The sequence below is a fragment of the Heterocephalus glaber genome, unplaced genomic scaffold (assembly GCF_053883595.1).
Source record: "Heterocephalus glaber isolate CG9 unplaced genomic scaffold, H.glaber_assembly_v1.0 deba00000347, whole genome shotgun sequence".
Taxonomy (NCBI): domain Eukaryota; kingdom Metazoa; phylum Chordata; class Mammalia; order Rodentia; family Bathyergidae; genus Heterocephalus; species Heterocephalus glaber.
In genome coordinates, this window is record NW_028258143.1 from 47,276,148 (window position 1) to 47,420,326 (window position 144,179).

General features: G+C 35.4%; 1 protein-coding gene across 2 annotated transcripts; it reads left to right on the top strand.

Annotated features, from left to right (window-relative positions):
• The first annotated feature begins 27,184 nt into the window (after positions 1-27,184).
• On the top strand, positions 27,185-114,983 carry LOC101708131 (xin actin-binding repeat-containing protein 2). Of its 2 annotated transcripts, XM_013076931.3 has the most exons (8): positions 27,185-27,383; positions 52,335-52,483; positions 59,426-59,563; positions 92,602-92,674; positions 93,557-93,690; positions 94,356-103,674; positions 106,225-106,358; positions 112,898-114,983. In XM_013076931.3, the coding sequence occupies exons 2-7, from the start codon at positions 52,427-52,429 to the stop codon at positions 106,317-106,319; spliced, it is 9,816 nt and encodes a 3,271-aa protein (XP_012932385.2). In that variant the 5' UTR covers positions 27,185-27,383; positions 52,335-52,426; the 3' UTR covers positions 106,320-106,358; positions 112,898-114,983. The 2 variants fall into 2 exon arrangements, with proteins under 2 accessions (XP_012932385.2, XP_087056009.1); XM_087199883.1 differs by lacking the exon at positions 52,335-52,483 and having other exon boundaries at positions 27,228-27,383.
• The last annotated feature ends 29,196 nt before the right edge of the window (positions 114,984-144,179 follow it).

Genomic DNA, 144,179 nt, shown 5'->3' on the forward strand with positions numbered 1-144,179 from the left:
GTGGGAAAGAATTTATAAGAAGCACCACAAACAAGTGAAAAAGAGAAAATACATTAGATTTAACATCATAAAAATATTTAAACTTCTGTTCTATGAACAATCATTAACTACAGTTCTCACCTCTATTACAAATTCCCATTTTGCAACCAATGGAAAAATTCCTAAATTTAAAAGGTTAGAAAAATACAAAGATATTTATAGCACTATAACACCAATATATTAAGATATAGGACATGTAGGAAGAATCTGACAAAAAAACAGATGACCAAACTTACAACTGGGCAAAGTATAAGAATCCAAAAAGGTAGAAATTGATAATGATTACATGAAAATATCAGCAGCACTCTTAATAATTGAGAAAATCATAACTATTATAATAATTAACTCTCATTTCTTTCAAACTAAGGGAAAAACCAAAATTATATTTAACAGTTTGCAGTTGTAGAATGTATAAAGAACTATGTTTGTGGTAATACAAAAATAGTATGATCTCTTGGGGAGACATTTTAACAGTTTTAGTTAAAATTCAAAATGTCAGTCAAACAATTTCACATCAACTTTTATCTATTCATCTAAAAGAAATACTGCACCTAAGGGCAATCATCAACCATGCATGTTGTACACTGCAGTGGTTGATTTTTATTAGAAAAATAGTGAATGAAACTTAAATGTCTGTCATCTATGAAGATGGAACAGACTATGATTCCTTTTGTAAAATATTACATAGAATTGAAAAGAATCAGAAAATTCAGTTGGTATGACCTGGAAAAGTTTATAAGATGAAATGTTAGTCTATTGTGTTATTTTAATGTTATACAGAGAGAAAGCATGGTTTATGTATTACTTGTATAATTTTTTTTAAATAGAAGAAAATGCCCAAGAAAATAGGCAACTTTTTAATTGAGTGGAAGTTGATATTAAAATGTTCATAGTACACTGCTTGTCATACCTACATGCTTGAAAATTTGTTATAGTAGAATAAATGAGGCTTAAATTTTGCACTAGAAATGTAAAGAAAATTTACCATATCAAAATATGATAAATTATTTGATAGAATATCATAAAATTATTTAAACAGTTGAAATGGCCTTTTGTTGGTCATTTGATTACACAATTTTATAAAGTGAGTACTGTTTCAATTTATTTTCAATTTAGTGGAAGATTCTTAGAGATTTGCAAGTTTTAAAAGCATAAGTAAATTATTTGTGGACAGGTTAATGTAAAATCATGTAACTTGAAATACAATCTAGTTTTGAACACAATTCAATTTATGACATTTGTTATTTGGAGAACAAAGTGTGGATTCTTTTACAACATTACAAAGGGGTGAATTTAGTATTTATTCATTTACAACTAAGCAATCTAGATTGGATTCCTGTGGCCATAAAAGTTTGCTTAAATTGCTTGTATTTCAACTGGCTCATTATAAACACTCAGATATTTTAAGTGACATTAAAAGTTTTTAGTGGTGTAATGAAGGCCCTCATTATATGATAACCATTAACCAATGGGCTGAATCCCTGTGGAGGCCAGGCTATAAAACAGGATAAGAAATGAAAAAGGAAGAAAGATAGTGGAAAAACAGATTCTCCAAAGAGCACAGGCCTCTCTGCTTTAAAGGAGGGATGTGAGCACCAATTATGTGTCCAGTATAGGCACTGGAAGTGGAAGGACACACAAAAGAATTCTCTCTGAGCTCCCAAATCATATGGTTTGGCCCAGAGTTTCTCAAAACACCCCCTAAGATGCATATTTCTTAGGAAAATCCTCAAAAATTACAAATTGTGGTACCTGCCCTTACGTGGCTTATATTCTAGCATATTCTATTCATATTCATATTCTAGAGAAAGTAGATAGTAAGTACCTAAGCCCATACAAAAATAGGCAGTTACAAGTTTTGAGACCAAAAAGGGAATACTGAATGCATACAGGTTGCTATGGGATTTCTAGGGGCAAAGAAATATTTTGCCATAGTTTTAAAAATTCAGTTTTCACCAGTTTTCAAAGGAATTAGCTTTTCATTCTGGTGAATAATTTTCTGATCTATTTGTTAGTTAGCTACCAAGAGCATGTGAAAGGGATATCAACTCACTTTTCCTATTGTCATATTTGTAAGTCATCTTCAGCAATTCTTGAAGGAACTCCATGGAGATGACAGCTATTTCTGTGAGAGAAGTGTCCCAAATGGATATTTTGGGCTTTGAAGGGTTCAGTTCATGCTATCCCAGGATATGGCAACTTGGCAGAGTGAATTATTTTAAGCTAAAGGAATTTGAGAAACATCATGTGCGTCAAGAATGTTCTCACCTTTCATTGAACGAGGCCAGAAGACCTTCATGTGAGAGGTGTCCTTCTTACAACTCTCAAAAATGAGCATTGGCTGTTTCCACAGAGAAAGGGTACAGAGAAGAATTTGAATAAATAGGCTTTGCTAAGCTTCCATAAGTCCACTACATTTAGCTCATACCTTGTTCCATCGAATTTCTCTAGATTTTCTACCTTCATTAAACCAAGCATAAAACACATACATTGAACCCTCAATTCTTTGAGGGTCTTCATTTCTTCACACAGTCTGCTGTATCAAGTACAAGTTTAATCAATTTGTGTGCTTTTCTCTCATTAATATGACTTTTGTCAAGGAGCAATAGCCATGAACCTAGGATAAGTAGAAGGAAAAGATATTATTCCCCTCATGTCTCATTCATCTTTTGTTTCCTCCAAACAATACACTTGATATGTCTTCTGTACTCATCATAACCTGAACATGAAGAGGAAAAGACAAGCCAAATCATAATTAATCAGGACTTATAAAACAGCAGAATAGAAATCTTAGATCTAGGTGTGTGAATAGGTATCATGAGAAAAGTGGTGGGAGGAATTATTCATCCTTCTAATGTCCCCTTTCATAATCATTTTAAGAAACACAAGACTTTGTAAAATAGACAATGTTTAGGTGTCTTAAGGAGAAGTTGGCATTCTGGGCTACTAGCATTAAAGAAACAGATAAAATAATCCCACAACATCTTCAGTTGCTTCCCCAAGTGCAGCCCCTGTCCACATCTCAAAGGCAATTTCTATTTATATCCCTATAACATGTTTTACACTATTATGATTTATTTGTCTCATTCATATTTAAATATCAATATGTTTTCCATATAGAGTATATAATCAAAATACTTGTTTTAAATTATTTTTCCCACAGAAAAGAAATACTAAGAATCATTGAACATAGCTGTTATTGTGAGAATATGAAATATGTCCCTCAGACTCAATGTCATAAAATATGTGAACACAGAATTTAATGATAGGCAAGCATATTACATCTTCTATTGGTAACTTACATGTTCTGCCACTTTGAAAAAAGATATTTAACTACTCCAACCTTTAATGTCCTTCTCTTTAAAATAGTAAAGTTAATAATAGCTACCTCCTAGGCATGCTGTAAGTATTAACTAAAATATTTCATAAAAATAACATCACATTGCACAGCACTTAAAATGGGACTAGTTCTAAACACAATTTAAAATAGATATTTAGTACGTCAGCTAGGGAAAGTACATAGGTGGAATATTTCTATAAGATCGATGTATAATTAGGATGAATTGCTTGAAAGTATCTCTCAAAGGTGCTTGCAAGTTCTTTGAATTGACAAACAGCCAAATTTATTCATACAAGGCCACTTGTGCTTGCACATTTGTTACCTAGTAGATATTCAATGAATATCTTTTGGATGAATAGGTGATTTCTCAAGTTTGACGACAAGGTGATTATCTATGGATTGTGCTTTTTGAGAATAAATTTAAATGAGAAAGTTTGCAAAACATTGCATCAAATAGTCTACTACCACATCTGTATAGTTATGACTCATTGACAGAGTAACTTTCAAAAATGACTGAGACTTCGGTAGTATAAAATATTGGCCTATCAACCCAAGATAAAAACTGAAACAAAATATGAACAGTTCTGCGGTTAGTTTATAAAAATGGATGAGGAAATAGAACATATCCGAATCAAAAATTCAAAGATAATAAAGCTGACTGCTCTTGGTTTCCCTCTCCAAGCCTCACTGCATCTTTTTAGATTTTTATTTTCCTTTTGCTTGTTTTATCCCACTCAGCCTAAAAGTATCCTTCATTCTTATGCAATTGCTACACATTTTCCCAAAACCCAATACAAAGTAACCACATATTACTTAGAAAGGTTTCCTATACTTTCTTACTCACAACAACAAAATGGATTGAATGCACTGAAATCATAGAAAAAATAGACAAGCAAAGTAGTTTCTGACATTCAAATGATATCCTTAAAAACGTGATGAGAGCTCAGTGTTCTCAGGTATGCAGTGTTAGTCTGTCTCTCACGACTTCTCGGCTTTCAGGAATTATGTCACTCAAATATTTACTTGTTTATCTACTTAATTATGTATTTATTCTCTGTTCTATGAAATAAAGATATGTTTCAGTGTGTTTACAACATATTACATCATTCTTGCCAGGATATCATTTAATCCTAGTATCCTCACTGGGATGTTCCAAACCCAGCATCCAATTTATACAGAGGTTGTTCTTAATTTGGAATTAAGCAGCCTAAATGTAAACATACATGCATAACCGCTTGGAGGCTACCTTTTATCTCCATTTTTTCAGAAACAACAGAGAGAGAAAGAGAGAGAGATAAATACAAATAGGTGATTGTTCACAGCTTTTAAAAAAGTGAACCAAGAATGCTCACTTTTATTTTCCTCTCACAAAGCAGCTAGTGTGGTACTAATTCAAGGCATTTCAAAAGGAAACAATGAAGTTTCTTCACAGGGCTGCTGGAAATCCTTATGAAAAATGTTGTAATAGGAGGAGAAAACATTATATGAGCCCATGTACTGATGGAAGAAGAAAAAACTGACAGCTTTGTCTTGGCCATAGTAACACATTTTAGCTTGATAGTTGTCTAGGATTTGTGTTGAAGATACTGGAAGTAATTATTAAAGGTGGGAAAAAAATCTATAACAGGTGTATCTCTTCTCCACCAAAAGTAAAGTAAATAAAATGTGAAGTCATTTATCCACTTAAAATGCCTTAAAGCAATGTTGCAGTTATGTTGTAACATAATCAAAATTTGCCATCTGAATCTCAGTTTGCATTTATAAGATAAAAGAAGGATTGTATCCAAGTGTATGTATCTTCTCACAAAGAGTAAATATCCTTACAAACTGAAACTGAAATAGCCAATTACTGTGCTAAAGTATTACTGTCTAAAATGACATGGTTTCCTCTATATTTCTATTATTTCTCATTTATAATTTTCACAGTATGCAACACATTTTCACAAACACTTTGAAATCTATAACAGTGTTATCTATGAGTTATTGAGATAGGTATTATTCCCAGCATGTAATGAAATTATTGAAACTTTGAATTTTTACAATAGGACATAGAGAGGTAACTCCGAGTATATATGCAGGATAGGATATTCAAACACAAAAATATCTATTTAAACCTTATTGCACTGAATAATTTTATCAGCAGGTTTCCAGTTAGAGAGAGGAACTATATATATGGTATTTTAAACTGGGAAAGCTTTTTAAAAAATCATTAATTAGAATTAGATCTTGAACTACCTGGTGCTTGGCTATGAAGGGGTAAAGAAAACTCTAAGGAAGACAGAAATAGCAGATAGAGGTGGAAGCCACTCACTCAGCGTTAATGGAGAGTATTCAAGGAAGAAAAGCGTCTGGTAGGGAACCCTTCTTCCAAGGCTGAGACCCAGCTCTCTCATGGCCCAGTGGGTGGTGGATAATGTCATGGAGGACGGCCCTGGGGAACTGACTAGGGAATCGTCCTCTGGGCACCGAGTGAGCCCTGTGGAGAGATGCCGTATGCTGCGCCAGAATACACAGCAGGAACCTGTCAGGAGCCTGATTCACATAAACCAAGAAGAGTTTCTCTTCCAGTACCCCTCCAAAGACTTCTACTATCTTGATGAAGCTCATTCTTTCGCCAGCCAGCAAAGGAGCCATGTGCCAGTACTGCAAGCAAAGCCACGGAGGGTGACTTTGGAGCTGAAACGAGTAAATGATAATGCCCACAGTGGTATGTTATGGACATTTAGATGCATTATATATTTTACTTCTCACAACCACATTGTAAATATACACTTTTTATTCTTATAGCATGAGTGAAGCTATTTAAAATAATTTTAGTTGACTTATTTCTAAAAATGGTGAAGGATTAAATGCTTTGCCTATTTCTGTAAAAATGTAAAATTTACAATCTGCTCCTTGAAAGAATTGAATTTGATAATAAATAGTTTGGATCCAGTTTTTGACAGTTAGACTTGGAGAAAAATAATTAACGTTCATGGATCTACATTTCTTCCTTAAGAGAACAAACACAAGGAAACCAGGACTTCTTCAGATATTACCTCGCCTATTTCCTATGGCATTTATATTAGATGACAACTTCAATGCGCTTAGAATGCAAGTGACACAATATTCATAATCTTCATTTCTAGGTTATTGATATATTATCATTTATCACTGAGCTATTCATTTCATTAAAGTCTTAAATATGTAAGACAATATAATAAAGTTACAAGTATCCAGGGAAGAAAATCAGTTACATAAAAGCAGCAAAAGTCGAGCATACTCAGTTTTCCCAACATATGCAACACCTGCCAGTAGCATGACACGAGCAGGGTTATGGAAGGAGACTATTAAGAAGTGGCTGTATAATCAAGGTAGATGTTTCTGATTCATGTGTATGTAGGCAACAGAAAAATAATATATAAAAAATATCCATCCCTGAAAAGTCCATCTACTCCTAAATGTAGAGAGTCTAGTGACAACCAAGTATAATCTATTTTAAAAAACATATATTTTATGATGCTTATTGTGCTTTGCTTGCTGTAAATCTCATAAGCAGTAATTCTTGGGCATTGTGGAGCACAGGTTCAGGAGTTCCAAGAAATGCTAAAATCCACATGCTCTGGTCCCTTAAAAAAATAGCATGGAATTTACACGTAACCTATGCAATGCACATTATCCCATGTACTTTGACTCATCTATCACTGATAATATCTACTAAAATGCTATGTAAATAGCACTAGATATTTAGTAAGATAGTATTCCTAACATGATATTTAAATAGCATTAGGTATTTAGTAGGTATTATGATAGCGACTAAAATGTCATGTAAATAGTTGCTCTAATGCATTGTTTAGGGAATAATTACAAGGAGGAAAAAAAGTCAGTACACTTCAGGACACATGAAAGTTGTTTGAGGAATATTTTTATTCAAGCTTGGTTGAATCTGCAGTATCACACAGAAGCAGGGGTCAACTGTGTGTCATTTTTCTCATGAAAAATGGAGAAAATTTAAAGAACATAAAAATCACTGACCTTCCTACCAAGAGAGAAACATAGGTTTATTCCTTCCTAGTTTCTCTTTTAGGTATGTGCATGTATCAAAGCACACAGAAATCTACATTTTTTAAATTTAGTGCTTCATTGTCTAATTTTATATTCTAGTTTTTTAATTCATTGAAATTCATTTCTATCTTCTTTGACTAAGGTATAGTTTACATAGATTAAAATGCAAAACTCTTAAATACACATTTGCATCAATTTGACCTCCATCTAAGTCATGCTCAGAGTCTCAGAATACTATCTTGTGCCTACTACTATTTTATATCAGTTCTTAAATTTGGAGTAACCATAAGATAATTTTAGTTCTATATGTTAGTTTTGCTTATTATATTATTTCCTATGATTCAGTCATCCCATATATATATATATATATGTATATATATATATTCTTTTGCATTCTATTCCTTTTATTCATCATGTTATCAAGGTTCACTCACAGTAATGAATGTTGTTTGTATCAGATGGTTTTACCATTTTCGTTGCTGAGTCATATTCTGTTATATGAATAAGAACAATTGGTAAATCCATTCTCTCAGTTATCAATAGCTGGGCTGGTCATAGTTGGAGGCTATTAAGAGTACCACTGCTATATCAACCATATTGCATAGGCTTTTGTGGACATACAGTGCCACTATTTTGAATGGACTTGAGGAAAGCCAGTGATTAAAACATCAACTGGTGTTTTAATCATTCTGCACACTAATCAGAAATATGTGAGATTTCAGATCTTTCACATCATTCACATTATTTGTAATCACTGATGTTTTAATTTTTTTGTTTTATAGATTTTTTATTTTTCTTTTTTCCCTTTTTGTCTTTTTTTTTGTAAGTTCATTGGTACATTTGAGGTATACAATACAGTTACATTCATCATTGGGATTTTGTACCTTTATATGATGTATCTTGGCTCTTATTTTTTCCCCATTCCCTTGCCCTCCCTTCACCCACTCCACCCTTCCCTATTTACAAAGAACTTTCCATTTTTTCCTTTTCTCATATTTTTCTTTTCCCTTCTTTCCTTTCCCCTACCCCTCCCAATTCCCCTACTCCTTTAGACCTTTTCTTAGTTTTAATTAAAATTTCCCTGATGATGATGTTGATCATTTTTCATGTATGTTTCAAACATTTTTATATCATTTATAAAGTGTGTCTGTTTAACTATTTATTCCACTTGTAATTGTCTTTTTATTATCTTGCCCATATTCTTTACATATTAAGGGCAGAAGTCCTCTGTCAGTTTAAGTTTTGTGAATGTTTCCCCCTAGTTGATGTCTTCCCTTCTTAGTTTCTATTGATAGGATTTAATGAGAAGAATTTATTAAATTTATCAAACCAAATTTATCATATTGTTGTACTTTGAGATCAGAACACTGTGATGTCTATATCTCTTATAATAGGATTGCAGTTATTCCTCCACTTTCCTCTAGAAGTGTTATAGTTTCAGGGTTTGCATGTACATCTGTAATTCATCTTCAGTTAACTTGTGTATCCAGTATAAAATAAAACCTAGGTTCTTTCATTTCTATTTGTATATTTGTTGAAACAACTTTTCTTTCCCTCTAGAATTGCTTTAGTGCTCTTCTCAAAATAGTTTCACCATAAAAACATGGGCCAATTTCTCAACACTCAATTCTGCTCCAGTGTCTGTTATTTTTTATTCTTTCACCAATGCAGCATTGCTTTGATTATTGTTGCTTTGTTATTGTTATAGCATGTACAGTATCCTTTTGAAGTTTGATTTTTTTTTCAAGATTATTATGATATATATGTGCACTGTGTCCCATATCCCTTGAGAATGAGCTTATCAATATTTTAGGAAAATAAGAAATCTTACTAGTTTTGCTTGTAGCATTACTAATTCTATAGTTTAATTTGAGAATGTATAATCTAAAAATATCGAGTCTTTCAAAATCATGGTATATATTTTCATTAATATAAGATGCCATAAATTTGCCAAATAAATGTTTTTTTCCAGTGCCAAATCATTCATATATCTCATTATATTCATCCTAAGTATTAGATGCTTTCATATTTTAATAGACATTATTATAATATCAGTTTTAGATTCAGAGCAAAATTGAGCAGAAGATAAAGAAATTTCCTGTAACCCTACTGCCTGCACACATGCATAGCTTTTGAGGTTATCAAATCTTGCATGGGAATGATGTATTTTTTTTTCCATTTAGGTTATTGGTACATTTTAGGTATACAATACAGTTACATTTATCATTGGGACTGTGTACCTTTACATGATGTATCTTGGTTCTTTTTTTTTTTGCTCTCCCTTCACCCCCTCCACCCTTACCTATTTACAAAGACTTTGTTTCCATGTTTTTCCTTTTCTCATATTTTTTTTCTTTTCCCTTCTTTTCTTTCCCCTAACCCTCCCACTTCCCCTACTCCTTTAGACATTTTCTTCCTATTTCACAGTATCAATTACACATTTTGATTCTTATTTACACTTTTAGTTTTTCACACCAGAGAAACTATTCGGTATTTATACATGTGTGTCCTATTTATTTCACTTGAGAATATAGCCTCGATATGCATCCACTTAGCTACAAATGTCTCCAGTTGCTCATTCTTTATGTCTTATTAGTACTCCATTTTATAAAAAACCCACATCTTCATTATCCAGTCTCCTGTTGATGGGCAATTGGGCTGTTTCCAAGTTTTACCTATTACAAACTGTGCCACTACAAACATGGGTGCACATATATCACTGTGGTATGATTCTTTTAATTCTTTTGGAAAGATACTCAGTAGAGGAATAGCTGGGTCAAATGGGACTTCCAATCCTAGTTGTCTATTGTCTCCAATCCTATTGATTTCCACACTGGTTGCACCAGTCTATACTCTCACCAATGATGAAGAAGTGTTCTTTTCTCCCCACAACCCCACCAGCATTTGTTATTGGTTGATTTCATGCTAGCAGCCATTCTTTCTGGTGTGAGGTGGAATCTCAGTGTTGTTTACATCTGCATCTCTCAAATGACCAGTGATGTTGAACATTTTTTCATATGTTTATTTGCTGCTTTTACCTCTTTGTCTGAGAAATGTCTGTTCATTTCAGATGCCCATTTTTGAATTGGGTCTTTATGTTTCGGGGGTCTGATTTTTTTGAGTTCTTTACGTATTTAAGATAGTAGACCTTTGTCTGAGGAATATCTGCCAAAATTTTTTTCCCACATGGTAGGTTGTCTCTTAGCTCTGTTGGTGGTTTATCTTGCAGTGCAGAAGCTTTTTAATAAGATGAGATCCCACTTCTTGATTCTTTGTGCTAGTTCTTTTGCTATTGAGGATTTGTTCATAAAGTCCTTTTCTATGCCAATGTCTTCAAGAGTTCTACCTAACTTATCTTCCAGCAAGTTTAGTGTTTCTGTCTTAATATTTAGATCTTTAGTCCACTTAGATTTTAGTTTAGTGCAGAGTGAAAAATAGGGGTCTACTTTAAATCTTTGGCAGGTTGAAATCCAGTTTTTCCAACACCATTTCTTAAAGAGGCTATCTTTCCTCCAGTGAAGGTGGTTGGCTCCTTTGTCAAAGATGAGGCAGCTGAGTATGTCTGGAGTTGTTTCAGCATCTTCTAATCTATTCCATTGATCCTCAGGTCTGTTTCCTTGCCGGTACCATGCTGTTTTTATCACAGTGGCTTTATAGTACAGTTTCAAGTCGGGAATTGTGATATGCCCTGCCATGACCCTGTTGCCTGGAATTGCTTTTGCTATTCTAGGTCCCTTCTGGTTCCAAATGAATTTTTGGATTGTTTTTCTTTAGTTCTGTGAAATATGCTATTGGGATTTCAATGGAGATTGCATTGAATCTGTATAGCAATTTTGAAAGTCTGGCCATTTTTCACTTTATTAGTTCTTCCTACCAAGGAACAGGGGATGTCTCTCCATTTTCTTATATCCTCTTTGATCTCTTTTTTCAGAGTGCTGTAATTCTCAATATAGAGGTCTTTTGCTTCCTTCATTAGATTGATTCCTAGATATTTCATTTTTGGGGGTGCTATTGTGAAAGGAATTGTTTCCCTAATTTTCCTCTCAGTGAGTCTGTTATTTGTGTACAAGAAGGCTATTGATTTTTGAGTGTTGACCTTGTATCTAGTTACTCTACTGAATCTGTCAATTAAGTGTAGAAGTCTTTTGGCAGACTTTTTAGGGTCTTCCATGTAGAGTATCATACCGGCAGCAAATAATGACAGTACTTCCTTTCCTATCTTTATTCCTTTTATTTCTTTCTCTTGTCTAATTGCTGTGGCTAATGTTTCCAAAACTATATTGAACAGGAGTGGTGATAGTGGACATCCTTGTCTCGTTCCGGATTTTAGCTACCCCTGTTTTTGTCCAGGTTCCTCTCACATGGAGAACTGTTTTCCATCCTTTTACTTTCAGTCTATGAGTTTCTTTTAGAAATAGGTGCATTTCTCGTATACAGCATATTGTTGGGTTTTGCTACTTAATCCATTGTGCCAGGTATTTCTTTTGATTGGTGAATTGAGACCATTAACATTGATGGTTATAACTGATATGTATTGACTTATCATTGTCATGTTATTTTCCTGCTGTTGGTCCTTTTTTATTTTTTTCCCTCTCCTTTTAATTTCTTGCCTTGTCTGATGAATTTGCTCCTTTGGGCCTTATGGAGTTGTGACCTTCATTATCTTTTTCTAGGATATTGTTTAGAATTGTTTGGAGTTCTGGTTTGGTATTTATGAAGTTTCTCAGGTGTTCTTTGTCATTGAAGTATCTTATTTCTCCATCAATTTTGAAAGATGGCTTTGCAGGATACATCAGTCTAGGTTGGAGGTTGTTTTCTTTTAGGGCTTGAAATATCTCACTCCAGGGTCTCCTTGATTTGAGGGTTGGTGTTGAGAAGTCTGCTGTGATTCCAATTGACTTTCCTTTGCATGTGATTTGCTTCTTTTCTCTAACTTCTCGTAGTATTTTGTTCTTCTGTTGGGTTTCCAGGCTCTTGATTATTATGTGTCTAGGTGTATAGTTTTTTGATCATGGCTAGTTGGAGTCCTATATGCCTCACTTATGTGTATATCAAATTCTTTTCCTCTGTTTGGGAAGTTTTCTGTCATTAATTCTGTGAACAATTTTTTTATGTCATTTGTACTTTCTCTTGCTTTTTCATGGACTCCTATCAGTCTTAAGTTATTCTTCTTTGAGTCATCTAGGAGCTGTTGGATTGATTTCTCATGGTCTCTTACTATTTTTAAGAGATCTCTCTTTTCTTGGTCACTGACTGCCATCCTGTCTTCTATATCTGATATTCTCTGTTCAGATTGTCTCAGTCTGTTGTTTATGATTTCAAAAGAGTTTTCAGTCTCTGGGATATCTGCTCTAATCTGTTTCATGGATTCCATTTCTTTCCTATGTTGGACATTCATGGTTTCCATTTCTTCCTATGCTGGGAATTCATGGTATCTATCATAGTCCTTAGTTCATCTATTTTTTTTTATCTATTTCTGTTCTAGAGTCTCCAATCATGTCTTTCATTCTGCTCACCATTTCTGTAATTACCTGGGAAATTATTTCTGTTTTGAATTTCTCTAGAGCCTCATTTATCTGTTTTGTTACTTCCTGTGCTATCAGTTCAGGGTGTCAAAGTGGTTGATTATCAGACTTTTCCACTTTGTTTCCCCAGAATTTGCCTTTGGTGGGGTGGAAGTCTGGGTTTGTGCCTTCCTTAAATGTCTTCTCATTTTTATTTTTGGTACTGTCCTTGGTTTAATTCCTGGGTTGATACTTCAATATTGCTTATTGTAAGTATCTTTCTCACTTGTATTTAGAACGCTTATGGAATGATTGTTTCTCAGAGGTGTCTTCCAGATATAGCTTGTCTGTAGGTTTTGAGTCTCTAATGACTCCGAGGCTATCTCATTTTCATTATACCAGGAAGGACCACTGATTAGATCAATCACAACACCTTAGCCCAAGTGATACAATCAGCAACACCATAGCATCAAGCACAGCTTAAAAAATGACAATTTGTGGTAGTTATTAATCTATCACCTTAAACTGTGTGAATTAAATCAAAATCAAAGACCAGCCCAATGTATGTTTATAGTGAATAAACTCTTCAATATAGCAACTTTACCCTTCAGGATACAGACTTAGAAGGAGCTGGGGAAGGAAGGATAGATAGGTAGAAGGACAGGGAAAGGTTAGCAGTGAGGCCAGAGGACAAAGGAAGATCATGCAAACTCTAGGAAACTGTTGAAGACAAGAGGAAAAGACAAAATGAAAGAACAAATATGAGAACAGAACAACCTAACAGCAACAGGCAGGCTAGAAACTATTTACTTTCCTTTAAAACTAATGACGAGCGAAGGAAGGGGAAAAAAAAGAAAAGAAAACGAAAGAAGAAATCTGAATTATGTCCAGAACAAGAACAAAAAGGGAGATGAAGAACAATGTGAGACAGTGAGAGAATGAGTGAGAGAGGGAGAGAGAGAAAGAAAAGAAAAAAGAAAGAAAAAAGAGAAAAGTAAAAATTTGAAAAGAGAAGAAAAATAAAAATTGAAAATAAAAATAAGAGAGACAAAAATATAATTTTGAAAATAATAAATAAAAAATAAAAAAGAAGGGCCTCCTTCAGGGTATGTGTCTGCTGTCACAATAGACAACGTTCGCAGCAGTGTGCAGCTGTAAGTCAAGGAGTCTCAGCAAGCCAGTTGCACACCCGTGAGATTCAGGCAGATTTCTGGCTGCAAGTCCCAAGTTGAGTGGTCTGTCCTCCTGCAGGGTTGAACTCTGCAAGGGTCTACTGAAGGTTCCAGTGACCCTTCCCCTGAAGATAGTCCAGGTTCCGATGGGAGGTGATGATGCCTCCAGCTTATCAAATATGGTGGTCTGGTATGCCTTTATTGCAGATTCTCTTCACTTTTCCAGTGGGCTTCAATTTTCATCAAGGAGCCTGAGAGAGGCCCTCTTTCTGTTGTTCACTTCTGCTCTATCTTCTGGAGCTCAGGACAATGGCCTTTACAACCCCCTGTGCCTCAGTAGTATGGAACCTGGTGCCAGCGCAGCCAGGAGGCCAGAGGTGGGGGTGTGTGTGTGTGGGGGGGGTGGTTCTGCAGGCCCTTGTGTGGCTAAGCTTGTCACTGGGATGCGGGGCAAGGGTGGGATGGATCCCCGCTCCAGGTGGCTGAGGTCCTCCCCTTCGGCTTGCTGGTCTAGGAATGATGTGTTTTGTTGCAACCGATCAGCCTACACTGATATCATCTAAAGTCTGTAATTTCCATTGGTATTTGCTCTTGGTATTATACTTGCTGCAGGTTTGAACAAATGCGTCATCACATGTGTTCATCACACACAGGAGTTCTGATGCCCTGAAATTCCTCAGTACTTTCAACGGGGCAGGAGCATGTTGTTTGCTCTTCAGTCCCATATTCATTTCCAGGTGATCACTGCCCTGAACTCGAGGTGAGGGCCCCAGTATTGTGAGCTTCCTACCTGCAGATCGCATTGCAATGTACAGAAATTCTGTGGGAAATTGTTGATGAACTGGTGTGAGTTTCCTTTTTTCCCCGAGAATTACAGGCATTTTAAAAAGGTCACATCAGCCCAACCTCTAATCTTGATGACTAGGGAGGTTAGTTGTTTGTTTTACCTGCATCTTCTGCTGGTAGCTTCCTCCTCCCACACAGGTGCTAAAGAAAAAGGAGTACTGGTCAGTGCTTTAGGGAGGAATCCCACAGTTTAAATTTTAGCTCAGTAGGGTTTTTTTAAGCCTCTATTCTTGGATGGACTTAAAAATATATTGTTGTTTTCTACAATATCCAGCAGTTAATGCAAGAATACAATCTCGTGTAATTTCTTGAATTTCTCTTATGAGGAATCTAAAGTTATATTGACATTTTAATGTGAATACTTTCCCATACTGTTAAGGATTTTTTGAAAACATTCTTAAATGCTTGCTTAATAATACATTCTATAAATGTATATTAATTTGTTCAACAAAACCTTTGTTTATAGAATTTTAGATTGATCAGGGTTTACTCTTATGAAAATGCTGTTTGTCTTTTAAAATCAGTTTAACATTCACATATTTCTTTACCTCACTCCAAATTTGTATATTAATACAAACCAAAATAATGAGACATTACATTTACCTTTAAAAGTTGCAAAAATATCAGTTTTTGACAGTACTCCCATATACCACAGATAGAATGCTACATTGATAATATGTAACTATAATTTTGCCACCTAGAGGAAAATTTGGCAATATCTATCATGTTTATGAAACCATTCTTAATATTTAGAAAGTATATTTCTGAGGTTTTCATTCATTTTTATCATAGAAATTATCCTGGTCTCCCGGGAAGAGACCCACCTGTGAGAACCAGGCCCTACCTCATTCTGCTCCAAATTCATCAATGAATTAATACATTAATGAGTATAGCACTCCCAAGTTCCCCAATTCCAAAAGCCTCACCTCTGACACATGAGCCTTTGGGGAACATTTGATCTAAACCATAATATTGTGCCTGGGGAGCCATATTGGTCTATGCAATGTTTTTTTTACCTTGCTGATTTTTCATTCTGTGTTCATTCTTCTGATGAAATAGAAATATTGGTTGCCTCCTTAAAGTTCTTTCTCCCATCATTCAACTAAAGATTTTTCTTTCTTTCTCACACTACTGTTTTTTCTTTTTCATAAACTCATCCCACTTCATATGTATCTATTTGTGTGCTTGTAAGACAATTGGATGTTTTGTTGATCCTGTGAGTACTGTATCTAGCACAGTTCTTGACACAAAGGTGCTCAACAAATATCTGATGATTTATTCAACCAATGAATACATGACTGACTGAGTACCTTCATCAACACAAAATATTCAACTTGATTTTATTTCTCTGCTTTTCTCTACTCATAAACTTAATGTCACAGAATTTATTTTAACTTGTGGCTAAAGCTCTGAGTTACTACATTATTAATATAACAATATAATGTGATAAGTTTACAAATACTAAAAATGAATTTCTTTCCACATACATTTTTAAAAATTTTATTTGTGTCTATATCTGATTGGTATTCATTCAAATAATATATTTTATACACTAGCTTTTCCATCCTTCTATTCTGAAATTTTAATTATCTTTTGTAGACTTGCATATATATTTTCGTTACTTTTCCAGAAAGGATTTATCAATCATTTTATCTGAGAACTTTTTATGTATTGCAAAATATATTTCCATAATCTTCATATGTATATGAAACAGAAACTTGTCTAAAAATAAAATTCTCCATTCAAATATACATCTGTTATCTAACCGCACAAGATAAAAACACCCTATGAACAGTACTGCACTGTATAATAGTACATAATATCTTAGTGAAGAACTCTTCTTTTCTTATTCATAATTTTTATCTTTAAAATTCAGAAATCTATAAGTGCATATCCAGGTGTCTTGATGAAACTTTGCTTTTTTAAAAAATCTCAGATCTTTCTTTAGCTCAAACCCTTTTTCTTTTCCTTTAGGTTTAATTATTTATTTCCCTACTATGTTTCTCTTTCTTCCTTAGAAATATGTACAGTAGTTGTATTTCTTTGATCATATTTCTGTCCTTCATATCTATCATTATCTAGGTCATCTTTTTCATCTCTTTGATTTTGCTTCTGCAATATGGAAGATTTTTAAAATTTTTCCGCATTTTATCCTGTGAATTTAATTTTTATATGCCCTTTATACCATCTCAAATGTCATTTTATTTTTCCTAATTAATTTCACACCTTCTTACAGCCTATTTGAAGCTTCATTTTTTTCATTCTTCCATTTCATCCTATTCTTTCTTCAGAAACACCTACTCCACATTCACAGAGGCGTCTCCTAAATCTTTTTGAGGCCAGCAAGATTTATAATGTTTAAATTTTTCAGGTGCTTCACACTTTATGTTTTTTCAATTTAAATTTATTTTAACTAATACCTAAAACATTTAAAAGCATACATGTTTATGAGGTATCATGTATACATTGTGAAATTTGTAAATTTAAATATATAACATCAAATATTTAAATATCATCAGTTCTTTGTGATTAAAACTTTAAATCATTTTTCCTATCTCTCTAAAGGGTACAGTTCATTACTGATCATTATAGTCATCCTATTGTACAATACCACTCCAGAACTTCTTGCTCCTATCTAACTATAACCCAGTTCCCATTGACCAACTTTCCCCCTCCATCCCTCCCTCCATACTTCTCAGCCTCTGGTAACTACCATTCTACTCTCAACTTCTATGAGATGACTTTTTTGGATTTGTCAGCTATTTCTGACTAAACCAATTTTAAAAGCTATCCTGTCAATTTGGCTCACCAAGTCAGCTTCCCTTACCTGTATCTGGTGATGTCTCTTTATCACATCTTTATTTTCTTGTACTGGGTTAAGATTGGTTCAGGCCTGGCATTTCCTTCAGATAGAGTGGGTGAATTTTTCTTATTCTGCTATCACTGACTACTTGTATCCTATAATTGCCCCATACATATTTTTTGTTGCCCATGGAACTACACTTCAATTATTTTAATTGTTGATACCCTGAAAACAGGTTAATAGAAGTTACAACTTATACTCCATCACTTACAAACCTAAATTAGGTTGTCATACACAACACATGCACTTTTCTCTGTGTGGTGCAAACCATGAGACATTATAGCTCTCTACCCTGTGCTCTGTAAAGCAGTTCCCTGACAGCCTAATAACCCACCCCCATCTTTCCCTTTTGTCCTGAGAGACAGGTGTATGTATAGATATATAGGGTATGGATGCATCAGGATTGATTGCAGCTTGGGACTGTCCAGAGGTATTTCACATGAATCTGAAGGAAATCCACCTAGTTTAGATCATAGCAATATGACACTAAGGGATGAAGAGGTGAGTCAAAACCTCTCTCTATTATTTGGGAAAGCTATTTGTTTCCTTTTGATTCAGAGGATATTCTATCCAGTATGTCATCCAAAATGTGATTCATATTTGTGAATTTCAATGATAACCACTTTTAGAATTTTGTATAAACCTCAACATATTTTCTTAGTCTTCTTTTTCCTCTTCTACATATTCTTTGTGCCCTTCATATTCACCCCCACACACTTGCTATTAGCAATCTATGATATTCTTTGTGTTTTAATATTTTGATTGAAAGCTAATAAAATCCTATCAGAAATGTTGATATACTTCCCTCCACATTTTTAAAACCAAGAAGCACTCTCATTATAACTTCTCTCTTTTTTTTCCTGGAGCAAATTTCCCAGATTCCCTTCAGTTATTTTTTTCCTTTGTCTTATATAGTACATGTTGAATCCAGTTTGCGCTTACAAGAAAGAACATTTTTATTCTTATTTTTTTATATTGAGAGTTGGATCATTTAAAATCCTGCTCAGTGTGTAATCCCAGGGTGAGTCCAAGGAGCCTACATTGGGCTGATTAATCAGTTCTTCACCCCTCTCTTCACACCACATGGTCCCAGCCTGTGCTGTGTGTTGGCATCATTATTAATAGTGCTGCTTTCGTTCGCTAAAGTTCCCTGGTTGCACAGTAAATTACCTCACCACTCTACATAAGCCTATGAGGTATGATTTAAATGAGTCATATATGAATAAATTCCTTATTCATACTTCCTAAATATGATGATATAATTTTAATGGGAATTAAACCTGAACAGGTGAAAATAATGGTTAATTAAATCCAGCTACAATTCAGTTACTAATATCTTAATCCTATTCCAAAGACAACTGAATGTACCATGCCATCTACAGTGTCTAAAGCACACTGCCAAAACCTAATTGGTGGGCCAGCTTTTCATGTGCAATAAACAATAATGTAAAATTTTTGTATTTATATATTTGTTCTTTAATTCTATGGCTTTCAGATGGGCTCTTTTGATCCAGAGACTACATATTAAATGAAAGAAATATAGTTATCCCACCTTTAAATCTTCCATTCCTCTCATCTATGACATATCCTCTGACAATTCACCTTGATACCATGCACAAAAAGCTGACATACTGCAGGCATACAGCATGCCTTATCCTCAGTTTTTAATAATATGTGGAAGAGATGGTCTCTTTCAAACCCTGTCACCTAACATGCACAATAGTGGATAGGACTTTGAAATTAAGGTCACAATAAAAATGTCCCTAATAATACAAAACTATAGAGTCAGCAGAATTGATTCCACTTCACATTTTGTTATTAACTTTTGTCTTTAGAAGAGTTACTTAACTTCACTTATGCTCATTTTTCGTTAAAAAAATGGTGAAAGCACAAAGATCTTAGGTTTTCTGTGAAACCGATAAAATAAATTTAAATCACCACTAAAATTTCTAGCACAATCGCTTTATAAAGTCCAGATGTGATTAGTGAGGGGAAAACTGAAGAAGAAGAAAGTTATATTGTTTTTCTTGGAGAGTATTTTACAAATTTTAATAGACTTTAATTTTAGAGCAATTTTAGTTTTTAAAACAAAACTGAACAGAAGATACAGAGATTTCCCATCTATTTCCTCCCTCACAAAACGCAGCATTCTTATCAACAGCCCCACCAGATTGGTGCATTTTCTAGGATGGATGAACTTACACTGATACATCCTAATCACATAAAGTCTGTAGTTTACATTAAGGCTCATTCTTGGTGCTGTATGTTTATTCTATGGGCTTGATGAACAGTATAATGAGAAGTGTCCACTATTACCTACTCTCTTGCAGAGTACTTCTTCTACCCTAAAATTCTCTGTGTTCTGCCTATCCATCCCTCTCTCTCCCTTGGCTTTTGAAAACCACTGAAGTTTTTACTATTTCCATAATTTTGACTTTTCCAGAATGTCACACAGAATTATCCAATATATAGGCTCTTCAGACTTGTTTTAATATGCATTTCAACTTCCTCCATGCCTTTTTATGATTTGATAGTTCATTTCTTTTTATCACCAAATAATATTCCATTTTCTGGTTTTCTCAGAGTTTATTTGCCCACACACCTAACATCTTTCTTGCCTCCAAGTTTTGGTAATTATGAAAAACCGATACATACATCCATGTGCACCTTTTTGTTTGAACATACATCTTCAACTCCTTTGTGTAAACATCAAACAGTTTGATTGCTGGATTATACAGAAAGAGAATGTTTTGTTTTGTAAGCAACAGCCAAACTATCTTCCAGAGTGGCACTCTTATTCCACATTCCCACCAGCAATGAATGAACATTCTAGCTGTACCACATCCTTGTCAGCACTTAGTGTTGCCAGCCCTCTGCAAACTAGCCTTTCTAATATGAAGTACAGAGTGGTACCCCCACTTTAGTTTTAATTTCCATCTTCCTGTTGACATATGATGAACAGCATCTTTTAATATGCTTATTTACTATCTGGGTGCCTTCCCTGGTAAGGTATATATTAATGTCATTGGTCCATTTTAAAATTTATTTTAACTGACATATAAAAATATGAATGCATACACATTAATGGGGTACATGTGATATCAAAATATCACATGTATCAAAATACATATATATGCTGTGTAATGTTTAAATGAGGTAAAACTTAGTATCTCCTCAATCATCTATCATTTCTTTATTGTGAAAACTCCAAATCCTTTCTTCTATCTTTCTGAAATGTATAGTGCATTATTATTAGCTACTGTCATGCTACCGTAGAATACCAGGCCAGAGCATCTTGTTCTTATCTAATTGCAACTCAGTACTCACTGATCAAGCTTTACCCAGCCATTCCTCATCATTACTCTCCCCAGCCTCGGGTAACTTCCAATATACTCTTACCATCGGTAAGCTCAGCTTTTTAAAATTGCACTGTTGTACTTGTCTTTCAGTGCCTGACTTATTGAACTTAATATAATGATCACCACTTCTACCTATGTTGTGGTAAATGACAGGATTCCATTGCTTTCTGTGGCTGACAGTATTCCATTGTATTCATGTACCACATTTCCTTTATCCATTCAACAGCTGATGGACACTTAGATTTTTCCTTGTCTTGACTGTTGTGAATAGTGCTGCAAAAATGTGGGCATACAAATGTCTCTTCGACATACCTATTTCATTTCCTGAAATGAAATATATATATATATATATATATATATATATATATATATACAATTTGTGAATATATATATATATTCATCCTCAGGACTGGGATTCTTGAATCCTGTGGCAGTTCTATTTTTAATTTTTTGAGGAAACTTTCTATTGTTCTCTACAATTGCTGTACCAATTTACTTTCCCACCAACAGTATGGAATTGTTTCTTTTTCTCCATCTCCTTGCTAACCAGATCATTTCTTAAATTAGTTGCTTGTTTTTCTTATTTTAAGACTAATTTGTATGTTTGGGATAATAGCTCTTCATTGGATATGTGTCTTGTATTTTTTTGCTTAGATTATGGCTTGTCTATTTTTATTCTCTTGCCATGTCTTTTATAGTGCAGATATTTTTTATTTTAACTAAAAGGAGCTTATCAACTCTTTCTTTCCTAAATCATGTCAATGATTTATCCAAAAAGTCATTCCTAAACCCTATAGATTTTCTCCTACATTACCTTCTAGGAGTTTCACAGTTTTGTGTTTGGCAGTCAGGGCAGTTATTCATTTTATGTTAATTTTATGAAGATCATAAAGTCTGCATCTAGCTCCATTTTTTTGTATCTAGATATTCAGTTGTTCTAGCACCAATTGTTGAAAAGAGGAGAGTTTTATTTCTTCAACTTTGTTAAGATATAATTGACAATTCAGGTATAATTGACAAATACAAATTATATATATACACATGTGGTGTGAAATGTGTTTGTGTATATGTATACATTGTGAAATGATTAAGTGAAGCTAACTAACTTACCTGTTAAAGAGGAAAGTCATTATGAACAGCAGCAACACATGAATTGTTGAACTAAATGAATTCCTAGAATGATGTCTTTCATTTATATCAGGAAGACAGTCTTTAGTCCACAAATGAGAGTAGGAAATGTGAAAAATGAATAAATTCACAATGACTAATGACCTGTTAAAGAAGCATGTAGTATTTTGAAATTTCCTAGTCATACAAATTTTTATTTCAGACCATCCAGAACACCTATAAATGTGTATTAGTAAATGAACCCAAACTCACACTCCATTTTAGCTCAGAGGGCAATCATTCGCACCTATAGATGGCAATGCCTCTGTGCTGTTAGGTATTCTTTATGACAGACTTACGTAATGTGTGAAGAGAGTGATTATACTAGATTGCAGAGGCAAGCTGGAATAATGGGGTAGTGCTATAGTCACCCACTTAGGTAGCGACTACACAGACATAAAAGAATACCAATGTGGTTTGTCAGTATCGTGTGTAACGCAACTTGGCTTTTAATGAACTATAGTTACATGATTAAACATCATACTGTTGCAAAAGATCAAGCAAGCACTATTCAATGTGCATTGTAAAATATTTAAAGTGAAATCTATTTCTTATAGATTATCTATTATCTTCCTATTTTTCAACTTATGAATGTTGTCTTCTGCTGTCTCTGAGCTGCTGTTAAATCTTCCACTTACTGCTTATTTTCTGACATATTTTAACTTCTAGAATGTCTATTTCTTTCTTAAATTGTTATTTCAATTTTCTCATTAAATTCTCCGCCTTTTTGTATTTTTGTCACTTCTTATGTTCTCTTTTATGGTTACATTCTCATTTATGGTTATCATAAATTTAGTCTACTGAGTCGCATACCCCTAATTCCAGGTTGTTGTGACAAAGTCATGTCTCTTTGCATACCTAGCACTTTTACAGTGGAAAGTCAATTGCTATGTATTCAGAAACAAAGCTGAAAAAGCTTCAGATGAGGTTACCTTCATTAGAAAGGTTCAAGCTTTTCTCCGCTAGGCAAGTAGAATAGAGCAGAGGGAGGAGCTGACCAATTAATTTGTGATTTCGTTGAAAATCTGTGAGATCCTTTTCTTCCCAGCACTGAGACTGCAGGAATCATTGTTCATCTTTAAGATGCTTATTTGGTGTATCTGGCCTCAGGCAGAGTGAAGATTTAGAATTTAGCAGTTGTCTTGAAGGGGCATTGGTGATGTTTGACTCAACTAGAGTCTCCCATTTTATTATCACAAACCTGGTTAAGTGCCAAAATTTTTGCTGGTTTATCTGCCTCCCATGTGCCAGGGGCCAATATAGAATTCTCAGTCTCTAGTTAAAACCAGTTGGCCAAGCACTGCCAGGGACAAAGCAGTTGTTGTTGATCATTTTTGAACCAATTCCTCTTTCATTTGAGAACTTCAACTGTTACATATCCTCCTCATAGATACTTGTTTGCTAGGCATCATGAAAATGTAAACCATTCACTTTAACTAATTAGTTTGGGGGCTTTCAATTATATCTTGAAATACTGTGAAATCTTTGAATTAAGTGAATATCTTGAGGAAAAATTAGAATAATTGAGGTCTCTTATTTATTCATTTATTATTTATTGGGGCTACTACTCTTTTAAAAAAAACCAGAAAAACGGACAGGGTCTCATTATGTAATTCAGCCAGGTGTTGAACTCACTATGTAGCCCAGAAACTCTATGTGATTCTCCTGCCTCAGCCTGAGATTATCGAGAATTGAAACTAGGGATCATTAAATTACATGCCCAGCTCTTCTTATTTTTTAAATTTCAGACTGAGTCTAAATTGCCCAGGCTGGCCTGGACACTGATCCTCCTGCCACACCTCAAAGTAACTAGAATTACAGGCATGCGCCACCACAGCCAGCTCCTACTTTGCAACGTTATCACTTTAGTCCTATATAACTGCCAAAAGATCTGCTATTCCCCAGCCCCCAGCAAAGCTCTTCCTGAACCAAACCAAGATTTTCAGCCACTAGCTGCAGATAAAATTGATAAATATTTCCAGACATAGTCTTAGCTCTTTAACTCACATTTCTAAGGTTTTGATGTTTCTTGTGCTCCCTGTGGTCCTTACAGCTTGGCTGTTCTCTGATGCCTTGTACATATTATCTTTGTGATTGATCCAGGGGTTGTAATTATTTTCCGTGGGATAATGGCTTGATACTAATTACTCCATTCCACAAGAGCATCTCATACAAGCTTCAGTTGAGCACAATACAGGCTTTAATAGATGGAGATGAGGTATCTAAGCACTGTGAAGATTGAAGCATGTTTATAACTTGAATAGGGAGTACGATTTTCCTTTTGAACTCTAAAATCTTTGATAGAAGTAATCACCTTATACCTGTATGTTTTTCTATCTGTGTGTCACCCATAGATCCATCCATCTATCTTGCTTTCACAGCAATGCTACAGTAATAGATTAGATGGTTATTTAATAAAAATAAAATTCAGTATCTATACCCATGGAAATAATAGGTGGTCATGACCTAGGTGCTGATGTTGTCCTTGTTCTCCAGTCTCATGAAATAAAATGAATAAACATTTTCTTATCTCCTCCACTTGTCCTTCTCTTCAAGGTGTATATTTCTTCAAGTTCTAGCTATTTCATACTGTTTCTCCAATAAACCAAATTATGTGATAATTAATTAGTTTTATAATGGAACTTTTTTTGCTTGACCTTAGGTTAACTAATGAATGCTACTACAGATCTAGCATTTATTGCTTTTTACTACATTACAGTTATTTTATAATATTTCACCAAAGTTTTTTCCATTCATTTTTGTAATATTAAATTATTTATGTTTGGAAACTATTAAGAACATTAGAAAATTTATAACAAGAAAAGTATAAAATATTTTAATACCTGCATATTTAATGCAAATACATTGTCTTCCTGAAAAGCTAAAACAGAAAGTTGAAGAAAGATTTTCATGAGTGAAATTTAAAGAAGTGAAGAAACATTAAATGTAAAGAGAAAACAGGCAGTTTAAATAAAGAGAGAAGATGATGAAGCCAGAAGTCAGATCTTTCAGTAATCATTTATATTTCAAAGGGCAAAGCCACTGGAAGTATCACTAGCAACTATCTATGCACAAGAATAGAGTCGATTTAATTTGTGTTATAGGAACAATCTCAAAATTTAAACTGTTAGAATTTTAGGTCTAATACCATTTTATATACATGGCTATATAAAATGATAGTAATTTATTTTGTACTATAGCAGAGTAATAATTGTCACTGAAATAATTATTTTATGTCTATTATTTCATTTAATCTTCACAACAACCATTTAAAATTGATAAAGTTTGTTTCACTTAGCCACAGATCAGCAAAGTAGGATTTAGTCAGCATATGAAACTTTCCCAGGTCACAGAGGACAGCTGGTGTCAAAGCTCTGTTGAAATCCTGAGCTAAACCAGCTTTATCCCATAGAACTTTCTGCAAGACGGAGACTTCGTGCAGGTGGACTCTTGAACGCATAGCCTCCAGTCACGTGTAACGATCAAACACTTGAAGTGTGCTTCGTGCAGCTGAAGAAGTGAATTTTAAATTTCACATAATTTTATTTTTTTAAATATGTTAATGCATTTATCTCAACAGAAATGAATTGATCACTGAACACTAAAGTCTTTATTGTAGATAAAATTATTTGCCCCATAGATTCAGTTCTAAAATTTAAATGGTCACATGTGCCTAATAGCTTCCATTGTGGGCAGCATGGCTCTGACTCGTTAGATTATACGGGGGGCTCAAGGCCCTAAAAATACTCACAGTATCCAGAAAAATCATTGCTGAAGCTTTTTCTTAGCGCTAATAAGCTGGAACATCGATTCTTGACCTACTTTTTAGTAGAAACAAATACTGCATATGGAATAATGTTTGTACTAATTTTTATTTGTAAATAATATAATATTTTAATTGTAAATATTTTGTATGAAATAGAGTACTTAAATAAGGTATTTTCCTCAGTGGAAAGTAATTTATTTTTTCTTTATTTGGGTTAGTTGTGAGGCCAGCTGGAAACACACAGGACCCCGCCCTAAGAAAGTAATGGAAAGACAGGGAGAGGGAGTTGTCCTATCTTTTGCCTCAAATGCATTTCATGTTGGCAACATGGAGCACAGCTAGCAATTCTAGTTGAGTTCCTGCTTTTTTCTGAAGCAGGCTGGCAGTATGTGCTGAGTGAGAAGTGTGGCAGCAAAGGACATTTAATATGAATCTCGCGGGAGCATGTAAGGGGACTCCTTTTCCCTTCCTGGTCTTCCTCACGCAGCTGATTTAGAGCTAGTAATAATGGATAGGAAGCAGAGTGTATGCCTGATATTTATCCTCTCGAGAAATCTTTCCCACTTCTCTCCCACGGCCTTGTCAACCAAAAGAAGACTTCCTCTACTTATGTAATCACTAAAATAGTGTTTGGCTTTGCTATTAGTAAGGCCTGAAAAAGCAAAGTAATGTTTTACATATCAATAACCACTTTGTGAACCAATAGTTTCCTCTGCTTAAGAAACCATGTTAATTATTCCACCAGAGTAAATTGGAACTTTGCCTACTTTCTTTATATCCATATTCTTGACTCTTAAAAGACTTAAATTATTTAAAAAGTGCAAATAATTCAAAGACTTTATCCTTCCATTTCCTCTTCTGTGCTGGTTGTTTTACACTTTGTTTGGAAGTTTGGAGTCTGCCTGGGGGTCAGGGCTGTGGAAGGAGTTTGATTGACTGCACATGTGTGAGGGCCATGCCTGCATTTCGGGGACAATATGAGGAAGAGCTCCCTACAAGACACACTTCTGAAAAAGAGTGCTTGGCTCAGGCCCCACCTATACAGAGCTCAGTTCCTAAAAATAGGTGCTAAGTTGAATCCTCTAGACTCACCACTCAAATAAATTCAGCCGTCCCATCTACTTGCTGAATAGGTCTGTCTGTGGAGCTGGCCTCCACTCCACTGATTGCTTCAGGGGACTGGGAAACTTGCTGTACAGGAAACAAGGGAGGAAACTACTCAGTGAAGAATTAGAGCGATATATGGCATTCCCGTGAACTTGGGGTTAAATCTATTACGAAAGGTATGTGGAACACTGTCATTGATACATGTGTGCGTCCAAGGTTGTAAAATGCTCTTGCTCATCAATGAAGATCAATGAAGCCCATAGGTCAAATTGTAATTGTTATAGATGAAAATATTCAGGTGGATTTTGTTTTTGTGATAATATTCATCATTGCTTTATTTTATGAAATTTAAGACTTCATATATTAAACTCTTTGCAAAAAAGCATTAATCATATATAATATTGAAGAATAATGAGCCTGATTTAATGAAGAATTAGTTAAAATTAAACAACTTACAACTAAAGGAAAAAATTTGTCAGTTTGTCTATAATGAGCATAAGCTGAATGAATACACTAGGAAATATAAACAGTATTTCTTGAAATTTGGTGAGGAAAAAGAAGAGTTTGAAATATTGTCAACTGTTGCAGTTTACTCAGAGAAACATAGTCAAATTATTCTTTTCCAGTTTTAGTTTGATTGTGCAGCTCTCGCTCCAGCCCTGAGCTCATCTCCTTTGGGAGCTTTACGGGAGTAAGAATTAAAGAATCAAATTCTTACATGCTTTGCAGAATTAAGAACAGCACCGCCAGTTGGATCTGCCAGCCCTAATTATAGTAACTACAAACTTAAACAGAGAAGACTGAGATTGTACTTTAAAGGTATCATGCCCTATATACTGTTTCAAATGGATTTTTTTCTGTCTTCAATTGCCTGTGAACACCTTAATTTGGTCCTGTTGCACCTTAAGTGTTTAGATGTTAAGACACTGAAGTGATTTCAGAGAGACATTATAACAGAATTTCCTGGGACACCAACTAAAAGCAAGGACACTTTAAGATTGCATAATGCAGGGTTTAAATTTAGCCAACTGCTGCTGAACTGAAAGATATTTTATTTTTACCAGAGCTTTATTTGGTCACCAACAAGCTGTAGATTGTTTGAATTATTTTAAAATTTTATGCACACGGTGCCAAAGGACAAGTGAAATATTTACCTTAACTACATTCAGCGCCATGAATTTTAATATGAGAGAGCACCTGTTTAGGGTTTTAGAAGAGATTGCTGGTGAGTGATAAAAATGTTGGGGCAGAAATTAGAAAGTCCTGAATTTTATGCTTACATATTTCTCTACTCCTCTGCTTCCTCTGAATATTTTCTCTTCTTGCTATCAACATGTAAAGCAACAACTAGATCTGTTTTTAACAGTCAGCATTATTTCAGATAGCTGCTATTTGGCAAAGTGCCAGCTGTCTCAGGAAAATGTAGTCTGGAGTTTGGACAGAATGATTCTGCTTTCATCTAGTTTGAGGCATCTTTAAGGTTCAGCATCTCTCAACCACCTGAAAACAAAAGTGGACATTCTTTAATGATCTGAGGGCTTTACTTCAGAACATGTTCCTGCGAAAATGTCAGGCCCTGCCTCATGTCTCCCGTGGTCCTTTCCTGGGTCTGCTTGGGGGTAAAAAGCCAGCAAAGTTCATGGATAGTTTACTGATGTTCACAGAGATGACTGCCCACCATGCAACCTCTTGAAGCATTCTGTTTCTTGCTTCACACTTGCCACATCTGAAACATTTCTGCACACCAGTATTCTTTTTATCAGGCCAGTTTGATAGCTCAGAGTCATGTCTAGATTTAGTAATTTATAAAGCAGGTTAGGTACTTAATAAATGCCTGGCAATGTCATTCCAAGATTCTTGATTGACCAATCTGTTGAAGACAGAACTTCACTGACATTAAGTAGTCCTTTTTATTTGCTTTCCACCCCATCTTTTGGGAGTATTCAATTTACACTTTAAAATTTAATTAAGCTGCAATTTGGTTTTACCCTGTTTCTGAAACAACCGCTGCTTCATTCGAATCACAGTTTCACCCCTTGAGGGGTGGGAACTTCAGCCTTCTCTTATTCAGGAATGGCTCTCTTAGAACTGGGTCATTCCATAAAGGTGCAGTCTTTATACAACTGTGCGGGATTTTGTGTTCGTTTCCTGCCGCTACCTCTGACATCAAATGCTGTATCTTTTCCAGAAACAAGCAATTCTCCCGCTTTCCTTATCTCATTCCATCTCCCTCTGCAGCCTTGTAATTAACTTCAGGACATCTCACATTTGTTGTTGTTGTCCTCCTTGTTGTTGTTATCACTGACCCAGAAACTCACCAAAACCTCTCACTTAGGGATTTTTACAGGGGAACTCAATCTGTAGCCCCCTCCCTTTCTCAGGATAGAAGGCAGGACTGAAAGTTCTAATCGCTCATCTCTGTTGGTTTCTCTGCCACCTGGCCTCCATTCTGAATCTACCTCCAACTCTGCACCTCTCCCCCATCCCTATATGTCATGAGTGACACCATTAGAATGCACAAGACACCATCATGCAGGGACTCCCTGAGTGATTCTGTGCCAGGAACTGGGGAGAAGGACCAAACATTTGCTTTTCAATAATCTTTAAAAATTCACCTATAAATCCAGATTAAAATTTTCATTTCATTTGTTATCTTAATCGTTGAAATTTACCTCTTGAAAATTTAGCTAATGAGTATATTTCAATTTGTATCATATCATTAGTAAGAGCACAAACAGCAGTGGACAATTAGGCAATGAAAAGAGGAAAGATTTTGTTTTCTTAAAGCAAGATCAACAGATACAGTCAGTTATTTTTATGAGTTTTGATACATCAAATGTCTGTGGGTATATATTTAATGATTCTTAAGATTTTGTAGGACTAAATAATGGTGTAAAAATAATCTGGCAGCACAGTAGTTAATCCAAATTCCTGGTAAAGTAGTTTATTTCTTAAAACATAAAATATTACCATGGATTAAAGGAATGTATCACATAGATAATATAAAGACCATCAGTACCTAATTGGTTTAATTTCTTTGAGCTCTAGATTCAGTAAATAGACACCAATTAACTCACATAAGGTCTAAGTGCAGAGAGCCAAAACTCAACTCTCCAGAATTCTCTGTCAGTGCTACATGTCATTCTGCAAGTCTTTGTGCTGCCCCACCCCACACCAATGACTTGGGATACAATTTGAGGTACATCTTCATAAAGCCTTATTTTTCCAATAGCAGCCTTTTGTTGCTTTTTATTTTACTTTTATATTTCTCTTAAAATAAGGACAAATTGTGTGAAAGGAAGCCTGATCTTATAGTCTGTTATAATTCAAAAAGTAATGATTGATTCACTTTCATTTTTACTGAACACTTGTGTTCATCTTCTTTGTCAGATGAGATCACCCTGTCCCTGATAATCCCCACTGTCTTATCACTGGACACCTCATTTTTCACTATTTTTTTTTTGGCAGACCTTCAAGTAAATCTTTGCCTTTTGTATTTTTCTAATTATATACAAGATAATCAGTTGCCTAGAGTCAAATGCTTTAGATATGTCTGATTGTTCAAAAGTAATTAATTCCCAAATTGTTCCAGGCATGTATGTGACTTCAAGTAAATATAATACTACAGAGGTTAGCTTGAGAAATTTCTCAGTTTCTCTGTAGTCAGAGAGTCAAGGGCATCTTCTCCCACAATCTGAAGATGTCACCATGTGTACTCCTAAATAAGTTACCTGGATAGAAACCAACAGAAAAGATACAAAAATTTACATGTCACATAAGTTCAATATCACAATTCAACATTATAAGTGATTTTAAATCATGTGTTCAGTGCTTTTCATAAGTTCACCAAATGTGGACCGAATGAAAAGTAATGTTTAAACTATGTTGTTTATTTTTAACTCACAGGCACTTAAGTGTATTGAAATAATTTGCAGGTGGACCTCACATGTTCTGACTTCATATTAGAAATGATAAATTTATTTATCAATTTAGAAATTATCTACCTTTCTAAATTTTTCTTGTTTTGTATTTAATTTCTATGAAAGTCCCCTGGAATATTTTCTTTTACCCTAGAGCTATACCATCTTTGAAATACACAAAATGCCCTCAGTATACCAGAACTATCAAAATATTATCTTCTGTAAAAAGATGTGGCTTCTTTAAAGTTATGCATGTTGAATTTTGATAAGGAGAGTTATATTTAAAGCATTTAATTACACTATAATTTCATGGGTGATTTATCAATATCTCTGTTGGGTTTTTGTTTTTAGTCAGCATTGTCATAATAAGAATGCAGATTTATGTTAACTAGTAAGTCATTTAAATAAATAATTAGAAGTTTTTAAGCAAGTATAGTAATTAAGTACTCTAGGGAAACAGTAAGAAAAAGTCTTTTTTGTTTGCTTTTGTTTTTTTGGTACCAGGGATTGAACTCAGGACCTTCTGCTTTTGAGGCAGGCAGCAAAACCATTGAGCTAAACCCCCAGTCCTAAGAAAAAGTCTTTTTGTAAAGTTAAGGATCGTCCCTTGATTTATCTGATTTTTATGTTGGAGTTTTTGAATTTCTGCTCACAGGTCTCATCATCAAGTTAGAATACTCTGGGAAAGACTAAATTAAGTTTGTTTGTGTGATTAAAGGTTGCCAATTCAGCTGGAGGCTTTATATAAAAGGGACTGCCTATGCTCCAGTTGCATCCAGAGCGACTTTCTTGGGCACCTGTCTGTCCGGTAGAAGTCAGCTGCTTTGCTGCCAAGATAAAGTCCACAGCCATTGCCAGTCAGGCCCAGGGGGACAGAGCAAGGGTTACCCAGAGGGGAGCCACTGTCAGCGGCCACCTCCTTCTTCCCTCTCCACCATTCTAGGAGCTCAAACTAGGGACAGGACTTCATTAGGGTGTTGACATCTTTAGTGGGAAATATGCTAGTCCTCTGAGTCCCCCAGAAACATTTATTTTTAGGAATGGAACTGTACTAGCTCATGTCCGCTTTCAGTCACTGACTCATTCTGGAACAGAAATAATTTTAAGATTCATCATCTCTCCATCATCCAGAGCTGGACAACAGCCACACTTCTCCTCTGTGAGGTTTCAGAGAAATACAATTTGGGAGGCATGTATTTGTATCAAATTTGCACCCCTTTATTTCACAAAGTGTCTAGCCCACTTATTGCAGTTGTCAATTCAAAGCTAGCATTTATAGTTTCTAATATCCCATCTCTAAATAGAAGCAATAAATTATCTCAAACTTCAATTTCTAACTCTTTTGTTTATTTCACCCTTCAATCTAACTGGTCACACTTTTTGGCTATGTTGTTATGCTATGTTATTAACATTTCTTCCAGTTATGCTCAATTATCTTCGTACAGATACACAAATATGTAGTGTGCATGTATACATACATATATATGTTATTTTTTCTGAATAGCATAGCATTACCTATGTTTCCATAGTTTCCATTTCTTTCAAATTCTCAGAGTCCAGTTCAATATTCAAGGAATGATGAATAGTTCTCACATAACAACCACTATCCACAGTATCATGCAAAATGACACCTATTTTAATTCTGCATGTAATACTGAATAAAAAGCCGGACACAGACTTTTGTAAATATTTGCACTGACAAAATACAAAGCTAAATCTAAGTAATAATAATAAAATTATCCTTTAGGATTATTCTTCTAAGAGTAGGTATATAATAAGAGTTCCAGGAGATGATATATAAAATTTCATTATTGGTAGCATCTTTACATTGAGATCCATCCCTGAAGTTAGAAAATTTTCATAACTCATCTTTCTTTCTGGTTTTTGCTCTTCTTAAATTCCATTTTTATGAAGATCCTCTGGAATATCTTCCTTGACCCTAGATATATAACCATTCTTGAAATGCATAAAGTACCCTCAATTTACCAGAATTACCAAAACATCATCTCCTAGAGCTAGAGGAGGTTACAAATAAATTTCACATAACACTACACCCAGAAATCAGAAATGCTCTCAGTTTGACCTTAATGAGCTGAACACAGACTTTAGAACCAGCTGCCTGGTTTGAATTCTGAATGGTACACCTGCCTACTGGTTGACCGTGGGAAATTAACAACTCTTATTTCATTTCCTCATTGGAAAATAGAGATGCTAAAAACATTTGTCTTATAGAGTATTCTGTGATTTAAATAAACTTGTATTTGTAAAGTGACTAAAATTTTAGTGCTTGACATATGGTGTTATATAAACTTCTGTTATTAATATCATCATTATTAAATATATGCTGCTAGTGTAATAATCATTATTAATGTGCTCCCAGGGATCCAGATAAGAATATAAATTACCAAGTTATTCTGTATGCTGAATGTTCTAAATAGCAACACAGTAAAAACTGTTTACGAGATGATTGTCTGACTTAATAGGTTGCTCTGTTGTTAAAGGCATCCTTACCTTTCACAAATGCATTTTTCAGCTCAAATTACATTTCTGTCCTCTCTGGAATCATAGAAAGACATTAAGTGCCCTCTTTCTATCATAATTATTCCAGCACTTTGTGAGCATAACCTTTCTGTTATTCTTGGTGTGGACAGCATCACATTACAAAAAAGAAACTCTGAAGTCTCCAATCACTTTAACCCTAATGGCTCCAGTTGCTGACATAGCTATTCACAGCCACATTTTGGATCTTGTCACTGTTTCGACCTAGTTTGTGGACTCAAAATACACTCTTTCCTCACTATTTTCTGCCTTAATATGTTTTCCACTCTTTCTTTTCCATGCAAATTGATCTGGACCCTGAGTATACTCTCTACATTTTCAGCATCCCATTCCCCTAGCCCCTGCCACTTCTGTAGGCCCCATCTCCCTCTCTCCTTTGGATCAACTAACAGTAGCTGAGAAAAGATGGAAGGAAAACTCCCACTCATAAAGGATGCACTGAATGTTTAGGGTGGCAGATCAGACTGCTTATCTTGGGAATAGAAATAGTAAAAGCAGAGAGGAATATACTAGTTGAAGAGAATGCAAAAAACCAAAACAAAAAGATTAGTAAAACGGTGCAGTGTTTCAGACTCAAGAAGTGAAGCTAAACCATAAACAGGGAAACAAATCAAAAATCAGAAGTAATGGAGACAAGATTTGGTGGAGTCTGTGATGGACAAGAGCATATATTTCATAGTGAAAGCCGAAGCCAAGTCTTACGTCTGGAAGTTCTTTGCTCTAGATTGCAGGGGTCGTGTTGAAACCCTGAGGTCACTGTGCCAGTCTAACTCCCACTCAGCCTGGACCCTATTGTCAACTTTAGCAGCACACCTTCCATTGACCCATTTTCTCATCTGTCCTTACATTTTGGGCTAAATCTACTTCACCAAAGCCAATTCAGTCTTTACTCAATCTGCTTTTTGTGTTCCCATTCCCAAGCTGTCACGTGTGTGTGTGGGAGGGGGTTCATGCACATTCATGTGTTAGACAAAACATCCTAAGTTTGCACATATGCTAATACTCAACAATCATTTTATTCACTTTTAATTGACTCCTTATCGCACTCATCATTTTTCCTGACAATCTCAGACATTCTCTATTTTAGTATACTACTCAAAAACTTGAGAATAAAAATAAGTTTGTGGGAAATTTAGGGAAAAGAGCCATGTGGAATTTGAAAGGTTTTGGCCACATTAGATTAAGATTTAGTTACTAGAAACATACACTGAGTGTAACACAAATGAAACGGAGCTGATGGAGAGTATGTAGCAAGACAAAACATGAACACTGAGTGAGGACAGAGCCCTGGAGGCTATAAGTTGTTGGATGCCCAGAGTTGTGTGCTTGTCACAATAGATGTGTGTTATTTGTGCCACTCACCAACTCCATGCTCAGGTTTGAGGTTTTATAAGGAATGATGCAGAAAGTGCTGCAAAGCACCAGCATTTGGAATTCTTCCTTCTGTGATAATTTTCTCTTAAGTCAGGCTTGGTGAAGTTTATGGCATTTTTCTGAGGCCCAGTACCTCTAGTGAATGGGAACAGAAGCTGACCCACAAATCTACTTTTCTTGGCGGCCTTCCAACACAAGAGAATGCCAGGACACCTTGAAAACCTCCTGAGGTCTCATAAAACAAGGAGGCTAGTGCATCTGATTACATGGTGCTCTAAAGAAAGACGTATGTGTGTGTGTGTGTGTGTGTGCATGTATGTGTGCATGTTGGTGCCTGTACACTCTGTGTGTACTCAGCTCACTGGACCAAGAAGACTAGCTATCTCCCCTGGAGTAAAATGTGACAAGAACATAAATATATTTTTACTTGTAACCCTTTTCTAATTGAATTCTCCAGCTTCGTAATAACAGGAGTTCTGGCAGAAATTAAATTTGGCAGACAGCCCAAAGTTGACTGATTTCACTTTTCAAGCAAACATTCTTGCAAAGTTCTAATTTTCACTTGTTCATGTGGTACCCTGATGAGAATTTGGGAGGATGAGCTGAGTTTCATCGTGGGACACTCACAGGTTCACAGACAGGCATTTATTTTTGCTGTCACCTAGTCCCAACTTTCACATAACTTCTCTGTGTTGCTTAATGAATTCTGTTGCAGAATTTTAAATTTGTTGCCTTCTCTTGAAAAAAGGACTAGGCAAGAGAAGGTAAGAAAATCTGTCAACAGGAACCATAAAAAGATCAGCAATGTACAATATTATTTCGAAACAAAATCATTCAATAAATGCTCAATGGGCACAAATTTTATTTCTGACATGTTAAAGGATAATTACTTTTGAAGTTGGCCATTTTCATCTAAAAACATCAGTTTGTTTCTTGGCAATTCAAAAGTTTCAGTTCCAGGTAATGAATATTCAATAACCAGTTTTACCAAAATGTTAAGGAAAACTCTGTCACTCAGTATCAAAAAAATACACACATACAATACTTTGTTACACCTTACACACACACAAAGAGGGACAGTAAGTCATTCCTGGACGCTGGGGAGAGGTCAACCATGGTGACAATGTACGTGTTGCCACATTGTAAACTGATGAATCAATGAGAGTCTTTGTCTGAAACTATGATAAATTGGATTATGCACTCTGCTAGATTTAGAGATACAAAGCTGCTGCTGAGTTACTGGCAAGTGTCATATTCTGTAGTTATAAAGTTATATTGGCATATTCTATAGTTATAAAGAAGTGTCTAAATTTTTTAAAATAACTTTGAAAAAAATAAAAAGATATTGAACTTTACAGTCTGAGTTTCCTTTCAGGTGAGTCGTCCTAAATTAGTAGTGGGAGATTAAACTAAGTTGAAATCATCACCCAAAGCTTTTGGTGCAGAAAAGATTTTAGGACACTGATAAAGCCTCTTTAAAGTTGTGAATGATGAGTTTCATGTGGAATTTTACAAAGAAGTCCAAGGTATAATAACTTTTTATTGTTTTTTACATTTATCCACTCCATGCTTCACAATCTGTTCTCTTCTCACCTTCTTTTACACTTGAGTTTAAATACCATTGGTCTAGGAAAACTTTCGCGTGCAAGTGTTAATTAAATTCTTTGTTGTTCACAGATGTTACTGTCTTAATGTACATGGAAAAGATTTCAGTTTGAATAACATTTAAAGGCTGATTTTTATACTTCACTCCCTTTTAAAACACATTAAATAAGAAGTATAAAATTATTTCCTCCACTTATGATGCACTTATGAGATTAGGTTTTGAATTTGGGGGAAAGGAAACAAATGGCAATGCCAATTTTTAGAGATAAATAACTGTAAGTAAATTAAGGAATGATGAGACCTACTAACTATCCACTCTATGTGGATCCTAAGCAGGGAAGACTATTAAATTACAGTCCACTCTTTGTACTGTTCCTGGTACCAGCATATCATTACAACTCTGACATCACTGCCTTCTTTTGAAATTACATGCTTCATTTGCATGCCAGAGGTATTTAGGTCATGTTAATGGTGAGAGGGAAGTGCATCATACACATGCACATGATTGACTCAAAACTTTGATACATTAAAATTATGACAGCTTTACTATACAAACATCTTTGATCCAAGTTTTAAACTTCTTGTTTAGAATATGTACAACATTATCCAGTTTCTCTTCCAGTTACAGGAGACAGTAATCAGAAAGAAATATTGACAGTATAAACATTTGAACAAGATGCCAATTATCTTTTATTTTAGAGCACAGTCGAACCTACTGCTTTGATAAGACAAATAATATCCCACAATAATTATTAACATTTCTTCTTGCCATTCATAGTTTATCTTCCTACCAAAATTAAATTATTAAAGGCAATATTGTTTTGAATATGCTCAAGGATTTGTATAAAATTTTTCCAAGTATATTACTACTTTGAAAAAGTTAATTTATCTCCAGAAGAATAGGTTATTTACTAAACAGTCTTGCATTATTGAAGCATTTTTACTTTTCTTCTTGATTACTTAACTTTTCTAAATAGTGTTCAGTAAAAATGTATATGAAATTTAAGTGGTTTCTTTTCTTTGACAAAGTTTGTCAGTCACTACATTGAAAAGGAACCAAAAATCAAAGTATGCTACAGTTTGCGGATTTAGAGAAAGCATTTTAAATAAAGATTTACTTACGATCATTAAAAAGAGTTTGTACAAAACACTCAATCATAAATGTAAATGTATTGTATACCTAAAATGTACCAATTAATGTATAAATTAAAAAAAGAGTTTGTATAAATTCAGGGACCAGATTTCTCCAAGATAAAATTGGATTGATTTAACATACATTCTATTATTCAATGGAAAAAAGTGATTAGGAGAACAAAAGCTGCCATTATATGTCTAATTTGGTTAAAGTTAGAGGTCTATGATTTGAGCTTTCTTTTAATATTCTTTGTTCTAATAATGTCGGATGCTCACCTTAGGAGAAAAGTTAGGAAGCAGGTGAAGAATTGAGAAATTCCTAAAAACAGATGCAGACACTGGCTGCTCCAGGATCTTTCACCACAGAAATATTTAAGTAATAGTCAGTAAATGAACTTTCATACCTTTATGCTCAGACAACTTAAAGATGGGCATACTAGAAAGTTGTTTTACAGGGCTGCAAATCACTCACTCTATTTCATAGCTTCTTACTTTTGATCTTTGAATACTAACAGCATACTCAGAACAAATTAAACAGCTCAATACGCATGAGCTAGCTCCACGTGGAATTTTACAAAGGTTGTGAGAGACAAAATTTGTAATCGTTTTTAAGGAAAAGATAGTGTACATGGGTCATATCCATCTACCAATGATCTGCTTTTACCCTTGAATAAAATCATTCTCTGTGCATTCTGGAGGATCCAGGAGTGCTGCAGTCTTAAAGAGAAAGCCACACTCCATGTGAATCATGGATTGACCCTGGGACTGTCTCCAGGGCTGAGGTGATGAGCTCATTTGCTCCTCTTTCTCAAGTTTTCATCTGAAAAATGGAAAGAAGTAATTCCTTCACAGCCATCGGCCCCCGAGAAACTACATCACCCAGAAAGTAGAATTTGAAAAATAGAGAATCCCAGGGAAATTTAAGAAAAACAAGAATGAGAAAATGTGAATTTTTAAAAAGTAGTGCACTGGGAGACAAAAGAGTAGAAAAAGAACTCGTATCAAAAAGATAGCTCAGTAAGAGGTAGAATAATGTAGAATGATAAGAGATATTGGAATTTTCTAGAACAGAGAGTTTAGAAAGAAAAGGACAGAAGTCAATATAAATAGAAACAGTACTCAAATAGAAAGAATACCCAAATTCAAAGTAACCAAATACAATAATGCCTTCTTATGTAGAGGTACTTTTTCCCACAATGTCAAGTTTTGCAACATAGGAGTACTTAAAGCAGCATTATAACAAATTATAAATGATATGTAGGTTCCTTCTCCATCCCTTGGGCTGGTAGCTAGAAGGGTAACAAGGACTCAGAGAGGGGCCTAGTCATTATTCCCTGGGCTGGTGTAGGAAAATTCACTATACCTACCTTTGTCCTCAGAGGCCCCATAGGAATTTTTTAATGAATAATTTTTTGAGTGATACTTCTATGATTTTTATGAAAAATACATAGAGCGGAAGAAAACATGAAGACTCATGTGGAGAATAAAAGAAAAGATTTGTCTGTAAGGTGTAATATCCTAAAGTGATTTTCATGAACTTTACACTTTCAGAGGACACTCATGTTGCTTTCTAGTGAAATACTGGCAGGTCATTCTCTAGTACCAAACACCAATAAAGCAGTACATTGAATATCGTATACATTGATGGTGACTTTTTTCTGTTGTATATTTTTTTCTCCAATATTACAGCCATATGAGTAGGGCTATGCTACCTTCCTTGCCCAATCCTACCTAGAAATTATCCAATCTTTCATGATGTGCTGTGCTCTCTTTTTTTCAGGCATCATGGTAGAAATTTGGTTTATAAAGAGAAATGAAATAACCTCTTTAGAGGAGAGAAGGCTTTAGATTCACATGGATGAGAGTCAAGTCCTGTCCTTGCTACTTACTGGGATTGAAATTTGGGGCAATACTGTACTTTAAAACTCCTTAACTTTGGAAGGTAATCCAAGTTTTATTATTTACTATGTGGATAATAAGCTCAAGTCTTTACTTTAAAAAGATTTCATTGAATCTTAACAAGTAACTGCCTCAATATGTTCGATTATCATTCCCATTATATAGATATGTAAGAAGGAGGCTTAAAGAGGTAAGTAACTTGCTCAAAGTCAAACAGTAAGTGATAAGAGGCAGACTAGAAATTAGGCACATGGGTCCAGAGCTGACCATTTGTCCCTTGTGAGTCTCTCTTCAACTGGGCTTACAAACTTGTCCTGGAAAAGCTCCCATGCTGGTGGAAGAAGAGTAAGGGCAAAGGGACTTACAGATGCACTGTATCACTTACCACAGTGGGAAATGTAATTTTTAAGTGGTGGAAGACAAAGTAGAGTGAGCTGCTTATTGCTGAGGGAAAGGGGACTGGAAGAGAAATTCAACTCCTCTAAGGTTACAAGCGACATTTTGATCCTTTCAGTCTGACTGAACTTTATTCATTTTAATCTGTTTTCATCCCTATGCAAATAAATGTGGTTTGGGGGAATGGTGGACCTGTGGAGTGCTTACCACCCAGTTTCTCAAGATACCCCAAATAAGCAGGGTTTGATTTGGAACATTTTCAGACCTGCTGGCTTCGTCAGAAGGGCCAGAAGGCTCTCTAGTGTTTGTCTTTCCTTCTCCTTTCAAGTGGCTCATGCTAAATATAAAGGTGATTAATTTGTCCACAACCCTGAGCAATATGATTGGTGAAGAATATATAGGAAATAGATGTTTGTCAAATGAATGTATGATTAAAGCCCCCAGAGGAAAGTGTATCAAATGCCCTCAGTGTATACAGGGGGACAGACCTAAAACAGGGGAAGCTTGAATGGAAGCACCCTTCTACCATCCATCCCTAAGAGCAGAATAGGTCACTTGAAAATGAAATCAGGGGCCGGGGATTTGGCTCAGTGGTTTCGCCGCCTGCTGCGCAAGCTGAAGGATCTGAGTTTGATCCCCGGCACCAAAAAAAAAAAAAAAAAAATGAAATCAGTAGCCCATGCTTTGCATTTTTCTTCTTTTCATTCATTCCTCTGTTCCTTTGGATCTATATCAAACTGTTTCTCAAATCTGACCTCTCTAAGGTTCAAAGTTTGTATATATAATGGAACAATTTACTTTTATTTCTAATTCTAATCACAAGTTTATAAGAATGAAAAAGGAGCCGTTTAAAGCTATAGAAATTTAGCATATGGTTTTCCTTTGATTCATCTCTAGATTACTCTGACATAAATATTTAGAAAATATCTATGTGTAAATATTTAGGAAGTGGAAAGGAGGATTTGTAACCTTAATTAAAAATTCACTTGGAAATTAAAGTGTTATATTTTAGGGCAAGTACGTCTACCCAAAGAGATTGTGTGGAGTTCAGTAAACTTGTATGCAGAGATACCTGCAGGCTCTACCATTTTTTAAATTGGACTTTGTTTTGATCATTACTTCTTCATCAATAAAATGGGAATAAACCACCTAGCAGATATGGTTGCTAAGAGAATTAATGGTATAATGTATGGAAAATGATTAACACATAATAGATATTCATTAACTGATGGCTACAATTATTATAATGTGATATGTCTGATTAAGTTAGAGAAATGGCCAATAAAAGATTTATGCTGTAAAAATATGCATCATCTACAGATATTTAGTGGTTCTAATTTATCTGACCATTTCAATGAAACTTAAATTATTTTATTTAGTTTTATTGATTTTTTAACTGGCCAATTCTCTAAGCTAAGCAATTAATTTAAAGATGTTTAATACTTATAGAATTAAATCTTCAAATATGCCCAAACTAGCAATACTTTTATACTATGATTATCAAATTTCTGATTAAACTCTATTCATAACTGTTTTACTACCAGAAGTACTTTCTGTGAGCTAAGCTGAGCTGCAGAAAACAGGTGACAATTCTATAGAACAAGAAGTTATTATGATTAGGAAAGGCAATTCTGTTATTTATAGAGATTAGAATCTAAATGGACACTTGAGTTATATATATAAATAGGTGGATATTTCTTTGGGCCATGTCAAGTAATTTCAAAGATGTCTCCAACGTCCAGTAGTTGGTGCATATACAATGGTGTCATGTGGAAAAGCTGGAACTGAAATATACCTTAAGAAAAATCTACTGAGTAGTGCTTTCTGACTTGGACAGATTTATGTATATGTACCAGTGAGTATTTATATTAGTTTCCCACTGCTGCTGTAGCAAATTATCATAAGAGAAGATCACATAAGCACAAAGTTATATTACAGTTCTGGAGGCCCAAACTCCAAATTGTTTCATTGCACCAAAATCAATTCAAGTTATTTCCAGAAGAGTTAAGGAAGACTCTGTTTCCTTTGGGTTTGCAGCCTCCAGGAACTGATTGACAGTATTGATTCTTCCACCTTCAATGTCAGCAGTATTTCACACAATCCTGCTCTCCTGTTTCTGTCATCACATCTCTTCTCTCACTCTTGCTCTCCTGCCCCTCTCTTTCTCTTATTAGGACCTCTATAGTTACACTGACCCCCTCCTGGAGAATCCAATATAATCTTCCCATCTCAAGATCCTTAACTTCATCACATCTGCAAAACCCCTTTAACATGTCAGGTAATATACACAGGCTCTAAGGATTAGGGTATAAAAATGTTTGGGAGAAAGAAAATTGTGTCTTCCACAATGCTCCATCTCAACTTCTTCCTATGAGAGGCAACTAGCTATGAATGATCTCTTCCAGTATCTGGTGAACGAGGAGAATGGTGGTTAGGGAAGATTTAGTAAGGAAGCAAGCTAATCCTTTTCTTCATCATGAGACATATGCTTTGTTAATGAATAAACCACAGCACAGTAGTCAGATGAATGGATGGATTGTGGAAAAGGTAACAAGTGTATATACATTTTGAGGAAATAGGAACATAAGATTAGTTTAAGAAAGCGACTCTGTTCTTGCTGGAAGGATGCCACAAGATAGCTTTTACACTATGATGGCAGGCGTTCCCATAGTTTTACTTCTTTGCCCTTCATTTCCATGTTTATTTTTTTAAATCTGTGAATTAATGCAGGATTGTGCTCTACACTTACTCTTTCATTTTATTCTCCATTTATATCTTAATTTTATAATATTAAAATGAGTGTAAGAATATTTGAAACTCAAATTGATTACAAATTTAACTTGGCAGCAGCATTTTAAATATTTAAAAGGGATGAATTTTCTTATTAGCTGAGGGATACGCAAATATTAAGAATTATAGAAAAATTTATTCCTGCTAATGGCTTCGAGCCTATGATATGTCTATTGGTATGATAGCCTGTGCACAAATCCAAACCTGTTATAGGTCATATATTTAGTTGTGATAGAATTTATTTCATCACTCTCTCAACTCAATTCTAAATCAATTTTCCAAGTAATAAACAATTGACTTCTTTATAACACATCCAGGATAAAACAGCATGGCTACTGCTGTGTCACTGCGAGCAGGCTGGGATTCTCACAAATGATATCTGGGATTTCTGCAGCTCTGGTGCATCCAGCTTGGTTCTCTTGGAGGGAGCTAAATTAAGGCTCCTTGACATGATCATAGCAAATTTCAAAGAAAATATTAATTAAATTCTAGTTTTTTCCTGATAATCAGTTTAAATTACTATTCAACCTTATAATTTTTTGTGAGTTAAGTATATATGCTACATTAGCCATTTAGGAATTTTTAAAACATTTTTATTATATAAGCAGTTGATCAGTTCAGAACAGAAAAAGGCAGCGCTTTCTTGTTTGAACTTAGCTTCGTTTGTTACCTGGGGAAGGTAACTGTTTTTTAGACACTTGTGTTTCTTGAGAAGCAATGTAGGATTGTAGTTAAACTATAGGCCCTTGGAGTGTAATGCTTGGCTTCCTGTCCAGCTCACTGGCACATCAGCCACCTGTCCTGGACCAAGTTATATAACCTTCTAGATCTCTGTTTTCTCACCTATAAAATGGAGATCAAAAGTACAAATAATCTGTACTTCTAGTGTGATTAAGAGCATTAAGCGGACTAATATCTGACACAGAATGTTTCACCTGTCAATCATTTTCTAAAGTCTTTTATCTATATCTCAAAATATTGGCATTTTCTGAATTGCCAGTTAATAATTGAAAATTAACTTATTTACTAATTGCCACCTATTATAATTATTCCATTTTAGTTTTCCTTTTCTCCTAGAATTTTATAAGATTGTTTATTTTGAAATCTTGAATTTAGAAAATCCAACTAAAATCATTCCATGAACTACTTATACTTCTACAAAGATTTTCATCACTTTAAAAAATATTTCACTTTTTAGCACAACTGGTTCTCTATCTGCTATATGTTGTAAGGCCAGGATCTCTTAAAGTTTTCCTCAAAATCATTATCCAGTTTCTCCCATACAATTTCTCACTAATGCTGCAGTTTCATCATTTCTGCATCTTTCTCTCTTAGGTAGATTCACATGACCAACTCCATCATTCAGTGCAGAATTTTCTTTTCTCAGGTTGCTTTCCCTGACACCTGTCCCACTGACATTCCGGATGGATTATATCCTCCCCATGGGCTCCCAACTCACCTGGTGTAAACCAGGAAAATATCAGGTTATGATTCTGATTCTCTTTCTCCTTCTCTCTCTCTCTCTCTCTCTCTCTCTCATATCAGATGAAGGCTTTGGAGGATAGTGAATATGTTTTTTGCTTTGTGTAAGTAAAATATGATTAAAATTAATGAAAAATCTTTATTCATTATATAATTCAAATCATTTAATTTTGCAATTTCATCTGTCAAAGGTGGAAGAAGATATGGTAAAGTTACTCACCCATCAATTTCTCCTTTTGATTGTTGGTGGCCTTTTTATGTCTCTCTACTGTACTAATCAACAAGTAGTGGTCTAAAATTATTATGGTTTTGGAGTAGGATAATATCAATTGAATGGTCCTCTATCTCATTAAGTATAATTTGTTCTTATAGATAATTTGCCTGAACAGACTGTAGTCATAATAACCTTTCTTCATTTATATTTGCCTGATATTTTTTTTTTTTTGGTACCGGGGATCAAACTCAAGACCTTGCACTTGCGAGGCAGAGGCGGTGGGTGCCACTGAGCTAAATCCCCGGCCCTTTATTTTCTTTTTAAACTCTGTTTTACTTTAGGCTTATTCCTTGCCCATAACATATGGTTGAACTTATTTATCTGTTCCTTTCAGTGTGAAGTTTGATCTATGATTACTTGGATAATAAAAACATTTGTCTTGGTGTGTACCTTCATATCAAAGTATTATATTTTTCAAGGATTTGTTTTGCTTTTCGGCTGTTTTTTGTTATTACATGGCCTCTGTTTGACTTTTTGTTGCCTTTTCACATGGTTGTCAACTTAAATTCATACAAACTCTTTGTTTCACAAACCTAAAATTTCAGCAACCCACACTGGTTCTCTAATTCCCTTCAATGTTCAGTATTGTAAAGAAACATTCTAAAACCATCTGAATTTTGTTTCTTGATCATAGCAACTCTTATGTCTGTATAATTATAACATTTTTCATTTTTTTGAACTTGAAATATTGACAAGTATTTGTCAATACATTGATGTGTTTAAGTTTATTCCAAGTTTGGAAGATATTTTCAATCTATGCCCAAATTTCATTTTCAGCAATATGTTCCTCTATTATATCTTATTTATTCCACGCATTCCCCAAATCTCACACTGCAATGCTTGTAATTTACATTTTGCCATTTTCCATTTTTGTCATCTTCTTTTATATTCTTGCTAATGTTGTTGATCTTCTTTTTGCATCATATATTAATCTATTTGCTATCTTCAATGTGTATTTTAATTCTTCTAAATACTTTAATATCCCTAGTCCTTTTCTCTTCTCTTGCAACTCTCTCGACTTCTGATTACACTTCAGTCAGTAGAAAGTTGGATGTGCCTTTCCTCTGTTAAAATGATAACTTTTGGGGGTGAATCTTCCAATGCTGAACCAACACTGCCATCCCTATAACAAAACCTCTTTCTACATCCTGCCAGATCTGACTTCTAAGAGTTTGTTTTGTTAAACAAATTTCTATCTATGTTCATACATTTTTCTTCTATTATCTTTATCCAGTTTTAGGATTAGCACAATGTTGAGTTCCTAAAATGAGGGGAGAAGGGTTCCTTCTTTTTTCTGCTTTAATTGTCTGATATAATTTATCAGTTAAAATGCATATGAGCCTGCTGTTGTCATATAGGTAGGTTTTCAAGCTAGGAATATACTTTCTTTAATAGGTGCTATTCAAATTTTATATTTCCTCCAGAGTTAGTTTCATTAGTTTGTCTTCCAAGGTACTTCTTAGAAGTTGTCAGATTAATTTCAAAAAAGATTTTTATAATATCCTTTCTATATCCTTTTAAATTCTGTAAAATCTGTGGTAATGTCTCCTAGATCTTAATATTGTAATTTAAAAAATGTATAACTGATATTGTGTAACAGGAAGAAAAGGTCTAAAAGAGCAGGGGAATTGGGAGGGGTGGGGAAGGCAAAAAAGGGAAAGGAAAAAATATGAGAAGAGGAAAAAAACGGAAACAAGGTCTTTGCAAATAGGAAAGGGTGGAGGAAGTGAAGGGAGAGCAAGGGAAGGGGAAAAAAAAATAAGAACCAAGAGACTCATGTAATGGTACAAGATCCCAATGATGAATGTAACTGTATTTTATAGCAAAAATGTACCAATAAACTTAATGGGAAAAAAAAAGAAAACTGGATGTGGCTAATATTAGATTCCTGACCCATGCACTAACAAGTAGTACTAGAAGAAAAAGTTCACAGTATTTTCTACTTTATTTTATAGACATTTGCATAATCTATATTGAGAAAAAGAGAGAAAAGAATATGATGATTCAAGAAATCTGTAAACAATGTTAGAGTAAGGCAGTTCTAAAATACCTCATATTGGCAGGTTGTGGTACATGCCTGTAGTCCCAACACTTGGGAGGCTGAGGCAGGAGGATCACTGTGAGTTCAAGGCCAGCCTGAGCTACACAGCAAGACCTGGTCTAAATAAATGAATAAATTAAAAAATAAAATAAAATACTTCATATTTAATATTTATCTTTCAAACAATGACATCAATTATGTTGTTATATAATTGTGTTTTTCATATAGGTTTATCCAGAACTAGGGTATGGGAATTATGTCTTCCACATTCAGAAAATAATAAAAAATATACTTAGATTTCTAAAAATGTAGCCAGGCATGGTGGCTTATAACTGTATTCCCAGCACCCTGGGAGGCTGAGGCAGGAGGATGGAAAGTTTAATCCTGGTTAATTTAGCAATTTATCAAGAATCTGTCCCCAAAAGGGGTACCGTGGGGAAAGCAGTAAGGAGGGATGGCTAGGACTAGTCAGTGTGAAGGTCCTGTGTTCAGTTCCCAGTACTGGAAAAAAAAAAAGCTAAGATGAAATATGGCTCCAGCTTTAGAAATAAACTAGTGACAAAGTGCTAGATTATGAGATCTTTGACACTTTAGGAATCTTCTACATGGGCATTTTTCTTATTCTGATATTACTTTTTGAGGAATATGCTCTCTATATCAAGCTGTTGACATTTATTTCAAAATTGTTACTCTAAAAGCTCTTAGGGCCATACTTATAACTTATTTCAGATTTTTAGATAGTTGTTTTATGAGCTATAAGAATAGGCTTGTCACTTCTTAATGTTGTATGAACATAGCATCTTTATTTGCTACTGAATTCTAAATCTGAAATTTCCTGAAGGAAATGGTTAGGATGATTCATAACAAATGTAGCAATGACCCTTCTGAAATGTCTTGTGGTATCAATCTATGTATATTCTCAATTCTCTTTTAAATAATAGAAGTTGTGAAATTAGAAAATTCCAGAGTATGTTAGTTACATTGACTATTTCTCATTGTTATTTTGTGTCTGACATCTAAGAGCTATTATTTTATCACTTCCAAGAAAACACAGAAGGGTAGCTGTGCAGTCTCTTCTATGACTGATTGCAGATATGTGAATAATTTTCCAAGAAAGGAGAATTCTGCTTATAAATATTGTACCACGGTGCTTTTTGGGTTTTTTTGGGGTTTTTTGTTTTTGGTACCGGGGATCGAACTCAGGTCCTTGCGCTTGCGCAGCAGGCGGCGAAACCACTGAGCTAAATCCCCGGCCCACCACTGTGCTTTTTAAAAATGCTTAAACATTAACTCTCCAAAGAAAGTAAAATTCAGGAAGGCATAATAAATTTTTGTACCCTGGGAAAATTTTATTGATTGATTGATTTAGTTTTTTTTAAATGATAGAAAAAAGTCTCATGTTTCAGGCTTGGGAAAATAGAATTCTAGTCATATGGTGTCTTGTTATTTAAGAAAATAATAATGACCCAGGTGTAGTATGGTGGCACAGCCTGTAATTCCAACTACTCAGGAGAATGAGGTAGGAGGATGGAAGGATCAAAGCCAGCCTGGGCAACTTAGGGAAATCCTATCTCAAAATTTTAAGCAAAGTAAAATAAAAATAGAGTTCAGATACAGCTTAGCACTCCCTGATTTAATCCCTTCTGCTGAAATAATACTACTACTAATAAGAATAATTATGATGATAATAATAATAAATTGGGTCTATTTAATTTACACAAGTATTTATATTAAAAATTATAATGTAAATCTTTTCCATAAGAATCTCAGAATCCTTATAAAAGACATTCCTGCCCCAACCCATACAGCATAGGGTTCAAAGCCTGAGAGAGTGGTGGGAGATGAAGAAACTTGAAAAATACCAAGAAAGAAGAATACATACCGAAATTATTCTTGAAAGATGGGACCAGGTGGAACCATAGCCTGAAGAGCTAATGGCAGTCTGCAGTCAAGCGGTCTCTTTATTTACAGTGTAAGACAAACAGGAAGAGAAGGTCAGGTCTGGTGATCAGGGCACGGACAGAAAGGAAACAAGGAAGAAGGATACATAATGTAACTGTCTCCTGGGGCTGTGCCATCCAGGCGCTACAATGTTACACAGTCTGTTTGACTATCTAGTCTGTGGAGGAGAAAGGGAGGAGGGAGTTGGGAGGAGGCAAAGAGTCATCTTCAGGCTTGGCACTTGGTACGTTCCTGCCTTTGATAGCTAACTATTGTCATGATAACAGATTGCAGTTTTCAGTATTTTATTTTTTCTATATGTTACTTCTGCTTCATGGAATGTATTTTATTTCACAGAGAATATTTTTAACAGCTTACCAATTATATTTGAAAAAAAGAATGCATAAAAACATTCTATATTTAGTGTGTGATGGATTCTAAACGGGTCTGAGTTACTTTCTAGTGGCTAAGACAAAATACCTATCAGACATCCACAACTGTAAGGAAGAAAGCTTTATTTGGGCTCACAGTTTGTAGAGGTTTCCTGCCATAGTTGGCTGGCTCCAAGGCAGGTGGCATGGGAAAGAAGAAACAGCTCATAGCATGGCAGCAGGAAGCTGAGAAAGGGATCAAGGGAGGACGTTGGAGATAAACCCATCCAAGCCATGATCTCAGGGCCCATTTCCTCCAACCAGGCTTCACTCCCAATCATTTACTATAAACTCATCAGTGGACTAATCCATTGATGAGTATTACAATCATGATCCAAGCCCCACATATGAGAACATGAGTCTTCCGAGGAACATCTAAGTAAAAAACATGACACATGGCCATGCTGTCATCTCTGGGGCTTCTGAATTTCTTTGGATTCTTGTTTACTTATCTGCACAATGAATTACCTGTAAACTCCAGAGACAGGAAACATCTAACAATATCATTTTGCCATATTAATATTTATATTGCTTTCAAACAACATAATCATATGGAAAATTTATTTTTCCTCTTTTCTTTTCCACAGGGCACTTTGACTTTTTAGCTTATCCCTCTCTTTTGTTTACATACTGATCAGTGTCATCATTCTCTATTTTACTATAGGTTCTATGTGACAGCAAGCATCCTTATTTTTTCTCCTGTCTCTTTTCTCTTTAAAAAAATTATCTTTTTAAAAAAACTACTCATTCAATACTGCTCATCAAACTCAAATCTACCCAAAATTTTTGAAATAGGGCATTATAAGGTTGGATCTCTCACATTACTCTCTTCTTCCCCAGAGTGCCTAAGGGAAGGGCTGTCCTGTCAACCCTGGAAATTTACATCAGGTATTATATGCAACATGTTAGGAGCCTATGGGTGAACTCCACTAGAGTAAGCTAAGCAAGAATCACTGCCTTGTTTTCCCCATGAAGAAACTGACAAATATTGACTTAGAAGTTTAGAAAACAATATGGATACAGCTCCATGGTTCGGATAAATTTTTTACTTGATGACCCTATATGAGTTTGAAGTTACTGATGGGGAAAAACATAGAGAAAAGTAAAAATAAAGTGTGGGGACATATAAAAACGTTGAGTCTTTTTCATAATCAGACTAAAAGACCTGAGCAATGGAATCCAAATATCTTAACACTGAAGTCACTGATTTCTTTAACCATAACATTTGATATTTCCAGTACCTTATAATATGATAAGAATATTTGAAAAATAAATACTATGTGTAAATTGTAGCAAAAATAAACAGTCTGAGTTTCTATGAAGATGAGTAAAAGAATAGCATTTCTGAATAGTACAAAAAATAAAATTTATATATTAATGTAAAAAACCTTTAGAGAGCACATTCAATTAAAACTATGTAGAGTTCATTTACAATAAAGCAAGACAGTACTGTTGAACATAAACTGAATATTTCTGGGTAGATATATTTCTACATGGAAATATAGAAATATCTTTTCTATATGGAAAAATCTCAGTGATTAGTAAGAATTTCTTTTTATCAAGATTAATTGGAGTAGTGGACTTTTGTATGGATATGAAGTGTGGATAACAGATGAATTTCAAAGCTAGCTAATATTTGTTGGTGCAAATGTATCACTGTTGTACAATCATAGTGTTCACATAATACAACTTCTTATTCTATTATATTTTGTGTTTTTGATAACATGTGAAATAAACTATTTTTATAATTTTAATTAAAACATGAAAATATTTATTTGAAAGAGAAGTCTATGAAACAAATATTCAGGAAGGGACTGAAAATGCAAATGATTTTATTTTTTCCTGAGCCAGAGAAATTGCTCTCAGCTCTCATCATATATCTACAACTTGAAGATAACAATAAAAAGGCAAATGATCCACTAAGATGGTTCAGTGTGGAGGCTGAGGGTTGAGGAGAAGCAGGGAGTGGCCTGGCTTTCTGCTACCCGGTTGTTTGGACCTTGGCTCACAGTGATTACATCAAACCAACCTAAATGATAAAGTGTACTGAAAAGCTCTACTCCGTGAGTCCCAGATGCTATTGTCCCTAACAGTGAAAGTCAGGGGTCCATGGACAGATGAGAATGTATGGTACATAAACACATACATATGAACATGTGTATACACCTGTGCCAGCCACTGATTGGTCCAACAAAGAGCTCTTCAAATGACTTTGGAGTCAAAATCACCTAAAGTGAAGAGTAAACCATCAAGCAGAATGATAACATAGCAAGGAACTCTAATTTAAACAAGAAAATCTAGCTTTGAGACCAGCCTTGGGACATATAAGTTTAATAACTATGGAGAATCATATAGCCATGAGGGTCCTTATAATTATATTCTCCAAACCTGTGCCTAAATATTTCACATCAGAAAATACTTAAGCATGTTTTTCCTTACCCCTAAAAGGACTGAACTCTTTTGAGTTAGACTCACCAATCTCTAAAATCTTTCTATTAACTATGATAATGTGATCAGGAAAATATTCTTTTGCTATTTTCCAGTTGTATAATTGCTACTACCCTGTATTTTTGTCAGGTAGATGGTTTAAATGGGAAAATATCAGACTTTCTGAAATGAGTGATTACAAAGCTTATTTTAATAATACTATTACTTTTTCTTATATAAATAAAGGGGAAAAAATCCATGGTCGATAATTCTCGTAGCAGTCACATATTTTAGCTAAATCTATTACCTTTAGGGTTAGGGGTTGAGGAGAGAATTAAAGAATGATTTTTAGACTTGCTAAAGATTTAGTCTAAGCATTTCAAATCTGCCACTTAGGAATTGTGCAGTTTTGGTGAAGTTTTTAATTGTTATGAACTTCTATTTTTCGCTAAATAAATTGTAGAGAACAATAGCACCTACCTCACAAGGTTGCTAGAGAGGTAAATTAGATAATGTTTAGAGTATTTAGCATAAATGCAACATAATGCTTGAGGAATATTAATTTTTAACATTATATATCTATTAATACATGGTTATTTCCCATCAAAATAATTCCAGGAGTAGGAGGGAGGGGCAATTGTTTTATATTTACATAAGCATTTGCTCCTACACAGTCATCTTGTAGCTTTGCTTGAAAGTTTGAAGAACAGAGGGTGACTGTGAAACATTAAAAATAATGTGACACATTGCAATCTGATTTTTGATACTATTTTGAATGCCTTCCCTATTTATAAGGTGATGCTTTGTACTTTTCAAGCCTGCCACATAGATGAACATGCAGCATTTTCTTTCAGTGACTGTTGGCCCTACTAAGTCCAAAGAAGACAGAGCTTCTGGAAGCGAGGGCGAGTCCAGTCTCCAGGAAGTGGTCTCCCTGAAGGAGCGGATGGCACAGTACCAGGCAGCTGTTTCCAGGGGCGACTGCTATAGCTTCTCAGCTAACGTAAGCTGCTCCAGATGCTTTTCTTTAGCCAATGTGCTTGCTATCTGTCCAAAAACTATCCTCCCTTTTGCATGGCAAGAATAATACTAGGCAGTGGGATAAAGTCAAAAGAGAATAAAAATATCGTGAATCAAATTCCAACCTCTGAATTTAGCCACCAGCTGTACTATTGGTTATATTAACTTAAACTACCATCCTAACCTCTCTCTAAGCTTCAGTTTCATTAAGCGAAAAGGGGGAATAATCACCTACCACATAGGGTCTTGGTGAGGAATCAAGGAGGTAATTTATGAGTAAGCCATAAGGCACTGTTCAAATGTGTTATTATTGTCATCATTATCACTTAACCTATAGCTATTCTCTTCAGGAAGGTTGGGAATTAATTTCAAATTTTAATAATGTGAGTTTGCATGCTGCCCTCCTTGGTCTCATATATGGTTCATTTAAAATTTTCTGGCAGTATAATTTCTTTTGCTTTTTTTCTGTATGTGCTAACTCCATTAGGAGAGGCTTAATCAACATAGAAATGAGAGAGATTAGCTATGTAGGCACTCTGCTAAACCAATTAGGATTACAGGAAATGGCAGGATTCAGTAAGACCACCAATTTTTTTGAGCCAACACATAATAAAGTCACATTCAAAAGAATTTGCTGGATTCTGTACCCTTCAGCTTAATCGAATATAAGAATATTCTTTTATAATTATATTCTCCAAATTAGCCAAGCTGTATTTGTGTGTGTGCATGTGTGTGAAAGAGGGAGCAGGGAGGGAGGGAGGGAGGGAGGGAGAGAGAGAGAGAGAGAGACCCAAGATATAGTATCTCAAAAATAGCTACTCAACATTCTTTACAAATTAGAGACAAGACTGACTGTGCCAAACTCATTAACAATACTGCAATTCTAGATGACATTTAAGTTTTTACATAGTCATTAAAATACATTGTAGACACACCACTGATTTAGAATGAATACACAGAAATGACATCAGTAATTTACAAAACAAGTAATACCTCAATGCCTCCTGTCAGTCTTCTTAGCGAGCACCCCCTGCTGGATTGTCCAGGAACTTCACTGAAAAATTGTTTTCTAAACTGGAGAAAGGATTCTTGGGAAAACAGCAGATTTGATTATTCCTGGTTAAAGACTGATTGTTTAGCGATCCATCTTTCATTTAGGAAGATTTAGATACTTCCAGTTTCGCAAATAATGTGCCATGAGACAAATTGGTATTGGTATAATTTGTATTAAACAGAGAAAGCTTAAAATGGGCAAATAGGTAAATTAATCTTATTACTTAATATGAAATTTAAAAATCAATGCTAATCTGAAAGTAGAAATTTCATAATAATAAGGAATTTCATAATCCTGTTATGTCCCTTTTATTTTCTGCCCATTTTATCGACCAAAAATCTGAGTTTAAATTACTTTTAGGAGATTATACAATAAGTCAAGTTAAGTTCCTAGGTTTTGATGTCAGTAATTTTTAACTGAATTCTCAGCATTTTTGGCCTCAAAAGTATCCAATTCTGTTTGACTTCAAGTAAATACTGTGATAAAGAAGAGTATATATGTAGTCTCACAGGAATCTTGCTGAATACGTACAACAAAGAAAAACTAATTGCCTTGTTTAGTGATGCAATTGCCTTGTTTATTTAAATGAAGTGTTCATTCAATAACCCCACAAACACACAAAAAAATTATCAGAACTACTTGTGACTGAATCTCTGTCTGCACAATTAACCCAACTATTTTAAGTGCAAAATCTAGAAGTCATGGATTTAAACCCAAAGTGAATCTAAGATATTTTAATCATGTTTAGATAGCTAGCAATGATTAGTCTCATTATCTCATACCAAGTCAAATACCAATTGGTTGGAGAGGGAAAGAAATGTTTGTTGAGCAATGAATTAAAGTGTCAGATTCTGTGCTGTTATTTTATTCTCTTTATCTTTTTAATGCTAACATTAATCTGTGTGAAATATATTGCTATGTCCAGCATATAAAAAAGAAGGTTCAGGAACTCTAGACCAAGATTTTGTCAAGCTTTGGATTAGAATCACTATCTGTCCAACTTCCAAAATTATGTTATTTCTATTAGGCCAAGAACACATCTTTGTAAACAAAATTGATGTCTGTGCAATATATTTACCTAAAGTTTAAGTATTAGATATTTAAGCTGACTTGTTATTATTGATGTATGCATTAGATCCCAAATCTTATTTCCAAACTAAAGAATAAGAAATAGAATAATAGTAAACATAAAAAGGTTTCACACAAAGCAGTCTCAATTATGCAGCCATTAATAATAACATGAATTAGTTGGAATATTTAGAATATGGTGTGATTGTTGTGACATGTCAACTTGACTTGGGTAAGAATTGTCTAGCAGATTAATAAAGCTCTGGATGTGTCTGTGGATGATTGACATGTAGGGTTCAAACTGAGTATGAAAGACCCACCTTGGATCTGGCTCGCACCGACCGATAGGCTTGTAACCTGGATGGAATAAAAAGGGAAAGAAGAAGGAAGGAGAAGTTCCAGTCTTTGCCATTGCCTTGGTTATTCATCTCCACTTGCTTCAGAATTCCAAGAGAGATCCTTCAGCTTTCCAACATGGAATTACTGCTGGACTCTGCAGTTAGCTCCAAGCCTGTGAACTTTGACTGGGTCCTCTAGCTGTCCAGCACACAGACAGAAATTTTGTATTCTTTCACCTCTGATCCCCTGACTTCATAGGTAGACATTGTATGCTTACTTAGTAAATCCTTTATATAATCATATATACCTTATATTAAGTCTGTTCTTCTAATAAACTCTAACTGATACAAATTTTAGCACTGGAGAAGTGGGGACACTACTATGATACTACCTGACTATGTGGTTCAGAAGCTTTGGGAAGTGGTTCCCAGAAGGAGTTTAGAAGGCATTGGAGATGCTAACCGGAGAAGCAGGTGTAGAATGCTGTAAACGGAACTTGAGGAATGATTCTGTGGTCAGAGCTCAGAAGGACAGAATGCTGATAAAAATGCAGATGTAAAGACCAGGTCCAAGAGAATTCAGATAGGAACAAGAATTCCACTGACAGATAGACTCCAGGCCATGTGTGTTATATCCTGGCAGAAAATTTGTCTACTTTTTTAATGTCCCTAGACTAATGTAGGAAACTGAAAATAAAGGCAGTGGACCAATTAATATGATAGAGGAAATTTCAAGGCAGCCCAACATTATGGCTGTGGCATGGGTACTATCAGGGGCTTTGGGGCACATTCATACTGAAAATTGAGAGAAAAAAGTCCATTTTAAAAGTTGTCAGGGTTTTGTTGTTGTTGTTGTTGTTGTTGTTTGTACCAGGGATTAAACTTGGGACTTTGCACTTGCAAGGCAGGCAGCAGAACCACTGAGCTAAAACTCTGGCCCTAAAATTTGTCAGTTTTGCCATAAAGAAAGCACCCACAAAGATGGAGCAGAGAATAGCCTGGTTGCTGAAAACAGAAGCATTAAAAAGAAGCCAAGTACTTGGGATCAGGGAAATAGGAAAAATGGCTAAAGGGCATATCAGGAATCAGCAACATCTCACCTTCTACAGGAGCAAAATTGCAAAAGTGAAAGACTGCCTTGAGAATAAAGACCCAGGCCACTGCTCAAGAATTGCTGCCCTGGGAGTTGATTTCCCTGGGAGTTCATTCATAGTACTCAATCATCTAGGCACTTAGAAGATTCTACATCCATGATATAAGGGAGCATGGCTACTGCTTGAGCTAGTGCTAGACCATGGCATCATCTACATGGTACTGGTTTTACAGGCATGCAGAATGCAAAAGTTGTAAGGTCAGGGAGATTTTTACTTAGATTTCAGAAAAAGGCCTGGGAGGTGAGGCACTGTGTCCCCGAAAGGGCTGTGTGTGAAGCTCTGAGAGTGAAGCCAAAAGTGCAGCGGAGACTCCGGGAAATTGGATAAAGCAGGAACATGGAATGTCTGAGGGAAGTCAAAAGGATTAAAGCCAGCCTAAAAACGCCAGCAATGCTATATGAATCACCCAAGCCATTTAGAGTTCCATCACCACATCATGCCCCAGGTGCTGGAACATGGAGCTAATGTTTATCCTGCTGGGATTCTGTCTTGCTTTGTTCTCATTGCTTTCCATCTCCCTATTTCTCCATTTTGGATTGGAAATGTTTATCTTGTGCCATTGTATCTTGGCAGTGTTTAACTTCTTTTTGATATTTATAGGGGCTCACAGCTAAGAGTTTGCCTTAACTTTCAGGGGAAATTTTGAACTTTCACTTTTCAACAATACTGGAATTGTTAAAACTTTGATGACCCTTAGAGATGGAGTAAATGCATTTTGCATAAAGAGATGTGATGCACCTTTTAGGGGCTGGGGCAGAATGTTATGGTTTATATCTAGATATCCCCACAAAGAAAGCCTCATATACTCAAAGGTGGGGCTTTTGGAATGTGATTGGATAATGAAGGATTTATAGCTGACTGGCTGTTAGCAGGTGGGGATCAGGTTAGAAGAGGTGGGTCAATGGGGAGTGACTTCGTAGGGTTTATCTCCCTCCCCAGCTCCTTCCTTAGCTCTCTGCTTCCTGGATCTATCAAGTAAGCAGCCACTCCTTCCCCATGTCCTTGTGCCATGCCATATTGCCTTGGAGACAGCTGACTATGGACTGAAACATGAGCCAGAATAAACCTCTCTTTGAGTATTTTGTCCCAGCCACAAAATAGTGACTAAAACATGGTGCTAAAAAGGCAAAAATCACATGAGTGACCTCGTCTGAGCAAGGCAGAGACACTCCCGCCTGGCAACTGACTTCTTGACTAAGTCCTGTGTTCTCACCAGTGTGGACCTTGCTCCACAAGCTGAGCTCAAGGACACCTTAGTGCTGCCATCCACATCTCAGAGAGTTTCTCTCACCTGGGTAGATGAGTTGCAGTTGTGTCTGGTAATACCAAGGGCAACAGAGGCAGGGTGAGCATTGCTCTGAAAAATAACCAACTGTATACACTTTTTCCTTGTACAGTATGATCCAACTCCTAAAAACAAGGCTATAGGAGCAGAGGCATGGCTATATCTGGGTTTTAATTTATTTAACAGAAAGGAGACAACCTGTCCAGGATGGTAACTGATAGTTTAGTGAAAATACACTTACTAGGAAAGTATCCAGTTCTTAACATAATTACTGAGGCTCATCAGATTGATTTGCAAATGATTTTTACACTGTTTATAGTTGTTTGAAACAATAAGATTCTTCTTAACAGTAATTACCTAAATTCCTACAATTTAATACTTTTCTATTAATCTGCATATGTTCTACCCAGGAGAGCCCCTTATGTAAATTAAGGGGCAGATGGGATAAAATAAATATTGTGGCTTTAATTCACCCTTCCATTTCTTTACTCTGTCTTAACTTTCAAAAGGGATATCATGCTTTCTTATGACCTTTATGTGTATCAAATTTCAGTAATTGACTAGAACTTAAAGTATATTGCAGAATTTGATAAAATATGTATCTAGTATATAGAAATATACAATAATATCTCTTCTTTTCCATAGAGCAGATAGTTTTCTAAACTATCTGATAGTCCACAGAAATGGGGAAAGGTTATTACCTCGGTAATTCAGCCACCTGAGCATTCACTAGATTCAGATTATCCTGTATAGCAGTTCAGTCTCCAAAATTCTGGAGTAGGGGAAATCAAATTCTAAAATAAATGCTGTATTTCTAGCTTCGGTTTGAGAAACTGCGTATTCCAGGATCCCAGGTGTCCCCAGTCCATGGTTTGGGAATCTCAGCTCCCAGGTTTCCAATTTCAAGGCCTTAAGGCTTTTGGGGTTATGTCAGGACAGAACCAGACCTCAGGAGACCTGCTGTGCTTTGAAGAGTTGCAGTATCTCCTCCCAGCTGCAAGCCGACTTGGAAGCTTCCTGGAGAGAGGGTTGGCTTGGGTTCCATGCTTGAAAGTTATCATCCCATCTGGGCTTGAGTGCCTTCTGTGCTCTGGGGTGCACTGAATCATCAAAACCAGTCCCAAGCCACTTCTGCACTGCCTGAGAGGGCATAAGATCTGACAGGATTCTTCCTTGCTCTGCAAGTTGCTTCTACAGACATGTAATGGAATCAGTTTCTTCATCGGTAAAATGATAGGGATAGACTGGACCTTCCTAATGTTAAAGCCCTGATTCTGACCTGGATGAGACACCTGGATGAGCCAATCTGGAGTGATGTCACAGTGTTCTTCTGCCTATTTTTTGAGGCCAATGATTAAGGCAAACAAATGTGATTCAAGCTTCAGTGCCAACATTCTCATGTTATAGTAATGAAAACTAAACAAGATATCTCACTTTCCCTAAACGTCCATTTCTTTACTTTAAATTTTGGATAAAAGGTGTCCATGTCTCAAAGAACACTGTATATATAAAAATCACCTAGCCCTATACCTTAAACAACTGTTATTATTACTGATATTAATATTTTTACATAAGGGATGTTCTGAGACACTTTATTTTGTTCATCCTTAATAATGTAAATAAGTTTTGGGGTCAAAAACACCTTAATAATTATTCTTAATGTTTTGCTTATAAAGGTATTTTAGATTTTAACAACCTAATGGTGTGCAAAAATTGAACCCTTTATTCTAATATCCACTATCTGCTAATACATTATTAGAGAAATTCATTTTAATAGGTCTTATTTCCAGACATCAAAATTTATATGAAAGGAGAATTAAGTCAATATTTTGAAAATTCTTCTGACTTCAGCTTGGAGAGAGTACTTTTATTAAGGAGTTCAGGAAATCTGTTGAAATAACTGTGTATGCTAATATATTTGTAATATACTTCTCATCAATAATTTCCTACCATCACAAAAATAGCTTGAGAATCCCATTCTGTGCAGATGTAAAGATTAATTTTCCTTTTTAAAAAATTATCCCAGATGATGGAGGAACCAGAAATGTGCACAGTGCCTGGTGGTTTGGCCAAGGTGAAGAAACACTTTGAAAAGGATGAAATTACTACTTCCTGTGATACCTTTTCTCAATACCAGTACCAACACCAGCACGGAACTGAGCAGGTAATACCACTACGAGTGATGGATAAAGTCATGTATGATTGAATTGCTCTCACCAGTGTAAAACTCCTCCTTCTTTGGTGAACATTTATTTCATTATTCATTTTTAAAGTGGTGTTATGCAGGGTACAAAGGCACATGACTATAATCTCAACTTTTCTATAGGCTGAGGCAAGAGAATCACAAGTTTGAGGGTAGGCTGGACAACACAGCAAGATCCTGTTTCAAAAATAAAGATTTTTAAAAGCCAAGCCTGGTGGCGCATGCCTGTAATCCTGGCAGCGCATGCCTGTAATCCTGGCACTGCGGGAGGCTGAGGCAAGAGGATTGCAAATTTGAGCCCAGCCTGGGCAATTTAACAACTAGTGAGACTCTGTCCTCCCAAAAACAATTTAAAAGGGGCTAAGAATGTAGCTCTGTACAAAGGCCCCGGGTTCCTTCCCTAGTGCCACACACACAAACTTTTTTTTTTTTATCTCTAGAAGTATAGCTCAGGGTTGGAGTGCTTGCCAAGCATGTGTCAGGCCTTGGGTTCAATCCCCAATACCTGAAAAAATTATTTTTAAAGAATTTAGAAAATTGTCCTCAAAGCATATCCATGTGCTGAGTTATATACTTGGAACATTTTGTTCTATGAGCCATGTTGGAATACACCCCTCTCAGGTTTCCGTGTTTCACACAAAACTGAAAATTCAATAGCCTATGTTAGTCAACATGTGAACAAATGCTGAATGCAATATTTATATTGAGCCTTTGCTTCTAGGTTGTAATTCATGGCAAACTATTTGCTTAGTACTTTGCACAGATTAAATGTGAATCTCTTTATTGTGGGAGTTTTTGTTTCCTTTAAAATCATTAAAAATTGAGTACTGGAACCCAGATGTTATATAAAACTGCATAATGAAACTGCTAAATGGTATATAAAATTTCCCCTTTTTATTACTTCATTATCATATATCACCAAATATTTTCATCAGATATAAGGATTTTTGAATGTGAGAATCTAGGCAATAAAACTCAGCAGATGGAGTTTGATACTTGGGAAATTTGTAATTTCATTGGAAACTGATATACTTAGGGCTATATTTTCTGTGAGAAAGGAAGTAACTGGGGTACGGGAAATAAAAATGTACTTAATCTTTTAAAATTCACAAGACATATATAGTTGCCTGCTTTTTTTTTAAATGAAGCCAATGGCCATTACGTGTGACAAGGAAAAAAAGTCGATCATTTCAAGTAGAATGATTAAAAATGTAATATATGAACTCTAATTTGTTTTCTTGTTCTACTTTTCTTGAAAAGTGAAAAATGTACAGTATAGCTAGCTCAATAAACTTATGGCAGTACTTCTTCCTAATGCTGCCCAAGGAAACATAATATGAATAAGAAATTGAAATTGAGCTTACCTGTAATCTAGTTTAAATGTTATACAGTAGTCTTTGAATTAACTATAGATGTATGTGGGTACTTGAAATTGATAAATAATATAAAATAAAATTATGGTAGTAATTTAAGTAAGTTCTACATAGAAATATCAGTAATGTTTTTGTGGACCCTTTACTATGCAGAGGAGCAGTTTGGACTTTGGAAATTTAGATCCGAGTTCAGCCACCATCTCTGCCACTTAGCTGCTTGCTGAGTGAATAGACAGAGGGCCACCTTCACGGGTGTGACTTTTGAAGTTACATAGGGACCTTCATGCTCAGAAGGACTTTGACTTAGTTTAACACTGTGGTTTCTCTATCTTGAAATTCTCGGTAACATTTGTACAAAAGACCCCACCTTTTCATTTTGTGGTGGATTGGGCAAATTATGTAGCTAACACTGCATAGACCAAATCTCGAATTCCTTCAAACTTTAGTTTCGGGTGAATAAGGCAGGGAACCTGATGAGTGCTTTACTTATCTCATGAACTTATTGTGGAGATGTGAGGTGTGATCAAAACATACGGTGAATGTTTAAATTTTTGAACATCTATTACCATAAAAGATGCATTCCATAAAACCATTCAAAATATCCCCCTACCATGATCATAATTATCCCATAATGTTTGCTGCTTTCTGAAGCAGTTCTGGAAGTTCTCTTTAGTGAGTGTCAGAAGTTATGAGCAAAATTGCAGTGAATGCAGCTGCCAAGTGCCATCCAATGCACAGGCAGGTATAAAACATCACAATTTGTCCTCATCACAAATTGTCCTTTATTCACTGGATCTGGCTCTGTGTGACTTCTGACTCTTCCCCAAAGTCAAAATGACCAAGAAAGGTAAAAGTTTTGAATGAATTCGGGCCCTCGAGATAACCACAATAGCACAAATAAAGATACTCACAAAAGATAACTATCAAAATTGCTTCAGGAAGTGGCATGAAAGAAGGGATAAATGTGTTTGAGGCAAGGGGGGATTGTTTTGAGTGTGATTAATGGTACTATGTGTTTTATTGTAACAAATATTTTCATTTAACTATTTACCATATATTTTTATCACACTTCATATAATACGACAAAAGGGAATTTATGTGAAAGTATCATTATCTAGGCAACTTTGTATCAGTTAAGACTTTAAAATTGCAAATGACAGAAAATCTAACCAAAAGTGGTTTAAACCAAAAGGGACATTATAAATCCACAGAATTGCAATTTTATGGAAGAGAGGTTTTATTTAAGCTCTAGTGATGTATCAAAAGCCAGCTCATACTGACTCTGCAATTATTAAATTTAGGGGAAATTTTTAAGCCACATGATATCATATTAATATCTTGGAATCAGCCATAGCAAGTATTCTTTTACCAGGAAAACTGGCAATGAATGGCCTTTGCATAGATATTAGGTATGTATAGATATTAGAGTCAGATATTAGATATTAGATCAGATATTGGAGGCATAGATATTCAAGTCACATCACTTGGGTCCAAGGTCCTACTCCTTTAGTTATTAACTGTGTGACATTAGGCAAGTTTCTTAACTTCCCTATGCCCCACTACCCTTACTTCTAAAGGCAGATAATAGTAGTATCCACCTCCTGGGTTTGTTTACAGGAATGAATAAGTTGGTGTTTGTAGTAAGTAAAACAATGCCTGGACCATTGTAAGCACTGCACAACCTTTTGTTTTAAAAGCATCACCTAAATCTTCTTTATGTCTTAATCTCACCTCCTCTGGGTTGGCTCTGTCCTCCCTCAAATTTCCTCTAGGTAGTGATGAGAAAGACTCAGCATCCTTATCCTAGAACAGAGCCACACAGCATCTGATGGGCTCCGCAATACAGGTGTTTGCCCTTGAACAAATTACTGCAGCTGGAGGTGCTAACTGGCTTAGCCCTCTGTACCTTGTTTACCTAAGTGGAAATTATCAGTATACGGTTATCAGCCAAAAATACATGCTGAGGGGAAATAACACCAGAGATATACAAATCTCTACTAGTAGGTCCTTGAAAACATAGTTTATTATGAAACATAGACCCCACTTTGAGAATGTGACATACCGATGTGTGTGAATACAATTAAAATGCATGACTCTGGAATTGTGTGACTTCTCTAAACTTCTCTTTCCTATCTTCAGATGTGATAGTAATATCTGATATTTCCCTGAGAAATAAATAAGCCTAAACTATACTATATAATGCAATATGAAAGAATCATAAGTATGAATAAGTTAGTAATTGCCATTTAGTCAAAGCCCATTGCATGCAGAAATTTGTGGGGGAAACTTAGGGAAGAAGTAATTTTCTACTCTCTAAAGAAAACCTTATAATCATCGGAAATTTGTGATAAATGTCAAATTCACTATGGAAAAGAAAATGTGAAAAATAATATCTTAGTCACTTAGACTTTTTAATTTATCTAAATGCATTCTAAAATCTAGTTTATCAGCAGAAAATGAGGACTTATGTTTGCTAGAAGAAAGGTGAATTTTTCCTTGCATAAGATGCTTTTGGCTACAGCAGTACTTTCAGTTTGTTGGCATATTGAAAGTACTTGAGATCTATCTCTGCTAAGTCTTCCCCTGGCCAAATATATTAATTTGGAAGTCAAATTTGAATTAAGAGAAAGAATATTTGTTTTAGATGTCTGACAATATTTAATGTCACATTTAGTAATAATTTCATTAGGTAGAATAATTAAGTACAGTGTGCTTTATTTCTTTACAATATATTGAAGCTGGACATTTGAAGGTAATAAGCTATTTGGTAGCAGTTTGTCTGGGAGATCAGCAATTGCCCTAAACAAGGTTTGAAAATTAAGCTATCTCTGGGCTGGGGATTTAGCTCAGTGGTTCTGCTGCCTGCCTCACAAGCACAAGGACCTGAGTTTGATTCCCAGTACCAAAAAACAAAAAGAAAAACAAAGAAGATTAAGCTGTTAAGATTAAAAGCCCCTTCTGTTGGCTGATGGATCAGGATGTTTTATACCAAATGAGAAAGTTGTTCTGAAATAGAAAAGGGGGCTATAAAATATAGGAACATTCATTTAGACATTTAGGAACATTAATTCCAGATATTTCAAATGGAGTATGTGCCATTTGAATATTCTAGACTTGCGGAGCTTTATGGTTCTGGCTGTTTAACAATTAGCAGTATCACCACTGGCCTGTGGAGCCTCCTTATGAAAATGAGGAAAAGGAACCACTCTAAGTCCCTGAGGGAGAAGGATAGGTGGTGGGTGAGTTCTGGTTCTTAAAAGAATAGGATGAGAAATCTTGATTAGCTTTTCCCTGCTGGTTAGTTCTAACAGTGTGCAACATCACTCATTTGACTTTCCTTCTCAAAACAGCCATTATTGCTTCCAATGAATATGAATGGCACCTAACTCTCTTTATGGGATTGTAAATCTCTTGGCATGTCTTCTGTTGATATTTAAGATAGAAACATCATCTCAGTGTTGATTTCATTTTGTCTTAGTGTTGAGGTCCCAGCATTCTATGCCAGTAAAGATCAGTAGGCCCTTAATGCTAGAATACAAAGGAACACTTATGAGGGATGTTTGTCCACTCGCTGCAACAGACTACCTTTGGGAAAATCATTCAGAACAATCCATCCTCTTAACTGCAAAAAGAGTGTTCTCAAAATATACTGGAGCGGATGTTAAAATAAATGTGCTATGGAGGTGAATGAAACTGTCACTATCTCTTCCCTGAATTTTTTCTTGTGCCCATTCTAAGATCTCTGGTATTTCTAGGACTTTCCTCCCTTTTTTTGGATTTAAAAGATTTATTAATACATAATTTGCATACCATAAAATTCACCCACTTTATGAGTACAACTCAGTGACTCCTAAGTACATCTGCAGAGTTACGCAATGTCATCACAACCTACTTTTAAAATACGCTCTCAAAGAAACCTTAGACCCATAAGCAGTCTAGGACTTTCTTCATGTTGTAGTCATACAGTCTGGGTTTGACTTTCATCTTCTTGTGTGAATGTCCTCTTCACTTCCTTTCCCCCACTTTAATGCAGTACTATGGAGCCCGCTACATATTAATTGCAAAGCCCTGGAAGTCTCTCTTTTCTGAATTTGCTTACTTTTTTTCTTTAAATGGCTTAAGTAGGAAAGAGCAGATGGAACTCCAAAAATTTTGGAAGTAATCAGTGCCAGCCAGCCCTTCAGTAATTGCTTTCATGTGAAATTGCTGCACTGAATCCATGTCAAGTGTCAAAAGCATTCCTGACCTTCAACCTTCTGCTAACTCTGATGTTATGGGTGACAGTATATATCTTTCCACCTACATCTGTTGCTGCAAAAATCCTAATGTAAACATTCATACTGTGAAAGATTATGTGGATTTGGAACACTCTCTGGACAATTTGAGGTTGATAGAAAACATTTTTGACAGCTTGTGATAGATATCATCTGACATCTGTGTGTTTTAGCCTCTTTAAAGGTGACCTATAATTATTTTCCAGCAAACTAAATATACTTTGATAAGCTAAATGTCCACAGTGCAGAGTATTTCTCATATGTGATTTAAACCAACCTTTAGCTTTTACCACATACATAATTTTTCGAGGTCACACAAATTGCTGTTAACAGCTCCTACATGACTAGATCTTTATCAGAACACAAGGTTATAATCAAGAGTTGTCATATTATATTTTAATTATGTGCACTATTTTAAAATGACTATTGTAACTTAATAATACTCAAAATGAAGCAGTCTGGAGTAACATTACCAGGGGCTCCAGAATGCAAAAGCCTGGATTATAAATCTTTTGAGCTGGCCACTCATCTTAGACTGTTTTGTGCTGCTGCAAAAAAAACCCCTCAGACCAGGTGATTTATAATTTATAATGAACATAACTTTATTGGCTTATAGTTCTAGAAGCTGAGAGGTAGAATATCAAGTCTGGCAATTGGCAGGGGTCTTTTGACACATCATAACATGGCAGAAGGCAAGAATACGAGAGAGAGAGGGAGAGAGAGAACAAAAAAGAGACAAAATCGTATTCCATTTATGAGAGTGGAGCCTAAAATCTTCTTCAAAGTCTCAGCTCCCAATACCATCATCATGGCAATTAAATTTCAACATGAGGGCTGGGAATTTAGCTCAGTGGTTCTACTGCCTGCCTTGCAAGTGCAAGGTCCTGAGTTCAATCCCCAGTACCAAAAAAAAAAAAAAAAAAAAAAAAAAATTTCAACGTGAGATTTGGAGGGAAAAATATTCCAACCATAAGACTACCAAATCTCTTTTATAAAATGAGGATAAAATACTAGGGTCATTTTAACGGAAAAAAAATTCATGTTAAACTTAGTATGTCTGACATATATTAATTGTTCAGTCAGTGCTGACTAGCCACTAGAGCCAAGAGAGGACATGATCAAGTGGTAATTTGTCTTGAATTAGAACATGATTCGTGTAAACACTTTATGTATCTATAAAAAGACGAATAAAGAACACATTTTACTGACTTCACACCTTAACATTTTTAAAAGTTCTTTTTAATCTCTGGGGAATAATTTTTGCAGTTCTTTATAAATAATTAGAAATTAGCTTAAAATGAGCATACATGTATATGTTTTGGATATATGCTTTGCTGGAGTCATTGGTGCATCTAGTGAATATTTTTCAAATATACAATAAAATGTCATATTTTTAAGGAAAGACTGCTTACCCTCATCTCTGAGAAGTGAGATGAACTGAAGAGGAGAGGAATATACATAAAATATCATCTGCTTGGATACACTGCATCTTCATCATGCCACAATGAATCCAAGTTTGTTTTTTTAAGTGGAAGCAAATGAATAGTGTAGCACTTGCTTCTAGAGACTGTTTTATTCATAGCATAGTGACAAGATATTCTGAGAAAAAATAGTATAATTAATATATAAATTGAATCAAGCAAAGAGAAAAAGCTATACAACTTAAATAAATGAGCAAAATAGGAAGAGTTGGGGTGTTGTTTATTTTCCGTTTCTACTGGCGCTGAAGCTAGTGCCCTGTTTATTGTAGTTTCCCAGCACGTTTTAGCTGATGTATGGAAGGAAAAGAAAATAATTTGTAAGGGCAAGGAACTATCTCCTGACACTTTATGCCTTGTGCAGTTGGAACAATGAAGACAGATATATTTCTACAATCGTCTTAATAAAATATAGCAAGTGTTTTTTCCATATACAAGGCTATTATGTACAAATACTAAGATATAAACCAATATTTGCCAGAGAACTGTTTCTTTTAAGTTGATACTGGTGAGTGAACCTTCCCGGCCTTTCTACAGACAGGCCAGAGAATGCACTGACCCTTCCACTGGTGGAATAAGGACACCAGAGTCCCACCTTAGTCTCCTCAGGGACACAGAAACAGCACAACCCTTGTCCTTAGGAGGCAAATAAATAAGGCTCGATAGACTAGATGTAACAGGCTTAGTCTATTAAAAATTAAAACTCTAATAAGAAATTTTCCACTGTTTTCTCTTTCAAATTCAGTCTTTTAATCACTTTATACTCTACTGCTTTCTCAGGGCCAGTGGCTGAATGGACTTTGGTGATGAAATGAACCCCAAATGACCTTTTTAATGCTGACTCAGAATCAGGAGCCCAAGAGTTCACTACATAAAACACAATGGTCTCAACTAATTTTCATCAGTAATATTCATATGGCCAGATCAGTAGGAGCTACTCGATGCAGAATACATAGTTATTAACTGACCACTACTGCTCCTGACTGTGCCATTCAGCAAACTGGCTTTGCTCTTCAGCAGGAATTCAGTTTTCCTTTCAATGTAGAAAGAAATAACGATGGGAGCTCTGATCCCATTGTGGATTTGTAGATTCATGTTTCATCAATTGACTTTTTTTCTTTACTCCTGCATTCAGAACTGTCTCTGCCATCCTCACAGTTGCCCACTTCATTACTGACCGTGACCCCCTCTTCATGCCACATTGCAGCTGGTTTTGTCTTGCTATGCAACCTATTTGTGTCTCCTCTTCCCACTCACATCTACCTTCCTGTACTCTGTAAGTCATGGTTGACTATTTTTCATAGGAATTGAATCCACAGAATGTATTCTGTGACAAATTTCCTCATTCAAGTTGTGAAGCAAATTAACTGCATTAAAACTATTTCTGCCAACAATGGGGAAAACAAAAGCAAAAACACAACCCAAACCACATGAGAATTTGCATTTCTCAGGACGAAAGGTAGAAAGGCTTCTCTGTAACTCCCAAACAACCACTAATTCTTCTCTTGTTCCCTTAGCCTGCATGAGAATAATCTGTCTAGAAATGCACCCTACACTCCTTATGAAGCCCTGCCACCTTTTCTGCTCCAGCTGCCTCAGGTTGAGCTGCAGGGACACAGTGGTGATGATTTTCAGTGAATCTTCTACCTGCTAGTTCCCACTTCTTTCAGTACCTCACCTGGGCTTCTTTACAAACTTCCTGATACATCAGCACCTCTTACTTCTACTATGACTGTATAAGGATTTAGAATCAACTCACTTTCCCTGTTAGGCTGAAGCATGGAATCTCAGTGGGAGCTCTGGGAAATTAAGTTCTCTTCCACCTGAACTTATACACTGGAATTTCCTGGGCAGCTAAGGTAGTTCTGATTTAATTATTCTGGAGTATGGTCAGGGAACATGGAATTTTATAGCTCTCCAGGTGATTTTACTGTTCAGCAATGGATAGGTCAGAGAAATCTGAGTCAAGATTTGTTATCTCAGAATGGACCACACTCCTTCTAGTTTCTGATCTGAAACTAATATCCTGCCTACTTCCCTTGGTCTTCCTCTGACCATAGAGCCTTTCTGCTCATGTGATCACTTCTCTTGAGATGCCTCCTATCATCAAAGAATAGAACAAAAAATTGTGGAGAATTAAAAGAAAGCAGGTGCTTAATGAATTCATGGTGAAAATCATAAGTATCAATAAACCAAGCAACCAATTAAGGTTTCCTTCCCAACCACAGTTGGTATTTTTATTAATGGTAGACCATATTGAAATGGGGAGTTTGTGTATATAGATGATATATTAGAACATTAAAAATAAATAATGGAATTATAGAAATCAGTCAAAGGTCTATTTAAACATTAAAAATAAACTATACAATTAGACTAAAAGTAAACTAAAAAATTTAATAATTGTATTATTTTATTAGGATGCTACACTATTAAAACTAGGATTCACTTTCATTATTGCAGTCTTTTATTAAAATTCTATTTTCATAAAATTATATAATCTATACACTTAATGATATTTATATACCAACAACATTATTTTATGAAAGGCAGAGAACATTAGTTAATTATAAAGGGGAAAAGCTTATTAAATAATGTAGTAAAGATGCTTAGAGTCATTTGGCTCTTTACATAACTTAACCAATGATCAGTGTTTCCCTGGGATACAAGGTGTGATCATAAAATATAATAAGACTGTCTGCTCAGAACTGCTAACATCAATCACATTCCTTTATAGCCACACACTGTAATTCTCAACCTCTGCTGTCCCCAAATGAAGTTCATGGTAATTGCTAACTGACTGCTGAAGCATAACCATAAAGTTTCAGTCATGGTCCCCTTCTAATTTTCCATTCAACTTTTTGCTTCAGATCCTATTGGTGTAAATGTTATCCAGCTGGCACATAGAAGGGTTCACAAGCTATTCTAGTGCATCATTATAGAGGGAAACACATTCCCAATCCACATCGTGGGCACCCACAGAAAGTTGGCCTAGGTCTTTTGTGGAAATTTCATCTTTGTGAAATACTGCAGTCTGTACAGTGCATCCATATGGTGTTAGTTCCTTTACTGTTTTCAGGAAGGAAAAAAAAAAAAAAAAACAACTAAGTGAACTAATTCTCCTGATAGCCTCAGTGGATTTAGAAACATTAACATATGGAGATTTCCCTGGCTCTTTTTATCAGGAAGTCAAGGCCTCAGAGAATGGTACAAATACCCATAACTAAGACTGAGTTTTAAGGATAGACTCAAGTGCTTCAAATAATCCTGATCTGGTTGCTTTCCTTTCTATGGTTTACCTTACTCAGTCTTCAAAATAGAAGTTGTATGAACAAAGTTTACCCTGTTGGAGTGCCACTACTATAGTTTCTCTTCTTAATAGCATTGGAAGCCTGCCATTTCTATAGACCTATTTGTTCTTATAGAACACATTTTCAGTTTCATTTTGAGAAGAAAAGGCCACTTACATTTATATCCTTCATTCCTTTAAAGTAAAATGAATTGAGATTGCCTTAGAAAAGGAGAGTTGTGCTTATCACAGAACCCTAAGTCTTAGAGGGAGTAACACCTGAATCCTTCCCCAAAAGTAAAAGATCTCAGCAAAGTAGTTCCTCCATAGTTGAACAGATGATCTCAAAAGAATTTGATATTGATAAAGATGTGAAATACAAACTTTTTAACATAATGAAATTCTGTGTCTGTTATAACAAGGAGGAAACATTTTGGAAAGGTTGAAGTAGAAGAAACATTTGTATTGTCCCTTCTCTCTGAAGGCTCATGTTAATTTAAAAATAGGAATTATTTTTTGTAACAATTACTTTGAACATAATTCTCAAGTTTACACATCATATTTTCCAATATGCTAATAAAATTGACTGTTTTCAAATTTTCTTAATGGAATGGTAATTTACAGAATTTTCAGTTCTTAGATGCTCATTTTGTAAGACAAAAGGGAAAATATAACAAAAGAAACCATTAACTTTAAAGAATCATTATGCTTACAGAACTTAGAAAAATTTGAGAAATGTATTGTTGCATGTAATTACTTTTATGAAAACAGATGTCCAATAAGTACCTGACATCAGAAGATATTTTTAGTTCTTTCTGGTTCTGGCTATTTCTAAAAATAAATTCTTTGTCATGGTCTTTGAAAATGACTGGATTGAGTCAAGCTTGCCTACTCTTCTGGATATTTATCTAGAATGTAATTTGCAAAATTAAAAACAAATTATCATGATAAAAAAATGAAGAAGCAGAAGGCTAAGAAAAGAAAGTGCCACTAAGAGGTTCTGTCCTTAGAACTACACTGTTGGAGAGAAAAGTTTTAGAAATTCTTCTTTTTTTTTTCCAGATTCTTCACAAGTCACATCACAGAGCAAGGAATAAGTTTACATCTTCTAACAACTTATTCTGTATTCCTCTTGTCTTAGTTACTTTTCTCACCTTACTCAGACAAAATACCTGACACCCAAGGTTAAAGGAGGAACGGTTTATTTGGCTTACAATTTGTACAGTTTTCAGTCCATAGTAGGCTGGCTCCAAGGGAGAGTGGCAGAGGGGCAACTATTCATGGCAGCAGAAACAGCAAAAGCAACAAAAAGACCTTAACAGAGTCTCTCTGCTCCTTTTATTTTATCCAGACTAGCTGGAATTAGGGCAGTGCCAAACTAATCACTGGCCTGTAGTAGTTTAGTAACCACACACCCTTAATCCTAGAATGACACATCCCAGATTTAACTACCTTTGAAAAAAACTGCATGAGGTTTTGGGAGGACATCTAGACATAAACCACAACACCTCTCTTCCACGTGATCTACTAAATTTAGTAAGAAGTGAGTTGTTCATCTCTTTAGAAATGAGGAATGAGAGGAAGCTAGTTAATTTCCCACCCTACCAGAAGAACCGGGCATAGGTATATCAGCCACTGGATCCAGATCAATAGAAGCCAGGAGCTCCTTTGACTCTTCTTATCCTTGGATAAATAAATACCTGTGCCCTCTAGAGATGTGAGTACATTTTGCTATAGCATTTGCAATGGATTTCTTGTCCATGGAGTACTGATCACAGTAATCTAACACAGGAATTCAACATATTGTAATGTTTAGAAACATTTGGGAGAGATTTTGAGAGTTTCAATGAAGTCAGTACTTTAGGCTGGAGTTCAATTCATGAGCTTCTTTTCATCAACTTTTTGTGTCATCATTCTAAAAATCAAACAAACAAAATTCCACTAAATATATTTCTTTTTTTATTTGATAGAAAAAGTTTTCCATTTTCCCCTCAAGTTTTCCCCTCAACTTTTCCTGCTTTTTCCTCTTAATAGAGGACTTTCATTACTATATAAGGATGAAGATAATAAAAGCATAAACTATGAAGTTTGTCTTTCAGGTATATCACAAAATTAATGTTGACAACTTACAGCTTTTAAGAGTTAAAAAGATTGGTTCAAAATATCTAGCTGATGGGAATCTAGTTGGTGCACTGCAGTCATGGTATAATTTTGGTATTGAATTAAATTTTGCACAATATTCCATCTTTTTTCAGATCATCTTCTTTATTAGTACATATTTGCAGTACGTAATGTTTGCATTCCTTGTGCAGAGTTGGTACATGTACATAACACACCTTAATTCCTTTTTTAGCCCCTTTCGCTCCTTTCTCTCCCCCTTCTATCTCTTGATCTCCTAGTGCTCCTCCTTAAACCCCATTTACTCATGGTGAGTGTAATTAACTTTTAGAAAGCTGCAGTAATAGAATCTTAAAAAACATTGATGGCATTGAATGTACTAGCCCTTATATATTCCTTTATCCTACCAACAAGCAATCAATAGTGGCTGTTTCTCTCTTTCATTGCTTCCCCAACCTCCATCACTTATTATTGAGGATACTAAGACTAAAATTAGTTATGATCTGTTTACTTGATTTCTCATTTCAGTTGATGCCAAACTCCCACCATAACCCAACACTCCTATCTTTACCCTAATTGCTTTCCACTCCCCAAGTTCTTTTAGATAAATTCACCAATGTCATCAGAAGTATCCTTTTAGTTTTCTCCATCTTTTCCTTATTTTAAAGAAAACTCAGCCACTTGAGCTAATTAACATTTGCCCTGAAATGCTTTGTTTGTACATATAACTTGGCAATAATAAAATCAGATTCAAATCTATTTTCTTTGTTCTTGTTTGGCTTTTATATAAGGATTTAAAATGTCATTCCTCCTGGGGAAAAGACTTGTGACCATGAAGTCTCAGAGAGACAGTGAAAGAAATAGGGAAATTTGAGTAATAGGAAATCTTCATGATACATGATACTCTTCACAGGCGAATTGTGCCATCTCAGAACCTTCCTACATGTCCTGGAAAAGTTACAAAAAAAGAAAGAAAGAAGCCCAAATCAGACTTTAATTGTGATGTACTGCATTATTTATGAACAATAAGTGACACTGCATTTCTTGCATTTTAAACTATCTTCCTTTTGATTAAGAAAACCTCAGTGTTCCTGAATAACACTTTCCGAGGAACAGTACGAGGAACTTATTTACTTTTCTTTTTTTCTTTATTGTGTTTTTTAATCTGAACCTCCTTCTACTCTACCACCCAACCATTTATAGTGAAGAGAAGCTGCAAATATTATCCAGGCAGTCTCCTAGCCTTCTTCCTATCTAGCACCTGTACCCATGAGCCAAACTTCACTGGCCAAACACCTCCATTGGAAACTCTGCATAAGGAACGAGTGATGTGAGAAGCACAAAATAAATTTTGGTGATGGCTGGTGACAAAAGGACAGCTACTTCTAATATCAATAAATAATGATTCTGGAAGCAGAGACAGTATATAGTACTGGTGGCATGGGCAGTGAGTGTGTCTGGTCCCCAGGGGCAGCAGCAAAGGTGAATTCCCCAGATGGTTTGGCAACTCTATTCTCCACTCTTACTGGACACAACCCCACCAAGTCCTATTCCCAAGTCTCCTGAAGAACCCTTAAGTACATCCTGCACCCCTATCACCTAGTGTCACTTTAATGAATCCTCTCTCCTGTTTAAAGCAGTCAGACTGCAATGCATAAAACTGGGAATTGTAACTGATTTAAAGACAAATATAATCTGTAAATGTTAACATTCTTTATTGTCAAGATAGGAGTCATAAAACAGTGCCTTTATGAGAGGAGTGAGTGCAGAGAGCATTGTGTAATAGTAGATCAAGGACTGCAGGGGAAAGAAGAACCGTCGAAGAAGTGGTAGGGTGGTCACAAACTCACTCTCTGGTCACCTCCAGAGAACATTTCCATGTCCCAGGGACCAGAATGGTTTGGAAGGATCATAATATGTACAGGTTGCTTTTTCCTTCTCTCTCTGTGGGTAAACCTCCCATTTCTATTACTTATCTGGTGGACCAAGAAATGTATATATTGGGAATTGCTCCCTCTTTAGTTTCTAAATTCAACTTTGCAATGCAATTCTCTGGTAAAATCCACTGACACAGATATAATCTACTCTTATTCTATATTTTTTGGGGGAAAGGGGTCTTTAGTTTGCTACTAAATCCTAAATTATTAGAAAAATGTCAAACAAGGGTACAATAAACAAGCAAAGATAATAAACACTAATATAGCACTGATGAGCCAATTTTTCACATATATTAACTCATTTCTTCCTCACAGAAGTTCTGAGACAGGCACTACTTTTTTTTTCTTTTATGAACAAGAACCAGACACGTGGAAAGACCTAAGTAAGTCTCCCAAGGAAAGTAGGCAAATGTAATTTAACCCAGGAAGGCTATCTCCAGACCTCTCCCTTATATTTATTTGTATTTTCCTTCATCTGATAATCAGTAAGTACCCATCATATGCCAGGCACAAAAATTCAGTAATGAATATGACATTATTTTTCCCTGAAGGAGCTTATTCTATCAGAAAGACAAACACATGACAAATAATTATGTGTGCCGTGTGGTAGAAACTACAATAGAAAATATAAATGAGGCTCAGTGGGAAATAAGGAAGTTGTGATGAACTTTAGACTGAATGCAAGATGGTCCAGAAGGATATCTTAGGGCAGAGAATACTTCAGCTGGGACCTGATTGCATAAAGAATGTAAGATTTTAGGGAAAAGACAACTTGTGCAGAAGGTAAAATAGCATGATATATTTGTGAATATAGTGAAGAATAATTGAGGCATGAAGGTGGAAATGTAGGCAAAGGCCAGATAATAGAAGAAATTATATGCCATGTTAAAGAATTTTTACCTTATTCACAGATGATCAAGAGCTATTCAAGATATTTAAACAGGGGAGAAAGATGAATAGATATGCCTTTAAGAAACATTATTCTGACTGTATAAGATTGATATAGAAGACATTAAGGTTAGACAGAAGAAGATAAATTAGGGGACTAATGAAATAGTCCAGATTAAATATAAGAGATCTTAATGGGTCAGAAGTTCCAAGGGCTGGGGATTTAGCTCAGGCTAAATCCATGCCTGCCTTACAAACACAAGGTACTGAGCTCAGACCCTGGTACTTAAAAAAAAAAAAAAAAAAAAAAAAAAAAAAAGAAGTTCTAAGGTAAAGAGAGTACTGTATTTAAATCCCATTAGATAGTATACGCATAACTTAGAAATCAGTTGGCTATTGCCAAGTGAGGGGCAGAATGCTATTTTTCTGACTTGGTTTGTGCTAATTTACAAAAGATACTTGCTAACTCTGGCTATTTTATAGAATTTTTCTCTTTTTTTGCAAATTTTTTTCTATAATTTCACTGCTCTTAAAGTTTTAGCTTCTTTTGTTAAACATTTAGGCTTATTTATATCCTGGTTCATCTTTGATTTTAAGGTACTTGTGTCAGTGTTGAATGGAAATATTATATATAAATATATCTAGCACATATCTATATAAAATTCTATTTATTGAATATTTAGGGTCTCTTACGTAAGCTGCTTTTTTAGTTTGTCAAATACTGTTATTTATGTAACTAATAGTTTTTTGATGACCCTATTGAGACTGCAACCTTTATATGTTCTTTTTTATGAATCTTCAGCTGTTTTGAACTCTGAGATATGGCTCTATAAATAATAGTTTTAGAGAAGAAGAGGATAGGGTTCTTCTAGCAGTGAAAGCTAGCATTTCTTATGTGAGATTCTCCCTTTTGAAAGGCAAATGTTTTTACTTTTCAACTACGTACATTTTATTAAAATTCCATTTGATCTTCATAGCTAAAAATGACCAAAGCCTAATTACAGAAATGTATGCAACAAACTTGCATAATTTATGATATGTATATATTTAGAATTTTTGTCTCAAGGGATATCAAGCTGAGTCTTTTTATGTCATTGAGCAAATAAGTATATATTTTATATACTGCACAAGTATGGAGTTAGGTAGATGAAGACATATTTACAGAAACATTAAATAATAGTAATAATGCTTATCATAAAGCCACAGAGCTATCTGATCTTTGATAAATGTTCATTGAATAAACAAATGCTTAAGTGAATCTAAGGTCACTCACATTTAAGCATGCAGTGTTCTTAGAGGAATAAGCAACTACCTTAATTTTTTAAAATGTTTTGCATAATTATTCCCTTAAAATCCAATAATCCGGCTAGTAAACGTTCATAACTGTAGGCAGGACTTGCATTGAGCCAAGCAAAACTAGAGGCTTCATTTCTGCATGTATGGAGTCACACAAAAAATTTGAATTTAAAAGTGCCTTGAGCCAGGCATGGTGGCACACTCCTGCAATCCCAGCAGTTGGGAAGTTGAGGCAGGAGGATTTCCGTGAGTTCAAGGACAGCCTAAACTACATACATAGCAAGACTCTGTCTCAAAAAAACAGACATATGCAAAAAAAAATCCCTTGATTCTTCTTTACCCTTAATGCTTTTTTCTTATTTGTGTACATTTGAAATGGGGATAAAGCATTAGTTTTCACTGTCTTCATAAGTTTCTCAACTTAGTTTTTTGACCTGACGGTAATTCTGCCCAGTGCATTCCACTGTTACTTATATGTGGGCCTTGAAATCTTGTCAGATTCACCACTCAGTGATCAGTAACAATTCACTGACATAAAGACACAAAGCTAGTTTGCTTAGTAACAAAAATATCTTTTTTTAAAAAAAGACTGTTTGAAATATATTTTCCTATTTTGAAAGCATCTCTATCTTTGTGTGGGTGTTTTTTGTGCCTTTGCGTATTCATTGCTTTTTTGGTACAGATTTCTTCCTCTGTCTTGTGATGCTTAGAGTGTCACTGCACTGCCCAAATTTTCCATAGACATTCTGATCATTTGGACTAGTATCAAGTTGCCTCTTTTTGAGTGCACTTTTTAGAGTGATTGACATATTATTATTATACACATCAGCTTCAGTACCTACCAATTACGAAAATATTCAGTATCAAAACTTGCCATTCAAAATACAAAATAATCACAGGACTATATGGAAAAATCTAAAATCTCAATTTTTTAAAACAAGTTAAAAATCAAATAATTTTCACACTGTTGGAGAAGTGATAGTTTTTCCATGCCTTCACTCCTTGACATTTTATTAGGCCTCCACTGTGTACTGGGAATCTAGACACTGGGATTTGAGCCTACATTCAGTAGAGTCAGAGTTCAGTCAAAGGAGCAGCTCTTACTAGTAAATGATGACTGAGCAATGTAATAGACAAAAAATAGAGATGTGTGCTGACAATTACAGGAACAGGAAACAAAAAAAAAAAGGAGCAGGAACCTCCCAAAGAAATCAGGAGATATTTCAAAGAGAAAATAAGTTTTGAGCCACACTATAAAATATAGAGAGAGAATGTGAAAAACTGAAGTATAAAACAAAGGGATGTCAGATTTTACACTATAATTTTTAGTGTACATTAAAGAGAAATAAAGAAAATTCAAAACAAAACTTTTTAAATGTGAATATGTGTAAATCAGGACCAATGCAATGTACCATCCACAAATTTTAGACCCATCATTTAAAAGCAACCACTGGCTATTCTTTCAAACCTTCAATTCGCGGACATTTTTGTGAAGGTAATGAGAGTATTTTTGTATTGTTTATACAAAACAGTACAAATGACACTAGTATATCATAATCTTTTAATTTTATTAAAATATTAGTAATGGGTAAAATTGCTGAATTACTGACATCAAGCATGAGCTTCTAATTTCCCCACTCTGCTGAGATAGCTATCATCTACTATTCCACCAGTCTTTCCTCATATTTTTTTTAATTTTTTTAAAATTCAGTATACTTCTAAGAATCACAGTAATAGTAAGTCATTATTGTTTTGTAAAAATTTTCTTTTTACTCATTGCACTTAAATGAGTATGAGTTTGCATTTCTCCTAGTGGAAACTTAAATTAATTTTCCTAGGATGCTACCAATCGCAATCCAGTTAGGCAGAATATGATTTACTGCACTAGAAAAACCTTAGAAGATATGTAGGTCAACAAGAGATGTTTTGTAATACACATGGCTAATAAATGACCTGACATCAGATCAATGAAAACCATCTAAACATCATAATATTGTGTGGTAAATGTGCTGCATTTTCTCATTTTCAAAGTTAGAGCACATACATCTCTTTTCTTTCTTTTGGTTGCTTCTTGAGATGAAACCCTAAATCTAAGCATGATTTAGTAATTTGACCAAGATTATAGTAGACCTAGTACAGGAAGGAGTTAGTACTAATCCCTCATAGATGGATATTGGTTAATTCATCTGTGAACAAAAGCATTTTGTCTTTTGCAGCCTAGTCTGTATTTGAATTTAATTTTGGGGAACTAGTATCATGAATCATTTCATGTGAATTTATGTATAATGTTCTGACCAGGATCCTTTATTACATTTTATTGGTTTAATTTGATATCTACTTGAGCATTATAATGATCCATCTTTTTCCATAACTCTATTCTCTATAGACACCAAAATTTCTTCCAGAAGAAAGTCAGATTTAAAATCCAAATTAAAGTAGTAGCAAAATGGGAAAGAGAATAAATGATAGAAACAAAATCTTAGATTATTTTAAGACAGATTTTATGTAAGTTACAGCAACCAGGGGGCAGTAAATTTGATGCATTGATACTGACGTACCAAACTAGTGTAGCAATTACAATTCTATTTAGTAATAGCACATAAACGCTGAAGTAGAAACTCACAACTATAAACAAAATTTATGCACACTTGCACTGCTCATGTTGTACCATCTCTGACAAGAAAATATATTTAGAGATTACAGGTATAAATTGATTTTACATCAGTGGATACACACTAACTTCAAAGTGTTTGCTGTAGAAAATGAAAATTTTAAATGTATGTCAAAAATACACTTATTTACACTTTTCTACTCTAAATATTTTGCAATTGATTTTCCTCGGCAGAAGGATTCATGTCACTAACTCTACTCTCTTAGTATGACAATTGGTAGCATGAATCTGAAACTCAAATTTCTCTGGGTACCGTAAAGTTTAGTTTATTTTTTTTAATAATGCCAACTTGGTGTTAAATATTGGGTAATGAAAGAAACAGTGACCTAGAAAGGTATGTCTCAGCTGAAAAGACTAGCCATGACCTTGTCTCAAAATATAAAACCAGTATTATCAGATCTTCAGTTTTCAAACTCAGAAGAAAATACTGATTTTTGTCCATTTTAACTAACCCAAAACTTAAAAATGACTGTGTAGGTCAAATAAATATTTCACCTGGCCACAGGCAGCAGGTAGGCTTCTAGGCCAGACATGAGTCAAGAGAAGTCATCATGACTCCCCTTGATAAATATTATTGTCTGCCAATAGGTATTTCCTATTTCTCAGTAGGTGCATAAGAAAGTCACAGAATATTCTCATTGTATCTCTCTTGATGGAAAGATTTATCACTGATGTGGAGTTGTCATTTGTACCCATGCATTTTTTTCTATCCACAGTCTTCAATAATTATACTTGTTTCCTCCAGCACAAGGCTACTGTGCTTTAAATAAAGCTTGATGATGCAAGTATGTTGTTACATAAAATTCTGATTCCTTGACCTTAAATGGAAGAACATGGTTTATTTATTTTTATGCTCTTTCTTGAGAAAATAAAGTGTTTTGGTCACTGTTTTACCACCAGCACCTAGAACACTCCTGGCAAAAACAAGTTTGAATACAATTAATTTATTAATGGAAATGTTCTATTTTATCAGTTCATTCATTCATTAATTATGTGAACTTTTCCTTAGCACAAACTATGTCCAGAATATTATCAAATATAGCTATATGTGTAGATCATTAACAAGGACTGGGAAGCCATTTTTTTGGAAAAAAATTCAGTGTTCTTCAATTATATTCAGTGAAACATAACCTAAATTTTAAAAAGAAAGGCCACATTTTGCCTTTAGCTCTTTGGCGTTCAGGGAGTGTTTCACCTTTTTCTCTTAGTTCTCCTTTCTAGAAAAGTGTAATAAAATCAGATTATACTATGTAACTCTAAATAAATGACTGCTTCTTGGTTAATCAGACCTTTAAACTTGTATTCTGTGACCCCTAAATGTCATTTGTCAACTTCATTGGATTAAGAAACATCTAGTAATTAAAAACCACACTCCTGGGTCCAGATGGGTCATGGAGGTGACTGTGGGTACAGTATATGGTTCCTACCTGAATTCTCTCTTGCACTTTTCCCTTGCCCTGCTTCCTGACCTCTATGAACCAAGTAGCTTTGCTCAGCCATTCCTTTCTGTCATGCTGTTTCCTCTTTGGAACCAGTTGAGCACAGGCTGAATCTTTGAAACCATGAACCAAATTAAACTTCTCCTCCTTTAAGTTGTGGGTATCAGGTATCTTGTCCCAGTGAGGGGAAAATAACTAATAATGCACATGCCAAATATCCTGGAGGAAGGATGAATCATAGAATACATATCTATTACCAAAAAATCTCATAAATTAATTTTATACATATTCAAGGTTTCATTAAGATTCACTAGTTTAAAACTAACACATTGTAAAAAAAATAAAGCTTTAGTAATCATATTTGATTAATAGTGATGATATACCATTCTCACTTGATTATTTTTTGCTAACACATGTTTCAAAATCTGATTTCAAAACTAGTATTTAGGACCGGGGATTTAGCTCAGTGGTTCTGGCACCCGCCTCACAAGCACAAGGTCCCAAGTTTGATCCTCGGTACCAAAAACAAACAAACAAACAAAACCTAATATTTATTAGTCACATAGATATAAAGGTAAAAGTGAAGTTCCAACTTCAAATACATGTGTTCTTATAAAGAGATAGCTGTCGATATGCAGATTTTTTGATAAGACATTTAGCAGTTTACCAACTGCTTGGTTAGATTAATCCATCTAAACATATAACAGAATTATATTCTGTAGGGAAAGCAGAGCTAGATAAACAAAATTACCAGGACTTCCAACTTTCCAACTGAGTGGGATCACCTTTCTAATTTAACAAAAGTAGCCCCAAGCTTTCTCTTGCTCAGACAAAATGGAGGAGGGGAGGGGAGGGGGGAAGAGAGCGAGAGATATTTTACTTCACAGTTTGAGAGGTTTCAGTCCATGGTTGGCTGGCTCCAGGACTGACGCACTGTGGTGAACAGCACAACAGGGGAAGCTGCTCACTTCGCAGCATCAGGAGAAGAGAGCAGTGGAAGCTTGCCCAAGAAAGGCCCAGGAGCCAGAAAGTCTGCAAGACCATGCCTCCATGGCCTCAAACTCTATCTTGGGCCTACCTTTTAAAAGCCCATTCACTGTGAACTTATAAATGAGTTGACTCTCACAATCCAATCACAACCCAGTCACCTCCCCAGGAGTCTTTTTATCCAACCAAGTTGACAATCAAGATTAACCAGCAGGCCTGGGATTGAGCTCAGTGATTCTGCTGCCTGCCTCAAAAGCTCAAGGTCCTCGTACTGAGTTCAATCCCTGGTACCAAAAAAAAAAAAAAAGATTAACCAGCATACCCTATATATGAAGATAAGGAGATAGCACTATCATGATATGACCTGTTTATAATGGGTTATTTTTAATATGGCATATTTAGAGCCCAGAAGAAGGGGCTTCTGGGCCACCATTCCACCACTCCCAGTCCAGAGGTATGGGCTTCTGGGCCACCATTCCACTGCTGTCAGCCCAGAGGAGGTGAGCCACATGGTCATCAACAGCACCCCCCCACACCCCGGGGGTGAAATGAGAAGACATGTAAACAAGCCTCAAAACCGAAATTTGAGATCATCTACAGCAACCCCAAAGGGAAATGAGATTGAACACTCTGATACTCAACTACCTGGACTCTGAACTGGCAACAAAAGAGGATCTGAAAAAAAATGAAATCAGAAATAATTTCTTAAATAACAGCAGAGATTGTGTCCATAGTACAAGACATGATTAATAAATCTAGAGAGGAGCTGAGGAACATGAAGGAATCCCAACCTAGGAAACAAATGGAATCCACAAAAGAGATACAAACAGATTTCCAGGAGATTGAAAACTCCATTGAAAGTCTACACTGCAGAATGAGCCAATGTGAGGACAGAATTTCAGATATAGAAGAAAAGATTGCAAATAGTGATCAGGAAAAGAAAAATTGCTTCAAAATTGTAAAGGACCACAAGAAATCAATCTATCAGCTGCTAGATGATACAAAGAAGAATAATATAAGACTGATTGGAGTCAATGAAGAAACAGGAGAGAGTGCAGATGACATAAAAAAACTGTTCACAAAAGTAATGGCAGAAAACTTCCCAAGCAGGGGAAAAGAACTTGACATACCATTAAGTGAGGCATATAGGACCCCAGCTAGCCTTGATCAAAAAAATCTACACATAGGTATATAATAATTAAGATTCCAGAAACCTAACAGAAGAACAAAGTTCTACAACTAGATAGAGAAAAGAAACAAATCACATATGAAGGAAAGCCCATTAGAATCACAGTAGACTTCTAAACACAAACCCTCAAGGCAAGAAGAGCTTGGAGTGATGTATTCCAAGCCCTAAAGGAAATCAGCTTCCAGCCCAGATTGATGCACCCTGCAAAACTATCTTTCAAAATTGATGGAGAAATTAGATACTTTCATGACAAAGAACACCTTAGGAACTTCGTGAATACCAAACCAGCACTCCAAAAAATTTCAGACAATATCCTAGGAAAAGAAAATGAGGATCACAACCCCAGGAAGCACAATAGAATGAATCCATTGGGCATGATAGGAAATTAAATGTAAGGGGGGAGAATCCAATGAAAAGAAAAAGTCATGAACTTCATCTCCCTAATGAATGTATAATTCAATCTTGTTATTGTACTGATTAGTATTTTTCTGATTCTAGTGTTGCACACCTTTGCTTGTGCTGTACTGGCTATTTATCATCTTCTTCTGTCTACTTTTTAATTTGGGTTTTCTATTAATGGGCTGTAAGAGTTCTTTATATTTTCTAGTTATAGGTTATATGCATTATAAATATAGTCTGTTTAAGGACTACTTTTCATTTTCTTAATGATGCCATTTGAAGTTCTAAATGTTGATGGAATCTCATTTATCAATTTTTTTTATACATCATGTTTTTTTATATCCTAGGAAATTCTTGCCTACCCTAAATCTATAAAAATATTTCCTTACAATTTATTCTTAAAGATTTATAGTTTTAGTCTTTCATATTTAGGTTCATAGATCCTTTCAAGTTATTTTTATGTATGGAAATAAATGGTTGAGGTTAACTTTTTATATACAGATACCAGGTGTTCTAGTGTCATTTGTTGAAAACACTATCTTTTCCTGTGCTCTTGAATTGAATTTATGTTCTATAAAATGTTAATATTAAATAATCTTTCTTTTTTTTATTAAATTCTTTTATTGGTACATTGTAGGTATACAACACAATTACATTTCTCACTGGGAATTGTACCTTTACATGATGCATCTTGGTTCTTATTTTTTCCCCATTCCTAGCCCTCCCTTCACCCCCTCCACCCTTCCCTATTTATAAAGACTTTATTTCCATTTTTTCCATTTCTCAGCATTTTTCCTTTCCCTTCTTTCCTTTCCCCTGCCCCTCCCACTACCCCTACCCCTTTGGACCTTTTCTTCCTATTTTGCATTATCGATTATTCATTCTAATCATTGGTACATTTTAGGCATTCAATATAATGGCATTCATCATTGGAAATTGGCACCTTTACATAGTCTCTCTTGGTTCTTATTTTTCACCCTTGCCCAGCCCTCCCTTCAACCCCTCCAGTCCTCCCTATTTACAAAGATTTTGTTCCTATTTTTTCATTTTCTCATATTAATCCCATTCCCTTCTATCCTTTCCCCTATCCCTCCCACTTCCTTCCCCTTTGCCCCTTTTCTTCTTATTTCATGTTACCTATTATACATTTAGTCCTTATTTACACTTTCAGTTTCTCACACCAGAGAAACTATTTGGAATTTATTCATGTGTGTCCTATTTATTTCACTTAAGAGTATCACCTCAATGTGCATCCACTTAGCTAAAAATGTCTCTAATTTCTCATTTTTTATGGCTGAGTAGTACTCCATTTTATTGAAAAACCCACATTTTCTTTATCCAGTCTCCAGTTGATGGGCATTTGGGCTGTTTCCAAGTTTTAGCTATTACAAACTGTGCTGCTATGAACATGTGTGCACAAATATCACTGTGGTATGATTCTTTTAATTCTTTGGGGAAGATCCTCAGCAGTGGAATAGTGGGGTCAAATGGGACTTCCAGTCCTAGTTCTTTGAGGTATCTCCATACTGATTTCCACAGTGCTTGCACCAGTCTGCACTCCCACCAGCAGTGGAGCAGGGTTCCTCTTTCCCCACACCCCCGCCAGCATTTGTTATTGGTTGATTTCATGATAGCAGCCATTCTTTCTGGAGTGAGGTGGAAACTCAGCCTTGTTTTCATTTGCATCTCTCGAATGACCAGTGATGTTGAACATTTTTTCATGTATTTATTTGCTGTTTCTACTTCTTTGTCTGAGAAATGTCTGTTTATTTCAGATGGCCATTTTCGGATTGGGTCTTTAAATTTGGGAGGTCTGATCTTTTTAAGTCCTTTATAGATTTGAGATAGTAGACCTTTGCCTGAGGAAGAGCAGGTGAAGAGTTTTTCTCACATTGTGGGTTGTCTCTTCACACTGCTGGTGGTTTCTCTTGCTGTGCAGAAGCCTTTTAATAAGAAGAGATCCCACTTGTTGATTGTTTGTGCTAGTTCATGGGCAACTGAGGTTTTGTTCATAAAATCTTTTCCTACACTGATGTCTTCAAGGGTTCTACCTAACCTCTGTTCCAACTGGTTCAGAGTTTCTATTTTAATATTTAGATCTTTAATCCATTTTGATTTTAGTTTAGTGCATGGTGAGAGATACAGTTCTAGTTTTAATCTTTGGCAAGTTGAAGCCCAATTTTTCCAGCACCATTTATTAAAGAGGCTATCTTTCCTCCAGTGAGGGTGTTTGGCTCCTTTATTGAAGATGAGATGGCTAAGTGTGCCTGGCGTTGTTTCTGCATCTTCTAATCTGTTCCACTGATCCTCAAGTCTGTTTCTTTGTCAGTACCATGCTGTTTTTATCACAGTAGCTTTGTAGTAGAGTTGCAGGTTGGGGATTGTGATACCCCCTGCCATGTCTCTGTTACCTAGAATTTCTTTTGCTATTCTGGGTCTCTTCTTGCTCCAAATGAATTTTTGGATTGTTTTCTCAAGGTCCATGAAGTATGCTCCTGGGATCTCAATTGGAATTGCATTAAATCTATATAGAAGTTTTGGAAGTATGGCTATTTTCTCTATATTAATCCTTCCTACCCAGGAGCAGGGGATGTCTGTCCATTTTTGCTGATATCATCTTCAATCTCTCTTTTCAGAGTGCCATAGTTTTCAGAGAAGAGGTCTTTGATTTCTTTTGTTAGAATGATTCCTAGGTATTTCAGTTTTTAGGATGCTATTGTGAATGGAATTATTTTCCCTATTTCTGTCTCAGTGGGTCTGTCATTGGTGTAGAGGAAAGCTATTGATTTTTGTGTGTCAACCTTGTAACCAGCTACTTGACTGAATTTGGTTATTAAGTCTAGAAGACTTTTGGTGGAGTTCTTGGGGTCTTCTATATAGAGTATCATGTCATCTGCAAATAATGACAATTTGAGTTCTTCATTACCTATCTTTATTCCTTTTATTTCTTTCTCTTGTCTAATTGCTGTGGCTAATGTTTCGAGAACTATATTGAGCAAGTGTGGTGATAGTGGACATCCTTGTCTTGTTCCTGATTTTAGTGTGAAGGATTTCAGTTTTTGACCATTTAGTATGACATTGGCTGTTGGTCTTTCATAGATGGCTTCTATCAGTTTGAAGTAGAGACCATCTCTTCCAATTTTTTGTAGGGTTTTTATCATAAATGCATGTTGGATTGTGTCAAATGCGTTTTCTGCATCTATGGAGATAATCATATGGTTTTTGTCCTTGGGTCTATTGATATAATGTATTACATTGGTTGATTTGCATATATTGAACCATCCTTGCATCCCTGGGATGAATCCCACTTGATCAGGGTGTATGATCTTCTTGATGATCTTCTGCATTCTGTTTGCCATTATCTTATTAAGGATTTTTGCATCTGTGTTCATGAGTGAGATTGGCCTATAGTTCTCTTTTTCAGTTGGGTCTTTCTCTGCTTTGGGGATCAAGGTGATGCTTGCTTCCAGGAATGAATTTGGGAGTATTGCTTCCCTTTCAATTTCATTGAAGAGTTGAAACAGTAGTGGCAGCAGTTCCTCTCTAAATGTCTTGTAGAATTCAGCAGTGAAGCCATCAGGGCCCGGGCTTTTCTTAGTTGATAAGTTTTTAATTACATTTTCAATTTCATTGGTTGATATTGGATTGTTCAGAATTTTTAGGTCTTCTTCATTCAACTTTGGTAATTCATATGTATCTAGGAATCTGTCCATTTCTTCTGTGTTGTCCATCTTATTGGTGTATAGGTTCTGGAAGTGGGTATTGATGATCCTCTGTATTTCTGCTGGGTCTGTTGTAATTTCACCCTTTTCATTCCTAATTGCATGGATTTGGGCCTTTTCTTTCCTTTTTCTGACTAGGTTGGCTAAGGGTTTGTCAATTTTGTTGATTCTTTTGAAGAACCAATTCTTGTCTTCATTGATTTTTTGTATCATTCTCTTAGTCTCCATTGCATTGATTTCTCCTCTGATCTTTATAATTTCCTCCCTTGTATGAGCTTTGGGGTTGTCCTGCTCTTCTTTTCCTAGAAGCTTGAGGTTCAGCATCAGGTTGTTTAATTGGGCTTGTTCTGTTTTCCTAATATGTGTATTCACTGCTATGAATTTCCCTCATAAGACTGCTTTCATTGTGTCCCATAGATTCTGATATGTTGTATTGTCATTGTCATTTAATTGAAGGAACTGTCTGATTTCTTCTTTAATTTCCTCTGTGACCCATTGGTTATTCAGAAGTGTGTTGTTCAATTTCCACGTGTTTATGAAATTTTTTGAGTTTCTTTTGCTATGTATCTCCAATTTCATCGCACTATGGTCTGATAGTATACAGGGGATATCTTCAATTCCTTTGCACTTAAACATGCTCTATGTGTGAGTATGTGGTCTATTTTGGAGAATGACCCATGTGAAGCTGAGAAGAATGTGTATTCTGATTTTGTGGGATGGAAGACTCTGTAAACATCTGATAAGTTCATTTGTTCAAGAGTTCGATTGAGTTCTAGTATTTCATTACTTATTTTTAGTCTAGTTGATCTATCTATTTGTGACAATGGGGTGTTGAGTTCCACTACTACAATTGTATTAGTGCATATATGACTTTTCATGTCCATTAGTATTTGTTTTATATAGTTGGGTGCACTAGTGTTTGGTGCATAGATATTTATGATTGTCATCTCTTCCTCTTGGATTGTTCCCTTTACAAGGATGTAGTGTCCTTCTTCATCTCCCTTCATCAGTGTTGGTTTGAAATCTACTTGATCTGCAAAGAGGATAGCTACTCCTGCTTTTTTTCAGGTTCCTGTCACATGGAGTATTGTTTTTCACCCTTTAACTTTCAGTCTATGAGTTTCCTTTTGAATGAAGTGTGTTTCTTGTACGCAGCATATTGTTGGATTTTGCTTCTTGACCCATTCTGCCAGTCTCTTTCTTTTGATTGGAGAATTGAGATCATTAACATTGATGGTTATAATTGAAACGTATTGACTTGTCATTGCCATGACTTTTTCTTTTTGTTGGGTTCTCCCCCTTTACATTTAATTTCTTGTCATGCCAGATGAGTTCATTCTGCTTTGCTTCCTGGGGTTGTGATCCTCAATGTCTGTTCCTAGGATATTGTGTAAAATTCTTTGGAGTGCTGGTTTGGTGTTCACAAAGTTCCTAAGGTGTTCTTTGTCATGAAAGTATCTTATTTCTCCATCCATTTTGAAAGATAGTTTTGCAGGGTACATCAATCTGGGTTGGAGGCTGTTTTCTTTTAGGGCTTGGAATATGTCACTCCAAGCTCTTCTTGCCTTGATGGTTTGTGTTGAGAAGTCTGCTGTGGTTCTGATGGGCTTTCCTTTGTATGTGATTTGTTTCTTTTCTCCAACTGCTTGGAGAACTTTGTTCTTCTGTTGTGTTTCTGGAATCTTAGCAATTATATGCCTCTGTGTAGATTTTTTTTGATCAAGGCTATTTGGAGTCCTATATGCCTCACTTATCTGTATGTCAAGTTCTTTTCCCCTGCTTGGGAAGTTTTCTGCCATTATTTCTATTAAGGGATTTTTTATGTCATCTCCATTCTCTCCTGTTTCTTCATTGAGCCCAATCAGTCTTATGTTATTCTTCTTTGCATCATCTAGCAGCTGCTGGATTGATTTCTCATGTTCCCTTAGAATTTTGAACCAATTTTTCTTTTCCTGGTTGTTAATTGCAATCTCATCTTCTATATCTGAAATTCTGTCCTCACATTTGCTCATTCTGCTCTGTAGACTTTCAATGGAGTTTTCATGTCCTGGAAATCTATTTGCATCTGTTTTATGGATTCCATTTGTTTCTTATGTTGGGATTCCATCATGTTCCTCAGCTCCTCTCTAGATTTATTAATCATGTTTTGCACTAGGGGCACAATTTCTCCTGTTATCTGAGAAATTATTTCTGATTTCATTTTTTCCAGATCCCCTTTTGTTGCCAGTTCAGTGGGTCCAGGTGGTTGAGTATCAGAGTGTTCCATCTCATTTCCCTTTGGGGTTGCTGTAGGTGATCTGGAAGTCTGGTTTTGAGACTTATTTACATGTTTTCTCATTTTGACTGTGGTGGGGCGCTGTTAGCACCTGCACAGATTACCTCCTCTGAGCTGGGAGAGGTGGGACAGGGGCCGGGAGCAGCAGTAGGGATGGTGACCCAAAAGCCCTGTGGGTTTCCTGTGGTCTGGGAGCAGCGGGAGGGAAGGTGGCCGGGAAGCCCCTTCCTCTGTGCCAGGAGCAGTGGGACAGAAGGTGGCCCAAAAGCCCTTTCCTCTGGGCTGGGAGCAGTGGGAGGGATGCTGACTGTGAAGTCCCTTCCTCTGGACCAGGAGCAGTGGGATGGCAGCTCAGAAGCCCCTACCTCTGGGCTGGGAGCAGCAGGAGGGATGGTGGCCCGGAAGCCCCTTCCTCTGTGCCAGGAGCAGTGGGACAGAAGGTGGCCCAAAAGCCCTTTCCTCTGGGCTGGGAGCAGTGGGAGGGATGCTGACTGTGAAGTCCCTTCCTCTGGACCAGGAGCAGTGGGATGGCAGCTCAGAAGCCCCTATCTCTGCAGGACTCAGTACCTTGGCCTGGTGGTCTGGTGTCCTCTGCGTCTTTGTAGTGTGGAACCAGGTGGCTACCTGTCTGCAGTGGGGTGATTTGGTGTCTTCCACGTGATTCAGGACCTTGGTAGGGCATGCACAAACCTGCCTATCTGTAGTGGGCTGATTCGGCATGTTGCCTGTGACTTAGGACCTCAGTAGGGTGTGCACGACCTGCCTGTCTGCAGCAGGCTGATTCGGAGTGTTCTGTGTGACTTAATATTAAATAATCTCTCAAAACTCAGTAGACCATATATGTGTGGTTCTATTTCTAGTTTCTCTGTTTTATTTCAATGATCTATATGTCCTTCCTTACACAAACACTGCCTTGATTACTGTAGCATTAGAGGAAGTCTTAAAATTAGGTACTAAATGTCTTCCAGCACTGTTTTCTTTTTCTTTTTACTTTTCTAGGTCCTTTGTACTCCTACATAACTTTTAAATTTCAATATCCAATTCATTTATAGCAAGTATACATAGCCCTGAATTTTTATATATACCTTGTGTTTTCTAATACTGCTAAATTCAAATACAAATTCTATGGGCTCCTATAGATTTCTTAGTATTTTCTCTGTATATGATCATTTCATTTTCATATAAAGATTTTACTTCTACCTTGTCAATCCTATCCTAATCGTGTCATTTTATTGCCAGGCTATTTTGTCTTGGGCTTATGTTTCAAAGTTTAATGGACAGATAAAGAGTAGGCATAGCTGCCCTTGTTCCCCACCTTAGGGAGAAAGCATTGTATCTTCTCCATTCATATAGGGCGTTTTTCCTGGAAGTGTGGAGTACATGTCTTTTATCTGTTGAGAAGGTTCTGTTCTACCTCTGGTCTCCTGATAGCTTTTACCATGAACAGCTGTAGAATTTAGTCCCATACTTTTTCTCCAACTACTGACAGGATCATATGACGTTTTCTTTCTGCTTTAAATGTTTGATATAATTTATCACTTAAAATGTACATGAGCCTGTTGTTGTCATATAGGTAGGTTTTCAAGCTAGGAATATACTTTCTTTAATAGGTGCTATTCAAATTTTATATTTCCTCCAGAGTCAGTTTCATTAATTTGTCTTCCAAGGTACTTCTTAGAAGTTTTCCAATTTATTTCAAAAAAGATTTTTGTAATATGCTTTCTATATCCTTTTAATTTCTGTAAAATCTGTGGTAATTTTTTCTAGATCTTGATATTGTAATTTTTAAAATATATAATTGATATTGTGTAACAGGAAGAAAAGGTCTAAAGGAGTAGGGGAAGTTGGAGGATAGGGGAAAGGAAAGAATGGAAAAGAAAAAATGAGAAAAGGAAAAAAATGGAAATAAAGTCTTTGCAAATAGGGAAGGGTGGAGCGGGTGAAGGGAGGTCAGGGGAATGGGGAAAAAATAGCCAAGATACTCAAGTAAGGGTACAAGATCCCAATGATGAATGTAACTGTATTTTATATCTAAAATGTACCAATAAACTTAATGAAAAAGGAATATGGCATATTTATAATTTATACTATACATGATCTTAGCCAAAAGGCCAAGAAGTGATTCTACTTATAATTTATTGCTGGTTATTCTCAGTGCATGTGTGTGGGTGTGGGTGTCTGTAGTATACCAGAGATTGAATGCAAGTCCTTTTCAATAAGCTACATACCCAATCTTTTAATTTAAAAAAAAATTCCAGTACAAGGGATAGAACCCAGGTTCTTGCTTACTAAGTAGTACTCTAGCACTGAGCTACACTCCCAGTCTATTCATTTTTTCTGGGACAGAATATCATCTCACTGAATTCCTAAATGGCTCAGGCTGTTCTCTAACTTGCAATCTTGCCTCAGACTCCTAAAGTGCTAAGATTATAGAAATGTGCCACTGTGTCTAGCTTAGAGTTATGTATTTAATTCAACTCTGCATGTGTCATCATATTGGATGGCCAATTTAAAGACCAGAATATCTTTCTGAAATATGAAATGCAGATTATAGAAAGTTTTTCTTTATGATTAAGAATTTACATGGGGTTTTTTTTGAGAGTTATCTTTCTCATATTAGGTACAAAGTGCATCAATAACATTTATTGCTTAATGAGATTAGGAAGAATAATGACCTCAAAATTAACTATAACCTAATCCCCAGAATTTGTAAATATGTTACATTATTTTACAAAGGGAAATTCATATTGCAGATGGAATAAACTTGCTAATAAACTGATTTTATGACTGGGATATAATCCTGGATTATCTGAATTGCTCCAATGTAATCACAAAGGTACTTAAAATGGAAGAGCTAATCAGACAAATGACAATGGGAAAAATGTCTCAATCTGAAAAGGAGGGGGCCAAGAGTCTAGGAAGGGGAGCAGCCTAGAGTTTCCAAAGGCAAGGGAAAGGATTCTCCCTCAGAATAAAACACATAACCTTCTGACACCAATCAGCACCCAGTGAGAGCCATTCAGAGTTCCCAAACCAGGGAAGTGTAAAATAAGATTATGCGGCTTCAAAAAACTAAGTTAGCAGTCTTTTTTCACAGCAACCAAGCAAACTGAGAAAGTTTTTTTCCCAGAAGTTTCTGTCACTCAAATTAATCAATTGAAATTTTCAAACTTAAGGCATTGCTTATTTGTTTGTTTGCTTATTTTCAGGAGGTAATCCATAACAGTCAGGAAACAAAAAGAAATGGAGAAATTTCCAGAGCAAATGGGATTGATGTTCTTGAAACAGAAATAGTAACTGCTTAGATACATGCTATTTTCCAAATAGTTTTCAGAACTGAGTAAACGTTCTAACCTTATTGTTGTGAGCACTTGATTTTATTGTCCTTTAAGTATTTACTGTCAATACATTTGAGTGTTTCTTTCTCCACTTTTGAATAAAAAATTTTAAAAAATGAAACAAGCACTTGAAAAATATGACTACTCTTCAGGTGTTAATTCAAATATGTTCTATTATAATGAGTTCCTACATTAAAATAAATGATAGAAGCTAAATTAGCATCTCTCTGTGTGTTGGATGAAAATCACTGTAAAGTGAAGAATATTATTTGCATTACTAAAATCACTGACTTCTTAGAAACAACTGTTTAAATTATCTTTAAACACAGGTCTCTCATCTTGAAAAGCATACTGAGGAAATAAACCAAGCTTCTCAGTTCAGTCAATATGTTCAAGAAACAGGTAAGAGTCTTGTACTATTAACCACATATCTTTTTCCTCTCAGTGTGCCTGAGCTTGAATGGAGGGCTTCCAAAGCCCAGTCTTCCCCATCGAGTAACTTTAGTAACTCTGACTAATAGTCCTAAATGACAAAGGCTAGTGTTTCTACATATAAGTAGGTTTTGCCTGTGATAATTAGATGCTGTGCCTTTCTAAAATAGTCATTGCCCATTGGCCTATCATGAATTTATCCTAAAGTCCCCCAAATGGTAAGGTAGTCACTTCTGGATTGTTTGGGGTTTTTTTGCTTCAGAGATCTACAATAAAATTTAATGTTTATTAAGTTCACTGAGAACAGAATCACCTAGAATTACATAAATTTAATAACAGATTTATGTACTATTATGTCAAGTTCTCCAACCTAAAAATAGAATAGACTACAAGAAAATTTCTATGTTTTCATAAGACAAAGCACAGTTGTCTTGCTTATAAAAAGGAAAAAAGCTTTGCTGCTCTGAAGAGATGAAAGGGAAGATTTAATCCACCTCTAACAAAACATTACTTGTGCCATAACTATGTCTTCATTTTGTTCTTCATTGTTTAAGAAAGTAGGCCTTCTTCTATTCTTTCTTTTGTTTTGTAACTTTTATTATTTTGTACTGAGCATAGAAACAGAATGTGCAGAAAATTTGGAAAATAGTCCCATCTAGACAGAAACATCCACATTTTTCTTCCCATGTTTCCTGCTACATTCCTAAATTACATAATGAAATACTACCAAAGGCATAAATTGACCCTTGAATCTTTTTTATATGATGAGAAGTTTCCCATAGCATCATAATTCAACTGGAGCATAATTTTTATTCATTACATAATATCCCTGGTGTTCTCTTCTGCTTGTAGTCATTGACACACCTGATGACGAAGAGATTCCTAAGTTTTCAACTAAGAATTTGAAAGAGCAATTTGAAAAGTCTGCCCAGGAAAAGGTCCTCTATTCTGACAAAGAGACAAGAAACCCAGCTAAGCAGATTAAGGTAATGTAATTTCTCTACACAGAAATATATTAAGTGTAAAATCAGAAGTACATGCGTAAACTTTTGAAGTCAATGAACATTTGACATGTTTTTATTCAGCAACAACAGGAATAAAAACAACCTAAACTATATTGTATTCTGTTTCAGAAGGAAAATTTTGACCTACATGAGAAAAGAATTAGTGTAAAAAATTTTCTCACTAGAGTAAATGAGGGTAGAAAAAAATTTGTTCTAGCATATATAATAGTAGCTAAAGTAACAAAGTCAAATTTAAATGTCAGATGCTTACTCTGTTCTGTTTAAAATTCCCAGGAAAACAAAACAACCTTCAAAAGTACTTCAGGACTTTCACTGGTTTCCTGTAGATTACTCAGCAGAGCATATTAAGTAGAGAGGAGGGGAGTAAGAGTGTGTACAAATACTAAAATCAAAGTCACTCATATATTGAATAAGTAATATAACTTCCTTAAAGTAAAAATAGATCATGGGAAAGATAGTAACAAACATAGAATACTATTCCTAAGTAGGTCTTTAAATGGAATATTTCATCTGTTTTTCCCAATGAAAATGCCACAGCAGAGTCCTGGTTATGCACAGGTAAAAGTCAATGCCTAGGAAGTCTTCACCACTACATTAATTTCATAAGCTTTTTCTCTCCCCTAAAGATTAAAAGTGAATATGAAGAAACTATAAAGCCAACATCAGTTGTGGGCACCTCTTCCTCTTCTTATGCTTCAACCAGTCAGAGGAAGGAAACATCAATCTCAAGATATACTGATCATAATGCCACTTCCTCAACTCTGGCACAAATTAATGCCATTTCTTCAGGAGATACAGAAGAATTTCCTCCTCCTCCACCTGATGTACTTCAAACTCCAATGGATATGACAGTATTTTCCCAGTCCCCTGAAATCCCTAGCCCTCCTAGAAGACTACCAGTCCCCAAAGATGTCTATGCCAAGCAAAGAAATTTGTATGAATTAAATCGTTTATATAAACACATCCATCCCGAGTTAAGAAAAAACTTAGAGAAAGATTATATCAGTGAGGTTTCTGAGATTGTCTCTAGTCAAAAGAACACAAGTAGCTCAGTTTCAGCAGATGTGCAACATGCCCGATATGTGTTTGAAAATACAAATGATAAGTCTCAAAAAGACCTGAACTCAGAAAGAGAATATTTGGAATGGGATGAAATTCTGAAAGGGGAGGTGCAGTCTATGAGATGGATCTTTGAGAATCAGCCATTGGATTCCATCAATAATGGTTCTCCAGATGAAGGTAACAATTCCAAAAGCATTGCTAATCAAGACATCATTGCTGGTGGTCATGTCAAGTATACAACATGGATGTTTGAAACTCAACCCATAGATACACTGGGGGTCACTTCTGGCACTGGAGTAAATGCTGACAAAATTCCTGAGCTGGCCCGAGGAGATGTTTCCACAGCCCGGTGGATGTTTGAAACAAGGCCATTAGACTTAATGAATAAAATGCATCAAAATCAGGAAGAATCAGCCTTAGCTGTTACTAGGGACATAACTGGGGGAGATGTCAAGACTGTGCAATACATGTTTGAGACTCAACACCTGGATCAACTCGGACAACTTCATTCAGTGGATGAGGTTAACTTACTGCAGCTCAGGTCTGAACTCAAAGAAATTAAGGGAGATGTTAAGAGAAGTATAAAATGTTTTGAAAGCCAACCATTATATGTTATTAGAGATGGTTTAGGTCAAATGCTAGAAATTAAAACTGTTCACAGAGAAGATATTGAAAAGGGGGATGTAAGAACGGCACGTTGGCTGTTTGAAACACAACCCTTAGATACAATTAGCAAGGATATCATGGAAATTCAAGTTGTCCGAGGAATATCCATGGAAGAAAATGTCAAAGGTGGGGTGAGTAGAGCAAAGTGGTTATTTGAAACCCAACCTTTGGAAAAAATCAAAGAAGAGCTAGACAAAGTCATCATTGAAAAGGAAACAATAATAGGCACAGATGTCTCCAAGAAGTGTTGGATGTTTGAAACACAGCCATTAGACATTCTAAAAGAAGCTTCTGATACAAATCCTGTACCACGTGAAGAGATAATAGGGGGTGACGTACAAACCACTAAGCATCTATTTGAAACACTTCCAATGGACACTTTAAAAGACAGTCCTGATGTAGGAAAGCTTCAAAAAATCATCACCTCTGAAGAAGAAAAAGGGGATGTTAGGCACCAAAAATGGATTTTTGAAACCCAACCACTGGAGGAGATTAGAGAAGATAAAAAAGAATACACACGAACTGTGAAACTTGAAGAAGTTGACAGGGGAGATGTCAGGAATTACATGCACATCTTTGAATCAAAAAATTTAATTAAATTTAATGCATCACATAAAATAGAAGTGGAAGGAGTCAAAAGAGGTGCTGTGGAGCTAAATAAATCTCTCTTTGAAACTACACCGCTGTATGCCATTCAAGATCACCTTGGAAAATACCATCAAGTAAAGACAGTCCAGCAAGAAGAAATCCTGAGAGGTGATGTAAGAAGCTGTAGATGGCTTTTTGAAACAAGGCCCATTGACCAGTTTGATGAAAGCCTTCATAAATTTCAGATAATTAGAGGAATATCTGCTCAAGAAATTCAGAGTGGAAATGTGAAATCTGCTAAATGGTTATTTGAAACCCAACCTCTTGATTCAATTAAATATTTTAGTAACATGGAAGAAATAGAAAACAAAACTGAACAAGCTACAGATATTGTTAAAGGGGATGTTAAAACCTGTAAATGGCTGTTTGAAACCCAACCAATGGAGTCTCTTTATGAAAAAGTTTCCTTAATGACTGAAAGTGAAGAAATTCATAAGGGAGATGTCAAAAGCTGCACATGGCTCTTTGAAACTCAGCCACTTGATACCATAAAAGATAATTCTGAAACAAAAGTTAAATTGCAAACTGTAAAACAGGAGGAAATCCAAGGTGGGGATGTTCGTACAGCATGTCTTCTTTTTGAGACAGAAAATTTGGACTGCATACAAGGAGAGGAAAGGAAGGAAACTAAGACTATGGAGATGAATATCCAAGCTGGGGATGTCTCCAGTATGAGGTATAAATTTGAAAATCAATCTTTAGAGTCTATAAATTCCAGTTCAGAGGAAGTTTTGAAAAAGATCAAGACACTAAAAGCTGAAGATATTCAGAAAGGCAATGTTTTAAATTGTAGGTGGCTCTTTGAAAACCATCCAATTGATATGATAAAAGAAAGCCAAGAAAGTGAGGGATTAGTAAACACAGTGACAGACATACAAGGTGGAGATGTGAGAAAAGGGTGCTTTATTTTTGAGACTTTTTCTTTAGATGAGATTAAAGAAGAGTATGACTGTATCAGCACCAAAAATACAGATACTGAAGAAGTGATAAAGGGTGATGTAAAAAGCTACAGAATGCTCTTTGAAACCCAGCCACTCTATGCAATTCAAGATCAAGAAGGGTATTATCATGAGGTAACAACAGTTAAAAAAGAAGAGATAATTCATGGAGATGTACGAGGAACAAGGTGGCTTTTTGAAACAAAACCATTAGACTCAATCAATGAATCACAAACAGTGTATGTTATTAAATCTGTTACACAAGAAGACATTCAAAAGGGGGATGTTAATTCTGTCAGATACAGATTTGAAACACAGCCACTAGATCAAATCTCAGAAGAATCACATAAAATTGTGCCCACCATTGACTACATTCAAGGTGGCAATGTGAAGACAAGTAAACAACTTTTTGAGTCTGAAAATTTTGGGAAGAACAATTACATAAGAACTGTGAGTGTCAATGAAATACAAAAAGGCAATGTTAAGATGTCTACGTGGCTATTTGAAACTCACACTATGGAAGAACTGAGAGGAGAAGGGTCAGAATATGAAAACATCAAGACAGTTACCCAGGAAGATGTGCAAAAAGGTGATGTTAAGCAGGCAGTATGGTTATTTGAAAATCAAACTTTGGATTCAATTAAAGAAGCAGATGAAAGCATCACAAAAATGGCCAAGGAAGAAATCCCACCTTCTGATGTCAAAACAATCACGTGGCTCTTTGAAACAACACCTATTCATGAATTCAATAAAAATAGAGTACAAAAGGTAGAAATTATTGGCAAGAGCATTAAAGAAACCTTGAAAGAGCTCTACTCTCAAAAAGTTATTGAGGCTCCTGGAATTATCATTGAAACTGATGAAGTTGGGGATGTCCGAATGGCTAAATATAAGCTAATGAACCAAGCATCTCCCGAGATACAGAAAGAAGAAGTTATCAGGGCTGATATTGGAAATATAATGATGAACTTACTTTCCAAAAGAGACTGCACCAAAAAAGAGATCATGGTTAGTGAAGAAGAGAAGGGAAATGTCAGTTTAACTAAAACTCAATTATTAAACAGATCAACTGAATTTCATGCTGAAAAAGAAGAGATAGTGAAAGGTGACGTGCAACAAGCAATAAAAAACCTGTTCACAGAGGAAAAATCTGCAAAGAAAGGCATTTTAATCCAGGAAGATGAAAGAGGAGATATTAACATGACCATCTACTGTCTTCTTCATGAAAATGCTGGTGATACAATTAAGCGTGAAGAAATAATAGGAGGTGATGTAAGACGTACAATTAATAATTTGTTGTCTTCCACATCGAACAGCAGAATATCTGAGAGGGCTGAAATTGATGCCTCTGAGAGAGGAAATGTTCGATTTTTCACAACATGCATAGAAACTGGAGCTTTAGATTACCTCAAAGAACTGCAGACAGGGTCACATGAAACAGTAGCAGGGAGGAAACAAGAAAGTGAAGAAATAATTGGCAGTGATGTTGAGGGCACAAAGTTGTTACTACAGAAGAGGCGGTCTCAGGTTGAACGTACTGTTAATGAAACTGACATCATCCCAGGAGATGTGCATAATACAGTTAAAGTTTTTATGACAGAGCCTCCCAGTACATCTTATAAGACAACCAAAGAAGAAATTATAACAGGTGACTTGAAATCAACCCTAAATTCCCTCAGCCAGGCCATAAACCAGAAAACAGTGACTAAAACAGAAGAAATAAAAGAAGACATGCTGGCTACCTTCAAGTCACTTAGGGAGTCAAAGCAGCAATGGAAAGAATCTAAACAGCCTGATGCCATCCCCGGTGATGTTGAGAAAGCAATCGAATGCCTTGAAAAGGCTACAAATATAAGAACCGAAATCCTAAAAAAGGAGCTTATTCAAGATGACCTTGAAAGATCATTAAGGTCTTTGAAAGAAGCACAAAGAGGTTTCAAAGAGGTAGATAAAGAAGGCATAAGCAAAACAGATGTCCATGCTGAAATGGTAGGATCTTCAGAAGAGCAGAAAACAGAGATTCACCAGGTGGCTGTTCAGAGGGACAATGAAAGTATTCTTTGGCCAAGGCCAGGACCACTTGGCCAAGACAGTTTCAGTCAAACTGAAGGTAAATCTTGCTATGGGACTTCTGTAAAAGAAAGAACTGACCTTAATCTTCCAAAAGCCCCCAAAGGCACTGTAAAGATTGTCATAGATCGTGAACAAAATAATGATGCTCTTGAGAAAAGCCTTAGAAAACTTTCTACTTCATACAATGAAGGTATGAGAAATGTGTTGGAAACAGGCAACAGAATGGGTGTCTGGAGTGATACCAACAAAGAATGGCAGCTGAGAGATGAACACATGAACAGGCAATTAACTTCAAAGGCATCAGAGAAGGAAAATCTAAAAACTAAGGAATCAGAGACAGTGAGAGAGCTAAAGAAGGAAAATCTTAAATCCACCCAATCTATTTCCACCCAATCTATTGATAAAACACTTGGAAAGCACCAGATTCAAACCTGTGAACTGAGAAATGACCACCAGAAGACTGAGACTTTCTATCAAAAAAGTCCTAAAAAGACCAAAAACATTAAAATACCAACAGAGATGCAAAGTTCCCCACCCAGTCCCTCCCAACAACCAGTTAACATGCAAATTGGAGAAACATATGAAGTTACAAAAGGATTTCAGAAGCAAGCTATGCTAAAGCAAGAAGTACACTATCCTAATAAGGATGTAAAGAAAAATAACATGAACTTTCATCCTTTTCCTGTAGATCAAAATATATCCAATGTAACAAAAGAGAAAGTCTCTGAAAAAAGTCACAATAAATTCAAATCAACTGACAAAAAGCAGAAAACTGATGTTTATCTGGAAAGTCAGGACTTTTTAATGAAGACAAATACTTCCAAAGATTTAAACATGGCAATGGAAATGTCCTTTAACCCGATCAATTTTAACCCTCAGTCTAATGTAAGAGAAAGTGAATGCTCCCTCCCACCTCCATCCCCACCTCCTCCTCCACCCTCCAATACATCATCTGAAATTGAATTCCCTTTTCCTCCTCCACCTCCTTTAATGTTGTTGCCTGAAAAAAATGAGTTTCCTCCTTCGCCATCCACAGAGGAGATAAGGGCTGAATTCAAAAGCTTTCCAGGCTTCCCTTTTCCTCCACCACCAGTAAATGAGAAATCTGAAAAAGAATGTCTATCCGAGTTTTTACCACCTCCACCTCCTCCAACTCCATCTCAAAAATCAGCACATCTTTCCTCCTCTGTTCCAGAAAAATACAGTGAAGCATTCATCCAACAATATTCCCAAAAAGAAGCCACAAGCTCTCAGCAAACTTATTCTCATGCTAAAATCCTAACAGGAAAATTGCCACCCCCCACATTGCCCAAGCCTAAATTTCCCAAAGTAATCAAAGATAAAAAGAATCAACTTTCTCCTAAAGGTGAATTGGAAAGGTCCCTATCAGATATGGAGTATAAAACTATTCCCTCACAACACCAGGAAAAAGCAAAGGTGACAATGAGCAGGGAGCACACAGACACAAAGCAAGACATATCCAGAAAAAGTCTCGATGAAAGAATACAATTTCCTGTTTATTCTACTAAGTCTGTCTCTCAGACAGCTCCAGAAACTTCACCACTCAAGGGAAAACAGATAATACCTCTCATAAAATCTCACTCATTTCCAGAAAGTTCAGGTCAACAAAGTCCAAAATCTTACATGAGAAAATTTAAAACACCTTTAATGATTGCTGAAGAAAAATACAGACAACAAAGGGAAGAGCTTGAAAAACAGAGAAAGGAAAATTCTAGCTACAACATTGTCAAAAAGGAAAGCCAAAATCAAAAGATGTCAGATTTGGAAAAGGAAATGCTGTTAGAAAATACAAAGAAGGTCACACCCCCACCCAGAATGAATTCAGAACTCACTGTGGTCCAACCCAGCCCAGGTGCTCAAAGTAATGCTCAAGTTTCAGGAGTGTGCTCTGACAATGAGCTTTCCACAACATCAGCAGAGACAGTCATGACCAATAGGCGCCAGCATGTTCTAGCAGCCTCAGAAGACAAAAACATGAAAAAGGAAGTTTTGCAGAGCTTAAGGGATGTTAAACAGTCTAAGTCAGCTTTTGAAATTAACCAGAGTCACCAGGAATATAGCACACAGCAAACACAAGGGAAGTGCGTGGAGCAGTTGAACTTGCAGCAAAGCAAACCAGCTTCCCCAAGTTTCAAAGTTAAAACCATCAAGCTCCCAACTCTGGATCAGACATTGAATAAAACAGACCACAGCTATGAAAGCCATGTGAAACAATCTGCAGGTGATGTTCAAACCATTACCAAACAACAGTATCCGGAAAGTGGGAAAACTGAAGCGCATACAGAATATTGCAATAAGCAATCTATGGCTGAAAATTTGTATGAGTTACCTAAGAAGGAGAAAAGAGTGACAATACAAATGCCTACAAAGTCTGCAGAAAGGAGCCATGAAAATAGGCTCAAGATAGTTCCTGAGAAGCAAAGAGAATGTAGGGAATCTGATGGAGAGAAGCTTCTAGGGAGTGAAGAAAAGAGTCAGGTGATCAGTTCAAAAGAGAAGAGATTAATAGTTGAAAGAAAACAAGGATATTTGAGGAACAAATCAGCACCAAAGGTTATTGATACACATCTGGATTCACAGACTCAGAATTTTCAGCAAACACTTACACAGAGTTCTGAAAGTGGAGTTGAACATAAAGAATTGTCCTTGCCATATAATAGTCTGCAGGAAAAGAAATGTCTCAGAGACAAGGACATACAACAGAAACAAGCCTTTTCTAATTCTAAAGATTCAAGGCAAGAGATTTCACAGAACAAATCTTCATTTTCCTCTGAGAAAGAATCTCAGCAGGATGATGGAAAATGTGCTGTAAATATATCAGAGTTCTTGAGAAAACATGAAGAACTACAACAGATTTTGTCTAGGGTAAAACAGTTTGAAGCAGAGCCAAATAAAAGTGGCCTTAAAACATTTCAGACTTTGCTAAATATTATTCCTGTATGGCTGATAAGTGAAGAAAAAAGAGAATATGGATTTCACATTGCCACAGAGAGAAATTTAGACAAAGTCAAAGAAGAAATAACACATATTAAAACTCAAGCAGAGGATATGCTTGCGTACTGTGAAAATATAATTCAGACAGCCATGATAGCCTCCCAAACAGGAAGACAGGGAAATAAGCTTACTACTCTTAATGAAACATCATCCAGTATTTCCAGTACGAATGTAAGCTGTAATAAAAATGTTGAACAGAAAGAAAATAAAGTCGTAAAAGAAAAAATAGTGAACCACCAAGTAGCAACTCACAATGAAGCAACTGTTCATAATTATGCAAAAACCCATCAAGAAATTAATGTAGATGATAACCAGAGTTCTCCTCCCTCTTTAAAAACTCGACCGCCATCACCTACTTTTATAACAATTGAGTCTTCTGCCAGACGAACAGAAACTCTCACTAAAGATGGGCTTTCTCAGTCCCCTATAAAGGATGGTTGCATTGAATCACCACAAGGAAGACCCATGTCACATACAACTAGAATTCACAGAGCAAACACCTCCCTTTCTCCACCTAAGAGTCGCTCTGAACAACTTGTCAAACTGAAAGACACCACTGCAAAGTTATCCAGAGGAACCATCCCATGTACACCAGTAACCCCAGTTCCAATTGTAGAGAAGAGGTCTGAGATCATCATGTCTCCAGCATCTCTGCGTCGTCAAATTAAGATAGAAAGTCGTGGTAGAGACTCTCCACCTACCATCACAATACCTGTAGGTATAAATCATGTCAGCAGTGGTTCCTACAGAGAGCCCATGCAAGCTCAAGCGGAAGTTAGGAAAGTAGAGAAAAGAGCAACATATGTTCATAAAGATGGAGTAGATTCCATTAATGACATAATGCCTGATACTGAAAGTTACGATGCAGTGGAAATCATTCACAAGGTGAAAGTGCCTCACCTGTCAGAATGCCCCCAGAGGTATGAAGCAGCCAATCGGACAGTTCAAATGGCTGAAACTTTCATGAATGACCACAAACATGAAATAAACAAATGGTTCAGGGAGTTTGAGGATGGCCCAGTTTTTGAAGCAAAATCACATAGAAGAGTTTATGCAAATGGAGATGTAAACCATAACGTAAAGCAAGAAAGTCGGATGTTCTGTCAGGAGGAATTTGGATTAACATCCTTAGGAAACACTAATTTTACAGGCTTTTCTTACAAACATCCTAGAGAGCTCCAAGAAAAAAATCTTGTTCAACACCCCAGAGTACACTCTGAAACAAGGTCTCTAAGTGAACATTTCTCGGGCATGGATGCCTTTGAGAGTCAAGTTGTTGGGTCAAAAGTGACATCTTCATCATCACACAGCTCGGAGGTGGGCAAATCTGGCTTTGACTTCAAGCATGCACCACCAACCTATGAAGATGTCATTGCTGGTCATATTTTAGATATCTCTGATTCACCTCAAGAACTAAGGAAGAATTTTCAAAAGACATGGAAAGAGAGTGAAAGAGTTTTTGAAAGCCTTGGATATGCAACCTCAGATGCTTCTTCAGCTGAGATGAGAAGCACCTTCCAGGAGGAATCTGCATTTATAAGTGGTAAATGAGCTTGAAAAGTGTGAAGGAAGATTAACTTATTTAAAAGCATGTTCCAAACCCAACATGATTTGCAGTGGAAATAATCAAATAATATAACCTAAAACTAACAGTTTCCCCTGCCTGATTTTTTATTACTTTCTTTTCACAAAATCATCTACTACAGTATTATCCACTTGTACTATGTAAGGATAGTAAAAACTTTTATATCAAGTACTGAAACCTATATTTGTCACAATAAATAAAGCTTTGGAAAAGGAGCAGATATAATAATATCTGCTGTTATGATAGTATTAATAACCTTATCGCTATATTAATTACAGAACATAGCACATTATTCATATTTAATATAAGTTATTATCTCATACAATTGTTTTAGATGATATTGGATAACACCTTTTAGCTGAATACTGATGTCCTTTTAACTGCATAGTTAAGTGGTCTCTGCACTAAATTCAATACAGCCCAGTAGTAACCCAAGAAAGAGCTTACATTCTTCATTTGTGCTTCAAGGATTTTTATTGATCTGTACCTGTGATAAAAATATAGATATGGAATTAGGATTTATATATATATTATTATTATTACTGAGTTAGAATTAGCTTTCTCTGATGCCATATTTTTTCTACAACTGATTTTTCCACCTTTCTGAAAATAAACCCCAAATGACAATGCAATTGACTTCCTTCACAGATGGAAAGAACAACACATCTTACAATTTTATTTTATTTGTAATGAAGGAGATTTAAATCATATGAATTTGGTGCATGTTTTTTAGCATGAGAGAACAACTCATTTCATTAAGTCTTCCCTGCTTTTTCTAATTAGTGAGTCTTCGTGATAAGATTTGATATAATTAATGTTCATCATTAGTGCAGCCTGTTCTTTTAGATAAATTTAAAAAAGAGCAAGCTTAAAAATAAAAACTGCTGAAACTAATAATTATGCCTATATCATATTTGCAACATATGTGTCTAGTTTTTCAGGTTAATATGATTTCTTAATGTGCTTGTTTCTGGCATAATTAAACAAAGCTGCCTAATTAATTTCAAATGCTGCTTTTTTCAAGATAGCTTTTTAAAAAAACAGAAAATACAAAGACTCTAATGTTAAATACAGAGATGTGTCCACACTAAACCCCCAAAAAGCAAACAATTGATAATGTAAGCCCTAAAGTATGTTTTGGTCTTGTTTTGTGGTGTGTTTCTTTTTTTTTTTTTTTTTTTTTTTTTTTTTGTATAAAGAAACATGAGCATATTTGCTTTTATATTTGACTAATACAATTAATATGAAAGCCTAATTATCCTCACAGAATTGTTCCAAAAACCAATACACAAGTGAAATTTCTGTGTCAATCTGAACTACTACACAAACACTGGTTAGTAATGTAACCACCATTCTTTACAGGGACTGACACACTAAAAAAAAACAGGAAGTGACTGTAGGTACTAAGAGAAGTAAGGAAAGTATGGAAAGCAGATGTGAGAATCCAAATAGCTCTAAAATCTGAAATCATTAAAGAAAATATGTTTCTGAACCTTTCAAAGTACACAAATCTTATTATATTACAGAAAAGAATTGGTGTCATAGAATCAACCCTAAGTTGTTAAGAAAATAAACACTATACAATGTCCTGGGCTTAAAAAATACATTTGTACTTCAGAAAAAAATGTGTTCAGAAAGCTTTGAAAATCTTTGGACCAATTTTTTCCCCATTTCCCTGCCCTCCCTTTATCTCCTCCACCCTTCCCTATTTACAGAGACTTTGTTTCCATTTTTTCCTTTTCTCATATTTTTTCTTTCCCTTCTCTCCTTTCCTCTACCCTTCCCACTTCCCCTACCCCTTTAGACCTTCTCTTCCTATTTCACATTTTCAATTATACCATTTGAACCTTAGTTACATTTTTAATTTTTCACACCAGAGGAAGTATTCGGTATTTACACGTGTCTACTATTTATTTCACTTAAGAGTATGCCCTCAATGTGCATCCATTTAGCTATAAATGTCTCTAGCTTCTAGTTCTTTATGGCTGAGTAGTACTCCATTTTATAAAAAAAAACATATCTCTTCATCCAGTCTCCAGTTGACAGGCATTTTTTTATCTAAAATGTACCAATAAACTTAATGAAAAATTTTAAAAAGTAAATAAAAATCTTTGGACGAAGTTAGATAAAATTTTTATATGTATGGAAAGTTGGATTATCTATAGTGAATGAAAAGTTTTCTTGGGACCCCCGATGGCTGAGTTTACTATTGATATTTAACATAGTAAAGTGAATGGACATTTTTACTTGTACATGTTTGATGTAATAATAAAAGTCAATGTGTATAATGTGTAAATAGCAAAGATACTAGAGTAATATTAATCATTGTACTAGGACCTTAATTCTGATGAGAGTATAGGCTATATTCAGCAGAGCAACAGAAAGACAATAGATTTAGAAGTTTCCACTTTAACTTCATGGCCAACTAACACTGCTGCTGGTTTGTCATATTTTAACATTGTGATTGAAGATAATACTATATAAGCCTTTGCAAACTTTTATTTTTAGAAACCGCTGCTCCACGGCAAGGAAATATGTGCACTTTGTCAAAAGACAGTTTATCCAATGGAATGCCTAGTAGCAGACAAGCAGAGTTTTCATAAATCCTGCTTCCGATGCCACCATTGCAACAGTAAACTGAGGTAAACTGTGGTCTGTGGAACAAATATTCAAAGGGCCTGAAGTGTATGCACAACATCATGTTTCTAGGCAGACACAGATTTTTCCAGATCTTGCTGCTACCATCAGTTAACACAACCATACAATGGGATGTGTTTATGTTGCATTTTTATTGGTCAGTTGCTATGAACCTTTTCCTTTTGGAATTTTGCTTTCTTAATCCAATCCAGAGAATGCTTTTTGATTCAAACAGAGAAATCACACAGATAAGAAAAACTGAGAGTCACATGCAAATCAGAATTTGTAAGTTAGTATTTTAGTCCAAATTCTACTTTAGATTAGGAGTCAGTAACTTTTTCTATAAAGGTCCAAGATAGTGAACAATTTCTACCTTGCAATGTATGTCAGTCAGCTTTCCCATTGCTGAGACACAATACCAGCACAAACAACTTAATGAAGGAGAAGCTTAATTTGGCTCGATTCAGTCTATGATCAGCTGGCTCCAAGGCAGGAGCATCATAGTGGAACAGTGTGGTGGTGGAGCAAAGCTGCTTGATTCATGGAGCCTGGGAAGAGGTCAGGGGACAGGTGCCATAGACAAAGCGGCGGGGAAGCATAGATAGCACAGAAAGTCATGCTTCCACAACACACACAGGCTCACCAGGAAGTGTGCTTCACCAAGTGTTAGATGTTTCCCAATCCAGTAAAGGTGACATATGGGAATTAGGGATCACACAGGTCTGTTTCTGTCAGTACTCAGTTTCCACTCGAGTACAAGAGCAACATACACCTGAACACGAGTGTGACTGAGTATGATGGCTGTGTGCCAGTAAAAACTTCCTATGCCCAAACAGGTGTCAGGTTTGAGTTTACTAGGTTTGAGCTAGACTATCGAAGCTTAAAAAGAAACTCAGAATACAATCCATGATGGGTCAGGGAAAAAACTCTGTTTATTCTCTTACAGGAATAGAAGCACTCTATCAGCACAATTACCTAGGCACTCATTCTCCAAAACTCTTGAAGTAAATGCATTTAAATGAATATGGCATTTGTTTTGCTGTAGTTTGAGACACTGAATTTGGATTTATTTTGCTGAATCTAATGAGCATTTCTCAGACTAAAACTTTTCTGGCTTTAATTGACAATGTCAACACCCCTTGTTGCAGCATTTTCTCCCTTGGTTTCCATGACAACACATTATACCATTCTTTTCCTTCCCTTCTGAGTATTCCTTTTCAGGCAACTGTGTAGGTGACTCTTTCTCCATCAATACAATGTTAAGAGTTCCTCAGAATTCTGTTATAGGAATATATTTTTGTTACTTTTTCTATCCTTTCCAGTGAATCCCATCCATTTCTATGATTTTAAGTTATCATCCCTGTGATAATGATTCTGAAATCTCTCTTCAGATCTCTCATTTGTACATCAAATCTAAATAATAAAACTATTTCTCTGATTAGATTTTTCCATAAGTACAGCCAACTCAAAATGATTCATTTGCTTTTCACCAAAAATTACCTTTCTGACTGTATAGTCCATATGCTGCTGTATAAGTAAATGACATTAAGTGAATAATACATAAAGTTATCTTTTGACTTCTTCCTCTCCTCCATTCCTTGCATCCAAGCCATCACCAAGCCCTGTAATTTATTCCCCACAAATATTTCCTGAATTGTACTTTTTCTCCATCCCCATAGCACAGCAATTTTTCAAACATCTGTCATCTCCCACCTGGACTCCTGTAACACTCTTTTGGGTGATTGGTCTCTGATCTTCAGCACTTCTTTCCACCATAAAAAATCTGCCTCAATGCTTTGCTCCATAATGTGGTAATATTATCTTCCTAAAATGTAAATCTGAGGTACTCACCTAGTTAAAATCTATAATAGCTTCCCCTTTCCAAAAGCATCTAAAATGGAAACATGAATGAAAAGGCAATTCAAGACCTGGCCCCTTGTAGCTAACACCTCTATGTACTCTTACCTTATCCTATTTACATGTGACTTTTCATGCAGACTGAATTTCTTTGCGTTCCCCCAAATCATTATTTTTCTTTCTCATAAATAGCTGGTCCCAAATGTCATCCTAGTCCTTGGAGGTTTTTCCCATAACCGACTTCCACAAATCTTTCTGGCTAATGTCCACTCGTTCTTCAGTCCTCAACCGAGACTATGTTATCCATGTGGCTTACTGTGACCTCTAGGAATGGGTCAAATGTCTTTCCCTACGCTCCCACAAAATCCCCTGTGCTTGCCCTATTCTTAACACAATCTAATGTAATTGTCCCTAGCATTTATTGGGTTCATATTTGCATTCCAAACATCTAGTACAGGGTGACATATGATAAGAATCCAAAAATATTGATTGTGTGTGTATATATATATATATATGTTCACAGATACAGAAAATCAAATAAACTAAATAAATATATGGTTTAATAACTTATTACAAAGTGAACACTTTGTAACCACTACCAAGGTTAAGAAATCCAGCTTTGCAGCCATTCCACCATCCTCATCCTCCATTATGAACCTGTCCTAATCACAAACACCTTTCTCTCTCCCATAAGTTGTTTTCTTTAATCACTTTCTTGCATTTTTATAGTTTGTTTTCCAAATGTTTTCCTAAACAGTATACTTTAGTCTTGTCTTTAAACTTGGTATGTCTTTAAAGTCCTTCTAAATCCATAGGTTTCTCCTCCATTCTTTTATTTCAATTTGTCTGTGAAGACCCATGACATATGACCTGTAGAACTGTTGATGCTGGCATTAACAGTTGCACACTCAGTGCAGGCCAACATGCTCTTTTGTCTTCTGTTTCTTCTAAACTTTCAGCTAGACCTAGATTATTATTCCTTTCCCAAGAACATGTAAGTAGTGTTGGCAAGAGAAGAATAAGCACATAACATCTAATTGTCTCTTGTTCAGTGATTACAGAAAATATTAAGACTCAATATCTATCTATATTCACTCTTTAGTATTTGTAAAAATGTAATATTCTAATTTCATCATTTCTTTTTCACTTCTTAAAATACTTTTACAAAGAAATACTTCCTCTCATCTACTATTTCTTTATACAATGGTACATTTGGTGGAGGAAATACAAAATAATCATAACTCTTTGCCTTTATTTACCAATTAATATATTGATTATTTATTCAGTAATATTAATTGTCCTTTATCTTTCCCAGAAGGTAACTAACATTTTAAGAAAAACTGTTATTTGATTGAGTTCAATCAAACAATAATTATTACTGAAGGGCCAGGCATGGTGGCGCACGCCTATAATCCTAGCCCTCAAGTGTCTGAGGCAGGAGGATTGCTACGAGTTGGAGACCAGCCTGGGCTACATAATGAGTCCAAGGCCAGCCTGAACTATAAGGCAAGACTCTGTCTCAAAAAAAAAAATTACTGAAGCTTAAATTGCCTTCTGACTGGTCAGTGGGTATCTTTTTTTTCTCTAGAGTGCTTTTGACAAGACCTTAGTAATATTTGAGAACCTCCTCATTGTCTGGTAGAACTAGATGTTCTAAGCTATCTTCAACATTTTCTGTCCCAGACCTAGATGCAGCCATTTCTGCAACCCCTAGTTTCTTTTAGTGAGAAATGTTATTTCAAGTCAACAATACTCAATGATACTCGTTCTACTAGGTTACTCATTTTTTCTAAATATTGTGAATGGAAAGGGCTAATAAATATTTACATATATTATATTATAAACGCATAATGGTATTTCAAAATAATTCAAAACCAACCATTCTACTTAGCTTCTTCTTCGGTATTATTGTTATTTCTTTTTTTCCACTTTAGGGCTCAGTTCTCAGACATAAAGGAGATAACAGAATGAGGCTACTCTGTATTTATTTGTATAACAGTTTTTGAGTAAAAAAATCCATAAGAGTGACCAATTTTTTAATCAAAATATTTTTTAAAAATACATTTTGTCTCCTCATTCACCCACTTCCCATTTTTATATTACACTATATCTTCAGTGCAAAATCATACAGCCACTGCATCTCATAGTTTCATTATTGCCCTCCTATCATCTTAGTTCAGGATAGCAAATATGAATGCCTACCATAAATCCTCATGTTGCTGTTTTAATAGTCAGGCTGGTCACTGAAGCTTGTTTTGTTCAGAAAAGGCTCATGAGAGCAGTATTCTCTAAGTTCTTACATACTGATAAAAATTTGAGATCTTTGTAGTGGAAAGTCAATTTTGCTGAAATTAAAATCCTTGGCATACATTGACTTTCACTGACTATATCTTAAATCCATTATTTCATTTTTTGGCATAAAGTGTTAGAATGGTCTGATGATAATGTAATTTTCTTTTTCTAATAAGACATTTTTTCTTAAGCTACAGAGAATTTTTTCTTTTCGTTTTTATTTAAAGTTCAGTAATTCTACTAGAATAGTTCTTGGCATTGATTATTCAGGGTCAATACTGAAAATTGCCTCATGTGTTCTTTCAAAATGTTTTTACATACTATTTTAAAACAAGAAAGTTACTTTCAATTACAGCTTTTGAATATTTTATCTGTTTTATGACTTTAGTTTTCTTCTTTAAGAATTCCCATTATCTGTATATTGGCTATTTTTAAACTATCTTTAGTATCTTTCTCTTTCTCTTTAATCCTTCACATTTCTTTATTTCTCTTGAGCATTTAAAATTTCATTTTTATGTTCTTTTGTTTCTATTTAATATCCTATGACATTAATTTGATCTTGTGCTTCTTTTGGTTTTTATTGCTAAGAATGTTTTCTTTTCCATTTTTCCTGATTTCTATTTTCTGATTTCTGAGGTTATTATGAGCTTTTCTAATTTTCCTTCATTTTGTACTCTCAGGTTTTTTTTTATCATATTCTGTCTTAGTTAACGTCTTCATTTCTGGGAAAAGATACATGACACCCGCAAGTTAAAAGAGGAAAGGTTTATTTTAGCTCATAATTTGTAGAGGTTCCAGTCCATGGCTGGCTGGCTCTGAGGCATGTTGGCATGGCAGAGACATAACACAGGGGAGAAAGTTCATGGCATAGCAGGCAGAAGGCAGCAACCCACAAGCAGTAAGCCTCCCTTTCCCTTTTATCCCAGCCAAGCTAGGACCCTTTTGGGTGGTGCCACACACACCCAGGATAGGGCTTCTATTATCCACACTCAGATCTATGCTAAACCAATTTAGTGAACTAGTCTAATATTACACACCCTTAATCCCAGTATCATTCCCTAGAATCAGCCACCTCCAAAAGGTCCACAAGCTGATGAGACATTGGGGGGACATCTAGATACCAGCCATACCATGTTCTTAATGTCTTTTAGTTCATTTTGGAATCCAAAGTTAAATTTGTTTATCTGTTTTAGAGCATGTTTTGTGGCATGTTTTCATTACTTGTGAGGATAATGCATCTTACTTTTTCACTTTGTCAAAATAACTTTGCTTACCATTTCCTCAATAGATTTGTGTCACTCATTTTTATAAGAAATTAGTTTTCCCAGTCTTCAAAAGGAGATGACATTCAGGGTGACTTTTCTGATTTCACAGACCTACTTCTATTACTTTTCAAATACTGCTGAAATTAATAGTGTGAGTAGACCTCTGGGACTTCATGGCCTTTTGTTTCACTCTCTCATCTTGATCCAGATCTCTTTCATATCTGTTGTCATTATCCTGCTCAGTTTTCATCCCACTCCTACTTTTCCTTCTCAGTTTTGGGTTCTGTTCTCATAATGATCCATGGTAGGTGAGTTTTGAGAGTTCAGCTTACAAATCTCTTCAGTCATTCTTAACACTGGTTACTGGAAAGATGAAAAGGAAAAAAAAAAAACCTCCCAGTTTTGGGAGCTATTCTCTGATTGGTTCTGATACTTCCAGGAAGTATTGACTTGTTCTGTTGTCTCATTTTCAGATCCATCAGGTACCTTTCTTACTCCCCCTCCTGTCATCCATAGAGACGAGACTGTCATGGAGGTCTTGTGCCTATTGGTGGTTTGTTCTTAGCCCCTTCAAGCTACCTTGTCACTTAGTTTTGTTGTAAAGGTTCCCCAAAGGTTCCACTATTTACCTGATATGCTGATTTTTATGTGTGATTTTAATTTTATCAAGCATTCTGTTTGTTGATTTTCTTGGGGCTTATAAACAATAGCATAAACAAACCTTCTGATTAATTAAAAAAACAGCTAACAAGGAAATTCACATAGTTGATTCATGTATGTGTGCGCTACTCAAGATTTATTGAAAGTTATAACCCTTCACATAAATCATTGTTAGCACAGGTTTAGTCTTACTGTTCTATAACTGCATTTGCATTATAGAATGTACCACTATATTATACCAGTAAGTGACATGGATCATAAAATTGTAAATAGTTCAAGATATATATCATGAGACATATTAGTGGTAGCTATTATTTAATAGAATTGTTCAATTAATACAGTCATTCTGATTGCTAGTAAGTTAACTGTATTGAGTCTGAATCATTACTAAAGTGGATAATTCTTTAATTTTTCTATGTATTTATAGTAAATATACAAAATGCTAAGTTTTTCTTTTTTCTTTCTGGCAGTTTGGGAAATTATGTATCACTTCATGGACAAATATACTGTAAACCTCACTTTAAACAACTTTTTAAAACTAAAGGAAATTATGATGACAGTTTTGGACACAAACAGAATAAAGACAGGTGGAATTACAAAAACCAAAGCAATTCAGTGGATTTTATTCTCAATGAAGAACCAAGTATATGTACAAGCACCACAGCAAGCACTCTCATACCTGAAGATCTTGCAAAACATTTAGATGCTGGTGACAGTGAGTGGCAAAGGGATGATTTGAGAAAACTGGGGGAAAGAAGAAAATTAAAAATCATTTGGCCTCCTTGCAGGGAGATGCCTAAGAAAGACTTTCCCTTTGAAGGCGATCTCAAAATAAATAAGCCTAAATGGCCACCTGAAATGACAACTCCTCTATCCTCTGAATTTAAAACTGAATCACTGGTGGAACATTTTAAAACTCTGGAAAATAAAGAACCAGACATTTCTTTCCTACAGCCATATCTGCCATCCACTCCTAAGTATCAGAAAGAGGATGTTACAGGAGTTAAAGAAATGAGAATATATGAAGCCAGAAACGATGAGAAGGTAGAAAATATGAATGTGCAAGATAAGCTGAATGAATCTGCAGATACAAAGAATAAAAGAACAAGTGGAATGGATCTTAATGACAACAATAATGTGATTGTGCAGAGTGCTGAAAAGGAGAAAAATGAAAAAACTAATGAACCTGATGGTGCAGAAGTTTTACAGGTTACTAACACTGATGATGAGGTGGTGGCAGAATATTATAAAGAGAATTTGAATAAGAATAATAATAACAATTATGTAGCAGTCTCATATCGGAATAATTTCAGGCAGAAGACATCTATTTTAGAATTTCCTAATCTATTACCTCTGTCAAGTGCTAAAAGCTACAAAGCAAGCAAATACCAAATTAAAACATTGGAACATGCACCCAGAATCTGAGTATATTTGAATCTGAGAAAAGGTATTAAAGGAATTCCTAGCAGCAGATGTAGAGAAGCAGACTGACAGTGTGACTGCGGGCAGTCCTGTACAGTCTGCCCAAACCCAGGCCTCCAAGGGACTTCCTCACTAGGGGAAGCTCAACAGCCTCTTCTGATGCAACTCTTAAACACTAAAGGCATCCATTCACTTAACAGAAATTTACACTTTTCTTTTTTTAATGAATATTATCCAACATGTATTTTATTTTATTTTTTAGCTTTTATTTTTATTAGTACACCTTTAGAGTGCGTAACAATCACATTCATCATGGGGTGTTGGTACATGTATAAAACACATCTCAATTCTTTTTTCATCATCTTTCCCACCCCTTCCTCCCCATCCCTCCCTCCATTTCGTCATCACCTTTCCTTTTGCAATAGATCTATCTCCTTTTTTCTTTTCTAACATGGTGAAAATCACTGCTTTTCCAAGACAAATGAGATCATTTTGAGAGTGATTTATTAGAATGCGTAGATCAATTTAAAAATATGCCACGTTTGTATTTAAGAGAATTTGGAAAGGGCATCAAACATTGGCATGGGGAAACAACAGGAGCAGCCTACCTTGATGGAAATACAAAGGTGGATGCTCAGAGCCTGGAAGGCACAGCTGCACCTTCCTTTTCTGGCATGGAGGACATGCCTGAAGGACGGACTGCACAAGGCAGAAAGGAGCGGGTGCTCCAATGACACTGAGTGGAGCAACTCTAGCCATTTGCAAAAAGTCCACTTAACCGCTGAGAGATACTGGTGTTCTGGAATAAGACTTTACGGACTTTGATAACCTTTTGTTGAACTTGTAAACGTAATATTTAAAAGTCACATATGTTTCACAAAGTGGTATTTGCTGTATTATACATCATAATTTTTTGAAATTCACTTTAATCTACTTTTATTCTGAATTTAATGAAGAAATGAAACAATATGGCTACATTTTCCTCTCAAATAGCATTTACCTGTATCACTCTGTTTTTCTATGTAACATCGTGGATGAGAGAGTAAATACTACTGCTATTTACTACAATTCTTATACCTTCTCTAAAATTTCTGCTGAAATAAAATTAAGTCACCTGATATGCAAACTAATATATTTCTGTAACTTTTTTCCATATTACATATTGTCATTCTAAGTATTGTGTTTTCAAACATTTAAAAAAATATTGGTTCTAGGGCAACTATTTATCCCACACACACACAAATAATCTTGGAGAATACAAAACCAAAAATATAAAACCAAAGCCACAGTATTAATAGAAAATATAAAAATGTCAATCCCTTTTTGACTCTATACTTTAAAGATATGATGGGTATTTAGATAGTTCTTTAAATAATTCCCTATATGAAACTATCGTAGCTTGTGTCTATAAACATTTAATGAAAAATAATTCTCTACCAGCATAATGGGGAGTCCATACTCAGAAATAAATTTTAAGAGGGCAGTTAAATATTACTGCAGTATTTCAGGCCATTAAAAATCGTATCATAAATGTTATTATTCTGTTACAAAAACATTTTTTAAAAAATTTGGATTCTAAATTATCTGCTGATTTTTCCTTTCCTCAAATACATTTGATGATTGAGAAAGAAAAAAGATAACATGAATATAAATGAGTGACTTTGCATAAATTGGAATTGTACATGTATGAAACAGACCTTATCCTATATTGTCGAACATAACACAAACTGTTGACTTTCTATAAATAGGAAACCAAAATGCAGTGTTGAAAACTATTTCTTTTCAGAAAGTATCACAGATTCCCCCATGTGAGTTCCTATGTTCTCAACAGATGTGTAAGACCTGCCTTGCATTGGTTTGCTAAGGGTGCCATAGTTAAACACCAGAGACTGGGTTTCTTAAACAACAAAAGTTTATCTTCTCATGGTTCTGCACTCTTGGAGTCTAAGGTAAAGGTAGAAGGAAAGTTGGTTCCTCCCGAGGACTTTCTTCTTGCCTGACAGGTGGCTGTGTTCTTGTGGTCCTCACATACTCTTTCTTCCATGCACTCACACCCCTAGTTTCTCTTCTTCTTCTTATAAGGACACGAGCTCTATGGATTCAAGACCATGCATCTAATTTCACTGAAGCTTAGTTACTCTTTAAGAACACTATTTCCTAAAACACTGAGAGTTAGTACTTCAATGTAAGAGTTTTGCAGGGATATAATTCCATTTAAAACACATTGTATCCATTTTGATCAAATACTGTGAAAGCCTGCCAAGAAAATGGCAAGCCATAGGACACCAACAGCAATTTTTGTTTAAATTGAATCATTGCACCTTGCACTACTCTATATCATAATGACACAACGTTATTTCCATAATCATTTATGCTAAGATAACATAGATTTCTTTAATGGAAGGACTCATTTATGAAAAGTCATGACATGATATCCTAAGATAGAGTTTCTTAATGTCAGTGATCCTTTTACAAAAGTGACTCTTGCTTTACAATAAACTCCTCTTGGGACTCTGCTCATTTAATCTTGGTAGTCCAGTCCCCTGTTCAACTATCTCAGAACTTAGCTTTAAAATAAGCTGATACTTACACCAGGGAAAAATAAACGTTAATTGTTCTTCTGTTTACTTTCATTTAAACAGAAAGCTATTTTTAAAAATCAGAAACATTTATTATAATGGTTGGCTGTGTTACCTTTCTTGGACATGTAGTAGTTTATGAAAATTCAAATATGCTTTAAAATTCCCAATGCAGTTTTATTTATTAATGAATTCACTGTAATTATGACCACATCTTTCACCTGAACAGCAAGCTTTGAGAACTGTATCTAAACACACAATAAAAATTCAGTGAGATTTCTTATTGTTGCAGAAAGTATATTATTTTGCTAGAGCTGTCATAATAAAGTACTACTGAGTGACTAACATAAGAAAAATTTATTTTCCCTCAATTCTGAAAGCTAGAAAAGCCCCAAATCAAAGTGTCAACGGGGTTGGTTTCTTTTCCGACCTCTCTCCCTGGCTCGTAAATGACAGTCTTCTCTCTGTTTGTACATGTTCTTCCCTACTGTGTGTCTGTGTCCAACTTTCTTCTTGTAATAGCAGTCATATTAGATTACTACCAAACCCAATGACCGCGTTTTTTATAAGAACCCTTTTAAAGACTTTATCTCCAAATAGAGTCATATTCTGAGGTATCCTGGCTAGGACTTCAACATCAGAATCTTAGGGAGATACAACTCAACTCTTATATACTATTACCACATTTCATCTTTAGTTTTCCAGTATGTGGCTATTAATATTACGAAATAACTTCCGAACAATTTTTCACTTCAAATTTATAACAAAAAACTATGTGATATGTACATTTATGCTACAAAATTAATATCACTAGGAACAATATTCTATTACAAAGGCATCCAGATGGGCTCATGATAGACCAATGCTATACTAGAGGAAACTTTGTGATGGCAGAGTTTGGTATTTATTTAAGACTGAGCCTTCCAGTGAATTTCGTAAAAACATCTCCCAGCATATTGAGCTGAATTGTCTTGTGAAGCTTTTGCACCATCAATCTTTTTTTTCCATTAATTTTATTGGTACATTTTAGGTATACAATACAGTTACATTCATCATTGGGATCTTGTACCTTCACATGATGTATCTTGGTTCTTATTTTTTCCCCATTCCTAGCCCTCCCTTCACCCCCTCCACCCTTTCCTATTTGCAAAGACTTTGTGTCCATGTTTTTCCTTTTCTCATATTTTTTCTTTTCCCTTCTTTCCTTTCCCCTTCCCCTCCCACTTCCCCTACTCCTTTAAACCTTTTCTTTCTATTTTCACAATATCAATTATACATTTTGATCCTTATTTACATTTTTAGTTTTTCACACCAGAGAAATTATTCAGTATTTACACATGTGAATGCACCATCAATCTTTGTGACAGATTTGGGGCTGTAGGCAACACATTCTATGGACTGGGAGGATGGTTCTTCCATAGATAGTGCAATAAAACTACCACCCATTCCCAAATGTTCAATCAATGCATGCCTATGATATACTTCCCTCTAAATCAATAATTTTCTGTAAACGTCTCTAGAGTAACTTCTAAAAACATTAATTTTTCAAGGAACTGGAAGATAGGAAAGGAATAAATCCTCTGCTACTTTTTTTTTTTTTTTTTTTTTTTGGTACCGGGAATCAAACTAGGGACCTTGCACTTTTGAGGCAGGCATGGGAACAACTGAGCTAAATCCCCAGCCCCCTCTGCTACATTTTGATAGTTAGTGATGACTGGTTACTATCCTATTGAAAAATAGTAACGTTTTCCATTGCCAAGAAAATGAACTTAAAAATAATAGCCATAAATGTTGAAGTAAAAGAAAATTGCAATGTATTTTTTCCTCTCTCTCTTTCTCTCTCTGGAAATGTTACTGAGAACCAACAGAATTTTCCAAATATACTATAAAATTTTTGAAGTCTGCAGGTATTAACAGTGATATGAAATCTCATCTTCAAAAAATTGAATTTACATGGAGATCAGAAATAGGCTACACAAATAATATTCATATTCAAAATAAAAGACATGAGAACATGAGAATTACTAAAGAGAGCTGAGCCTCAACCCCCTGGAAATTAACTCTGGTAGAAGACAAATATTTTTGGATAAGTAGAATCTAAAAATAATTTAACTTCACTATTGATGAGGTATTTTGGAAAGGCTAATGTTAGCTACCTAACAAGGTTCCTTTGCTGTCCATGTTGTCCCCTTAAAATATAGTGAGAAATATTAAGACTTAAAGATGTTTACATGTAAATGAAAGAGTAGGGGGAAAACAGTAGAATGGGGACAGAGTGGTTATTGTCCTTTAATACAGGACCTTCTGGAGAAAGTAAAACCAATGGAGAAAACATTGGATAGACAATTTGAAAAATAAGTATCATTCAGTTTATGGGTGGCATCACTGGGTGGCATTACCCATTCAATAGCCATCCCATAAACTTTATGAAGCTACTGATATATAGGCAAAGTGAATAAGAAAAAATATGGGTAAATCAGACTATCTTTTTCTTTCTTTCTTTCTTTCTTTCTTTCTTTCTTTCTTTCTTTCTTTCTGGTACCAGGGATTGAACTTGGGACCTTATGCTTGTGAGGCAGGTGGCGGAACCACTGAGCTAAATCCCCAGCCCAATCATGCTATCTTTCTACACAGAGCTCTCAGACTAGAAAGAGGCATTAAAAAAATAAAATAACCAATTACAATGTTGCATGTGGATGTAGGAAACGCAGGAAAATGTACACCCACAAGGTTATGTTAAACTGCAAGACTACAGAATAATAGCAAACAGAAATGTGTTTCAGGTTTGAATAAACAATCTTCCTTTTGTCATAATTTACTTAGTTGTAATTTTGAGTTTGGGGACATTATGGTACACAGCCGAGATTCCCCTTCAAAAAGTACATACACAAATTCTGGGATTGCACACACAGAAAAACTTTAACCATCAGCCCCCCTCCCCCAGACTGCTTTATCTGCCTCTCTAAAATGAACTGTATACAATCTGTGAGCAATGAAAGGACAACTCTTAAGGTTTGCTCCAGGTCAAAACTCTTTGTAGGGTTAGCAGAGGCCACCCTCATGACAGCAACTCAGTTTAACTTCAGTTCAGTCCTGCTTCTTTTCTATCCCCTCTATTCCCTTGGTATCAAGAGCCACACCCTAATAAGCCTCCTTCATATTAATCTTTAGCTCCCAACCACCTTAGGGATGAACTCATCCTGGACTAATTGATATTAGGACAAACTGTGTCTGCTCAAGAAAGCAGACACCAGGATGATATTTTGGAGCTGAACTATTTTCTGCCTGGCTGACAATGGGCACAAGGTGGCAGTGCAATTGTTAAAATTCTTAGTAGCGGTACACTAGGATGCTATACTGGCTGAGGCAAATGCCTGGTTTGGTACTATGTATCGAATATTTGAGGCATGTAGAAGAAATAGCAATTACAATGAAAATGGAATTCAATGCTTTGAAAAGCCATTTTTCTAGAGAAAAATGAACAATAAGTTGAGCATGGTTAATTAACAGTTAAAATCTGAGGGCAATTTCATTAGGAGTAACTGAACCCCACAGAAATTTAGAACATTTTACCAAGATAGGGACTCTTAGGGAATAAATGAGATTTAGAGCACGGATGGAGATACACTGGCAGATATAACCAAAAAATAATGAAGTAACAGAGGAGGGCTCTACTTCTGAACCTGTGAAAGTTCTCATTCTTCCTCATCAAGGACTGGCACCTGTACTCCTTCCCAAAGACTGCGAGATGCCTCTTCCAAGCCAACTGCATCATTCTTTGCTGGCTTCACTCAAGGATCAGCAAGTCTCTTGGGAACTGTGATCTAAACTGTGCTCTTGGCAGGGACTCTATAGCTGGAACTGCTCTACACGAGGTAAGTTTCATTCTTCTCCTACAACCAGTAAGGTATTCTAAACATGCTTCTCATAGTAGTAGCAAAAGTAAGGGAAAAGAAGAAGAGATATTCTAGACTTACAATTGGCACATCCTTTACCACTGGGGCATTCCAATGGTCAGCAAGTCTTATCATCAAGGAATCAAAGTATTCAAAAGCATAGATAGATAGATAGATAGATAGATAGATAGATAGAAGATAGACAGACAGAAAGAAAAAGAGCAATGCCTAGTTCCTCTTGTACAGTTGACTCTTTCATGTTTCACTACATGGTCAGGTTGTGCCATAGGATAAAACAGAACATAAACTGACCAAGGTTCAAAGGCAGGAAAAGGCCACCTATGGAAGAGACCGTTACATGATTCCAGGTCACTGAGTACAGAAAAAGATCAACAGTCTAAGGGCTAGAGCATTTAGTTATAGCACACAAAATCGGAGCTTCACAGAGGGTCTATGGTCTATCCTCCTTAGATTGCAGACCCATTCCAAAGCTAACATCAACAGTGTAGCTCCATGCACTCCACTTCTTGCAGCAGGGAAAAATCCCAGTACCCTATGGGGTCTGAAATACAGAGCACTGATGAAAGGAGAAAGAGGAAGGCACCTGATGGCCACGGACATGCACAGAGCTCAGCAGTTGCAGGGGGGCTGCATGTGTCAGATGCAGAGGGCACTGGGTGTACTGTTTGAGTTCTGTGATCACAAAGCCTTTGGGAGCTGGCTAGCTCACAGCACTCAGCACCCAGCACTCAGCACTCAGCATAAGTCCCTCTTGGTAACACAGGGCAGTCATCTGGCTGTGCTTGGACACTCCCCTCAAACTATTATTTTGACCTCTTTCCTGATAAATAAAGATGGAAAAGGGAGGGGGAATTAGCTCAGTGGTTCTGTTGTGTGCCTCGAAAGCACAAGGTCCCGAGTTTGATCTTCGGTACCAAAAAAAAGATGGAAAAGATTCAAAGAAGTGGCAATTGATCATAACCAGTACTGTATCCACCGTCCAGTTTACTGCATGTTCTGTAATATGGAGAATGATATTTAGTTATACATTTTTGTAGTGTTTCTACCATATGTCTGGTGAAGACACCTTTCTCATTATCTTTATTTGCATGCAGAAGTTTCTTCAGAAAAATTGGGTAAAAAGTGAATTCTAAAATAATTAATTATTTCTGGAACTCTACCTAAACTAAAATATTTATTGCTCAACAAAAGCTTCAATGATTTTGTAATTGAGAAGATATATAAAACACAATTAACACTGGCAATTTCTAAGAACAAATAATGAAAAAAAATTATTAAATACCATGCCCTAGCTTATGATCTTTAAAAATCTTGATCCCTGAGTTCAATATTTTGTATATGTTTATAAGCGTGAATGTGAGTATAAGAATATGTATGTATTTAATAGTTAATGCCCAAATTATGAAAACATCAATATCAGCAATTTTCAGTGCTGTTCATCTTTTTTCTAGCAAGCCAACACATCCAATTTTGATGCCATCAAAGTCACTAACTCTGAATACAAATTTGTTACAGACTAATAAAAATATTTTTGGATAAATAAGTATTATTAACAGGGTAATATTTTTATTATCAACTTTATTTGCTTTATACATGTATTGATTTACTGTTTTTAATTGTAGGTATTGTGCTTATAATCAAATGCACAAACCATTAACATAATTTTTTACAACCATACTATAGCTTTTCAGAATGTCCTGCTAATCTTTTTATTTTCTCATCTGTACTATTCCTAGAAGATTTATCCATGCTCAAGACTTCACTTATGTACATCACCTTCCTTGGTCTTTTCTCTGAACCCAGAATCAGATGGACAACTGCCTACTTGTCAGTTTCTTTCGACTATTGCAATGACACCTTAAATACAACACGTCAGAATCAAACCATCACCTACCTCTAACCTCAAATTGATCCTCTGCAAGTATTCCTATCTCAAACACTATTACTTGTCCACTAGCTAAAATCAGAAATCTGAGTCATAATTTACACCCTTATTTCTTGTAACCACTACCATCTAAAATCTCTCACCAAATCCGGTTGATTTTTACTAGTTAAACAGTTCTGACCCTAATATTTCTTTTCTGATCACATTTGCAATTTTACATGTTTTTGTAAATTATTTGGTCAATGCTGCTGACACTTCCCCTACCTCTGTGCTAAATGAAAACAGTATAAGATAAGAACCAAGTCTGGATTAACTCTCCAGATTTCCCCAATTCCTAGCAAAACTCTGGCATTAGTGGGCCTGTGATAATTTTGTTGACTCACCTATCATAAAAATCTAAAACCTGAGCCATATTGCATAGTCTTAGAGTAACATATAGAAATTAGTAAGAGCATCTTTTGGAAGTGTTTTGGAGATATATGGAAAGTATCAACCATTAACCACTTTGATAATAGGTATAATCAATAGTTCCAAAAGAACAACAGTCCTACTTTTGGTTGTCAATCTAGATGTCAATGATAAACTTGGTCTTATTTACATAACAATGGATGAATGAGTAAGCTTTATTATTCCAAGTAAGTGTAGTAGATTTTATAAGAAAATATATGTAGACACACAAGCTTTAATATAACATGGTTTCTCTTATATGAAAAACTCTCTCTATATAAAACATATATACTAGATTACATATATTACATATACACTATATTACATTTATAATATATATTATCTATACCATATATATTATATATATAGTAATACGTATTACAAAATAAAAGACATAATAGAAAAAAGGAGGAAAATCTTGTAAATTAGTGTATCTAAAAGTGTACAATGACTTAGCACAATTGTATTTTATGTTTTATGTCTTCTTTGGCCTATTAGTCTGGTTTTCAATTTACATATATAATTCTTCACTTTATAAGGTCTTATAGGATAAATAAATGAGTATGATGCTGGAAAAATAAAAGGAGGTAGAAGGAGGGGGGTGGAAGGGAATTGAAATGTGTCATATACATGTACCAATCCCCTACAGTAAATGTAATCATTATGTACTACAAACACAAACTAATAAAAATCTATATATCCATATCTATATATTATCTTAAAATTGTCAAAATAAATACATTATCTAAGAATAGGTAAGCACACATGCATACATACCTACACAATCTGTATTAATATTTATTACAAGAGCTTTTAAAGTATTCATTTCCCTAGTACACCAGAAGTTAATATTTTTTGCACATTAGCTTGTTCAGAACATTTGGTTTGCTAGTTTAAGGTTGGAATGATAGCTTTTGACCTAATGATCACATTTCAAAACATATACCTGTATAAAAGAAATGGCATAACAGATGAAATTTTTAAAGAACTAATCCGTCACTGTTTCCAAATATAGTGATTTAGCCACTACTGTTTTTATTTAGTATAGAAATTGATACATGAAATTTCTATGATCATTTAAATGAAATTAGAAAACCTGTGGAGTCTATAGGTTTGGGAAGATTTTTTTAAAGTATTGAAAATAAAAATAAAATGGTCTGAATTAACTATTAGCAATTTCAGATAGGCAAGAAATCAATTGTAGCTAATTACATAATGACTATATATGTGCATATAAAAATAATATAAAGTTGGATATGGGTGCACATTTTTGGTACAGCACTTGCCTAGCATGTACAAAACCCTAGGCTCCATTCTCAACACCACAAAAATGTGCACATACTCGTCTTTTGCTCTGTTCCAAACTTAAAACAAGGACAAGCACTATGGCCTTTGATCTCATTTAATCTCACAAATATCCCATGGATATGGTATGACATAAGCTTTTACTATTCTTGGTAGAAATTCTATAGATTAGATAGGTTAAGTTACTTGACCAAATTTACTCATCTTGTTTCATGACATGGACTAAGATCAGTCCTAACTGACAAAAAAATCTACTAAATATGGCTTTTCTACATACAATTGGCCTCTCAACATTTGATTGTGCATGTTAAATATATTTTAGGTGCAAAATGTTCACATATATGCATAAAAATTAATGCACATCATTAGTGTGCTTATAAATATAAACATTCACATTACACTGAAGATACATATATAATGTGTTGCATTTTTTTACATTGCATTTTGTGTGTGTGTGTGAGTGTATCTGTGTGCATATGTCTGTCTGTGTAGTGTGTGTGTATACCATGAATACAGGCAGGTACCTATGCCTTTATAGTCCAGTCATATTTATAATGCAAAGTAGAGAACAAAAAAACAAGATTACTTAATTGAAAATGTCATCAACTGCCTGGAATGGATGTGAAGGAAATATATCAGTCCTCCTGTCTCCCTTAAAGGCAAGCAGAAAGCAGGACTTCTCTTTTTAAATCGATGGAATTAACAGCAGCAATTGAATGTGGCAGAGAGGAGATGTCAGGTAGGAACCAGTGCTGTGGGACCTAAAGACCGTGAATAACTTAGAGAAAAACATCAATGCCTCTGCTGCTGGTGGTTACCTCACTCTCCATGTGGCTGTTAAGCATGGCAGCGGTTGTCTCTGTGCCCAGAGATGTCAGAACATTAAAGATTCAGCCCTGCTATGTGAAATAGGACAGGAACTATTTGCCCTAAATACTAAACCTTTTAATTTTCAAAGTGCTGAAATATTTAAGCTAGAAATGTTTCCAACACTGGAAGATGTTTAAATGGCTACTATATAAAGAGGAAAGGAAAAGCACACACCTATTTTTTAATTCATAAGAAAATTATTAAATCTCTAGCTTTTCAAAGAACCCACTTTAAATTACCCATGGAGAGATTGCCTACAGAAAATGTTAAATTCCAGGCTGGTGTCTCCATTCTGCCCAGACTACTGCTTCCCTTCCTCTTTCCCCAGTATCCTCAGGGAATAAAAACGAACTTCAGTATCAGCAGAAGTAAAGCATAATGGCCACATTTATAGAATAATTTCCACTGATATTTTTATTCCAAGGCAGAAGGAAGGGAGTCACAAATACAACCAGTGCACCTGGATTTCTGCTGCTCCTGGTATCAACAATACTCTTTAAAAAAAAAAAAAAAAAGATTCAGAGAAAGGTTTTCCCCGTTGTCTTCCTTTCCAACTTTTCTTTGACGCTAGGATCACCTACTCCAACACCAGCTTTTCCAGCTTTTTTCATTAATTCCAGTATTCTGCTTTTGTTTACCTGAGCACTAGCATGTGATGAATATTCAAAGTATATTTAATAGGCTTGAATGTCAGAGGTTCCTGTGGGAATCAATGTTAGCACTTTCAGAGGATTCTTAAGTCCTTTGTCCCCAAATACAGCCACCAACAAAGAGTAAAGGGATCTAAAGATTGGCATTATCTAGTGCTTTGCATTATTTGTGACATCTGCCTCTTTGCTAAAGCAGATGATGGGAAACTGCACATTTTTGAAGCCAGGCAATGGCATATGACAGACCCATGAGCCACATAACATTGTGGCTGCTACTGCCCCTTCCTCTGCTGCTGTCCTGTTCCTCCTCCCTTTGCAGGAACACCTCTGGATGCCTCTCCATCCAAGACAATTTAGTTTATCCTACAGTTTTCTTTGTAAATTTTGTATGTTCTCTGATACTTTCCTTGCATTTACTCAACTTCAGTGCCCTTTTAAGTTTTATAAATAGAAAAATCTTGGCTTATTTTGGCAAATATGCTTATATTTCTAAACTCCGTCTTCAAGCATGTTGAAAGATGCCTACTTTGTTCCTGTGAAAGGAACAGAAAAGTAATCTTTCTGTGCTTATATGCATAAAACTTAATTTATTGTTAATTTACTAATGACTAAATTAGTTTTTCTTTCAAGTATTAAAATGTAGTTATATTTAGAGATACTCGTCTCTGATGCCTAATCAGACTCAGATGTTTTCTACAGCCTATTTGAATTCTAATTGTTGAAATATACCTTAAATATATTAACTAATAAGTTAATTTAACTTTATTAGATATACAATTACTAGTACCTACTATGAATAGTAAGTTAAATGAATTTAGGGAAAGCAAGGGGAAAAATCCTTCCTGTGGAAAAGGAGTTGGAGGTTTATTTTTCTCTATCAAATAAATAAATGATTTACCATGCACTAAACAGAAATATAATTAATAGATTCAGGTGCCACCTTATTATAGAGTTGACTTTTTTTCAGGGCTGATTTTAAAAACACCCTGTTGATCTGTCATACTAAATGAGCTTTTATTTTTGAACATTTTATTTCCCTGTATTTAGATGTGTATGTGTTTTGCATAAACTTCTCTAAATGAGGAAACAAGACTCTCACACTGTGCTTTTAAACTTCACTTTGTTTCATCAGCATTGCGGACAAAAGAGAGGAACTGCAATTTTTTCATTTTCCTGATGTCGAAATTCTCAGAAGCTCATTTGGGACTAAGCTTTGCTGTTCTCTTCTGCCTTTTCATCATTGTCCTGCCATTTCAGGGATGCAACTTCATCAACTGAGCTTCTTGTCTCCTGGGACTTGAACCTCTCCCTCTTTTATCATTCCCCCCTCATTTCTTTTAACTGTACAGTTGGTTCTGTTTCAGTTTTCATGCATGGCTCCTCCAAATATGAACTAGAATCCCCCAATCATCACCAGTGACGTTCTAATTACTAATACACAGTCACTTCTCTACATGCTTGACTCTGACTCTAAGCTTCAACATCACTCTGTTTGCAGATCTTCTAACTGCTTTTCCCAGTCCTTTTGGCTCTATAGCTCTTATTTTCCTTGACCTGGTGAATGTTTTCATTCTTCTTTTAACAATTTGAACTGTTACGTTTTTGTGGTCCTTCACTTTACCTCCCCTTCTATCTTGGGGATCTGTCTTCACCCAGGAAACCCTGACCTATTCTTCAAACTCTGGACATTCTTCCCAAAGCTGGTCATGTAGAAGTGGCCCCTGAAATAGGAGGTTCATTTACATCTATTTTCTACAATATCTGATACCACTAACTGCCTACCTTGAAACCATCTTCTACCTCCATTTCTATGATAGATACCTCTCTGGGTTCTGTTTCCATTCCAGTTGTTCATTTTCTGTCTCTCTCATGTGCTTTTGTTTCCAGCCCTCCTTGGAATATCTATTCCTCAGAAGCTGAAGCAGTCTTCCCTCCAACCATACATTCTGCTTAGGCAATTTATCCACATCTGTATTCAGCTTGTGTGAATAAATTCCATTGACGTGTCTTTAGCTCTCCAAACTGGACCTTTCTCCTCAGCTCTGATTATTTCTAATTTTTGCTCTTCTACAAAGTCTTCAAGCAAAGCATGTTGAAGTAGTCTCCACAGGCACTCCTCTCATGTGTTCACATGTTATAGTAGTACTAATTGAATAGAATTGCCACAAATTCAACATTCAACTTAGCAAACTGGTAAGCAAGTGCTCTCTCTCTCTCTCTCTCTCTCTCTCTCTTTCTCTCTCCTCTTTCGCCTTTCTCTTTTCTCTGTGGAGGTTCTTTCTCTCATTTTAACTAGATTATTTATATCCCATGTGTATGTCTCTCAACATCAACTAAAGGCCTGGGTGTGTAGCTTTAATGCTGAAAAACTAAAAAAAAAATACAACAAAATAAAACAGAATCATGAAAATGCTTGCTCAACAAGTAACATAAGTCAAAAAAGTAAGAACAGCCTAAAAATCTTTAAAGATGACTCTGGTTTCAAGCTCACAAAACACAAAGTGAGATTTCATAAACTATTTAGATATCAAGAAAATGAGTTTGACAAAATAGTGAAGATGGGCTATGTAATGCCAGGAATAGGATGATGCTTATGAAAATTAGAGTAGGATAATTGGCTAAAAATAAATGTGATAAAGTAGTTGCATGTGGATCTGGGATTAAGAAAACAGTAAATTCTGAGCATGGTGGCACACGCCTGTAATTCCAGCACTCAGGAAGCTGAGGCAGGAAGATCACTGCCAGTTGGAGGCCAGCCTGGGATACATACTGAGTTCAAGAACAGCCTGAACTAGACAACAAGACCCTGTCTCAAAAACAAAAACAAAGAAATGAAAACAGTAATTGATTTTCTGAATAATAAAGGAAAGAAAATATTGCTCTGTCATGTTTTCTCTTCATTTTTAATGTTTACAATCTGAATGTTATGAGGATGTATTGCTTTTCTATTGCTGTTCTATCAGGTTACCACAAATTTAGAATCTCACATTTCTAGTGGTCAGAAGCCCTCAAATGAAGGGATCTACATGGTTATGTTCTTCCTGGTGTCTCTAAGAAACAATCCATTTCCTTCTTTTTTTCAGCCTCTCCAGGCCTCCTACAAAGCTTTGCTCATTTGTGCCAGCAAAAGAGTCGTCTAGGAGAATCACACCATCTCAATACCCAACTTAATCATATGTCCCTCTAATCATGTAAATTATATATGGCTAAAAGTCCTGGGGATGAGAATTTGTATATCTTTGGGCAGGAGATTAATTTGTCTAACAAAGAGTGGCTCAAAAGGAAAACAAATATTATACACATTTCAGAATATCATTTATTCATTCATTAACATGTGAAAGTCTTTTTTAAATTAAAAAATTCTTAATTAGAGAACTTTATACTTTTGAAAGCATTTTCACTCTTGTAATCATGCCTGAGCTTTAAAACCTACCAACTGTTTTCTCTTTTAAATTTGAATTAAATGTATTTTAACTGATATATAAAAATACAAAAATTGTTTATATTAATGAGATACTATGTCATGTTCTGATGCATGTATACATTGTATAATGTTTAACTCAGATTAAACATATCTATCTTCTCAAATATTTATCAGTTTTTTATGGTAAAAATTGTCAAAAATCTTTTCTTCTAGCTTTTTGAAAGGTGTAGTTGATCATTGTTGTCCATGGTTGCCCTACTATGCAACACCAATCAGCACTGCTTGCTCCCTAATTGTAACCTAGTATTCATTTATCAGCCTATGCCTTCCTTCTCTCTTGACTCTTCCCAGCCTCCGATAACCACCACTCTACTCTCAACTTCTAGGAGATCAGCTTTTTAAATTTTTTCTCAGATGTATGTCTAATTTATTTATTTTTTATTAGTACATATTTCTGGTACATAATGATCACACCTATCATGGAGAATTTATACATATATAAAATACATCTTAATTCTTTCTTTCTACTTCTTGACCCTTGCCTCCAACCCTTCTCCCTCTTCCCATTTTGAAAAGCTCAGCTTTTTTAGATTCCACAGATTAGTGAGATCATGCAATATTTGTCTTTCTGTGCCTGGCTCATTTCACTTAATATAATGATCTCCAGTTCTATCCATGTTGTTGCAAATGATAAGATTTTATTCTTATTTTTTGGCTGAATAGTATTTCACTGTGCATATTTACCATATTTTCATGTGTTGACGGACACTTAGATTGCTTCTATTTCTCAGCTATTGTGAATAAGGCTACAATACACATGGGCGAGCAGAGGTCTCTTCAACATGCTGATTTCATTTTCTTTGGATGTAGACCCTCTAGTGGGATTGCTGGATCCTGTGTTAGTTCTATTTTTAGTATTTTGAGGACTCTCAATACTTTTCTCCAATAGGTATGAAAATTAAATTCTCACCAACAGTGTGTAAGTGTTCTCTTTTCTCCATATCTTCACCAGCACTTTCTTTCTTTTCGTTGAATGGTAGCCCTTTTTAACAGGGTGAAATGCTATCTCATTATCTCACTGCAGTTTTTATTTGCATTTCCCTAGTGATTAGTGATGCTGAGTCATCTTCTGTATATGAGTAGTATATTTGTATTATTTTTAATTTCTTCTTCTTTTTCTCCTCTTCCTCTTCCCATCTCCCCCTTCCCCTCCTTCCTTTCCTTATCCTTCTTTTCTACTCCTCCTCCTCCTCCTTCTCCTCCTCTTTCTCCTCCTCTTCTCCTTTTTCTTCTTCCACTAATTCTAATTCTAATTCTTCTTTCATTGAGGTAGTGTCTTACAATATTGCTTAGCCCTGTACTTAAACAATACTTGGCCTCCCAAGTAGGCTATGCCACAGGCATGTGCCACCATGCCTGACTGTATGTCTTCTTTACAAAAGTGTCTATTAGTCTTACTGACCATTTTTAATGGATTATTCTTTGTTTGTTTGGGGTTTTTTTGCTTTTTGAAAAAATATTGAATGTTTGAGTTCATGATGTTTTGGATATTAATCTAGAATGTACAGTTTGAAAAGACTTTCTTCCATGCTGTAGATTGTTTCTTCAGTTTGTTAATGTTTTCCTTTGCTGTACAGAATCTTTTTAGTCTAGTGTGATCCCATTGGTCTATATTTGCTTTTATTACTTGGGCTTTTGTGAACTTGTTCAAAAGATCCTTGCCTATTCCAGTGTTTTGAAGTCTTTCCCCTATGATCTCTTTTAGCAGTTTCATAATTGCAAATCTGACATTGTTTTCAGTGTATTTAGTGCTTATTTTTGTAACTGGTGAAAGGAAGTGTTCTAGTTCCTCCCCGATTAAGTATATTGGTACATTTTCGGTATAAAATACAGTTACATTCATCCTTGGGATCTTGTACCATTACATGAGTATCTCGGTTCTTATTTTTTTTCCCCCTTTCCTGCCTTCCCTTCACCCCATCCACCCTTCTGTATTTGCAAAGATTTTGTTTCCATTTTTTTCCTTTTCTCATATTTTTTCTTTTCCCTTCTTTCCTTTCCCCTACCCCTCCCACTCCCCCTGCTCCTTTACACCTTTACTTCCTATTACACAATATCAATTACACATTTTTCTGTTCGGTTCTTGTTTTTTCTTTCGTGGAACCGGGGATCGAACTCAGAACCTTGCACTTTCAAGGCAAGCGCGGTGCCACTGAGCTAAATCCCCGGGCCCATCAATTACACATTTTTAAAATTATAATTTCAAGACCTAGGGGACATTACCACAGATTTTAAAGAATTTAAAAGGAATTTAAAAATTTAAAGAATTTAAAAAGCTCTTTTGAAATAAATTTGACAACTTCTAAGAAGTACCTTGGAAGACAAATTAATGAAACTGACTCTGGAGGAAATATAAAATTTGAATAGCACCTATTAAAGAAAGTATATTCCTAGCTTGAAAACCTACCTATATGACAATAACAGGCTCATATACATTTTAACTGATAAATTATATCAAACATTTAAAGCAGAAAAAAGAAGGAACACTTCTCCCCTCTTTTTAGGAAATCAACATCATGCTAATCCTAAAACTGGATAAAGATAATAGAAGAAAAAAGTATGAACATAGATAGAAATTTGTTTAACAAAACAAACTATTAGAAGGTAGATCTGGCAGTATGTAGAAAGTGTTTTGTTATAGGGATAGAAGTGTTGTTTCAGCATTGGAAGATGCACCCCCAAAAGTCATCATTTTAACAAAGGAAAGGAAAAAGCCATATGATCCTGTCACTAGTTGGAGAAAAAGTATTGGACTAAATTCTACAGCTGTTCATGGTAAAAGCTATCAGGAGACTAGAAGTAGAACAGAACCTTCTCAACAGATTAAAGACATGTACTCCATACTTCCAGTGAGAATGCCTTATATGAATGGAGAAGATACAATGCTTTCTCCTTAAGGTGGGGAACAAGGGCAGATATGCTTACTCTTCATCTGTCCATTAAACTTTGAAACCTAGGCCCAAGCCAAGATAGTCTGGCAATAAAATGACACAATTAGGATAGGATTGACAAGGTAGAAGCAAAATCTTTATATGTAGATGACATGATCATCTACAGAGAAAATACTAAGAAATCACTAAGAGCCCCTAGAACTTGTACTTGAATTTAGCAGGATTAGAAAACACAAGGTATATATAAAAATTCAGGTCTATGTATACTTGCTATAAATGAAGAATTGGATATTGAAATTTTAAAGTTATGTAGGAGTACAAAGGACTTAGAAAAGTAAAAAACAAAACAAAACAAAAAAACAGTGTTGGAAGACATTTAGTACCTAATTTTAAGACTTCCTGTAAAGCTATAGTAATGAAGGCAGTGTTAGTGTAAGGAAAGACATATATATCAATGGAATAAAACCTAGGATCTAGAAATAGAACCACACATATATGGTCCACTGATTTTTGAATGATTATTTAACATTAACATTTTATAGAGTATAAATTCAATTCAAGAGCCAAGGAAAAGACAGTGTTTTCAGCAAATGACACTAGAACACCTGGTATCCACATATAAAAAATTAACCTCAACCCTTTATTTCTATACATAAAAATAACTTGAAAGGATCTATGAACCTAAATATGAAAAACTAAAACTATGGAACTTTAAGAAGAAATTATAAGGGAAAATGTTTATGAATTTTCGGTAGTCAAGAAATACCTAGGATACAAAAAACATGATGTATAAAAGAAAAAATATTGATAAATTAGATTCCATCAAAATTTAGAACTTTAAAAGACATCATTAAAATGAAAAGTAGTCCTTAAACAGACCATTTTTACAATGCATATAACCTATGACCAGAATATATAAAGAACTCTTACACCTCATCAGTAGACAATCCAATTAAAAATTAGACATAAGAAGATAATAAATAGCCAGTACAGCACAAGGAAAAGTGTGCAACTCTAGAATCAGAAAAATACTGATCAGTACAATAACAAAATTGAATTATACACTCATTAGGGAGATGAAGTTAAAAGTTTTAAAAGCCTTGTCATGACTTTTTCTTTTTGTTGGATTCTCCCCATTTGCATTTAATTTGTCATGCCCAGTGGATTCATTCTGCTGGGCTTCCTGGGGTTGTGATCCTCATTGTCTTTTCCTAGCGTATTGTCTAAAATTTTTTGCAGTGCTGGTTTGGTATTCATGAAGTTCCTGAGGTGCTCTTTATCATGAAAGTATCTTATTTCTCCATCAATTTTGAAAGATAGTTTTGCAGGGTACATCAATCTGAGTTGGAGGCTGTTTTCCTTTAGGGCTTGACATACATCACTCCAAGCTCTTCTTGCCTTGAGGGTTTGCATTGAGAAGTCTGCTGTGATTCTGATGGGCTTTTCTTTGTATGTGATTTGTTTCTTTTCTCTCACTGCTTGTAGAATTTTGTTCTTCTTTTGGGTTTCTGGAATCCTAACAATTATATGACTATGTGTAGATTTTTTTTCTATCAAGGCTAGCTGGAGTCCACTTATCTGTAAGTCAAGTTCTTTTCCCCTGCTTGGGAAGTTTTCTGCCATCACTTCTGTGAACAGATTTTTTATGTCATATGAACTCTCTCCTCTTTCTTCATTGACTCCAAACTGTCTTATGTTACTCTTTTTTGCATCATCTAGCATCTGCTGGACTGATTCCTTGTGTTCCCTTACAATTTTAAAGCAATTTTTCTTTTCCTGGTCATTAACTGCAATCTTAGCTTCTATATCTGAAATTCTATCCTCACATTGGTTCATTCTGCTGCGCAGACTTTCAATGGAGCTTTTAATCTCCTGGAAACCTGTTTGTATCTGCTTTTTGGATTCCATTTGTTTACTATGTTGGGATTCCATCATGTTCCTCAGTTGCTTTTTTTTTTTATCTGTGTCCTCTCTAGATTTATTAATCATGTCTTGCACTATGAGCACAATCTTTGCTGTTATATTTCTGATTTCATTTTTGCCAGATCCTCTTTTGTTGCCAGTTCAGAGAATCCAGGTGGTTGAGTATCAGATTGTTCCATCTCATTTCCCTTTGGGGTTGCTGTAGGTGATCTGGAAGTTTATTTTTGAGGCTTGTTTACATGTCTTCTCATTTCCACGGTGGGGGGGGGTGTGCTTCTGGCACCTGTGTGGCTCAGCTTCTCTGCCCTAGGAGCGTGGAATGGCAGCAGGGGAGCCTCCCTCTGGATGCTGGGACTGGCTTACCTTCTCCACCCTAGGAGCATGAAATGGTGGTGGAGGAGCCTCCCCCCTTGTGCTGGGACTGGCTCAGCTTCTCTGCCCTAAGAGGATGGAATGGTGTCAGGGGGCCCCCCTTCCGGGTGCTGGGACTGGCTCACCTTCTCCGCCCTAAGAGTGTGGAATCAAGTGTTCTAGTTTCATTCTTCTTCAGGTGTATATCCAAATTTTCCTGCAACATTTATAAAAAAAGAATAGAAACCAAACAACAAAGAAAACCCCCACTCTGCTTTCACCATGCATGTTCTTGTCACCTCTGTGGGAAAGTTGTTGCCTATAGATGATTGGTGATTGGGTTTACTTTTAGATTTTCTATTCTGTTCCATGGCTTTATGTGTCTTTTTTTCAGATTGTGTGTTGTTTCCATTGGTATAGATTTATAGTACATGGTATTTTGAAGTCAGGTAATATAAAGCCTTCTGCCCTGTTCTTTTAGCTTCAAGAGATTTTGGCTATTAGGAATTTTTTTGTAGTTTCAACCCAATTTTAGGATTGTTTTATAGTTGTCAAGAACATTATGATACTTCTGGAGGAATTTCATTGAATCTGTAGATTTTTCCAGTATGGACATTTTAGGAATACTGAGTCTACTAATCCATAAACAGAGATGTCTCTGCATCCTGTGAGACATTTTTTGCTTGTGTGTGTCCACCTTGATTTGCTTAATCAATATCTTATACAGTTCATTGTAAAGATTCTTCATTTCTTTCATTAAATTTACTCATTGGTATTTTTGTAGCTATTTTAAATGATATTGCTTTCTTGATTTCTATTTAAGTAATTCACTATTGGCATACAGCAATGCTGATTTTTGTATATTTATATTGTATCTTGCAGTGGTGAATTCATGTATTACTTTGAATAGGTTTTTGGTAAAGTCTTTGTGACTTGCTACATCTAAGACAATAAATCTACAAAGTGACAATTTGACTTCCTCTTTACCAATGTAGATGGCCTCTGCTTTGTCTCTTGCCTGATTGCTTTGGCTAGGACTTCCTTGCTAACAATCTTCTTCAGCATAGTGTAAGTAGGCATCCTTGTTTCAGTCAAGATCTTAGAGAGTTTTCAGCTTGTCTTCATTTAGTGTATGTTAGATACTGACTTAAAATGAATAGGTTTTATTATATTAAGATATATACACTCTGCACCTATTTTCAACATTTTATCATGAAGGGATATTGCATTTTATCAACTGCTGTTTCTACATATATTGAAATGATTATATGGGTTTTATTCTTCAGTCTGGTGTTACACTGATTTGCATATATTGAATCATTCTTGTTTTTCCTGGGATGAGTCCCAATTAATAATGATGAATAATATTTTTAATGTACTATTAGATTTGATTTCATGGTATTTTATTGACAGTTTTTGCATCTATTTTCATCAAGGATTCTGGAATGCAGAATTTGTATTTTGGAAGGCATATTTGTATTTGTTGTTTTGGTTGTATTCTTGTTTGGTTTTGATATCAGTGTAATGCTGGCCTTGTAGAATGTGTTTGAGAGGATGCCTTTCTTGCCTATATTTTGGAATAACTTACCAAAATCTGCATTACTAGTTCTTCAGATGTTTCCTAGAACTGAGAAGTGAGGCCTTCTGGTCTTGAGCTTTTCTTTGATGCGAGACCTTTTATTATTGTTCAATCTCATTGCTTCTTATTGGTCTTCACATGTTTTCTAACTCTAAATCAACTGTGTTTTTCAGTACTCCATAGCATTTCCTTTTGATTAAAAAAGAAAGAAATTTTTTTTGGATTTTTCACAGCAGAAAGAAACAAATAAATATGGCAATTTAGATATTGAAAGGTATCCAGGGAGATGTAAAAAATGGAATATTGTCCAAAGTGTACATTTTCACATTCTAAAAATATGACAAATTTTTCTTCAATCATTTGTTATTGTATTGATAAAAATCTTGGCGGTAACAATAATAATTATTTTAAAAACCAAACACAAAAATGAAAGGAGAAAACGTCAAGGATATAGGTTCACAATAACACAATTTTTGTGTGATTTTTGTGAAAATACACACACACAAATGTACTGAAAGACTCTGGAGCAAAAAGTGCTTCAGTATTATGGGTGGGTATTCTAACATTGCAGCACAAGACCTGTTATTTCTTTATTACTACATGGCTACATGACTTCATGACTACATTCATTGTGAGTAGTCGATGCATGTGCATGACACATCTTATTTATTTGTAAATCTGCTTTTCCTCCTCCTTCAAGATCTCCCTTTTTAAGCAATAAAGTATAATAGAAGAAAAATCACAAGTATTCCAAGTCGTGTAAGCCAAATGAAAAGGACACTTAAAATTAAGTGAGGATCTTCTCCACCAAAAGCCACTGGGCCATCAAGATGAATCAGAGTGGGGAGATATCCAGCAGCTTTGGCAGCAGTAAGAGTTCTGATGGCCTTGGCAAGAGCAGTTGTTTCCTGTACTGTAGGAGGAAGCTGAGGACCTAATAGAATTGACTTAGTAGGCTGGAGGGACAATGGTGTCAGGTGGGGACAGTAACAACATATAGGAAGAAAACTATTACTCTTTCTGTAACTTCTGAAAAATGTGACAGACATGAGTGATGAGTGTAGTGGTCCTGATTGTGGGACTCCCTTTGACTGTCTTGGTTGTCTTGGCAAGAAGTGGCATGGAAGGATGTATGCTTAAATGTTCATGAAATTAGGAGACGTCTCCCTGAATTTTGAGTAGTAGAAGTTGTGTCAGCCAAGAAATGCTTCCAGCAAGATTTGGAATTTTGATAAGGGTGCTCCTTTCTCCTATTTTCATATAATTAAAATGGCTTTCATTTAAAAGTCCATGTATTTCATCATTAAGAGATAATCACGGCTGCTTACAGACTCTAGAGAGTATATGATGTATACTTTAGGTGTATATTACAGAAAATGTTTCATTTGAAAAGTATAATGTGTAAAGTACTATATATTATTCTTTGTGTATAACATATACATATGATTTTATATATATTTTCACACATGTACTTTCATTCCGAGATCTGCCAGCTTTCTAAATAATTTTCTACTAGTTTGGGTGTATTAAGATCTACTTTTTTGCTATAAATTTCGATGAGTTTTGAGAAGTGCATGTAGCTTTGTAGAGAGTAGTTTTGTATAGAGTAGTTTAACTGGACTGAAATAATCCATTGTACTCCCTGTGTTTGGTAATCCCAAGTTGAGGCCCTGGCAACCACTATTTCTTTACTATCTAAATAGTTTTGCCTTTTGTAGAATATCATAAATATGGAAAAACAGTGTGTATCCTTTTGCAGACTGGCTTCTTTTAGTTAGCAATATGCAATTAAGATTCCTGAGGTAGCCTGTTAGTTTATTACTTTTGCTTTTCACCTGTGAATAATTCTGTAGATGCCCATTCTGTGGATGCAGTATAATTTATGTACTCACTTACTGAAAAATATCTCAGTTGCTTTGAATTTTGAGTGATGATGAATAATGTTACAATAAACACTTGTGTGCAGGTACAAATATTGAATGTGGGCATAACTTTTCAAATCAGCTGGGTAGAAAAAAAAAAGGAAGCAAATTGCTAGGTTTTGTGGTAACATTATGCTTAGCAATATAAGAAACAGCCAAACTGTCTTCCACAGTGACTATACCGCTTTGCACCCCTATAATAGGGAGTGAGACTGCAGTCATCTCTACCCTCACCAGCAGTTGGTGCTGTGAGGCTGCAGGCTATGGCAGTATGTGTGTAATAACATCTCCTCATTGTTTCAATTTGTATTTCCCAAATAATATATGATACTGAGCTTATCTTCAGATATTTGCATACCATCCATATATCTTCTTTGGCAAGATCTCTTGGCTATTTGTTACTTTTGCTATTTGAAATTTGGTAGTTTTGTTTTCTTATTATTGAGTTTTAAGACTTATTTTCCTACTTTGAATATAAGTCCTTTATCAAATATATCTTTGAAAAATATATCGTGAATGTATAGCTTATGTTTCTATTCTTTTTACTAGATATTTCACAAAGCAGAGTTCTTAATTTTAAGTCCAAATGATCAATTTTTTCCTTTCATGGACCAAATTTGTTTTATAATCTGGTGTTTCCTCTCAACAAATTCTTTAATATATTCCTGCTATGATATTTACAGCATTTTTAAAAGACAGAAAACTTACTTTTATACACAGAGAAGAATAAATAAGAATGTTTTTAAGTTTATTAACCACAAAGTAACAAACACTATTTTCTATCTTATGAATAAACAAGTGTGCTATTTAAAATACAATTTATATCACATTTTCTGTATTTTTGTGATTATTCCTCCTTAATTTAATTTCTGCTCTAGTATTCCCATTGTTGTAGTGTCAAGTTGATGTTTAAAGATAATCAGAATGTCATTTGGTTAGGCTGCTTGAAGAATAGCCTAGTTCTTAGTTATATAAAATAAAAAGCTTTAAATTCTAAGAATGACATTTTGTAGGGAAAAGAAAGTATAGAAGTGAATCTGAATCATTAAATCATTCAAATTAAAAATGAAATTTAAAACCAAGTTCAAGAACATGGGTTGTTTGAGCATTTTGGATCACTTTCATTGAAAATAATCATGAATGGAAGCTTATTATTAATTAAAGGCTTGCATTTAATATTCCAGTCTAGAATTTGTATACAAACTGGTAATGCTAATCGAGTACATTAGTGTGTAATATCCACCCAAAGAAGAGGATACCTTGTTTTGTGCCATATCTCCTTTAGTCTTCACAGTTTCCCTTCACATCAACCATTATCCCACTTTACAAATAATTAAACCAGTGCTCTGGGAAGTTTAGTAATCCTATGTCAGACAGCAGACATGTGATGGAGCTGGGTTTTGAACTTGGGTCTGACTGACTGAAAAGCTTGAGCTCTCTCAATTTCCCAAAGAGACATTATTACCACACAGAACTGAGTATACTCTATGTTTGACACAAACAGTTCTCAACTGAGTGCGGCATGAGGCAGAATTGACACACATATTGCTCCTGGTGTGTGATTTTGAAAACCTTCATATGGTGTGATAATAAGTGTAAGGCAAGGTGAGTCACTACTGAAATAAATTAGGTACAGAACTTTTAAACTGTTCAAGCTGATTCCCCTTTCCTGCTGGACAGCTACACTACATTTCTCACACTTACAGTAATTCTGTATATCATTTCCAGACCTGGCCCATAAAAATCACCTGGGCTTCCTCTCTTTTTTATTCTGTGGTTCTGTCAGATCAGATTCTTGAATGACAGATTGCAATAAATATTGCCTACCCCAGGTGGACTTAATGAGTGCAAGACATACATTTCAAATATCTTAAGCCAATAAAATATCTAGATTTATCTGACACATCATCTAGTATTACCTTGGCCAGCACAAATTGTACCAGAAGTGAGCGCTACAAACAAAAACCGATGTGTGATTAGCTTAACAATTAGGCAGCAGCATGCAAGAAAATTAACATTATAAGTTAAAAAGATGTAGAATGATATCATGCACAAGCAAAATATTTGGGGAAATTTTTGTCTGCAAATGAATAGCACAGAGTGTCCACTGAATCTCTAGAACTAGGAGAAGTTGGAAAATGCAATTTTAATAGTGTACATTATTTATTAATACATAAGTGCAACAAGGTATTTTTAAAAAGGAGGATGAGGTCAGGCAAGAATTGATATGTCTCCAATCATTAATGACCAGGAATCATGAAAAATAAATGAAATAAGGTAATGTGTTGAAAAGAATCTTCCTGATTGTAGTTCTCAAACATTAGGAACTTTAATTTGAAAATACATTGGGCACCTTAACAATTAATACGGATGAAAATTCCATCCATTTTTGTTGGTCTCAAGTTTTCATTGGGCCAGAAGAGCCACGCCAAAGATAAATAAATGGAGCTTCAGAATTATGAATAATAAAGAACTTCAAGGGTGACTACTAACACAGAGAACCATGTGGAAACAAATAAAACAGAAGAATATCATAGTTTTGAAGAGTGGCACTGCAGAGAAATCTGAAGTTCAGGCTTTTAAGACGATGACAACAACAAAATTTTGACTCTGCAGAATTTCAACAACCATCAAGTTCCCAAATTTGCACCACCAAGAAAATAGGGTACAAGAAGAGTGCATATGCCCCATCATCAGTTTCATATAGGATCACAGAGAATAGTTTATAAGGAAGAGCTTCCTGCAGGTAGAAGGAGCGTGCAGGAGATTTCCCCCCCCAGAAAGTGAAATGAGGGTTGAGCTTCATTAAGGATTTTCTCCTCACCCAGGATGGGAGCTTTTACAAGATCCACAATAAAGAGTTCTTGATTGTTATGGATCCGTGTTTCCTTGGTATCTCCCACTATTTGCATTTCTAAGAAGATAGTTTTCAATTACTACTCTGCTGTTGTTCATTGAGTATGCAGGTGCAGACAATTTGATTTTAGTTTAAAGTTCATAAAGAGCCACATCAATTCTGACAGAGAGTAATATTCAGCACATTTTGAAGTTGAACCAGATGCACTGTCTGGTTGGGAACTGGTTAACCTTTCTGATGATAAGGAGTTTTGTTGAAATACAAAAAAAACCAGACTGTAGTAGTAGAAACAAATGAACTGTTCAATTCCTGTGTCCTTGTGTGGCCACATCATTGAGTTCTGGCCAATAAAATGTCAATGTCAAGGTCACATGCCACGCCCAAATGGTCTTTCTTATCTTTGCATCCATCTTTCCTCTGGAAGTGATTCTCAGAATGCTTTTGAAAGCTATATATTGAGGATGAAACAAACTGAATGTCTGTGTGGAGCAAACACCTTTGGTATTCCTGAATGCATCAATAGAACAAGAATTAGTAAGAAAAAGATTCCTGTTTCATTAAGCCATCAATATATTGGGATTTTATTAAGTCATCAGCATATTAGGATTCATCAGTTGCAAGACATCCCCTCCCCAGTGAAATGCAGAAAAGACTTTTCAAAAGGAGAAAAAGTTAAATAGAACTTGAAATTCACTTGCAATAAAGAAATCTTGAGACTGGCTTGAGCTGTGAACAAATGTACCGAATAGACATTGAGGCAAGTCAACTACCTCAACTTTAAGATTATTCCTTCTCTAATATATTAATTAATAATGGTGATAAGGATCTATATAGCCAATATACACTTGATCTTAGCCAAAAGGCCAAGAAGCAATATATATACATATATATATACACATATATATACACATATATATACATATATATACATATATATATACACATATATATACATATATATATACATATATATACATATATATACATATATATATGTATGTATATACACATATATATACATATATATACGTATATATATACACATATACATATATACGTATATATATACACATATATAGAGAGAGAGAGAGAGAGAGAGTGAGTGAGAATTTATCTTCTACATACTTTAACAACTATATATTATGCTCATTTTACAAATGAGGAAACAGACGCATGAATGAGTAAATAACTTGATTAGTGTCATATCTCCTATGAGTTAGACTTAGCATTTTAACTTGTTTGCCTATTTCCAGAACCCAGATTCTATTTATCTTTCATTTTTAAAAATTTTACTGATACGCAAAAGACCCCACATTCTTACTAATTATTTCATTCTATTTTTCTGAAAGCAAAACACTTTAACATTTCCCTGTCCTTACCAATTTGTTATCAACAAATGTGTGTAGGATGGTTGAAGTCTTGAGGTTGAGTGTTCCCAAATGATGCAAATCATACTTTAGTTAAAAATACTTTCAGTTAATTACTGAAACCAGTATTCATATTACTGTATAACCATCCATCACTTCATATCCAAAATAACTATAAAATATGGACTCCCCCGTGTTTATGTTGAGCTGCACTAAACACCCCACTTCAGTGAATATAGACATAACACATTAATGGCCCAATGGTTCATTTTCATTTCTTTCTCATAAAAAGACAAACACAAGAGTATACTTGCACATATTTTAGGTCTTTTGTTTTCTTTCTTGGCTGATCTGAAATTGTGCTCCTTGTAATTATTCTGTAACTATCCAGAAAATTATGATGTTCTTGCCCCAAGAGGCTAAAGCCCAACAAAGAGGATCTATGGTCTGGTTCCAGTCTCAGCTGTTGTAAATTAGCTTCCAGCTCAAAATCACTCTGTTGCTTTTAGATTTCAACATTCTTCTTTAATTTCTAGCAATAATGTTTCAAGGCCCAAAAAGACACTAATTAGTTATATTAAAGTAACGGGTTTAGTAGTTCAGTAGTTTAGTGAGGGATCTCTACTAAATCCCCACTAAAGGATTTTCAGTTGCTACAGATGCTTCAGATTTTTATATAGCACCCACTGGGTAGTCCTGTTACGATACTTTTGGTATATTTGACTAGAGGATGTGTGTGATATTAGATGGAATGTGGCTTAGCTCTGGATTCATTTGAAGAGATTTCCACTGAAGACTTAAATATCACCAGGAGCAATGATGCATGCCTGTTAACCCAGCACTCCAGAAGGCTGAGGCAGGAGAAATTACAAATTCAAATTCAATTTAGCAACTGAGTGAGACCCTGTCTCAAAATTATAAAATATGTTTAAAAGGGCTGGGGATGTAGCTTAGTGTGAAGGCCCAGAGTTTAATCTCCAGTACAGCAAAAAACAAACTAACAAACAACAACCAAAAAAACCCCAAACACTTAAATATCATAGGTGAGTGACTCTGTGACAGTTTACCAAGATGGCAGAAAGGAGGGGTGGTATTTAGGGAAGATAGTCAAATACAAGTAATATATATTGTCACCCCTATGTTTCTTACACAAAATAATATTCAAATGTGACATTTCTACAGTACACAAAACCTCATACAGATGTTTAAAACATATCACGTTGGGAATCTGATTTATATTACCCTATGTAGCTATATTTTGCAATGTTCTTGTTATAAATATTTATAATTAATGCCTCAATTGAAAAGTGCTTGATGATAATCTGAATTGCTTTTCTAAGAATGAAGTACTTGACTCAAGTCAAGTACTATATAGGTCTAACTGGTGAATATAATTAAAAAGAAAAAGTCTAAATACAGTATATACATATAAAAAAATCTCAACCAAAACACGAATGATACAAAAATAGAAACAGTTGTGATTACAATTTTTTAGAAATTACAATTTGTGAAATACTAGATTTTGAATTTGGAGATACATAAAACTGTAAAGAATTTACATCTCTTGGTGAAGAAAAATCATCTATAAAGGAATAAAATTCTAATTAATTTCAGAAAAGATTGTAAGCTTGGGACATGTAGATACTTCTAAATTAAAACATTTATAATATTTCACATAGGCCAGATTTTGAGAAAATTCTGAAATGTAAAACAAATTTTCTCTTTATGATTAAATAAATATTATTTTAAAAACTTGAGTGATTTTTTAACTACTTTTAAAATTTTACTTGCACTTTCTAATCACAACTAAAATTCTAGAGACAACTGGTCATGCCTGAAAATGCTAGAGACAACTGGTCATGCCTGAGTCTACATGAGTTTAAAACTGGAACTTTATATGGGGTTAAGCTCATAAATTTATGTTCTCAAAATTCTAGAAAATTATGATGTCCTTGCTCCCAGAGAACATCTTACTTTGTTTATTTTTGTATTTATTTACTTACCTACTTATTTTGCAGTACTGGGAATTGAACCCAGAGCTTTCACACTGAGCTGGGTCCCCAGCCTTATTGGGGGCTGATCAGACACCCCAATCACCTGACCAAGGATAAGGCACAGGATAACTAAAGACAGACACAATCTTTACTGCATAAATGGGGGCCAGAATGGTCAGAGCTCTTATCAGGCTAAGATGCTGTCTCCTGGAGCTTGCCACTTTTGAACACACAGCTTCTTGGAGGGGTAAAGGGTAGTGCAGGGAACAGTGGAGTGGAGAGCACTAATGTGAGCAGGGTTCTAGCAAC

Bases quoted from the DNA above. Each gene is read 5' to 3' on its own strand.
- LOC101708131 (XM_013076931.3), top strand. From the start codon at position 52,427: ATGGCACAGTACCAGGCAGCTGTTTCCAGGGGCGACTGCTATAGCTTC. The intron at 52,484-59,425 runs GTAAGCTGCTCC...AAATTATCCCAG, and splicing joins GCTATAGCTTCTCAGCTAAC to ATGATGGAGGAACCAGAAAT. The intron at 103,675-106,224 runs GTAAATGAGCTT...TTTTATTTTTAG, and splicing joins GGAATCTGCATTTATAAGTG to AAACCGCTGCTCCACGGCAA.